This window comes from Fundulus heteroclitus, chromosome 2 (assembly GCF_011125445.2).
Source record: "Fundulus heteroclitus isolate FHET01 chromosome 2, MU-UCD_Fhet_4.1, whole genome shotgun sequence".
In the NCBI taxonomy this organism is placed as follows: Eukaryota; Metazoa; Chordata; class Actinopteri; order Cyprinodontiformes; family Fundulidae; genus Fundulus; species Fundulus heteroclitus.
In genome coordinates, this window is record NC_046362.1 from 11,716,671 (window position 1) to 11,838,566 (window position 121,896).

General features: G+C 42.4%; 6 protein-coding genes across 9 annotated transcripts in view; 5 read left to right on the top strand and 1 right to left on the bottom strand.

The window, feature by feature from the left end:
* LOC105938617 (netrin-4) overlaps positions 1 to 6,387 on the top strand; it is a gene marked incomplete in the record, with an annotated part of 34,794 nt that extends 28,407 nt beyond the window's left edge. The window contains 5 exon segments of the mRNA XM_036147746.1: positions 1,839 to 2,046; positions 2,186 to 2,298; positions 2,402 to 2,470; positions 4,126 to 4,299; positions 5,829 to 6,387. Of these exon segments, the coding sequence (XP_036003639.1) occupies positions 1,839 to 2,046; positions 2,186 to 2,298; positions 2,402 to 2,470; positions 4,126 to 4,299; positions 5,829 to 5,971 (707 nt within the window).
* A 15,522-nt stretch (positions 6,388 to 21,909) lies between these two features.
* Positions 21,910 to 31,520, bottom strand: LOC105938618 (methionine aminopeptidase 2). The gene is given in 12 exon segments (XM_012880432.3): positions 21,910 to 22,485; positions 22,561 to 22,676; positions 25,667 to 25,770; positions 25,869 to 25,965; positions 27,679 to 27,773; positions 28,909 to 29,090; positions 29,194 to 29,355; positions 29,527 to 29,629; positions 30,224 to 30,286; positions 30,490 to 30,621; positions 31,341 to 31,497; positions 31,500 to 31,520. Coding segments are annotated over 12 exon segments (1,485 nt in total). The 3' UTR covers positions 21,910 to 22,232.
* Positions 31,521 to 32,405: 885 nt separating this feature from the next.
* Positions 32,406 to 47,102, top strand: LOC105938531 (uncharacterized protein C3orf20 homolog). The gene is made up of 17 exons (XM_036147759.1): positions 32,406 to 32,638; positions 33,920 to 33,985; positions 34,064 to 34,675; positions 36,513 to 36,569; positions 36,655 to 36,754; positions 37,403 to 37,609; positions 37,711 to 37,860; positions 38,227 to 38,347; positions 39,743 to 39,868; positions 39,948 to 40,061; positions 40,224 to 40,365; positions 40,656 to 40,869; positions 42,346 to 42,426; positions 44,465 to 44,828; positions 45,140 to 45,256; positions 46,473 to 46,615; positions 46,817 to 47,102. The coding sequence occupies exons 3-17, from the start codon at positions 34,345 to 34,347 to the stop codon at positions 46,851 to 46,853; spliced, it is 2,304 nt and encodes a 767-aa protein (XP_036003652.1). The 5' UTR covers positions 32,406 to 32,638; positions 33,920 to 33,985; positions 34,064 to 34,344; the 3' UTR covers positions 46,854 to 47,102.
* A 2,329-nt stretch (positions 47,103 to 49,431) lies between these two features.
* LOC105938568 (FYVE, RhoGEF and PH domain-containing protein 6) lies at positions 49,432 to 73,934 on the top strand. Of its 2 annotated transcripts, none has more exons than XM_036147773.1 (21): positions 49,432 to 49,637; positions 53,598 to 55,590; positions 57,535 to 57,679; positions 57,856 to 57,923; positions 59,113 to 59,143; positions 63,704 to 63,855; positions 65,455 to 65,611; positions 66,361 to 66,448; positions 66,944 to 66,994; positions 67,645 to 67,703; positions 67,799 to 67,870; positions 68,022 to 68,090; positions 69,020 to 69,103; positions 69,207 to 69,286; positions 69,391 to 69,493; positions 69,622 to 69,768; positions 71,111 to 71,219; positions 71,359 to 71,453; positions 72,812 to 72,940; positions 73,041 to 73,180; positions 73,276 to 73,934. In XM_036147773.1, the coding sequence occupies exons 1-21, from the start codon at positions 49,628 to 49,630 to the stop codon at positions 73,310 to 73,312; spliced, it is 3,819 nt and encodes a 1,272-aa protein (XP_036003666.1). In that variant the 5' UTR covers positions 49,432 to 49,627; the 3' UTR covers positions 73,313 to 73,934. The 2 variants fall into 2 exon arrangements, with proteins under 2 accessions (XP_036003666.1, XP_036003658.1); XM_036147765.1 differs by having other exon boundaries at positions 49,433 to 49,637; positions 57,532 to 57,679.
* Positions 73,935 to 75,310: 1,376 nt separating this feature from the next.
* nr2c1 (nuclear receptor subfamily 2, group C, member 1) lies at positions 75,311 to 88,620 on the top strand. 3 transcript variants are annotated; one of them, XM_012880358.3, is made up of 14 exons: positions 75,311 to 75,425; positions 78,217 to 78,351; positions 78,506 to 78,739; positions 78,884 to 78,962; positions 79,072 to 79,251; positions 79,340 to 79,490; positions 82,903 to 82,999; positions 83,695 to 83,879; positions 85,447 to 85,600; positions 85,700 to 85,821; positions 86,948 to 87,090; positions 87,234 to 87,371; positions 87,469 to 87,574; positions 87,729 to 88,620. In XM_012880358.3, the coding sequence occupies exons 2-14, from the start codon at positions 78,280 to 78,282 to the stop codon at positions 87,898 to 87,900; spliced, it is 1,833 nt and encodes a 610-aa protein (XP_012735812.2). In that variant the 5' UTR covers positions 75,311 to 75,425; positions 78,217 to 78,279; the 3' UTR covers positions 87,901 to 88,620. The 3 variants fall into 3 exon arrangements, with proteins under 3 accessions (XP_012735812.2, XP_012735811.2, XP_036003682.1); XM_012880357.3 differs by having other exon boundaries at positions 75,358 to 75,573; XM_036147789.1 differs by lacking the exon at positions 75,311 to 75,425 and adding an exon at positions 75,823 to 75,905.
* Positions 88,621 to 95,990: 7,370 nt separating this feature from the next.
* Positions 95,991 to 117,212, top strand: LOC105938585 (transmembrane and coiled-coil domain protein 3). Its single transcript, XM_036147796.1, has 4 exons — positions 95,991 to 96,244; positions 111,268 to 112,214; positions 112,645 to 112,780; positions 114,115 to 117,212. Exons 1-4 carry the CDS (start codon positions 96,179 to 96,181, stop codon positions 114,418 to 114,420), a joined length of 1,455 nt encoding a protein of 484 aa, XP_036003689.1. The 5' UTR covers positions 95,991 to 96,178; the 3' UTR covers positions 114,421 to 117,212.
* Positions 117,213 to 121,896: the final 4,684 nt, after the last annotated feature.

Below are 121,896 nucleotides of genomic sequence, written 5' to 3' on the forward strand. Positions count from 1 at the left end.
TATTGTTTGTTGAGGGAGCAGTTCAGAGCAAAACCAAATCTCGCTGTACTTAAACCCACTTTGCCAACAGAGGTGGCCTTTTGTTCAGAAAACAGTACCAAATTAAACCCAAGTTTTGTGAAGTGTGAAAATATGTTGTCTAGTATTTGATTTTATCGAATGTGTAGTTTGGAGCTTGAGATGTTTAAGATAGTAGACATTTATTCTTCACCCTGCTCTGAGTAGTTGCTGGCTTGGCTCCATCCATCATGAGTTCAGGTTTACCGGTGACACCCAGGCATGGTTACTGGCAGACATGTTCCATTAAGGACACGCTGAAATGAAACCTGTTGGACAATATGAAGCACACTAAAAGATCTCAAAAGCAACACAACATGTCACAATCTCAAGACATTTAAGAACATATACAAAGGGACATCCATCAGTCTGGAAAGGGTTACAACGCCATTTCTAAGGCAATTATGGACAAAGGAAGAAAACACGGACCAGTGGCGAACCCGCCCAGGACTGTCTCCCCTCCAAGAGTAATTGGAGAGCAGTGATCAGAAATACATCAACAAGTGCATCACTAAAGAGCTTAAAAATAACAGAGGTTGGACTGGCTTTGTCAAAGTCTGACGTTACATTTAGTTGAGATGCTTTGGGATGACCTTACACAGGTCATTAAAAAAATAAAATAAAATAAATCCAAAGTGGTTGAAATAAAACGATTCTGTAAAGAAGAATAACCACAAGCAGTGATTAGGTTTAGAGGACATTTTAAATTTCATGATTTTACAAGGGGAGCATTTATATTTTTATTTATAATATTGACTAGCTTGTTTTCCCTAAATGGAAATATCCCTGCATTTCGCGTTTATTCAGGTTATCTGTGTTTGCCGTGGGGGTTCTAGACCAAATTTAGCAGGGGTGCCAGGGTGGGACCAGTGTTTTTTCACAGGGGCACAGAAAAAAAGATTGGGGGGGAAAAAAACTTAACAGGTCAACATTACATTGTTTAATATATTAAGCCAAAGAGCCAATTGTGGCTCTGGAACTGAAGGTTGCAGATCCCTGATCTTCTCTCAATTCAGCGGGAGCTTAACATGAAACAGCTTAATTTTGAATTATTGTTATTTTTTTAATATTTATTTTTTTATTATTTTGTTATTTTATTATTGGGTAAAAACAAACGAAAAAAAATATACAACTGATACAAATGACCAGTCAGTCACTGTATCTTTGTCAGCATTTATCATCCTAAGAAATTTACCATCATGTTTTTAGTACAGGGGCCATAACAGGGGCCAGGAACAGTTCTACAGGGGCACAGGCCCCTGTTGGCCCCTGTCCAGAACCGCCCCTGGCGTTAACATTTGTTTGATTACCTGAAAAAGGTCCGGCTGACATAAAAGGAAAAACAAACGAAGCCCAAAAGGGGGAGAGACACTTTTACTCTGCGCTGTAGGTGAGGGTTGGACTGGTATATTAAGAGCTCCGCCTTTCTGCTGATCCTCTCTCTTAACCACAACAGACTGGGGCTGCGCCTGTACCGCTGCAGACAAAGCCCCAAATCCACCCAGCCGTCTCCCACTCTGTCCGACCATCGCTCTGAACCAGACACTTAACTCCTCCATCCGAGACTCCCTAATGAGAATCAGTCCTGTTTCTCCTGTCTGCCGCAGCTAAAGACAGTGAACGGCCGTAGCACCTCGCTCTGTGTTTTGTTTGCTCGCACCTCTTTAAGTTTAGCGGTAACTTTCTCGGACGTAACGCTGGTAGTATACCAAACCCCCGCAGACATTGCAGAGATGTTAACATGCACTTCTCTTGTTCTGTCACCTGTCTCTGCTTCACAGGCTGCTTCTGCCACCCCGTTGGCTCTGTCCCCTCAGGCGGCGGCGCCCCCTGTGACCCCAGCAGCGGGAAATGCACTTGTAAGCCCGGCGTGGAAGGCCCCCACTGTGACAAGTGCATAAGGGGATACTGGGGGTTTCATGAATACGGCTGCCGTCCGTGCGACTGCGCGGGGGGCTGTGACCCCTACACCGGTGACTGCGTATCTGGGTAAGAGCCAACGCCTGTCCGTACTTATTAGCATGAATGAATCGAGATGAAGCAATGCGTACAGTGGAGGTAGACGTTGTGTTTCGTGTTAACCCTGAGTGGGGTCCTGGCTCTGACTCATTCTACCTCTGCTGTACAGCTCAGATGTGGAGGTCCTCTATGCTGCTGCCGGAAACCCAGGGAACGGCAGCGATAATAGTGAGACAGCACTCTTCAGAGTGGAGGAGCTTTTCTCTGCACTGCACCACTCTGGTGAGGAACAAGTCAGATAAAGCTGCAGCTGTTCCTATCCCGAAATCGGCTCAAGAAAGTATCGTTTAATAGTGTTCGTTGGATTTGTGATTTTGTGTTGCAGAGGAATGTGAGTGCATTGAAGGTAACCTGGGCAGCCCTAAATGGTTCTGTGTGGCTAAGTTTGACTATGGTAAGCAGAAATCTTTGTCAATTTGGAACTATATAAAACAGTCATTATACAGAAGGCAGGCACCATATAATCCAGTCTTAGATATAAGCTTGCTGAAAAACATGAAGTCTTACACCTCAGCGGTGTTAATGTTAATACATTAAATACATGTAGCTAAAAAACAGCATAGTCTTTGGATGCCTAACACATCATCTCAATTAAAAGTTATGCAAATAAAGAGAAAAAGGTGCTTCTAGTGAGCCTTTGTAGCTCATTAAAAACGAAAAAAGAAAAGTTCTTTCTCAGTCGAAAAAATAACATAAGGACTATGCTGAATGGATTAGTTGCTGCTTATTGGCAATTCAGAAAGGTTCAGCGTAAACATTTCAAGCTTCATGCTCACCAAAAACACCCGCAATCCCCTGACTGACACTGTGGTTCTTGATGGTGAGCATAAAGTCTCTCAGATAGGAAAATGAGTTGTTTCACTGCGTTTTATACCATATCTATGCATAACGTCTGACTTCTGCTGAACTGATATAAAGCAATGACAGCTCTTCACCTTGCACTTCATCAACAATAATTAGCTGCAGCAGCTACTTGTATATTCACAGTTTCTGTATATCATCATTTTGACTTCTCTTCCAACCCGCCGCATGTGCAGTGATAGTTAAAGTTGACATTTGACATTGTTTACGTGAGAAAATGGAATGTAGACAGACCTTGTGCGGTATGATGGCCTGTGTCTCAGACGGCTATGTTAGGGTAAAACCTAAATACGCTGGAATTTTTATTTTAATTTTTTTAGTCATTCGGTCATGTGGTGGATTAGAGGCAGACTAGGTTTGCCACAGAGTGCTCCTAAATTCCTGAATAGGAAGTTTATCTGTTCGCTGTCTTGGCAGCTACTCTCTGTTAAAACTTCTCCCAATGGCCACGTTAATATTTCTTCCCCCTTAGGCTTTTTTTCTTTGTTTCTAGACTGAGATTGAAAAGGAAACGTTTTAAAAGCGATGAAACGATCCCTTTTAAATATGTGAACAAACTGTTCCCCCAAGCCAAATTTGGCTGATGAGAAATTCAAGACATGCAATTCTGATAAGACTGGATTGTGACCTGTCAAAGCAGCTTGAAAATGTGTTTACGGGTGGTTCTGGGTTGATCTTAACGGCTAACTAACCAAGCTTGACTTTTACTTTGCTGAACTGAGACAGGTCGTATGGACTAGAAAAGTCAAATGTTCTTATTTTTCCTGTCTAAAGAGCTACAAAAACTGTCTGACATGAAATAGCCATAAAATATGTCCATGGCTATTCAGTATTTGGATACCCTAAAGATTATGAATCATGTATATTTAATTTCAGTTAATAAAACTAGTTAAAAAACACACATATTTTATTTTTATTATGACACAATTAGGATTATTTTCAAAGATTTCAGTAATCGTTGTCTAGTTATCACTGTCTAAACTCAAATGATGTGAAAAGAGACAATCCAGATGTTGTGTTCTGTAGCAATCTGTAGGAATGAAATTAGAGTTCCCTTTTTAAACTAGTAATAATTTACTGTATAAAAACTCCTAGCCAACAAAATATTTATATGTTTCAGGGTAGATATTCAGCAGGACTATAACATAGTTAGTGACTGGGTTTTAACATTTACTGTTTGTGTTGCAGTTCTGGTGGTGAAGGTGATGTCCGCTCATGATAAAGGTTCTCATGCCGAGGTGGAGGTGAAGATTAAAAAGGTTCTTCATCAGAACCCTCGCTTGAAGATCCAGCAGGGAAGTGTCACTCTTCATCCTGAGTCCTGGACCGTCCGAGGCTGTACCTGTCCCATCCTCAATCCAGGTCAGCCTAACTCACTTCCAAAGAAAACCTGGAACAGACTCATTCAAAAGTGAAATCATACGGTGATGGTTTCAGACAACATTCACCCAGACTGCAGTATTATCGACTGTAACAATAATTTATGTCCACTCAGCATCCTCATGAATGCCATGATAATTTAGGCCTTTAAATGATTTGTTTGGATTTTTAACTAGTCAGAATCATGATACAACAAACAACGTTATTGAAGGTCTGAATTTATTGTGAATTATCTCCAATTCAGAGAGGTTAGAAGTGATTCATGCAGGCCAAAATCTATACATACAACCCCAATAACACGGGGATAAATGTCCTTTTTCCAGGTTGCAGAAAAATCCTCCACATTTTGTCGCAATCAGCAGGTTTCTGGAATATTGGATCACTTGTCCTTTCAGTATTGGCAAAACTAATTTAAATTGGATAGTTTCTTGGCACAGACCCAGCTGTTAGGCATAGTCTGCATTTTTAAAAAAGGGACGAGGTCAACGTATTAGGAAAACTATTCTGGAGGCATAATGTAGGCCTTCTAAAACCGGCTTTTGTGTGTGTTTGGAATTTGTAATGGGCAATTTTGTCAAAAGTGTCAACCATCCGACCCAAATCTAAACCAAATGATCATTATTTAAGAAAATGGGTTATAATGTTCAAGAAAAAGCGAAGCACCACATTCTGGTGCTTCGCTTTTTCCATTTCTTCAGAATCCAGAGATGCTATTTAAATACAAGCTGCTTTTCTTTTTGAGGTCCAAAAGGAAGCAGGAGTAGGGTTAGTTGATTTATTAATTGCTAGTTAATTTGCTTTCCTGTCTCTAAGTATATAACAATCGTCCTACACCCACTCATGGCCATTTTAGAGGAAGCAAACAACCATGTTTTGGACTGTAGGAGGAAGCCTGAGTACCAGAAGGAGAAGCCATGCGTGCAGAAGGAGAACATGCAAGCAACATGCAGAAAATATAGCAAATAAATCAAAGTTCAGTTTTTCAGCACTGGTTTCTAAAGGTGAACACCCGCTTACCAAAATCTGCATGGTTTGATAAAGTTGACTGCCATTAACCTTCAAAAATCGCTTCAACCTCAACCATATTGAAAATTTGCAGGCTATGCTCAAATGTCAGTTCCAAGCAACAAAACATCCAATTCCCTGCTGCTAGCTAAAAGACATTTATACAAATAACATTAGGGGTGTATGGATATATTTGAGCCCGTGTGTATAATTTTTACTCTGTGAGGATTAAAGAAAAAACGTGTGCATGTAAATCTTGTTATATTTCTAAATAATGATTAAAGTTGTATCATCATTCCACCCTGGAGAAAGAGCTGCTCCTATTTGTGTCCGAAAGCCTGAAAATAACAACATTCTTGTTTCTAATGCGTATGTAAACTTGTGACCGGCACTTTAACTTGTTTCTTTTCATAAAGAGTTTACTCTGCTGGCCTGCTGCACTCCCATCTGTTTCTTACCAAAATAATTAATAGTTTCTGCCCTTTTCATCCTCTGCTCCTCTCCAGGTTATGAGTATGTAGTTGCTGGTCATAAAAACTGGAAAACTGGCCGACTCGCGATGAACACCAGGAGCTTCGTTAAGCCGTGGAAGACGAGCCTGGGACCCAAACTCCTCCACATTATCAGAAAGGACTGCGGGCGGCGGTAAAGAGGCTTCCAAGAACAACAAGGGATGGGGAAGGTGGATTATTGTCTGTGACGTGAGAGAAAGCGTGGTCCGACATTCAACTGTGTGACTCCCCTGATTGACTGATACCTTTTCTCCTGCTGGCCAAAAGGTGTCAACCGGACAGAAAAACTACAAAAGACTGTTGTTAAGCTGTCAAAAGAATAAAAGAAACAACATCAACTTCTTTACAGGCAGAATGAAACATTTTAAATTTGATCTTATGTTTTCTGATGTTTTTTTACGGCTTGTTTTTAAACTACACGCAGAGATATATTTTGTTTAAGTGTTTATGGTTCCCGCTTTGGTTATTTTATTGAAAAGTACTTGAACAGCGTCAATGCCACAGTTTGAAGTATTCCTATGATTTCAGATGATAATAAATTATGATGAGTTGACATTAATGTGTGTGCGTGGGACTTTCTGCTCCACTCTACCGTCTCGTGCAATGAGCTAATGTAGCCCTTTCAGCCAATTTAGTTAAACACAAAGTCAACAGTAAGTCACCCTCACTTATTATCAGCTTGTTCTGTCATATGAACAATTCACTTCAATCTGAGGACCGGTCTCATGGGGCGATCTGAACCCGGTTTTGACGTAGGCTTGTGTTTTTTTTTTTTCTGGCTGTGCTTCAGAACCAGAGAGAAAACAACATTTTGGATATTTTCGCAGGATGCTCAGTTAAAAATAGACCTAATGTTCTGTCTCCTAGGATAGCAACAAACAAATAGATGCAAAGGATTCCTCAGAAATGGCATCATCCCAAACGGGTTCACAAAATAAATAGGGAAAAAAAGCCCTTTTAAAGAAAGAAATTATCATTAAAATGCTTTTTCCGCCCCAGATATATTTCTGTTCTTTTGTTTTCTATTCCCCCTCTCTTTTCCTAATACTTTTTGGACTTGATTCTGAAGAATGGATATTCTGGATATGCACTTACTTCATATGAAGTGGAATACGCCATGCAGACTGGGAGCCCTCCTTTGGCTATAGGAGAGTAAAGGACTTTCAGATGGTCTAGACCAGTGGTCCACAACCTTTACAGTCAAATAACCATTTTGCCTTTATTGTAGATAAATAAAACTCGTTTAGAGCTGCAAGTCTTGCATGACCTTTTATTTCTGATAAACATCAGTTATAGCAAACTGTCTTACAAGTTTATGAGAAGAAGAGGAAGGCCTCAAAGGAAAGAAATAAGACCAGGTGCATGGTTTTGGTTTCATTTGGTGTTGTCATTACTTCCTTGTTTGTTTATGTTCATTTATTGGTTCCATATTGGTTCATGATTTTGTGCTTAGTTTCTTAGGTTATTCTTGCGTTCTGTCATTTCCTATCATTGGATTAATTTATCTTAAGTCTCTGTTTATTCTTTCCCCTTTGTTTGCAGATCCTTATCAGTTTTATTCTTATTAAAAGCCATTTTGTGGAAGGTCTAAATAACCAATTGTGGTTCTGGAGGCGCAGGTTGCAGAGCCCTGATTTTGGCTTTTTTATGTAGTATTTTATATTTTAGGTACGCTAAAAATGTACAGAAGCAGAAGAAATAACAATGTTTTAACAGTAAATGTTAGTGTAGCTGAAAGTATAAAATATGTTAGTATTTTTTCAAGATGAAACTAATTTTGTGTAAAAAAAACCAAAAACGTTTAAATCAGTGACAATGTTAATAAAATGGAGAATGCATGCATTAAATACATTTATCTTCAATTAGAGGTTTCACTATTAATAAAATGTATAATTTGATATGGTATGTAAAGTGCATTAATCAAAATGTGAATTCTTTGTATTTTAAACATAAATGGATTTTCTTTGTATTGAATATTTTCACCATCATGTGCTGTAGCACTCCCTAAATTTATTTATCTGTCATTCTTACCCATCAAAGTCAGTCAGTGGTGCTGTCACTGCAATTAACAAGGCGGTCCTCTGTCAGGCTCCATTTGATGAGCCCTGTCCACAGTTCAAACTATATAATGATGGAGGATCTCACAGGAAATACTAAAATTTAAATTCTTTTTAACTTTTATTTTTTGTATTTTAACCTATTTTCTTTTGTTCGAATATTTTAAACAGTGTTCCTCTTTCGACCAAACTTCAAAGCCTGGCAGACAGAAGATAACTTTTCTTGTGGTCAACTAGGACATTTTTAGAATTCAATTTCTGTCTTTCTGTTGTTGCTAGAAGTTTCATGGTGATAATTGTTTATGAAGCTTTCATGCTCTTTAATCAGTGTATCTTAGGTAAACATGCCTGGAGAAACATAAATCACGTATGAAAACCTTCACAACATTCGTGTAGAGAAAAGTGGCCTGGATCACCGTTGAGCACATGAGTACCGGTAAATTTAATTAATTGAGAGGAGACCTCATTAAGAGTTCATCGTCTGCAGCTGTGGCAACTGCAGCTAGCTCTATTTAAGCCTCAGATGTTGGTTACAACTTCAGCTGAAGCAGGAACCATGGGTGGTGTTTGGATTCTGGTATTCTGTGCAGTGACTTTTTGGCTGAAAGGTTTGTGGTTTCCCCTCTTTGGAACTTTGTTGTAAAATTGTTAATTTTATGTTTCACAAATATCTTGGGCAAACTTGAAGAGTAACTCACCCCAATATAAAAGCATAAACTTGCTCTCAGGCCAATTTGAAAAATTCCACTGAAGTGGGTGGGGATGAGGAGGAAGGGAGGGGGGGAGCGGGAAGCTAAAATTCTCATATTGAATAATGAGAGCAGACTGATGCTGGTATTTGCCCCATGATTTGGGCTTTTGGGGTAATCTAGTGTCACTGGAGATTAGTGTGGTTGATTGCCTTTGTTCTGGCTGTAGGTGGGGTGTGTATGGTTTATTTTTATCGATTAGGATATAAAACAATAAGTTTCTTTGGGGAAGAGTTACTCTTTAAGGTGGTGGTGGAGCTGTACTTGTCAGTCTTGAGAAAACAAAATGTGCTGTTTTGTACCCAGGCTCTTGCTTGCCAGTTTCTCAAAATGGAGTGCATTATGAGGAGCAGAAGGCTGGCAACTGTAAGTTCATATCAAAAGATGTGTGTGGATTTCCAATCACGTTCTAAGACTAACGCTATGGTTTGATTTTGAAGTGCTGTCCCAAAATGAGAATTCTCTAGCGAAGAAAATTGCAGTGCGCCAGTCAATGACTTCAAGGTTGACCCAAACATCAAAAGAAGGTAATGCTTGCTGTTTAACTACGTTAAGTCTGAGCAGTTAACTTTTTTTTTAAGTCTAAATGGTTAAGTGAAGTAACATAAACTTGACACGTTGTGTCAACTTGTTCTTTACTATTAAGTCAATGACAACGTGTCAAGTGACGCCGCCCACAACGTGTCAAGTGACGCCGCCCACAACGTGTCAAGTGACGCCGCCCACAACGTGTCAAGTGACGCCGCCCACAACGTGTCAAGTGACGCCGCCCACGAACGTGTCAAGTGACGCCGCCCACAACGTGTCAAGTGACGCCGCCCACAACGTGTCAAGTGACGCCGCCCACGAACGTGTCAAGTGACGCCGCCCACACGTGTCAAGTGACGCCGCCCACAACGTGGTCAAGTGACGCCGCCCACAGAACGTGTCAAGTGACTCGCCGCCCACAACGTTCAAGTGACGCCCCCACAACGTGTCAAGTGACGCCGCCCACAACGTGTCAAGTGACGCCGCCCACACGGTCAAGTGAACGTGTCAAGTGACGCCGACCACAACGTGTCAAGTGACGCCGCCCACAACGTGTCAAGTGACGCCGCCCACAACGTGTCAAGTGACGCCGCCCACAACGTGTCAAGTGACGCCGCCCACAACGTGTCAAGTGACGCCGCCCACAACGTGTCAAGTGACGCCGCCCACAACGTGTCAAGTGACGCCGCCCACAACGTGTCAAGTGACGCCGCCCACAACGTGTCAAGTGACCCGCCCACAACGTGTCAAGTGACGCCGCCCACAACGTGTCAAGTGACGCCGCCCACAACGTGTCAAGTGACGCCGCCCACAACGTGTCAAGTGACGCCGCCCACAACGTGTCAAGTGACGCCGCCCACAACGTGTCAAGTGACGCCGCCCACAACGTGTCAAGTGACGCCGCCCACAACGTGTCAAGTGACGCCGCCCACACGTGTCAAGTGACGCCGCCCACAACGTGTCAAGTGACGCCGCCCACAACGTGTCAAGTGACGCCGCCCACAACGTGTCAAGTGACGCCGCACCACAACGTGTCAAGTGACGCCGCCCACAACGTGTCAAGTTGACGCCGCCCACAACGTGTCAAGTGACGCCGCCCACAACGTGTCAAGTGACGCCGCCCACACGTGTCAAGTGACGCCGCCCCACACGTGTCAAGTGACGCCGCCCACAACGTGTCAAGTGACGCCGCCCACAACGTGTCAAGTGACGCCGCCCACAACGTGTCAAGTGACGCCGCCCACAACGTGTCAAGTGACGCCGCCCACAACGTGTCAGTGACGCCGCCCACAACGTGTCAAGTGACGCCGCCCACAACGTGTCAAGTGACGCCGCCCACAACGTGTCAAGTGACGCCGCCCACAACGTGTCAGTGACGCCGCCCACAACGTGTCAAGTGACGCCGCCCACAACGTGTCAAGTGACGCCGCCCACAACGTGTCAGTGACGCCGCCCACAACGTGTCAAGTGACGCCGCCCACAACGTGTCAATTGACGCCGCCCACAACGTGTCAAGTGACGCCGCCCACAACGTGTCAAGTGACGCCGCCCACAACGTGTCAAGTGACGCCGCCCACAACGTGTCAAGTGACGCCGCCACAACGTGTCAAGTGACGCCGCCCACAACGTGTCAAGTGACGCCGCCCACAACGTGTCAAGTGACGCCGCCCACAACGTGTCAAGTGACGCCGCCCACAACGTGTCAAGTGACGCCGCCCACAACGTGTCAAGTGACGCCGCCCACAACGTGTCAAGTGACGCCGCCCACAACGTGTCAAGTGACGCCGCCCACAACGTGTCAAGTGACGCCGCCCACAACGTGTCAAGTGACGCCGCCCACAACGTGTCAAGTGACGCCGCCCACAACGTGTCAAGTGACGCCGCCCACAACGTGTCAAGTGACGCCGCCCCACACGTGTCAAGTGACGCCGCCCACAACGTGTCAAGTGACGCCGCCCACAACGTGTCAAGTGACGCCGCCCACAACGTGTCAAGTGACGCCGCCCAAACGTGTCAAGTGACGCGCCCCACAACGTGTCAAGTGACGCCGCCCACAACGTGTCAAGTGACGCCGCCCACAACGTAGTGACGCGCCCACAACGTGTCAAGTGACGCCGCCCACAACGTGTCAAGTGACGCCGCCCACAACGTGTCAAGTGACGCCGCCCACAACGTGTCAAGTGACGCCGCCCACAACGTGTCAAGTGACGCCGCCCCAACGTGTCAAGTGACGCCGCCCCACAACGTGTCAAGTGACGCCGCCCACAACGTGTCAAGTGACGCCGCCCACAACGTGTCAAGTGACGCCGCCCACAACGTGTCAAGTGACGCCGCCCACAACGTGTCAAGTGACCGCCGCCCACAACGTGTCAAGTGACGCCGCCCACAACGTGTCAAGTGACGCCGCCCACAACGTGTCAAGTGACGCCGCCCCAACGTGTCAAGTGACGCCGCCCCACAACGTGTCAAGTGACGCCGCCCACAACGTGTCAAGTGACGCCGCCCACAACGTGTCAAGTGACGCCGCCCACAACGTGTCAAGTGACGCCGCCCACAGACGTGTCAAGTGACGCCGTGCCCCACAACGTGTCAAGTGACGCCGCCCACAACGTGTCAAGTGACGCCGCCCACAACGTGTCAAGTGACGCCGCCCACAACTGTCAAGTACGCCGCCCACAACGTGTCAATTGAACGCCGCCCACAACGTGTCAAGTGACGCCGCCCACAACGTGTCAAGTGACGCCGCCCACAACGTGTCAAGTGACGCCGCCCACAACGTGTCAAGTGACCGCCGCCCACAACGTGTCAAGTGACGCCGCCCACAACGTGTCCAAGTGACGGCCGCCCACAACGTGTCAAGTGACGCCGCCCACAACGTGTCAGTGACGCCGCCCACAACGGTCAAGTGACGACGCCGCCCACAACGTGTCAAGTGACGCGTACCACAAACGTTGTCAAGTGACGCCGCCCACAACGTGTCAAGTGACGCCGCCCACAACGTGTCAAGTGACGCCGCCCACAACGTGTCAAGTGACGCCGCCCACAACGTGTCAAGTGACGCCGCCCACAACGTGTCAAGTGACGCCTTCCCACAAGTGTCAAGTTACGCCGCCCAACAAGTGTCCAGTGAGCGCCCACAACGTGTCAAGTGACGCCGCCCACAACGTGTCAAGTGACGCCGCCCACAAAGTGTCAAGTGACGCCGCCCACAACGTGTCAAGTGACGCCGCCCACAACGTGTCAAGTGACGGCCGCCACAAAGTGTCAAGTGACGCCGCCCACAACGTGTCAAGTGACGCCGCCCAAACGTGTCAAGTGACGCCGCCCCACAACGTGTCAAGTGACGCCGCCCCACAACGTGTCAAGTGACGCCGCCCACAACGTGTTCAAGTGACGCCGCCCACAACGTGTCAAGTGACGCCGCCCACAACGGTCAGTGACGCCGCCCACAACGTTCAAGTGACGCCGCCCACAACGTGTCAAGTGACGCCGCCCACAACGTGTCAAGTGACGCCGCCCACAACGTGGCAAGTGACGCCGCCCACAACGTGTCAAGTGACGCCGCCCACAACGTGTCAAGTGACGCCGCCCCACAACGTGTCAAGTGACGCCGCCCACAACGTGTCAAGTGACGCCGCCCACAACGTGTCAAGTGACGCCGCCCAACAACGTGTCAAGTGACGCCGCCCACAACGTGTCAAGTGACGCCGCCCACACGTGTCAAGTGACGCCGCCCACAACGTGTCAAGTGACGCCGCCCACAACGTGTCAAGTGACGCCGCCCCACAAACGTGTCAGTGACGCCGCCCACAACGTGTCAAGTGACGCCGCCCACAACGTGTCAAGTGACGCCGCCCACAACGTGTCAAGTGACGCCGCCCACAACGTGTCAAGTGACGCCGCCCACAACGTGTCAAGTGACGCCGCCCACAACGTGTCAAGTGACGCCGCCCACAACGTGTCAAGTGACGCCGCCCACAACGTGTCAAGTGACGCCGCCCACACGTGTCAAGTGACGCCGCCCACAACGTGTCAAGTGACGCCGCCCACAACGTGTCAAGTGACGCCGCCCACAACGTGTCAAGTGACGCCGCCCACAACGTGTCAAGTGACGCCGCCCACAACGTGTCAAGTGACGCCGCCCACAACGTGTCAAGTGACGCCGCCCACAACGTGTCAAGTGACGCCGCCCACAACGTGTCAAGTGACGCCGCCCACAACGTGTCAAGTGACGCCGCCCACAACGTGTCAAGTGACGCCGCCCACAACGTGTCAAGTGACGCCGCCCACAACGTGTCAAGTGACGCCGCCCACAACGTGTCAAGTGACGCCGCCCACAACGTGTCAAGTGACGCCGCCCACAACGTGTCAAGTGACGCCGCCCACAACGTGTCAAGTGACGCCGCCCACAACGTGTCAAGTGACGCCGCCACAACGTGTCAAGTGACGCCGCCCACAACGTGTCAAGTGACGCCGCCCACAACGTGTCAAGTGACGCCGCCCACAACGGGTCAAGTGACGCCGCCCACAACGTGTCAAGTGACGCCCCCGCCCACAACGTGTCCAAGTGACGCCGCCCACAACGTGTCAAGTGAACGCCGCCCACAACGTGTCAAGTGACGCCGCCCACATACGTGTCCAAGGTTGACGCCGCCCACAACGTGTCAATGACGCCGCCCACAACGTGTCAAGTGACGCCGCCCACAACGTGTCAAGTGACGCCGCCCACAACGTGTCAAGTGACGCCGCCCACAACGTGTCAAGTGACGCCGCCCACAACGTGTCAAGTGACGCCGCCCACACGTGTCAAGTGACGCCGCCCACAAACGTGTCAAGTGACGCCGCCCCACCACACGGGTCAAGTGACGCCGCCCACAACGTGTCAAGTGACGCCGGCCCACACACGTGTCAAGTGACGCCGCCCACAACGTGTCAAGTGACGCCGCCACAACGTGTCAAGTGACGCCGCCCACAACGTGTCAAGTGACGCCGCCCACAACGTGTCAAGTGACGCCGCCCACACGTGTCCAGTGACGCCGCCACACAACGTGTCAAGTGACGCCGCCCACAACGTGTCAAGTGACGCCGCCCACAACGTGTCAAGTGACGCCGCCCCACACGTGTCAAGTGACGCCGCCCACAACCTGTCAAGTGACGCCGCCCACAACGTGTCAAGTGACGCCGCCCACAACGTGTCAAGTGACGCCGCCCACAACGTGTCAAGTGACGCCGCCCACAACGTGTCAAGTGACGCCGCCCACAACGTGTCAAGTGACGCCGCCCACAACGTGTCAAGTGACGCCGCCCACAACGTGTCAAGTGACGCCGCCCACAACGTGTCAAGTGACGCCGCCCACAACGTGTCAAGTGACGCCGCCCACAACGTGTCAAGTGACGCCGCCCCACAACGTGTCAAGTGACGCCGCCCACAACGTGTCAAGTGACGCCGCCCACAACGTGTCAAGTGACGCCGCCCACAACGTGTCAAGTGACGCCGCCCACAACGTGTCAAGTGACGCCGCCCACACCGTGTCAAGTGACGCCGCCCCAAACGTGTCAAGTGACGCCGCCCACAACGTGTCAAGTGACGGCCGCCCACAACGTGTCAAGTGACGCCGCCCCACAACGGGTCAAGTGACGGGCCGCCACACAACGTGTCAAGTGACGTCCGCCCACAACGTGTCAAGTGACGCCGCCCACAACGTGTCAAGTTGGACGCCGCCCACCGAACGTGTCAAGTGACGCCGCCCACAACGTGTCAAGTGACGCCGCCCACAAACGGTGTCAAGTGACGCCGCGCACAACGTGTCAAGTGACGCCGCCCACAACGTGTCCAAGTGGAGCGCCGCCAAGCAACGTGTCAAGTGACGCCGCCCACAACCTGTGTCAAGTGACGCCGCCCACAACGTGTCAAGTGACGCCGCCCACAACGTGTCAAGTGACGCCGCCCACAACGTGTCAAGTGACGCCGCCCACAACGTGTCAAGTGACGCCGCCCACAACGTGTCAAGTGACGCCGCCCACAACGTGTCAAGTGACGCGCCCCCACAAACGTGTCAAGTGACGCCGCCACAACGTGTCAAGTGACGCCGCCCACAACGTGTCAAGTGACCGCCGCCCACAACGTGTCAAGTGACGCCGCCCACAACGTGTCAAGTGACGCAGCCCACAACGTGTCAAGTGACGCCGCCCACAACGTGTCAAGTGACGCCGCCCACAACGTGTCAAGTGACGCCGCCCACAACGTGTCAAGTGACGCCGCCCACAACGTGTCAAGTGACGCCGCCCACAACGGTCAAGTGACGCCGCCCACAACGTGTCAAGTGACGCCGCCCACAACGTGTCAAGTGACGCCGCCCACAACGTGTCAAGTGACGCCGCCCACAACGTGTCAAGTGACGCCGCCCACAACGTGTCAAGTGACGCCGCCCACAACGTGTCAAGTGACGCCGCCCACAACGTGTCAAGTGACGCCGCCCACAACGTGTCAAGTGACGCCGCCCACAACGTGTCAAGTGACGCCGCCCACAACGTTGTCAAGTGACGCCGCCCACAACGTGTCAAGTGACGCCGCCCACAACGTGTCAAGTGACGCCGCCCACAACGTGTCAAGTGACGCCGCCCACAACGTGTCAAGTGACGCCGCCCACAACGTGTCAAGTGACGCCGCCCACAACGTGTCAAGTGACGCCGCCCACAACGTGTCAAGTGACGCCGCCCACAACGTGTCAAGTGACGCCGCCCACAACGTGTCAAGTGACGCCGCCCACAACGTGTCAAGTGACGCCGCCCACAACGTGTCAAGTGACGCCGCCCACAACGTGTTCAAGTGACGCCGCCCACAACGTGTCAAGTGACGCCGCCCACAACGTGTCAAGTGACGCCGCCCACAACGTGTCAAGTGACGCCGCCCACAACGTGTCAAGTGACGCCGCCCACAACGTGTCAAGTGACGCCGCCCACAACGTGTCAAGTGACGCCGCCCCACAACGTGTCAAGTGACGCCGCCCACAACGTGTCAAGTGACGCCGGGTCAGACCACAACGTGTCAAGTGACGCCGCCCACAACGTGTCAAGTGACGCCGCCCACAACGTGTCAAGTGACGCCGCCCACAACGTGTCAAGTGACGCCGCCCCACAACGTGTCAAGTGACGCCGCCCACAACGTGTCAAGTGACGCCGCCCACAACGTGTCAAGTGACGCCGCCCACAACGTGTCAAGTGACGCCGCCCACAACGTGTCAAGTGACGCCGCCCACAACGTGTCAAGTGACGCCGCCCACAACGTGTCAAGTGACGCCGCCCACAACGTGTCAAGTGACGCCGCCACAACGTGTCAAGTGACGCCGCCCACAACGTGTCAAGTGACGCCGCCCACAACGTGTCAAGTGACGCCGCCCCACAACGTGTCAAGTGACGCCGCCCACAACGTGTCAAGTGACGCCGCCCACAACGTGTCAAGTGACGCCGCCCACAACGTGTCAAGTGACGCCGCCCACAACGTGTCAAGTGACGCCGCCCACAACGTGTCAAGTGACGCCGCCCACAACGTGTCAAGTGACGCCGCCCACAACGTGTCAAGTGACGCCGCCCACAACGTGTCAAGTGACGCCGCCCACAACGTGTCAAGTGACGCCGCCCACAACGTGTCAAGTGACGCCGCCCACAACGTGTCAAGTGACGCCGCCCACAACGTGTCAAGTGACGCCGCCCACAACGTGTCAAGTGACGCCGCCCACAACGTGTCAAGTGACGCCGCCCACAACGTGTCAAGTGACGCCGCCCACAACGTGTCAAGTGACGCCGCCCACAACGTGTCAAGTGACGCCGCCCACAACGTGTCAAGTGACGCCGCCCACAACGTGTCAAGTGACGCCGCCCACAACGTGTCAAGTGACGCCGCCCACAACGTGTCAAGTGACGCCGCCCACAACGTGTCAAGTGACGCCGCCCACAACGTGTCAAGTGACGCCGCCCACAACGTGTCAAGTGACGCCGCCCACAACGTGTCAAGTGACGCCGCCCACAACGTGTCAAGTGACGCCGCCCACAACGTGTCAAGTGACGCCGCCCACAACGTGTCAAGTGACGCCGCCCACAACGTGTCAAGTGACGCCGCCCACAACGTGTCAAGTGACGCCGCCCACAACGTGTCAAGTGACGCCGCCCACAACGTGTCAAGTGACGCCGCCCACAACGTGTCAAGTGACGCCGCCCACAACGTGTCAAGTGACGCCGCCCACAACGTGTCAAGTGACGCCGCCCACAACGTGTCAAGTGACGCCGCCCACAACGTGTCAAGTGACGCCGCCCACAACGTGTCAAGTGACGCCGCCCACAACGTGTCAAGTGACGCCGCCCACAACGTGTCAAGTGACGCCGCCCACAACGTGTCAAGTGACGCCGCCCACAATCGGTCAAGTGACGCCGCCCACAACGTGTCAAGTGACGCCGCCCACAACGTGTCAAGTGACGCCGCCCACAACGTGTCAAGTGACGCCCGCCCACAACGTGTCAAGTGACGCCGCCCACAACGTGTCAAGTGACGCCGCCCACAACGTGTCAAGTGACGCCGCCCACAACGTGTCAAGTGACGCCGCCCACAACGTGTCAAGTGACGCCGCCCACAACGTGTCAAGTGACGCCGCCCACAACGTGTCAAGTGACGCCGCCCACAACGTGTCAAGTGACGCCGCCCACAACGTGTCAAGTGACGCCGCCCACAACGTGTCAAGTGACGCCGCCCACAACGTGTCAAGTGACGCCGCCCACAACGTGTCAAGTGACGCCGCCCACAACGTGTCAAGTGACGCCGCCCACAACGTGTCAAGTGACGCCGCCCACAACGTGTCAAGTGACGCCGCCCACAACGTGTCAAGTGACGCCGCCCACAACGTGTCAAGTGACGCCGCCCACAACGTGTCAAGTGACGCCGCCCACAACGTGTCAAGTGACGCCGCCCACAACGTGTCAAGTGACGCCGCCCACAACGTGTCAAGTGACGCCGCCCACAACGTGTCAAGTGACGCCGCCCACAACGTGTCAAGTGACGCCGCCCACAACGTGTCAAGTGACGCCGCCCACAACGTGTCAAGTGACGCCGCCCACAACGTGTCAAGTGACGCCGCCCACAACGTGTCAAGTGACGCCGCCCACAACGTGTCAAGTGACGCCGCCCACAACGTGTCAAGTGACGCCGCCCACAACGTGTCAAGTGACGCCGCCCACAACGTGTCAAGTGACGCCGCCCACCACGTGTCAAGTGACGCCGCCCACAACGTGTCAAGTGACGCCGCCCACAACGTGTCAAGTGACGCCTTTTAAATAAACTAAATTTACTTAATATTTCTACTGTTTCTGTAGCTCATTGATCTGGAGGGTGAAGGTCAGTTTGTGACATAGTGTTTTTTTTTTTTTTTTTTTTTTTTTTTTTTTTTCCTCCTCCCCTCTCCATATGTAGGATGGCCACAGACCTTCTATGGGTTTAAGTCCGATTGCTTTCTAATCAGGAACACCATGATCATTGAACCACATTTTGTTACTTTTAGGCAGTGTGGGCAGGTGCCTAGTCCTTCTGGAAAATGGCAACTTCACACTGCAGGATGGCCGAACCATGAAATGTGTTATATCCTGGCAGATGACTGCCTCAGCTGTGGTCTTTAGAACACCCAGTGGACCAACACCAGCAGACGACATGGCACCCCCCAATACTAACAGTGCAGACTTCACAGTGGATTCTGTGCCACTCCACTCTTGCGTAACAGTCCAGTTTATTCTCTTATCCCAGATAAGATGCTTGTAGACAATATGGCTGACACACCAACTCCAGCCTCGGTCCGCTCCTTTTTATGAAGCTCTCCTAAAATCTTGAATTTTTTTTCCCCGACAATCCCCTTATGACCATGGTTATTACCCAAGTTTCAGTGAATGTGCTTGGATGCATAACTCTAAACAACCAGCTTCTGCTGATTTCAACTAATTATAGTTCCAAATCAATTCTTTAGAAATGTCAACTGTCATTGTTAGTGTGCATACGATGAAAATTACAGACATCTTTCTATGTGGAGAACTTGCACAAACAGCGGCTGACAAATTTTTGTTGCCCCTCTGTAGGTAGACATTTTTCATAGCTGGGTCACCAAGGTTGTACTCATCACAGGTGATCTTTTGTCCCACTTCACAGAAACTCTACAACTTCTAGGTTTCTTGGAAATTTAAAGCTTCAGCTTCCAAGCATATTTTGCAGATGGAATAAACCACTCCATGATCCTATTTATATCCTTAGTACTGAGACTTCGCCTAACCAGCCAGCCAGACTTACACTATAGGTATCCAGCTTGTCGGTCTGGACAGGCTAACACTCTACAGTCTAAAACGTACCGGATCAGTCACGGTGCTGGAGGCAGGAGTTTATGATGTGTCACTCTTAACCCATAAGAAGCAACGCTGTTCTGTAGCAATCAGTCAGGACGGCAACCACAACGAAGCAATGTTTTAATGATGCTCTGTATTATATCCTGAACGAGCTGGCTATATCTTAAAAAACTCAACTGGCTGCTCTAAGAGCTAAAACAGTGTGCTGCTTGGAGTTTGCGTTACATCTGTAGTTATCTGATTGGTTGTACCCTGTTTCCGCTGACGCTGGTAGTCCCACCTTTGAAATTGGGCTCTATTGGCAGCTTTCCCGACTGTATTGCCGTGTTTATGGCATAAGTCAGTCTGGCTGGCCAGGCTAGGGATTCCTACCTATGACCCATCTTCAGTGTCCTGGCCGAGGGAAGACTGTTCTCCAAGATTTCACAGTTCACGACCCCCATCCATAGACTCCTAAATACTTTGAAGTTTTCACCCTCAGCAGAAAAACATCCCAAAATAATAATGGTTCTACATATGTAAAAAAAAAAAAAAAAAATCCAGAATTTTGATGTTTTTTAGAAGAACTGAATCTGATTTCAACAGCAAATCAGTTTTTAACCCAGTGTCCACATCCGCTCCCAGCAGATCTGAAATACTGTTTTTTTCTTCCTCAATAATCCAATTATTTACTGAATGTTATACTATTTGCCTAATTTCTTTAATTGGGCTTTATTTATCCTAACATCTAGAGATGCTGCATATGTTCCCAAACCATTATATGGACACAACCGCCAGTTGCTGATTTATAACAATTTATTTTATAGAAAATTGCATCAAATGAAAAAAACAAAAACAAAAAGCAGAATATTAGAATACAAATTTTATCGCAGCTATTTGCCTAAAGAGATCTTACCAAGGCAATAACGCTGGATGCGTTTTTCTGGACAGCTGTTAAGCTAATCTATTTTTTTCTTTATGGGGCAAATTAGCATATTTTCTAAAAGCTGCAAGTTTAAGTAAGCCTTCATGCTACATTCATAAAAGACACATCCTTTGACTCCTGGCTTTATCCCCTAAAGAAAGAACAAAATACTAGTAAGCTCTCATCATGATACAAAGCTTTTGTTTTGTTACAAGAGTTGCAATGTGTTCCAAAAATATTCATACCACTTGAACTTTTTCACGTTACCACCACAGACTTCAGTGTATTGACTGGGATTTTAGATGACAGACGAATGCATAGTATTGCATAATTGTGAAGCTGAAGAAAAACGATGCATAGTTTTCAATTTTTTTCACAAATAAAATGTTGGGCCTATTTACCCTAAAATAAGATCTTATGCAGGCATTTACCTTGTGAAGTCCCTTAATTACAGAGTAGAGTCCACCAATGTGGAATCTTGGCAAATCTCAGCATAAATCCAGCTGCTCTGTGAAGGCCTCAGAGGTTTGTTGAGAACATTAGTGAACAAACGGCAACATGAAGACCAAGGAACACAGCAAACATCTCCCTTGCACCGTTCAACCCATCATTTGAGAAGGGAAAGAGTATAACCTCAAATATCCGTGGCATGGCTGTCCACCTAACTAACAGACCAGGGCAGAGATAGCATTAGAACACGCACATCCTGCGTATGAACCAACTAATTAATTACTGGTTAGAACAAGAATGCTTGTTCTGTTCGGGGGTATTTAATACTTTACAAGAAACTCAAATGCAGAATTCCTTGGCAGTCCTTACAGCAGCATGTTTTTTTTCTGCACCATTAAAATTTTAATTTAAATTTCTAACCAATCACAGTCGAACTGTCGTCTTAAAGACAAGCTGTGAGGTTTTGCAAAGAACTTTAAGTCTTTTAATCAGAGAAGCAGCCAAGAGGCCTACAGCAACACAAATCTATGAGAGGGCGTATAACAGAAGGCCATTGCAGGCAGAAAGCCATAAGAAGTCATGTTTAAGACATGGAGGGATGCAGCTAATATGTTGAAGGTGCTCTGGTCCAATGTAACCAAATTGAAAACAGAGCACATTAACTTGATCGCACCATCCCTACAGTAAAATATGTGGGAGCATCGTGCCGTAGGTATGCTTTTCTTCAGCAGACACAGAAAGGCTGGTCAAAGCTAAGTACAACAAGCTTAAAAGTACAGCCAGTTACAATGCAGCGATTTTGATCGAAGCGTATCCCCTGTGTTAGAATCCACTCAAAGTCCAGATCTAAGTTCAACTGAGACATTATCCATCGAACAGGAGCTGTTTTGCAAAGAAAAACGGGCAAAATTTGTATTCTGATGTGCAAAGCTGGTAGAGACAAACAGACTTGCAGTTGTACTTGCAGTAAAAGGGCGTTCTTCAGCGTAGAGATTAAAACGCATGCCACACTGTTCAGATTTTTATTTATTAAAACTTTGTTTCCCTGTCATTTAAAAAAAAAAAAAGTCTTTCCACTTAACAATTATGCACTTCCTTTTGTACATATCCCGTGATATCCAACTAACATACACTGTGGTTTGTGGTTATAAAGCGACAAAAAGGTGAACGAGCTCAAGAGCTATGAATGCCTTTACAAGGCACTGTACCTAAAGGGATTCAAGCTGTGGACAGTCAGGTCAGAGAGATATTGCATAAGTGGTGTCAGTCCGAAGACGTCCGCCGTCGCTCAGCTGCCACGCTTGTCCGGGTTCACCTGAGCTTCTTAGCCGCGCGCCTAATAGTCGTCTCCTCGGCTCACGACCTCCTTGCAGGTGGGCCTGAGGAGGATGGTGTGCTCGTACTGGGCGGTGTAGCTGCCCTTGATGTCGCACAGAGGCGGGTACGGGTCTATGATGCCGAGGTCGCACAGGTTCTTCAGCGCCATCAGGTACTTGCTCTCCCCCAGGCGGTCCAGCCAGCGGCGGCAGAAGGCCAGCGTGCCGAAGTTCTCATTAATCACGTTCAGCAGGTGTTTAGCCCTTGGTAGTCTGCAACGCAAGAGTTTTAACCTTAAAGACACGGATGAAATATACTCGAAAACCATGTCGGCGAGGAGGTCACACCTTATCGGCACGTGTCCGACGTTGAAGTTTTTCATGTAGTGAGAGCACTCCATGTCGTCGTGGACGGCACCTCTCCCTGTGCTGCCAAACGTCTCGATGGCGTAAGCTTCACCTTCCTGAAAGGCAGCGAAAGAGGCACTCATTATCCCGCTGACATAACATGAAGAATTGCCGTGAAAACCTAAAAAAAAAGGGCAGGAACCAGAGGACGCAGACGGCGCAGAAAAACGGGCTGAATGACAGAGTAAATTTGACAAAAACCTCAAGTTGTCAGCTGCTGATTTATTCACGTAAGGTGTAATGAGGGCAGTAGCGATCCTCGGCTGTGATTGGCTACGTCCCGCTGACATTCTGCGCCTCTATCATCCCGAGGCTGTTGTCGGAGTCCCTGTGGTATTAGCTGATAACTCTGCGCCACCCTCTGTCGCTGCACCGATAATCAGTCAAAGTGCTCGCAGTCCCACGGCACACCCAGCTGCTACTCCACTCTCTGATCACAAAAGCGGGGGTAATGGCCCTGTTACATCGACACACTTCAGCTAAAAATACAATGTGCAAAAGGTGCCACATCAGCATCCCTCCCCTGCCCCCCCCTGCAGCCTTCAGGTAAAAAGCTCAACGCAGCAACTTGCTGCTTCGGTCAAATGCAGCTGTTTTGCTGCAGCTGTGAGCGGAACGGCAGCTCTTTGTGTGGTAGCACTCGGCCTGTTTGTGAACTTTGTATGCCCACAGCTATATCCACGTTCTGTCACATGACATCCACCAACTGCGATATAATTTGGATTTGATGAGCAAATCAACACAAAGTAGTGCACATTGGGGAAGCAGAAGGAGCAAAGGGACTGTTGAAATAAGATTGTAACTGTGCAGAGGCTTTATTCGATGCTTTATACACTGCAAAAACGACACTAAAAATAAGTAGACTTTTCTTAAACTGAGTGCATTTGTCCTTGATTTGAGCAGGCAAAAAAGATGATTTGCCAATGGAATAAGATTTTTTGCACTTAATATAGGAACAACTTATCTCCGTCATCTTATTTCAAGTGCAGTTTATCTAATTATCTTATTTTAGGGATCAAAATACTCGTTCCATTGGCGGATGATCTTATTTGCGTGCTCAAATCAAGGACAAATGCACCAAGTTCAAGAGAATGTGACTTATTTTTAGTTCCGTTTTTGCAGTGTAGAATCACCTTTTTACAGTAATTACAGCTTTTCACATCTGGAGACTGAATTTTTCAATATTAGACTAATAGTCCCCATAAAATGCAAGTCCTGTCTGGCTATGTGGAGAAAGACCAGGGACATTCATTTTCAAGGCTTGCCACAAATTCTCTATTAGATTCAGATTTGGACTTTGACTAGGCCATTCTAACATGTAAAGGCGCTTTGATCTAAACCCCTGTATAGCTGCTCTGACTGCTCTTTAAGGACTTTTGTCCTGCCTGATGGTGAACTTTGGCCCCAGTCTTTTGTCGCCTCTGACATGTGTTCCTACAGGATTGTTGTGTATTTAGCACCATTAACTTACCAGACATGTTCTGCTGAAGAAAAGCAGGAAGCTGTCACCGCCGTGTTAATGGACAGTGTTCATTTTCCACCACAGGTTTTGGCACGTGGGCCAGAAAGTTCAGCTTTAGCCTCACCTGGGCGGTTTCACGTTTCACCCGAGACCTTGAACTGTATTTCATCCTTGAGAAGTTGGGTGCATTTGATTTTACTTATGGATTCAGAGTAAACGGGATGGGAAGTGGATTTTTTTTTTAGAGAAATAATATGAAGCCCATGTATCATTTTTCTTTCCCTTTTCACAATAAATCAACTGTCAACAAGGACAGCTTAAATATCATACGTGCACAAACTCATTTGTCCAACGCTTTTAAAAATGTATTAATTAAAATGTTCGAGGTTAAATAGTTTCCTTTGTGTAATCGTTATCTTGTTCATATAAAAGTGCACGAGACAATTTTCAATGAGTGTGAATACTTTGGGAGGCCATTCAATTAAAGATGTCAGGTTAAAGAGTGTGACTATGGAGCAATGAGGTGGACTGCCTCCGCACAAATTTTATGTACCAAAACTTCATCCCATTAAACTTAAGAATTGAAAAATGGCTTGTTTATGAGGTAAAACAGCCAACATTTCATGTCAGATGGCTTACAGGACTGTCTCAGAAAATTAGAATATTGTGATAAAGTTCTTTATTTTCTGTAATGCAATTAAAAAACATGAAATGTCATACATTCTGGATTCATTACAAATCAACTGAAATATCGCAAGCCTTTTATTGTTTTAATATCGCTGATTACGCCGTACAGCTGAAGAAAACTCAAAAATCCTATCTCAAAATATTAGAATATTTCCTCAGACCAAGTAAAAATAAATAAATTATTACAGCAAAACAAAATCAAACATTTGAAAATGTCCATTAATGCACTCAGTACTTGGTTGGGAATCCTTTTGCAGAGATTACTGCATCAATGCGGCGTGGCATGGAGGCAATCAGCCTGTGGCATTGCTGAGGTGTTATGGATGCCCAGGATGCTTCAATAGCGGCCTTTAGCTCATTTGCATTGTTGGCTCTGGTGTCTTTCAGCTTCTTCTTCACAATACCCCACAAATTCTCTATGGGGTTCAGGTCAGGGGAATTGGCAGGCCAATCAAGGACAGTAATGCCATGGTCAGTACACCAGTTACTGTGAGAATCTGATGTCGTCTCTTAACCACTACCATACCTGTGATTTAGTTTACTGAACCAAGCTGAGTGTTTTTCAAGGCTCAGGAAACCCTGCAGTGTTTCGAGTTAATTAGACGATTCAAGTGATTAGTTGAATAGCCTACTTGTATGCTTTTTCACGATATTCTTATATTTTGAGATAGGATATTTGGGTTTCTTAAGCTGTAAGCCATAATCGGCGATATTAAAACAATAAAAGGCTTGCGATATTTCAGTTGATTTGTAATGAATCCAGAATGTATGACATTTCATGTTTTTTAATTGCATTACAGAAAATAAAGAACTTTATCACAATATTCTAATTTTCTGAGACAGTCCTGTATGTGTGAAAATTCAGTCACAAACACATTTGCCAAATTGAGTCCAAACCTCCATTCTGGTTGCCTCTCCGCCTTTGACAATAGGAACAGTCTTCCCTGAGTGTATCCTGTACTGCCCGATCGAGTGGCCGTTGAGGTTCCTGACCGGCTTCACTGCAAAGGAAACACCAAAAAAAAAGGCGGCTTCAGTCATACATTCTCCGCAGAGGCCGACCTGGAAGAGAATGCGAAAACGTAAACCGTCTTTTTGCCTTGATATGTTTTCCCATCTATCTCCACTTCGTAAGACTCCATGACCTCCTGGATGGTTTCGCCAACATCGCACAGGCGCACATCAATTCCAGCACACTAGGAGAGATCCAACGCTCCGGGTGAATGACACAACCAGCACCGCACACAGCAGGAAACATCAGCAAGGTGAAAAACTTTACAAGGAAGTCATTTTTCTGCTAGTGTATGTGTGGAACCAAATTGCTGCCTTTGTTATTCTCACTATAGAAATATGGTGAGATAATATAAGTGTATCTCTTGTCAGAATGTATTTCGTCTTAAAACTGAACTAAACTTAATTTTATTATATTCAGTTGAGTTTTTCTCAATGGTAATATTGTGTTTCCATAGCCATGCTAAACTAATTTACGTAGCTTCTACTGTTAGATGTAAAACCTGCTTTTGATACAGTTAAGCATGATATCCTGATTTAAAAGCTTGAGCAGTGGGTGGGCTTTACAGGTTCAGCTCTTAAATGTTTCAGTTCTTACTCCTCAAATATAATTTTTATGAATGTCGATAATTGCATGTCCTCCCCTGCTGATAATCCATTTGGGGAACCACAAGGCTCCATTCTTGGACTGCTCCTTTTCCCGTTTTATCTGATCCCACTTTGGAGCTATTTTCGGAGGCATGATATTTCTTTCCATTTGTACGTGGAGGAACGGCAGTTGTATTGTCTGCTAAACCCGCAAGTTACCATGTGGGTGCTCTGTCCAACCTTTCCTTGATTATCTTGTTGATATTAAGAGTTAGTTGACAATAGATGTTAAACATTTTAATAAGAATGAAGTCACGTTCAGACCTAATGGCCCTACCAGGACCCTTTGAATTGAGCTTTCTGCCCTGGTGTCCTATGAGAAATCCCATGTTATAAACCTTGGATTAAAATTGGATCATACTGTAAAACTCGACAGTCCAGTAAACTTAGTGGTAAAACCCTGTTTTCCTGTTACAGTTTGTCAAAAATGAACCCTATTCTTTCCAAAACTGACCTGGAGACAACAATATGCACGCTTTATTTATCTCTCGCCTCGATCACTGCAATGACCTCCGCTTTGGTATTTGTGAGGCTTTCCCTGATTTTTAAACGGTAAAAATGACCGTGTTTCATTAACTTTGGCTTCCTTTCACTCGCTTCCTATTAATTTCAAGATTAATTTTAAAATCCTCTTATTTGTTTTTAAGCGCCTCAATAATCTTGCTCAATTTTATCCGTCTGAACCCACGTGCGCTATGTCGTTCCAACTGGACGAGTGGATCAAAAGCTTTTAGTGGCTCTAAAGCCCCGGCGTAAACCGAGCCGTTATTTTAATTAACCCTCTAATGCTGTACAACACTTTGGACAGCTTTACTGTTGTTTATAATGTTTTATAAACAAAAGTGGCAAAGTATGTTAGCGGATTATGGTAATAAATCTGCTCCGGTTTATTTAAAACAATAACTTTTAAAGATTAATTTGTGGAAGGACCCAACACTACCTTCTGTAGATGTATAGAAGGACGTGTGCCGTTTCCCCCTGTGAATTACGCTCTTTGCTTACAGGGCAATTTTCCGTTACATTTGCTCTTATTTACCCACTGAGGTTTTTCTCTGAATCAGCCCTTTGCGGCACGTTCTCAAGAGCACTGTGGCATTACTTTAGAGGTTGAACCACAAAGTAGCTCTATCTAGATAAGAAGATTTCTGTAAATATGCTCAGAAGACAGATAAGTAGACTCTCATCGATAAAATGTATTTGTGTATCTTATTATAAAAGGCCGTCAAACAGGGGGTAAAAAGCGGTGTTACCCTGATGCCGGTGTCGGTCGCGTCTCTCACAGCTTCCAGCAGTCGGTCGAACTTTGGGTTGAAAGTGACGGTGAACGCGCAGTCGATTATTCGACCTGAAAGACAAAACCATTTACATATTGGGTTCCATGACATTCGCTAAAATGTAAGCATATGCTGTTTTGTTCAGATTTTGTCACTTTATAGACATTATTAGCATTTATAGAGTGGGAAGAAAAATAAGTATACTCACACATAAAAAAATACAAGATAAAAATCTAAAAAAGTGTGGCATGGCTTCAGTAAACATTTTGTAGGACCTTCCTAACACGTCTACCTCCACATTCCCCTGTAAGGGTTTCCAGTTACATCTCTACAAGCTGTGCACATCTATAAACTAACATTTTGCGCGCTTTACTTTGCTACATAGCTCAAACTTAATTGGACTGAATGAAGAAACTTAAATTTTAAAGCCTTGTCACACAGTCTCTATTTTTTTTAGGTATTGGCTTTGACTAGACCATTTCAACACATGAATATGCTTTTATCTAAAGCTCTGGGTGTATTTTAAAGATTGTTTTCCTGCTGGAAGGTGACCCTCTGGTCCCAGTCTCGAGTTTTTTTAGCCCCTGAGATTTGGATTTTCATGCATGCTCAGTATGAGGGATTGCTGAAAAGCCATCGACAATGCAGGCGACTGTCCAGTGTGGCTCTACGCTCTTTCAGGAGTGAGAGCTGCATGACAAGACTCAATGCAATCTGCTGGGTTTCCTTAGATAGGAAACGTTTAACCAATCTTTCTGCATGATTTCATTGAATTTGACTTTGTAAAGTGCCTTGAGATGTAATGGGTGGTGAATCGGCGCTATATCAATAGAATTCAACAATGAAAATCTAAGTCTCTCCTCTGGATTGGTTTAAATATGAAAACATCACAGTAAAAGGAGTTTTATACAAATGCATATAAAACACGTTTTTATTATTCTGGGCAAACACTTCAAAATCTATATCATTTTTCTTTCACTACACAGTTATGCACAACTTTGTGTTGATCTATAACATTAAATACCACCAAAATATACTGAAGCTTGTAGTTTTAACTGCACAAAGTGTGAAAAAGTCATTACAGTTCTCGGGAAATGTTTATTACAAGAACAAAACACTGAAATCCGAATTTATCTAGTCTCACCAGCTGTGAAATACGATGGTATAACACCAACAGCGCTCAAAGAGTTATTAAAGAGCTCTTACCGTTGATGTGTGTACCAAAATCTATTTTGCAGACGTCGTCGTAGCGCAGCACGGTCGGGTCTCCTGCGTTTGGGGTGTAGTGGGCAGCGCAGTGGTTGATGGAGCAGCCAGTTGGAAACGCCAGGCCGGCATTCAGCCCATCTTCTTTGATGAGCCTCCTGGAGCAATCCTCTAGCTTCTCACTGCCACAAACAGAAAGCAGCAAAGAAGGACGGTGCAAGATGACGACGTAAGAGGGAGGTAGGACTCAAGCCTTGAGGAAAGCTCCCTCGGCGTGTTCCTCACCAGATCTCTATCATGGTCATCCCCGGTTTGATCCAGCTCCTGACATAAGAGCGCACCTGTCGGTGGGCCTCAGCTGCCTGCCTGAAGTCGCTCCACATTTCCTCGTTGGCTCGGTCCATTGCCCGCTTCTCCTCGCTGGTGGTCCGCCATGCTGCGCTGCGGCTAACGGGAGATGTGGCCACATGAAAACAAGGCACTCGTTATTTGCCCATTACACAAATCCCGTCACATTGGAAAAGGCATGGATGTGTTTCTATGTCCAAGGTATAGGTGCAAAGTGAGTAAAAAGTAGGCCCTGCAGGAGACTTCTGGTCAAGTGTGGAGGTCACACACCCGTCTTTCGATGGGGGGTATTCACACTCCTCTCCCTTTGGAAAGTCCCCGTTGGGATAGAGCTCACAAATAGGTACTGTGGGAGGGTCAGTCTGTCCCTTCACTGTGGCCCAGATAGAGAAAAGTAGAAACACGGGAAAGAAGAGGGATATAGGGCAGAAAAACATGTTAAAGAACACTGATATTTCCACTTGGGAACACAGCACAACTCCTGCTTTCAGATCATAACCTGTAAAAAAAAGAAAAAAAAGTATCTATTTCAAGGCTTATTGCTATACATTCATACCCATTTTGTCACCTTATCATAACTTTAAAGTGTTTTATTGATATTTTTGTGTGATAGACCAACATAACATAGTGCATAATTATGAAGTGTGAGAAAAGTAATTAGTAGTTTCAACAGTTTTTAACAAATAATGTTTTTGTGTTGTGTTTATTGTTATTCATATACTCACTGTTATCAGAGTGAAGGGGGATTTCTATAGAATACGTTGAAAACCCCACATCCCTTTCCTTCCACTTCACAGTTTATGTTCGTCTATAACAACGGCTATAACTAAACTAAAATACATGGAAAATCAGCAGTTGCTACGTGAAAAAATGTGGAAAGGCTCAGGGGCTTTACAGGGTTTTATACAGCTCTGTAAATGTGACTGCAGACTGGTGCGTTTTTCTGCGTTAAACTCCAACTCCTCACCTCCTTTCTTCTTCTTCTTCTTCCTCTTCTTTTTGACAGCTGAGTTTTCCCCCTCGTCGCCGTCTGTTTGAAGGCATCAATAGTTTTGATGCAGCCATTAAAGTGAGGAAATATTGACGGAGGGCGGGGGGGGCATGCGCTCAAAAATCAGACAACAGGCCTGCAGATGGGGGGCGGCTGAATCGCACAGTGGCCTTCTTAAGCACACTTTGAGCTCCAGCCGCACCTCTGCTGCAGGTGAGCGTCACTGGAGATGAAGGAGATACCTTCTTCTGCATCCTCGGGCCTCTCTTTGTCCTCCAGGGTTTGCTGCTCCAGCTGTGCTGCCACTTCGCCGACACCTCTGGCATCTCCAGAGTCCCCCTCTGCTTCGTTTGTCCCTGCTGCAAAGTCACATACTGTTGTGCATCCATGTGCACACACACATAGACACACACACACACACACACACGCACAGTTGATAATTTGTGGTTCACCTCAAGAAAGTGCATCCACTATGTTGTGAACTTGGCAGGGCTTGTGAATAATTCCTTGACGACACCTTAGTCTTTATCCTCAAGGGCATATGTACCTTGTAGCATTACGCCGCTAAGTGCTGTGTGGAATAAACATGTCTTGTAATGCAACAAAAGCAACTCAGCCCTTTTGGTGCCTCCTTCTTAAAATAAAATAGCTATACAATGATACATTGCAGGTATCAATGGCTTCTTTTCCTTTCTTTCTTTCTTTATATATATATATATATATATATATATATATATATATATATATATATATATATATATATATATATATATATATATATGCACTGAACTGTTGCTGCTTCTGTTAAATGAAACTCATCCATTTTAAACGAGATCTTATTGTATCCCTCTCTTTTTGTACTTGCATGGCAACTTTAAAGTCATTTTGACGCCTATTAAGACATTTTCAAGTAATCACTCTGTTCCCAAATCGAGTTGCAGCCTCAGAGAAACCCTCTATGACAGGTTGGTAACTCTCCTGTCCCGTCCCGCATGTTTGAGGCTCTTTTACTACATTAAACTGGAGTGAAATGAGGAGGGGGGGCACATTTTTGCGCTGCATCGCCCCCCCTCCCAGGATTGATGCGCCTCACCTGGCACGCTGGTCCTGCTCCTCTTCTTCTTTCTTCTCTTCTTCTTCACTGCCTCGCAGGTGTCCGCGTCCTCTCTTTCCTCGCCGTTCAAGTCGTCCCCATTGAGAAGTTGAGGCTCCACTTCGCGCTGTGGCTCCGGCTCCGCCATGATCAGCGACTGAGAGGAGCGAAGTGACGCATAGTAAGGCTGCTGGGAGCCTCCAAGTGGCCACAAAAGGTAAAAGATAAAAAAAAAAAAAAAAAAAAAAAACCGCGGCCAGTAATGACTCTCATCTCAGTTTCACTTGGTGAGATAAGACAAGGGGTTGCACACTTGTACCAATAAGAATAGCCTTTTTGGGGGGCCTTTTTTCCATCTTTTTTATTTTAATATATAACAGTTTGAGTCAAAACTGTAAAAGGTCTTCAACCTGAGCCGGCCAGAGGCAGAAGTGAACACAGGCACCACTTAGGGCATCCAGGCCTGTCCATTAGGTGCCTGAATATGTGTCAGTGGTGCTCTGGGCCATCCATCCAACCATCCAATGGTAGCGAAATTAATGGAATTAGTAAACTTTAACATTTACAGCATCATTTAAGAATAATAAAAAAAAATATTTAAGTTATTTTAATTAGTAAATGTATGTTTTGTAATACATTTAAGACTTAATCTGTATCAACAGCAAACATGCTTGAATCGGAGGCATCAAACATTTGCTCAGTTCATTCTGAGTTTACTCCTGGAAAGGTGTTGAATGTTTTCAGAAAGAACTGAACGAAAGTCTGCTTACCTCCGATTCAAGCCTGTTTGCTGTTACGATGACCCGGAAAACTGTTATCATATCTAGGTTGAGTGTTTTTTTTTTTCTTCAAATGCTACAGTTTAATCACCGTTGTTGCTTTTTTGTTGACTTTGTAAGTAACTCTAACCCGACTCATTAGTAAAATGCATAAAAGTACGGATGGGATCCCAAGTCACGTCCTGCTTGTTCAACCTGCCGTGTCCCATGGCTGGCTGAAATGCTTAGACGTGTCCGGGTGACCTCTCAAAGTTACACTGCGCGCTAAACTCATCACTTTCTCTGAGGTTCCAGGCGCGTCAGGGTCTCAGGTTACCTGGCCGCTCACACCTGACTGCAGCAGCCGCGGCAGCAGCCCCATGCCACTTGTTCCGCGGGTCTACGAAGCTCCAGGGGCCCAGACTGTTTTCGGGGGTTGGGGTTTTCCTGTTTGCACTGTGACAGATAGCCTTTGCATTTGATGAATCGACGATATGTAAACCAGGAGACGTGTGCAGAGGCGGGTATCCTAGCAACAAGGTGAGCACAATGGCTTTGTCACAAAGGTAGATAGTTTACCTTGGCCCGTTGTTAAGGTATTTTTGCTTCTTTATAGTAGAGTAAAACAACTCCATAGGACTTTTTCTGCAGTATTGAAGGAATTTTGTTTTGCAATAAATATCAGGCATTTTAACCATTTAGATTATATTCAAAGTTATTAGTTTTAGAATGTTTGGTTCAATTATGGTTCAGTTCTAGCAACTCTAGTACATATTAATGCTCTATTAAATTATACTAGTATATAATTAATAAATAAAGAAGTCACATATAATGAACAATCTATTAAATGAATCCTTGAAACATATATTATTAATCACACTAATACATAATTAAATGCATTCAGTGATCAGAAACAGAATAATAACCCATATTACACCACATTGTCCCAATTTGTTCCCCGTTAAGAGAGAACGCAGGCTGCAAAAATGACGTGTACACATTGAGTTCGTCGTCTTGGCTTTGATGTATGATGCCTCAGGGACAGCCCTGAACTAATCCTGATTTTTCAGCCCAGGAGCACCCATCAGACATGCCTACTGTGAGAAGATCCTATGCATCCATTAAACTTATTTGTATGCCCAAATGACTATTTGGGCATACAATAATATGATTATTTTACACTGAGCACGCAGAGAGCTTTTGAAACAAAGTTTATTTTTAAGAAACTTCAGTTTGTGGGGAAAAAACACACATTTTCTGTCCTCTTGGCATTTTAACTTCATACATTAGAATTAGACAACTTTAAAAGAAATACACACAGTGTAGATTGTTGAAATCTAGCCTGAAATGTTTTACACTGATCACAGATTCCTGAAAACACAGTTTGTATTTATGAAGCCTGTTATCTAAAAGTGTGAATTAAAATTATGCTAGAATCTCATCTCGCTCGGTTCTCATGAACCCAACATAGTCTCATCTCATGGGCAGGACGTATTGTTACTTGTAGGTTTTAGATATTTATCAGAGAAAGGGATTTTGGGTTGAAACATTTTAAAAAGATTTTTCAGATGTGGAAATATTAAATTGGCACATATTGTCTGTTGGGGCTATGGTCAACTAGCAGAAACTAACTAATTTAGTAATTAAATAGTTAATCTGAGTAAAATTATTTCATTTAGTAGAGTAAGTACCTTTAGAAAATGTAGTCTATTAATTTTATTGTCTTTTCAGTGTCATACTTGTGTAACAGATTTAATAATCCACATAAAATGTGCGTGCCAGTTTTGTTTTGTTTAAATTAAGTTTGTTTGACCCGTGCAGGACATGATGGATTCTGCCGGTGCGGCGCAGACACACAGGGGTGGTCCCGTGTTTTTCTTTGACCAGGTGGGCTTCAGTTCATTCGTTTCTGCTGACTCTATTTTAAAAGGCATAAATCCACATTCGTCGTTTGCCTCTCTGCAGCCAACAAGAAGAAATCAGATTAAAGGCAACATTTTACATTTTAGTTCGACAAGAGGAGGGCCACGGCTGGAAGGCACACCACTAAGGTGGTAAGATCCTCCCTATAATTTTGTTGCTGAGCTCTGTCTAATATAACAACCCGTTTTTCCTACAGTCAGCAAGAGGAGGACCAAAAGGGTGAAAGCAATGATTCAAGCAACCAGCAACCCTCATGTGAAGCTTGTGAGGATGAAGAACCCGATCCTTCATCGTCATCTGTCAGTGCGGTAACAAAGGATCCAATGGACGCCTACCGGCGAGCAGCCCCTCACTTATTAAAGGAATTGGCTCATCTACTTTCACAGCATAAGTGGTCAGAGAAAGACTGCATCCCCCGCGGCATTGTCAATATCCTGAATTACTCCTGGCACGATCTGACTGCGGGGGCGTCGCTCCGCTTGAGGAGCCCAGCGGCGATGACAGAGGAACAGAGGAGGTCCCTGAAGACGGGGAAAACACCTCGCCAGGTGTCTGCCGGTGCCAAGGAGGAGACAGGAGAGGGGGACCCTTATATTGAGAGACAGGTTAAACCAAATCAGTGTGAAAACAAGAAAAAACAAAGCTGCAGTGGAGGTAAATTTGATGTGAGGTGAATGTATGTCTTAAGGAATAATAAAGAACTAAATTATAGTTTATAAATCATGATGTGTCAAACTTAGCTATGCCAGACACATTATTAAGGAATAATAGTCTTGGATTCTTGGATCAAAAAGGTCTATCATTTAACTGGAGTGTCTAAAACTAATTTCTTATTCTTCTGAAATGGATTTTCTGTGCTAATATTTTACCGGTAACAGCGAGTAACTATGGTTCAGACTGGTGAGGCTCATAAAGGCCCTCGTAGTCGGGGGTGGGGGGGGTAACAGCTGGTCTAATCTCAGAAAGCATATTTTGCACAAGACAAATGTGTCTTTAAAATTTTGAAAGGGAGACAAATAAATCCAACATAGTTGGATGGCGTTTAGGTGACAGAGTGTCGAAACTGAGAAAAAGCAGCATGACCAAAATAAATCTAAAATGTCCAGACGGAGATGGAAGAGCTGGCATAGATGGAAAACAACCAATGTTGTGCAAAAAAGCTGCAAAAAGGCATTGTTTATGCAGAAAACAATGAAAACATTCCTAAATCATTTACTTTTTTCTGTTATTCATAATTTAGTTTTTTTTCCATTATAAGGATAATTAGTCCTTCACTTATGTGATTCAATAAAATAAACTTTATTCATATGGGATCAATTCCCAACAAGGTACCAATGCACTTTTCCAGGCGAAAAGATTCAGTTCATATGTATCTAATTAGAGTCATATTTGGTCAGAATTTAGTTCCAGCAAAATCATGTTATTCCAACATGATTATCTACAAATATTGTCAGATTAAAAGCAAATTACATACAGTGTAGTTGAGTTATATATTACAAAATACTAAAGCCAAATTCAGTTGATCAGTTAGTGAAAGTTATCTCCCTAAAAATTATTATCTTATTACATCAATCCACTGATTTAGCAGCGATTCCTCCTGCTGAGTATGCATGTGGCGACAGTCGGGTGAAAAGATCCTATTTTAACAAGAAGAGACCTCGAGCAGAACTAGGCTCAGTATGAAGATCCCTCCGCCTCCCCATCTCACAGAAACATTTTAAATGTTCCTTTTCCCACATATTTCAGGTTGTATTAATTGTCTAACATGCTTTGATATTATTAATATGGAGACTAACTTTCCATCCTCATGTTAGAGTACATGAGGGTTATTTACATAGTGAGTAGCAGGAGAAAATAGAGGACAGAAAAGTGGCACGGACATCCCCCAGCAGCCTAAGCTTGGTCCGGTTTAATCTCCATGGACATTTAGCTCGTAGTTTCAGTCACTTAGTGGTTCTTTTTGGGAGAAAATAAATCTTATCCAATGGAACAACAAACACTTAGTTGTTTAACAAGAGGCAGGATTGTCCAGCTGGAAAAAAAGTAAAACTCTGCCTCACAAATGTTCAGGGTCTCTTCGTTGTCCATATCTTAGTTAGATCCCATTTAAAAGACAAATGAAGCCATGCTAAAAAAAAAAACACCATCCTAAATATAACTTACTGTACGATCATCCTAGTGTATATAGCACGGGATTATAACTCCACAGCCAATTTACAAACGGTGCCTTTCCGGCAAAAGCTTGTGGATGTGAATGCTCCTGCGGGGTAGTTTTGGTTGCAAGCTTGTGGAAGTGTGGGTATTGGTTTACCAGATCAGATGTATTAGCGTAGCGCAGAGGCTCTTCTCTCTCTGTTAATGAACGATGGCGAGGCTATCGAGTTACACTCGGTTCATTGACTTACACGCTCATACAAATCCAGCGCACGTGAATGAATTACACCGGGTAATAGAATGAATGACAACGTTTCTCATTCCCACTCCCCGACAGCCGCGCGCTCCAGAGCGGTCAGGATCTCCATCTCAGCCTGTGGCGGCAGAGACCCAGGTACGGCGTGGCGCTGCAGCATTGTGTTATTGACCGTCTCCCTGCGGCGCCGCTGCTGCCTCAGCTGGATGTGTTTTGTGTCCAGGTGGGATCGCTCAGCCAGAGCAGCGCCCCCGTGAAGAGCCTGAACGCATCAGAGTGAGTCGGTGGGTGGTGGAGCGACTGCGGGAAGCACGAAATCCTGAGTGGGTATTTTTTTTTTTACTCTCTGCTTCTGCATCTTTGGCAACTGTGTGGACAGTGAGGGGTTACTTTATAAAGCATTTTGTACCCGATGATCAAAGCAGCCTGTCAGAGGGACTATTACTGTGCTAAGACTTCCTAATAGAAGCTATTCCCAGAGGAAACATAAGGGTGTTAGCAGTTCTTTGGAAAACTGTTCATGAAAACCAACGTAAAGTAGTGTATAAATATTGTCAACAGATTCTCCTAACCGAGCTCTGGATCTCTGCATCTCCCCCAGAGTTACCTTGGGCCTTATAGCTGCTTCTCTGAACACAGCTCTCCTTGTTAGACCTTTAGATTTAGGTGGATGTGTCCCATAGTTTCAACATTTTCAGAAAACAAATTAACCAGTTCCCCTGGAGACTCTATTCATGGAGATAACTTCTGAAGGTAATTGCACTGCATTTTATTTACGGAGTTAAGAGTAACACAAATGAATTGTATTAGTAGAAATATTGGAAAACAATCTAGTTTGTGGCGTGCAATTCCCAAACGTTTGTGGCGGCAAAATGTCTGAAAGGTTTAAAAGCGTGTGGATATTTTAGTAAGGCTCCGCCGCTACCGATAATAGGACTTAAAATATAATTATCGACCCTGCCTTCTTGTAGAAATCTGCCACCATCTGAGCAGGATCTGAGTAAAGCTGTAATTCTGCGTCATTACGGTGACGGAAAGGGGGATCTTGCTCAGAGAAGAAGAGGGACGTCGCCTCTTCGTCTGGTTAACGGTATGCCTGTGATACCAGAAGTGAAGCTGCGCGGTCCAGTCCAGCAGAAGCTGCACTACAGGATCAACGACGGCTCCTCGTTTATATAGTATCCTCACTGATTGGTTCACGTCGGATGGCGGCGACAGACACAGGTGTGAAATGTGTCCCCAGGAGTTGACCTTTTGACCCTTGACCGTGCTCTGTGAGCTACCTGTCAGGCTGCGTGGCGGTGTGCCAGAGCCGCTCAGGTCTGCCTAACGGAGGCTTCTACACCAACGTGTTCAGCGACGGCCAGCGGCCCGTCACTCTAGCCACCATCACGCCTTTTGGTCACGGGGCTGTTACACACCCTCTCAGGTGAGTTCAGACCTGCAATTCAAAGTTTTATTTTTTTATTTTTACTCTTTCATAGTTTCAGACTCCTAATCTCATAACATTTCTGTTGCTTCACTTATTTGGGCTGAAAATTATAACACCTCTGGCCTTGATTATTCAGTGATCCATTCAGTTTTTTAAAGGCAAACAGCCACTAATGAGGCCCTGAGCTAAACACACCTGATGATAAATAATGCCTTCATACAACAATGATAGGTACCAGTATTAGGAAAAACAAGCATTTTGTTCTCTCTGTGTGTATAAATGCAGAAATAACGCTGAATATTTTAATGCTGTGATAGCTTTGATGGTATATTTCGTTCAGTTGTGCGATATTTGTTCCCACAGCTCCACTATTACAGCCGTGTGGGACAAGGAGGGTGGATTCATGTTGGATATTTACGGAAACACAACAAAGGAGTGGAGATGGCAGACATTTCACACACTGAGGGGGAATATTGTCATTCAGGTGAGAATTACTGGCTTAATCAGCAAAAGATGAACTGAGTCTTTTATTTTTTTATTCTTCATCCATGTAAAACCAATAACACCACAACTAAACTGTGCCTTGATTTCAAAGTTTCCATACAGAAAAGGACAACAGTCACTTTTACAGATGGGGATGTTGCCCTTTGTCTCTGCATTTTTGGATACTTCACATCGGGTGGAATCAGTTTTCTTTGTTACTGTAAAACTCTGCCAACTATAAGATTGTGGTCATCAAAATCATGAATATTGAAATTAATATTGAAACCATGACAAACGAAATATTCTAAAGATTAACAGAAAGCGTTTTTAATTAATCGAGATAAGAAACGTTTAGCAGCAAATATTTACTTTTTAATTCTCTGAGGTTTAAGCAATGGCTGGTATAAATACACACAGCACCTTCCAACCCTGATAAAGATGTCTTAGGATGAACATTTTTGCTTTTGGTGCATAAGTTAAAATGTAAATCTTTTGGAAAACCTAACGATTATTTTGAGTTCATTTTTTTCCCACATTGAGTTTTAGTTTTCACAGAATCACCACTGCCACACTTATTGCAATCTCTTACAATCCCTTTGAAATAATTTTAACTGAAGCGTTTCACTTAATCAGATTGTCTAAGAACTTTTAATCCGTGACGTCCTGTTTCCTTGAGCGTGTAATATTATGTGAAACAGGGCTTAGTCGTTCTTCAAAATAGGACAAACAAGAGAACACGACATGTCAACCTTGGACCTTATCTGGAAGGTCAGATTTTCATTAGTCACATTGTTCAATTCAATTTGTACATCTATAAACCAAGCAATAATCAAACATGTTACAACTAATTTTACTTAACTACTGAATTGTGACAAACAAGGCTGGGCAGGTGTGGCTGGACCACGTCTGTCTTCGCCACATGCAGTGAGCAGGAAGATAAGGGAGATTAAAAAATGTCCAAAATGTCACTGTTACAGAGCTACAGCAAATAATGGAATCTGGGCTTCATAAACTCTCCCTAATGAAGCTCAGATCCAACCTACTACCATCTCTCTCTCTCACACACATACAAAATGTGTGGAGTGAGCTAAGCTTCGGGACTTCAAGTGCGTGTTAAAAAAGTTTACGTTTACTCTCCTGTCATCTGACCAGAGCACACAGCTTAAAATAAAATCCTAAAATATGTGAAAAGCAGTTTCTCTTTCAAAGACTCCAGGAATGCTGTTAGAGCGCTTGGCTTGACTTTTAAAATAAGAGTCTGGTGAACGTTGGGTCTTTGATCAGGAAAATGATGCAGAACATAGAGCGACCAGGGGAGCCAGGACCAGAGATAACTAACTTAACCATAGTTTGTTGCATGTTGTTGTTTAATTGCTTCTTCCTTTCATTCCTGCAGGTCTCAGACGAGATCTCGGTGAGGCTCTTCAGTGGGATGTCGGGAATGCTCAGGTTCAGATCTCAAAACGAGAGTGTCCACCTTCCACTGTCTTTTGTCACTAATAAAAGCCGGTTAAAGAAAATGGTGAGTTAATTTCCTCTCCAGTAGTTCAAATAAAAGATTTGGTAACAGTTCTCTTCCACACAGTCTGTTTTTCTTGCAGCCTTATCTGCACACAGGGGAAAATTTCAGCTCCATTGCTGCTCAGGAGCGTCATCTGCTAACGGAGCAAACATGTCGGGTCCCAAAGAGCGAAAGGAGCCTGAGAAAAACACCTGTAAGACTCTTTTATTCGTTGTACCAGAGCACCTGGTTAGAAGCATTTTAATTGACAAGGATTAGACCAAAGCCATTGCCTCTATATGTTCTCATCAGTCCCTCTTGACACGAACATTTTCCTTAAATGGCCAAAGTAAGACGTTGAAGCTTTACTCAGCAGATGGTCAAAGAGGAGCAGCAGCAGGCGGAGCCGTCAGCTCTGTGGAGACGGCGAGGGATTGCTGCGAGGGCGCTGCAGAGGCTTCAGCAGAGAGCGCGGACCGTGGCGCAGGGCTGGTTGGGATGTTATCGCATCGCCGTCGGTATCTACAAGTGGAGTTCATTCGCATGTCCTCATAATGTTTGCTCATTGTTACAAGGTGGGACAAAGAGGCTGGTCGCCAGAGGCATTTCATGCTGCAAAGCGTCGAAAAAATGTCCGCTGAGCCTTGCTGACCTGGTGGGCTTGCAGTAGTTTGCTGAAGCTAAAACACTCCAGTCTCACCTCATCCTGCAAACTCAACATTATTGAATGGTTCCATCAGGATCCTGTTCACGGTCACTCGTGTCGCTCGCTTTCTGTGCACGTCAGTGACCTCTCCCTCTCCTTCAGGGATCGAGTGTCCTGAAGCGGGGCGACTGCCAGGGGCCCGAGCGTGGAACCGGCCGGGACGAGCGGCGCAGTCGGCTGCTCTGCCCTCCCTGAACTCACCTGAACGGAAAGAGGCTGCACCGCTGCATGCTGGGAGAAGCAGGGGGGATGAGCTCAGGAAGGGCCTCTCGGCATCAGCAGAGAAACCTCAGGAGCGCCTCGTCCAGATACAGAGGTGCTGTACAGAGTTTTCCTGATATCCTGCACAGATTAGCTCATTAATAAATCATCAGGGTGACCTTTGGTAAGATTAGGCCAGCGAAAATCTAAGATGCTTGTTTTTATTATTATTGTGTCACAAACACAAACCAAAATGTTTCTGTTTTTTAAAACTTAGAGTTAATTTGATATTCAGGCTCAAAATAGTGCATATTTATGAAGTGGATAGAAAATGATACATTGTATGGATGCCAGACCCCTAAAATAGATCCAGTGCTGCCAGTTGCCAATTACTGAGTAAGTCGACAGTGCATTACAGAAAGAAAAGAAACAAAAAAACCCACCTGCTACAACACAGAGAAAAACCAAAGCCTCACATAAAAGCATAAAAAGATAAGACCCAATCACACGAAAGAATGAAACATTAATCGGACACAAACAAGCTACCCACACGGGTAAGCAGAGCCCACCTGTACGGTTTAATTTCAGCGAACGCAGCTGGTTTGTGCGCTGAGCAAATCTGACCTAAATGGAAGAAAGAGCTGAAGAAGACATCGCTGAGAGAAAACATCAAGAGGCCCCGATTTGCAGTTCACCACAAGCCGTGCAGGATACTCAGCAGACACGTGGAAGATGGTGGAATAAGTTCAAGGGGTATAAACTCTGCATTTTATGGATTGGTCTCATGCATTTTGCTGCAAGTAGAAATTATAGAGTCAACTTTTCTATTGCTATGATTAAATTAATTTTTTCAAGTGTAACTATTAACCCCGCCTCTCACCCATTGACAGCTGGAGATAGGCACCAGCACCCCTCGCATCCTTATAAGGGATAGACATGTTAGAAAATGGATGGATGGAAGTGTAACTATTATGTTCTTATAAAGTAAAACTAAATATCTGGGGTCCATACATTAAAACATATATATATATATATATTTAAATGATGCTTCAACAGGTCTTTGCTGCTGCTCCTGTTGTTCCTTATTTCCTTTCTTTTATGTCTTTAGAAGCCACTTGGCTGTTGATCTGGTCCCTCCTGATGTTACTGCTGTCTGCCTTATCAGCGTTTTACAGATCTGTTTGTGTTTGGAGCTTATGTGTGGCCTGCTTTACTTGCATTTTGACTTTGCTGCTGTTGATAAGAGGCTGGGAGAGTGTAACGACAACGGCAGACTCAAAATCAGCATTAGACCTTTTGTCTTTACCGATGAAAACAAACAAAAACTAACAAACCTGCCCATATAAGCAGATGACCCTGACTGAAACTGTTCAGTCCTATATGAAATGTTCCTGTGTAGAGGGAAGAAACTCAGCGTTGCTGGCAAACATACTGCCGCAGGCCCATTCTCCACATATTCATTTTAGGTCCCATTTTTTTCTATCATCCTAGAATCCATCTCTAACGCTTTAACTAAACTAGATCAAATACACTCTAATGCTAAAAAGCTCGATAAATTAGTGTTTTATGTTTCAAACCTGTTTGTTTCCAGGAAACTTAACAAACCAGGCAGAACCGAGTCTCCTGTCATGCAGATCGGACCTCTTCGAATCCACGGCCACATCCAACCTGAGTAAGAGCCGCTTGTGTTACGGAGAGGTGGAAACATTTTAAGGCTTATAATTGACAAAAACAACATTTGATGCATTCCTCAGAGCCTTCTAGCTGAAACCAGATATTTACATACACCATATAAAAAGACACAAAAACACTTGTTTCTGTCTGACATTAAATTCAACAAAACTTTTACTGTTTCCGGTCAGTTGGGATCAAGAAAAATTTTTTTTCTACTTCTACTAAAAGCCAGAAAAGTTGCTTTAACACGATAAGAACATAGGACACTCCTGTATCATCCCACAATGGGAAAATTGGAGCGTGACAGTGGCAAAAACACAGAGTTACACACTATCATTAATTAAAAAACAGCTAATCTGATCTAAAGTTAGTTCCAGAGCAACAGAGAATGAACTTATCAGAAAGGTTAAAATAAAAGTAAAAAAAAATACATCACAGTTATAGAGTTACAGAGTACTGCACACTAGAGATTATTTTTAAAACACTTTGAATTAAAAGGTTTCATACATTCAGTACAGTTACTTTTAAACTTTATGATTTGGGTAAAACCTTTTATGTTTCCTTCAACAAACTTCTCACAATAGTTTGCAGGGATTTTGACCCACTCCTCCTGACAGCTCGTTTAACTGGGACAGATTTGTAGGACCACTTACTCACACCCTGCTTTTCAGCTCTGCTCACTGATATCAAGACTTTGCGGTGGTCACTCTGAAACAATGACCGTGTTTGAAACTAATTTGGACGTATGCTTAGATTGGTCAAAAAGTTTCCTACATAAGGAAACCCAACAGATTGCATCGAGTCTTGACAAGCAGCATTCACTCCTCCTGTAAGAGCGTAGAGCCACAGTTGACAGTCGTCTGCATTGTTGATGGCTTTGCAGCAATCCCCCATACTGAGCATGCATGAAGTGACAGTGGAGAGGAAAACTCCCCTTTAACAGGGAGGAAAACTCCCTGTGTGCTCTGTGTGAACGGTCATCTGCCTCGACCCACTGGGGGTTAGAGAAGACAAAGAACAGAAGCACACATTGATCCAGGAATCCTTTCTATGTTATATGGTAATGTCAGATTATCTGCCCTCCATGATGGTGTCATAGCAAACAGAACACCAGACCAGGTGTACCTACTATAAAGAGAAAAAATGACAGAGAACAAAAAGTTAAAAGTGGAAATAACAACAAACAATGCAAACTGGAGAACAGTAGGAGAAATCAGCAGAGTGAGAAAATTAGATCCTGATGTCCTCCAGCAGCCTAAGCCTATAGCAGTAAAACTATAAAGGTAGCTCAGCGTAACATGAGCCACTCTAACTATAAGCTTTGTCAAAAAGGAAAGTTTTAAGATCAGTCTTAAAAGTAGACGGGGTGTCTGCCTCACGGACCAAAACTGGGAGTTGGTTCCACAGGAGAGGAGCCTGATAGCTAAAGGATCTGCCTCCCATTCTACTTTTAGACACTCTAGGAACCACCAGCAGACCTGCAGTCTGAGAGCGAAGTGCTCTGTTAGGAACATACGGGGTAATCAGAGCTCTGATATATGATGGAGCTTGATTATTAAGGGCTTTATACGTTAGAAGGAGAATTTAAAATGATTTTCTTGATTTAACAGGAAGCCAATGAAGGGAAGCTAAAATTGGAGAAATATGATCCCTCTTGTTGATTTTCATCAGAACTCTTGCTGCAGCATTTTGGATCAGCTGAAGGCTTTGAACTGCATTTTGTGGACAAAATGGCACCTTTGGGCATCTGTAAATTTTAGCCAAGGATGAACCAGACTTGTGGAAGTCCGCAATTATCTTCCTGGTATCTTGCCTGCTTTCTTTTCATCTTTCTTTGATGTCGCAGAAAGAGGCAGTGTTTTTGAGACGTTGCCTTACAATACATCCACAGGCGATTCTATTTCACAAACGGTGCAGGAAACATTTTTAGTCTGATTCCACATCAGAAACTGAGATCTGGAGAGCGTCCTTTCAGACAGTGTATGTAAATGTCCTGCTTTAACCATATTTCCAACACGAGTGTGCCTGTCTCCCAGGTCAGTGACTCTCTCGCACAATCCCCAGTCTGAAGCTGTCCCCTCCAGCTGCGGTGCAGCAGGTATGGTACCTCTTGCTCCCTCCGTCCCTCTCACCACGTGCCCTGCTCTGCTGAGAGCTGCCCTGCGGGGAGAGGAGCTGCGGAGAAGAAGGTGCTGCTGCAGTGCAACACGGATGCCGGTGGTCACCGATCTGGAGTACGACGCCTTCATTAAGGGCCAACCTCTTGACAGCAAGCAGATACTGGTGGTGTGTGTTACCCCGCCTCAGCAGCCTGTCGACACGCACACAGCGACCAGGTGGGACGCTTTGGAGGATCTCTACAGGAGGAGGAACAAGCACAGGACCATGCCATGCACCCAGGTGTGAACAAAACCTTCTGCAGTACATTAAGTAAAAAGAAAAGTAACTAGATAAAACATGTCATGCCTGTATAATCACACACGAATACCAAACTACGTCTCTAATCGAGCCAGAAGGGCAAGCACCATCATCATCAGAGAGCATCACTGTTGTCAACATTCAGTTCAATCAGCAGGAATGTTATTGATGCTGATTTGCACTTTTTCAAGGATAGAAGCGGTGTGGCATAAACAAACGGACAGAAACTGACACATAGACCAGTCAGCAGTTTGCAGAAGCACCCAGTAACAGGTTGCTTGTTGTTCCCACAGTGCCAGATGGACTCTTTTCGCCTGGTTGGGTACCAGCTGTCGGCCGGGATGGCAGGCTCTGGGCCGGGGAGCGTTCTGCTGCAGCGGCGACACAGTGCTGCTCCTGGGATGTGCTTAGTAGGTGAACTCACTGCATGCAGAGTTTGCAATTGGCTGCACGCTCGAACACTGCAGGTCCTCACGGCTGCCACTTGGCGGCAGCAGCAGCAGCAGCAAAAAGATGGCCAGCGATGGAGCAGTGTCCTTTCCATCATGCCACATTTATCCTAAAGATAGTTTGAGCTGACAAGCATTAGGAAGAGCTGCCTCTTAATCACTAAAGACAGCGCTAATCTTTGGGCCAAAGTCACGATATCTGCTAGACTGATTTCTGCTGTACAGTGAAAAAATTGTTCCTCTCTCCATAAATCAAACAGAAATGACTGGGATCATCGTGGCATGAAATTATATTAGTGCTTAAATTCTGCAGCCCAAGGGATCTTATCCGCAGACAGCGCTGCTATTGTCAGTGCACACCCGTGGAGACTGGGCAATCTAAACATATTTATCCTGTGCAAAGGTCAAATTTTGCTCTTTGGATCCTTCAACTCTGAAAACAGGATAAAAATGACAGGTTTTTGTTAAGACCAGTTCTAATGGTTTCTTAGGTTTGCGCCAATTAAAAACACAACGTAGCTTTCAAATATCTCAGAAATCTTTGAGTTCTTCTGACATCGCAACAGCAAAAAAAATAAATAAAATGAAATAAAATTGTTTGGAATTTCATGTGAAATCCAGGGCATTACAGTGAAGCGGAAAGGAAATTTTGCAAAAGTATCTAAAGTCTCAAAGGTTTGCCAATTAGGTCTGTCTGTATGGCCTTCGACCAAGCCTTTCTAAAACACATCAAAACCTTTCCACTGTGATTCTTGCTAGTTTCAAGGTCAGATTTGTGGAGTGTACAAAAAACTGTAACCCTTTAGTCATACTGGCCCACCTAAGCGGCACAGATCTACAGCTCCCCCCAAGTCACTATAGGTTTCATGGCTGCTTCTGTGTGAGAAGTTTAAAGCTTGGGATATTGACAATATCCCAATTGGGGATTAAATTGGGGTTTTCATATAAAACAAAATTGTTTTATGTGAAAACCCCAATTTAATCCTCAAGTGTTTCCGTTGGTCCTCATCATGGTGTTTGTTCACAAATGTTCTCCAACAAACCTCCAAATCCTTCCTCACCTTATTTCCCTTTCACTTGACAATCATGAGTGTGTGTGTGTGTGTGTGTGTGTGTGTGTGCGTGTGTGTGTTTAAATATAAAACATTTTATTTGTGTGTGTGTGTGTGTGTGACAGATGTACCTCAAAGGGAAGCTGCTGTTTTCAGGCTTCATATTCAGCGGGGACAGCTGCTCTGTCCAGGATCTTCAGAGGCAAATCATCAAGAGCAGGAGAGATCACCGACTGGGTCTGCGTCTCCCTTCTGACCACAAGTTCAGGTATTGCTGCAACCCTGCTCCCTCTGGGCGGCTGCGAGAAAGCAGAAGTCGCTCCGGTTAGTCACCGGTTTCAGGGAACTCCAGACGAAATAAAGAGGAAATAAATTTGTAATTTTAAGTTATGAATAAAAACAAGTACGTTCAAAGCGCATGACAGTTTGACCAAGATGAGATTATTATTAGTTTTTTCGTTTATCACAGCGATGCGGTAAAAACTCCTGCAGCCACAGAAGCCTAAATGACATCAGAAGCAGCAGGATGTGAGACCAAACTGGCTTTTTCTGAGGAAGGAGAAAACAAGAAACGATGCAACCGTCATGACTTCAGCCACTCTTCATTTAATTTATTTCGCTGCATAAATTAATGCAACTGATTAGATATTTATATACCTTATCTAATCTTACCAAAGCATTTAAAAGGGCTACCAGATAAATTTTTTATGCTTTAAACTGTGATTACAATGGCTTTGATTTCTCAATCTGTGTAACCCCCCGCCCCCACCACCACCAAAAAATAAATAAATAGATAAATACAATATTACTTACTTGTTTTGAATGTTTTCTTGGATAAAGAAAAATAAATAAAGGATTTGAGCTTTCCTTGATCTATTTAAATGTGAATTGAATTACTGTAATGTAATTTAAATCCTCAATGGTAGTTCATAATTCCTCCTAGGTGTTGTTTATTTTTTAGTTGAGTCATTCATTGTTTTCTATCCTACCGAATTTGAGGATAAATAAATAAATTGATGGTATTAGTAACCCTATTCTCTCTTCTTTTCTTCTTTTTTTTTTTTTTTTTTTTTTTTTTTTTAGAAATAAAAATTGTAAGAAATCCCACCAGGGACATGGAGAAAAAAAGCATCTTTCCTGTTCCCACCTTCAATTGACGATACGCTCCACATAAATGATTAAATATCTGTACAAATTCTCCCTTTTGCATCAGGCGATTAATTTTCCTATGCAATCAGAAATGTCTTTAAGTTGCTACGCAGGCAGGTACTAATGACTGAGTCTAATCTGACAAGGACATTCATACTGGCAGAAAACAAAACATCTTTCATCAGAAATGATCAATGACCATTTAAGTTATTGAAGTTAATGACCAGTCAAAATGTCATGATTAATCCTTTGCCTTGCAAAGGTATTCATACCCCTTTAACGTTTTTCCATGTTTTGTCTGGTTAGCACCAACAATCTTGAAGGTCATTTAATTCTAATTTCTAGAGGTCACCTGTGACCTAATGTGATATTAACATAAATACAGCTGCTGTGCAGCTTAAAAAGAACATTGATCAAAGAATCAGATAGAGACTCTGGAGGAGTTGCAGAGATCCACACGACTATTGGGAGAACCTGTTGCTGGGAAAACAATTAGTTGTGTACTTCAAAAATTTAGTCTTTAGAGAAGAGTGGAAAACAGAAAGCTATTGTTGAAAGAAAATCATCGGATGCACCATTTGTAGTTATTTTGTCATTTAGGAACGCAGAAAACATGTGGGAGATGGTGCTCTGATCAGAAGAGAGGCAGGTGAAGTGATGCTCTCATCATGCCTAGTGCCTACTGTACCAGCCTGTGGGGCAGTGCTGTGATCTGGGGTCACTGTAGCTGGTCAGCTCTAGGTTCAGCAACAGTATGAGCTCAAAGAAAGAGGTCAGCTGACCACCTGAATATACTGAATGACCAGGTTATTTCATCAATGCAGTTTTTCTTCTCTAATTGCACGGGCATATTGGTTCAGGGAACATGAAACATCATTTTCACACACGGATCGGCCGCCACAAGTCCAGACCTTAACCTCACTGAGATTCTTTGGGATGAGCTGGAGAAGGCTTTGCGTAGCGGGAAAACTCTACCACCATCAATGCTTGGTGAAAAATGAAAAATGAATCACTGGGTGGAAATAAATCATGTGACATTACAGAAGCTTATCGAAACAATACCACATTGAGTGCGGTCCAATGAAATATTAGCGTGTGTGACCTTTTTTTTTGGCCAGGCAGTGTATAAAAAGTTGGAAAAAAATGCCTTTTTGATTAGGTAATTTTCTTTGGTAAATCACATAAAATCACAACAAATAAACAACGAGTTTTGTGTTTGTATTGTGATAACTAGTATACAGGTTTAAGGGGATATGCCAATTTTGCAGAGCAAAGTGTATGCAGATCAGAATCAGAATCAAGTTTATTGCCAAGTAGGTTCGAACTTACAAGGAATTTGACTTGGTGTTGATGGTGCAGACAAGTCAAATTCCTTGTAAGTGCGAAAAGATATATTAATAGACATTTTCTTTCTTTCTACAATCGTGCCACCATTCCTTTTATTTTGCTGTAGGTGACTCAAATAGCTGCTCATTCTGCTGACAGATACAGCATGATGAAAGCCCTGCTGGGAAGAGAAGTTAACACACTTTTAACTTCCTCCTTCACTTAACGTGTTAAACGAAGATGCCTACCAGTCTGATTCCAAACATAGTTTTGGCTTATTAGTCACACAGTTGTTAATATTACTGATGAGTTATGTGGAAAATTATGTGACTGGAAAGTTACGCTAAAACAGTAAGCCACTGGAATGTCCTTTTAATCATTATAGCCTAAGTAGTTTGTAGGTTAAATAAATGATAAAGTATGAATTATTAAATCTATATTATTATTACTTATTATTATTATTTTATCGTTTTTGTTGATTTCTTTCACGCCTCAGCTTTATTATTTTTTAGTTTTACTCCAAAGTCCTATTTTGTGTTGGTGAATATTTACGCACTCTGGGGCCCCCTAGCGGATGGTTGAGGGAACCAAAAAGGGAAGTTCCCTGACGCGTCTCTCAGGTGACACCGGCGGGTCCGATCCACTGAGTCGAAGCATTATGCGTGCTGCTCGATCCAGAGGCAAGGAAAATGTCAGCATTTGACTCGGACAAGGCGGACTGAGTGGACTGCGGAGTGTTTCCGGACATGAGGGATGTGTTTTGCGCTCCAGCTTTCGTTTTGAACGCGAAGTGAATGAGGACAGGATGAACCCAGGTGAGCGACTTAACTTTGGTTAACGATTTGCTTGTGACAGCTGGTCCCACCGAGGCAATATAACCTGAAAAGATGAGGTGCTTTGTTTAGTTTTAACAATATTAAAGAAGTGGAAAAGGATTAGATCAGGAGCTTCGGTGTTTTTCCTCCTTCTTTGTATATGAAGACCGCAAAAATGCATTAAGGTCTACGTATTTTTTACTCTTGGCCTACTTAGAAAATAAAATAAAAATAAAAACCCTTGTTAGAAAATTAAATAAGGACCCTAACGTAACTCATGGTAAAGTTAAAGTTATCTCTAATTTCACAGACTGTTAGAATAAAACTGTAAAAAACAACTGACCGTACAACGTTTATGAGCTTACTATGTATTTATTTCTTTATTTACATAACTGGTCACATGATAAGACCTGCACATCAAACAACTCCGTGCTGTTCATTTTCCAATTCTTGAAAGATTTATACCCTTTCAGCTGCTCACGCTGTCTCTTTGTAAACAGGGAACTCTCCTGACAGCTACATCCCTTTCTGTCAGCATGGCAGAAAAACATGGGACACTGGTTCAGCCAGATGTACAAGTTTGCTTTGACACTCCCTGCACCCCTTCCTCTCCAGCTTGCCTCCCACTTCTTCTCCCATCTGTCCTCCTCCTCCTTCGCTTGTTGACATGAGCCATAAGCTGGATTGCTATGCTGTGAAGAGGGGCGGCAAAAGAACCCACCCACAGGAGCCCCTCAGGGATGCAGTACATTAGATTCTTTTGAGGTTAGGTTAGGATTAGTAGATGCAGAAAGTGAGCAGTGAGGCCAGCATTTATTTATTTATTTTTTGGTGTTAATTTTTGCAGTAGACTCCAAACATCTGGGTTTGACGTGAGAAGATGACTAGTAGACAAGAGGTAGACATCATTCTCCGGTATTTACATCAAGATTTCATACATAGCTCAAAAAATAACATTATAACAGAACAGTGAATCCTCACTCTTTTTTTTTTTTTTACCCTAGCAAACAAATGGCAACAAATGAACTTAATATAGATCAAAGTTAGTTATACCCGATACCTATTTGTAAATCCTTTATGCTTGCAATAACTGCAGAAAGCCTGTGGCCTGCTGATAGGAGACCTTTCAGCCTCTTTCAGCTGTTGCTTGTTATGGGGGTTAGTCCCTTCAGGCCCCTCCTGGCCAGATAAAATGCACGCACTGTAGGGTCTAAGTCTATACATTTTATTGGCCTGTGTAAAATCTTCTACTTCTTGCCCTTGATTAACTTTGTAGTTTTGCCAATGTGTTTTGGGCAGAGGTAGGTAGCGTAGCCACAAATTGTACTCAAGTAAGACTAGCACTACTTCAACATATGTTTACGCGAGTAAAAGTAAAAAGTAGTCAGCCAAGAAGTTACTCAAGTTAAGTAAAAACGTATTTAGTTAGAAGGTCACTCAAGTACTGAGTAACTAACCATAACAATTGATGAGTTAATATTTAAAAATTATGTAATCGGACAGACAAAAGCATTCTGGCACTTTCAAGTAAAAAATTCAAAATTATACAAAGAATAATATAATTGCAGAATAACAAATTCAGGCCAAAGAAACTTTTCTAAACCATATTTTCAACATTAAACATGTAAGCAATACTTGCAGTCAATGTAGATACAGCATGTTAGAACAGTGCAACGTATTTCCAATGACAATATCTACTGTTTACTGTACGCTCATTTGACCTTCAAATGGCTCATTGAGCTCAGCAGATAGAAAATAGCATGAAAACAACAAAACTTGTGTACAAATAGGAAGTCTCACTTTTACATAGACTCTAGGTTTTTGTCTCTCTGGTGCATTTTTGGTTAAAATCAGTATATTCTTTATTCACGAAGTTACTCACAGTTGGTAGAGTAGCCAGAAATTTTACTCAAATAAGAGTAGTGATACTTGAGTAATGATATTATTCAAGGAAAAGTCAAAAGTACAGTGCAGTAAAACTACTCTTAAAAGTTAATTTTGCTCAAAAAGCTACTCAAGTAAATGTAACTGAGTAAATGTAAATAGTTACTACCCACCCCTGGTTTTGGACCCTTACTGTGTTGCATGGTGAAGATTCTCTTAATTAGGTTGGTTGGATCTTTCTCTAAATTGTAATTCTTTTCAGTAGTTTCTCCTTGTCCTGCTTGAGGTGTTCATGAACAGGATCTCAAGGTGCAGCAGAGAAGTGGGTGTCTGGTTGGAACCTTTAGGGTCCCATATTTAATCTTTACAGCTGATATGATTCCTTGTTTTTGTTCACGAATAAGGGGAAGATGGAGCGGGAGATCGACAGGCGGATTGGTGCAGCGTCTGCTGTGAAGCGGGCGCTGCACCAATCCGTTGTGGTGAAGAGAGAGCTGAGCCAAAAGGCGAAGCTCTCGATTTACCGGTCGATCTACGTTCCTACCCTCATCTATGGTCACGAGCTTTGGGTCGTGACCGAAAGAACGAGATCCCGGATACAAGCGGCTGAAATGATTTTTTTCCGTAGTGTGTCTGGGCTCTCCCTTAGAGATAGGGTGAGGAGCTCAGTCATCCGGGGAGGACTCAGAGTAGAGCCGCTGCTCCTCCACGTCGAGAGGAGCCAGTTGAGGTGGCTCGGGCATCTGGTCAGGATGCCTCCTGGACGCCTCCCTGGAGAGGTGTTCTGGGCACGTCCCACCGGGAAGAGGCCCAGGGGAAGACCCAGGACACGCTGGAGGGACTATGTCTCCCGGCTGGCCTGGGAACGCCTTGGGATTCCTCCTGAGGAGCTGACCCAAGTGGCTGGGGAGAGGGACGTCTGGGCCTCCCTACTGAAGCTGCTACCCCCGCAACTCGACCCCGGATAAGCGGAAGACAACGGACGGACGGACGGACGGAACCTCCTGAGTGGATTGGAATGGTTCCCAGCCGAGTGCAAAGCAGCCAGGACTAGATCTGGATCTTGGTTCTAAAAGGGAGGACTGTTGCCTCCAGGCTGGAGGTTGGTCTGCATCAAGCAGTGCAGTTCAAGTACTGTATCTAGGTGTTTTTTTTAAAAGGTGATAGTAGGAGGGAAAAGGTGATGGATAGGTGGCTTGTGCTTCGTGTGAAATAATTTGGACAGTGCTTTAGTTTGCTGTGGTGAAGAAAGAGCTGAAGGAGCTCTGTTATCCGGGGGGAGCTCAGATAGACCTACTGCTTCTCCATCTCAAAAGGAGCCAATTGATGTGGATCTGATCAGGATACCCCCTAGGCGCCTCCCTTTGGGGGTTTTCCAAGGATGTCCCACAGGAAGGAGAACCCGGGGAAGATCCAGAACTCGCTGGAGAGACTATATATCCTGTCTGGCCTGGAAATGCCTCGGGATGCCCAGAATGAACTGGATGTCTTGGTTTCTCTCCTCCACCTGTTGGCTGTGATCTGATCTCGGATAAGCGGAGGACAATTGATGGATGGATGGTTAAGAAGCTTGATTTAACCTTAAAATAATTTACTAAATAAATCCCCAGATCCCACCCCCAGATCACCTTAACCTATAAATGCAGGCTCCACGTGCCAACCGCAACAGCAAATAGACATTTAGCGCTTCTTATTGTTGGATAATCAGTATAATAGGAGACATCTGGGGAAGAGCAAAGACCGGTCAGTGCCATGTTCCCATACTTTTGTGTATCTAAAAATCCGGTGTTCAGTTACAAATAATGCCATATTCTGGGTTGTGTATCAGATACAGATTGAAATACCTGAAAGGAAAAGGCGAACTGTTGGTGTCTTGTTTCATATTAACCTTTTGATATCAGAGCCAAATGTTTGCAGTTCTAATGCTTTTGATGGTGAGTTTACATTGATTTTGCCACATGCTTATTTATTTGCAACATCTACATCTACGTCTATTTCCTTCCAGTTATCAGATCGTCTGCCGTCATTTCGTTGCACGTCGTTTAAGTTCCCTGTCTACTTCTTTTCTGTCCCCAGGCATGGAGAAGCCACCAGTACCGCCTAAGCCAAAGTTCATTCATGATCGCAGGCCAGTCCTGCATCCTTTAGTCCCCAGAAGAGATGGCCTCGCACCTCTGTCTCCTGGCACACCGCGCAGAGTCAAACCAGCAGTTGCTCCAAAGCCCTGCCTATCCAAACTCCCCGCTGCTGTAGAATCCAAGGCCCCCATTTTTAAACCCGCTCTAGAAACCCATCGGACAGCTGTTGCTCCTAATTCTCACAACAGGATTCAACATGGAAAGAAGCCTAACCAGGATTATATCATTCCTATTTGCCTGTGCAGCCAAGAAAACTGCACATGCATCAACAAAAAAATGAAGCTCCAGCAGGGCGAAAAGAAAGACTTTGAAGCATCACACAATGACAGGACTGAAGAAAACAAAAAGACTGTTCCTGTACCTTGGGAGTCTCAGGATAACAAACGAGTGAAAACAAGCCATACTGAGTGCCAAGAGATCAACAACTCCGCAATCAATATCATCAATCGAGATAACATTAATAAGACTCAAACCCAAAACACTGACTCTAAGACCGTCAGTCCTGAAAAGACTGTTGGACCATCTCTCAGAACAAGAAGTGACGGCACAGATCCCAGTGCAATACATCAAGATGTACCTGGAACAGGACAACAGGATGGTAGTCTCGGCTCAAAGCCAACCGGTGTACTGCAACCCAAACGTCCCCCGCCAGTCCTTAGGAAGCCTGTCCCTGTTCCACGGAAACCCAGGAAACATCCTCCACCCTATCAGGAAAAGGTGGGGAAGGACAGGGATGAAACTGTTATCCAGGAAAGGAGGGAAGTAAGTGTCAAAGAGGCTGAGGTGGCAACAAACGGAAAGGGATGCTCATCCCTGTCTGCCGGCGTACCCGGCAATGAAAATAGTCAACCGGTGTTTCTGTCTACAAGGCAGGCCTGTCCACCACCTGTCCCTCCTGCCAAGAAAAAACCTTTGTTATCTAACCCCTTAAAAGCACCTCTCTCTGCTACTCAGACTCCATCTGGGGATGTGCATGCTGAAGATACAAGTAACGGCATCTATGAGCTAGAGATATGCGTTGACGGCGAGGATGACAAGCTGACCGAGAAAGTTGTGGATTATCAACAAGAAAGGCATCATCTGCCCTTCCACTCCGTGCTTAGTCCACCTGAGCACAACAATCTTCCAGCGGTCATTTTTTCAGCAGAGGACAAAGGGACGAAAGGCAAAATGCCAAGGAAGCATCGTAGAAACAACAGCACGTTGGGATTGATTGAGGAGAAGGAATCCTTCGAGGATAAACGTATGAGTGTGTCAGAAGACTTTGAAGCAAAGCAAGCCGCCAACACTTTACTAGATGGAGTATCGCTGGGACTAATGAGAAGGGAGCTGCCTTTACTTCCACATGAGAAAGCGAACGGTGACCCTGGAACAACTGGAAACGTCAAGCCTTCTCGTAGTAGCCTTGCCAAAAAGAAGTCCAAGTCCTTTTCTACGGCAGACCTCATTCAATCTGAAGGACAGAAGAAAAACTCCTTTAGGAAAATCCTAGAACTCAAGCTAGGCAAGAAGCCAGTACCAAATAAGGTAGAAATATCAAACCAGACTCCTGAATCCACTGTGAATGATTCCAGAGTAAATCTTCACAGGGATCCGTTTGCAAATCAGAACACTCCAGCCTTTGTTGGCACTGATAATAATTTCCATTTTTCACAAACCGGCATTGAACAAAGCGTTGACGGAGATGAGATTTGCTCTGAACCACAGCAGTCTCCCATCTATGAGACCATTTCACTACACTCTGATACCCCAGATTATGAGAACATCGACGTTGGAAAGGCTGCCTCTCCTTCTCCTGCTCCTCCAGTTTTTCACACCGAGGGCTGGCAGAGCTCTCTGTATGATGACGAGGGGATTTATGAGGAACAGGACCCATATTTCTCCCTGGTGCAAAACTCCCGACAGCATCAGATGCCAACGGGATATGACAGGTAGACCTAATTTTATACGCTATAATGTGTCTTACACGTGATGTCCCTGATAATTCATGCTTCTACTTTACTAGCAAAAATATTTGGTTAATGGCAGAACCTGACTATGTTTTAAACAGCTTCCAGATGGTCTTGCAATCAAGACCAAATGTACAAACATTTACAGCAACTAGATATAAGTAAATTACTAAGTAACTTTACAATGTGCCTTGACTGTAAAGTCACAATCCATGATTGTATACCTCAAACAGTTTTTTTTTTTATTTTTTTTTTTTTTTTATACAAAGCAAGGCTCCCATTGATGAGGATAAAAAAACATAAAGAAAAGCCTATATGACAAGAAGAGGAGGGGGCCTAAAATGGGGCCTTGGGGTATTTCACAGCACTGGTGAAGAATCAGAATCAGATAGAAATGCATTATAAAGTTAACAAATAAACAAATTATTCCTTTTTAGCAGGATGGTTCTTTCCCACTGATGTTTAGTTCAACCTTTAATTTAATTACATTTATTCAGTGAGGAAAGTACCTCGCAAAGATTTGTGTATTTTTAGCAAAATGGCCAGTGCAACCATTACTGGCACTCCTAAACGATATCTATAAGATATGGCTAACCAAGGCCTTACTTTGTAATATGTTTTCATTTTGATGTTGAGCTGACTGCTGAGGAACCTGTAGTTAGTGATCCACAATTTTCTGGTTTCCTGTGGTACGGATATGATGTACCACAGAGGCCCATTTCTTGAAGACACCATTCAAAATGGTGAAAAACAACAGAGCAAGCCATTTAAGTAGGAGGTATGGCTCCAAAATAATAGCTTCTCATACCAGGGTTTGTTTGAGAAACCTAAACACGGACTGAAGTTTGGAAGCTAAAGTAATTTCCAAAGGTCAAACTTTGATAATCGCAGCAAAATGCTGGCTTTATTTTAGGGCGTTTTGCACATCTCTACCAGAGGTTTCAGTAATGGAGCAGGGAGCTGTAGGAGCAAATGTTTGTTGAACTATATAACTGTGTTTTTCAGGAGGGAATATTTTCTATAAAACTGTCTGCCGGTCAGATATGTTTTAAGGTTCGTTCTTATGAGGTTCTGGTATTTCTAGGAATTCATGTGTGCCCACTAATTCTTCTAAGAAAGAACACCGAGTACAAGCCTGTTGGCTCTCTGCTTTGTATGGCAGAACATGGCTCTTTTCTTGTGGTTCAAACTGCGTAACAGACGCATGCTGAAAAAGTACCCTGAGCAGAACTCACACAAAGAACGGCCACAGTTCAGTACAAAAGCTGACAAACTATGACCTAAAGACTCTCAGCTCTCGGCTGTAATGGTTATCTGCAGTTGTGTCTAAGGGCGGTGCCGCCGTTTCAGATGCAGCGCTCCCTCGGGGAATTTTGGAATCTCAGACCCAAAATGCATTGTTAAAGCCATTTTTTCGACTTTCATCTTTTTAAAAGCAGCAAGCTTACTGATCTGTGTCGTGTTTAGTAATTTGTGTATTGTTTTCAAGACACCCGTTGGGTTTGGCAGTATGTAGCCAAATTAGCGCTCTCTGACTACTCGAGCAGATGTACTTGGGCTAGTGGAGCGTGACAGTAATGATCATTATCGTTTCAGAGTTGTTGTTTTTTTCTTGCATGCCAAGTTTTTTTTTCTTGGTATATTTTTGTAAAACTCTCTTTCAATTGGAGCAGGAAATGTACAGAGGTGAATCTTCCTTGGTACGTGGCCAGTTTATCAGATAATGTGCTGAAGCAAGGTGTTTAATTTTAACCCCTCCTTTTTTTCAGGTGCTATAAAAAGCCTGGTATATTTCCTGTTTTCTGTATGCATGTTTTAATGTTTTTGTGTTACATATGTGAATTTGTTTAAATAAATGTCGTCATCGGAACTCAGGCTTGTGCTTACCTGCGTACTCACATGTTCATTTATGCATGCTTTTAGCAGAAACTCAGCTGACGAAGAGGTGGCTTTTATTAACGACACTTTCTCCGACGATGACATCGCGGTCAACTCCTCGGATGAAGAGGATGAAGATGATAGCAGTTTTAACTCGGGTAAAGATGACCCTGAGCAGCCAGAGGAGAGCATGGTGAGGCCCAGACAATGCTGAGATCGTGCATCAAGCATCACCTCCCAGCACTTGTTCTTCTTTTCCTCTCACTGGAACGGAGGCTCTGCACGAGCGTCTTAATGCTACGCTGCATGTGCTGACACAGAAACGTACAACGCGTGCTAAAGTACAGTCTGGTTCTGCATCTTTGACAGGTGCAGAGGGAAAAGAAGAAAAGTAAGATACAACACATCGCCACGGAAATCATGACCTCCGAGAGCGTGTAAGAGTCGACTGTTTTCATTCTCCCTCAGATATGCTTACTAATTCGCATTGCCTTGGAAAAATGCTCATAGCCATGTAACTTTTTAACCTTTTGTCACATTACAGCCACTAGGTTATTTTATGTCACAGACCAACACGAAATAGCTCCTAATTAAAGTCACAGGATAATGATATGTGGCTTCCAAAATTTCTTTCAGCGTGCCGTGCAGTTCTAGACGGCACCCTTCACTCTGATACTCCTTCAGGAGTCCTGTAATTAGTTAATTCATCATCTGAAAATAAAGTTAGCAGAGTTCTCCAAGGCCACCGAGGCATGGATGTCCACCCATCCAGCCTGGTCTGAGCAAGGAGACCAGAAATCATAGAAACACACAAAAACCCATAAGAAGTGGTAACTGTGGAGTAGGAGGAATGGCAGTGACCCACAGCTCAGGTGGGACAATCAGCCAACAGGACAACCATTAGTTGTGCTATATAAATCTTTCAGGGAAACTGGCAAGAAGAAAGCCATTATTGAAGAAAATACTATTAGAAGACATTTTTAGGGTTTGCTATAAGCTGGGTATGACCTGGAATGTGCAGCCTGAGCTAAAGAAAGGGTTTGGAGTTTGTTAGAATGGCCCAGTCAAAGTCGAGACCCTCCCATCTCTATGCAGAAAGATCCAGGATAAGGGTGGGACTCAAACCCAGGACCTTCTTGCTGCATGGCAACAGCACTACCCACTGCGTCACTGTGCAGCCCTTAGTTAATATATATGTATTATTATTCTATTTTAAATTTTGCTAAAGCAACAAGCGTCAGCTTATTTAGCTGATGGTTTAGACGTAGAGCTATTTAAGTAGATGTCTGAGATTATTTCTGCAAGAGGGTTTTGCAAAATACTTTAGTTTATTTTGTGCATGTACAAAGAACATAAATTACAGGGGGGAAAAAAAACTAAATTTTTGCTGGCAAAGACAAATAAAGACGTGGGTGTGCCTTCTGATGTAAAGGGAAAAGAGACATCGCTTCCAACTTTTTAAATAAACATCCTGTTGCATTCTAGTATAGTATGTAGTTCTCTCCATCTCAAATATGTCATAGGCGATTTCCAACCACTGCAATACTTGTTTAGTTGTACTCGAATTTGCTCCTCACTTGCTGTTTGTGACTTCCATTTGTATTTCTCCATTCCTGTTTCTTGTAGGTTTGTTGACGTCCTGAAGCTGCTACATGTTGTAAGTAACCACACATGTGACCTAAATAGCTTTGCTGTCCACATAAAACAACCTTTGTTTTTGCTCTGGCAATAGCAGGGTCTGATATGTTTCTGTTCATGTTATGTTGTTGCCTGAGCTCATATTCTCCACATGTGTTTTATTAGTCAAGAAATTAAGGCACACCCTGAGCAGCTCAGCTGTTTTTTTTTTTGCCACATTCCTCTGGTTTTCCCCTGACAAGTGATCAGTAAATGCTGATGGAAGAAATTTACTGAACCTCTTCATCTTTGGAGGAATTTAATGTGTAATCGAAGACATAAAACTATTATTGAGTTTCCTTTTTAATTTTTTTTTATGTGTCCTACCTGGCAGTATAGCATTAAAAATTGCTGTCCTGATCCCAAACATATTTTTATGTTTGGGAAACGTATTTTACTTTCATAAGTTGAGCCTTACTGCTTTTGCAGTTGTGCTTGTTATATGTGCAAAAAAAACTTTATTAGATATTATTATTGGGATTATTTCACGTTCAGTGGACGCAGAAATGGAAAGGTAAAAGAGAAAGAAAGTAAGAGAAAAAGATAAAATGCTAAATGGCGAAAAAAGGTGCAAAAATAGAGGAGAGGAAACAGAGAGAACAAGATAACATCCTCAGAGTCTGCTTCTACACTTGCAGAAAGAGATATAAAAAGAACAACAAAACCAACCAAAAAGTATCACAGGTACAGACAACCAATACCTTGATAACATAGCAGAAAAATACATAGATTTATTTAATACAAGATCTACTATATAAAGTAACAACCAAAGCTAATGATAGGGTTTATCTGTATTAAAGTGAACCTGTAAGCACCTGGATCCAAACACCTGTAGGTGTTTGTGAGAGTGCACTTGTATATGTGAGGTATTTCCATGAGAAAAATGCTCAGTAGTGGTTGTGAGGAGCCAAAGACCTACCCCCTAGAGCACTGAGGCAGACACTGGGGAAACCAGAACCCCAGACGCCCAAAAGGACCCCAGCACAAAGGGGCCCAAGAGGAACCCACACAGGGATAGCTGCCTCCCCCATCCCAGAGAGGAGCAGAGGAGAGCCCCAGTAAACCCCCCAACAGCCACAGTGCTGAAGCCCCCGGGAGCCGCAGCAACAAGCCCGCGGGCTCCACCAGCACCCAGATAAGCCAGGGTGGATCCAGCCATGAACCCAGAGACCAGAGGCCTGTGGACACCCAACCCCGCAGCAGGGCCCGACAGAGCCATGTAGCCCATGCCCCACGAAGCAGCCGCCAGGAGTGAGTCAGCACACACCAGAGCCCCCGGACACCGAAGACCACCAATGCACGAGGGGAGGCTGCAGCCAATGGAGGGGAACCGGATGGGGGGATGGGCTCCACATTTAGTGAGGAGGGGGCAGTCCCAAACCCAACCTGACTAACAGAGAACCAGGTACGCAGTCACATTCACACGTTCCCACCCTAGTGCCCCCACAGGCATACTCTCTTGCCCACACAAGAAAAAAAATAAAATAAAAAAGAGATGCTGTACATACTGGCAATCCCCACACACATCCTATACTCCCAGGTCAAGGTACCAGCTAATAAGAGGGGTATCCAACCCCCATCAGGATGGGAAGGGGAGGGGAACCACCCCTAACCAAACATATCCCAAACCTGACATACCTGGTCAATTCTCCGGCACCAACCCCCCACCCGGATACCAGCGCCGAAGACGCACAAGCCCATCCACCCAGAGAGGGGATCAACACGATCCGAATGGCCAGCCAAGAGCCCACTAAAAAACCCCAGGACCCAACGCCCATCCCCAGCCCATACCCTGGTTAGGTGACCCGCTCCTCTTCCAGGCCTTAAACTCCCAATGGTAATCAGGAACAACGGCATGAAAAAGACTCCAAGCCTGCTCAAATGTCTTGTTGTTGCATGTTGTTCTCAAGCACATTTAAAACTGGGAGGGCTAAAACAGGTCGCCCGACACAGCTGACCAGCTGTACCACAACAGATCTGGGGCTCCCTTTTTAATTGTCTCTTTGCTTTAGAGACACATGTAGCCACAGAAAAGTCAGGAGTTCAGTCTAAGGACGGTTGCGGTGGTCTCTCTTGCCGTTCCAGGCTTTGCTTTGTGCAAGTTTTTCACATTGAATTCGGAACTGGTTGACGCCCTTGGGAAAAATAACCAAAGTGTAAAACAGATGTTTTCACAGATGTGAAAAACAAAAACAGAGTCTTCCAGAGCTTCTCCAGATAAAGGTACATGGCGTGCAATGTGAGAAAAGCCTGTATCGTAATCAAATCTCCAGAGAGTTATCAGTTCTCTGTTTTGACTCTACTGGGTCAATAAATAACACCACAAAGTACTAAAACTCACTCAAATCCACTGATATATTTCTTCAGTTTTATCTAGCCCAAGGACATCGAACGCGAGGTTGTTTCATGTGTTTGAGCTTTTATGATTTAAAATTGTACAAGGAAAAAGAAACCCATTTAGCCTCATACAATAAGTAACACACCTCAAAATGCTGAAAATGACTTCAGTCGGATGTAAACTGTGAATATTCTTCTTTTTTTGTCAAATGTAGATGTAAATGCACAATTGTCTGTGCGCTGATGTGCATGAAATGCATGTAGATCATCTAAGGGACACTCTTATTCTCACTGAAAAAGAAAACGGGGTCTGATCAGCAGATTAATTCCTAACAAAACAGGCATTTCCATTCCTAAAGTGGACACAATCACATGAACACGTCTGTTAATAGCTGCATAAAGCTGGGCGTAATTGTGGAACGATGGCAGTGTTGCCACTGCTGAAGAACATCGTATTTTTATATAACATCCTGACTCGTCTTAAAGAGTTAAAGTCCTCCACATAGTATGTGTGGAGACAGACTTCCTCATTGACGTACAAGAGGCATATTCACTACATTACAACGATCAGCATTAATATATAGAGCTCAAGACAGCAATAAACATTAATAAAAATGTCAGGACCAAACGACTTCGGGCAGACAAACTTTTCAATATTCAGTCAGTTTCTTGATGAGCCGCTGGTGTCATCCAAGAAGCTGTTGGTTTGCTGTAATTCTCTACAAAATATCCCTCGAAGCGTCTCTGTGACTGTCTGACAGCGCCGTTGCCATGCTTATTTGGCCTTCTTCATGCTCATTTAGTGCCTTCTTTTTTGACCGCAAAATGCAGGTTCTTGCCACAGGATGTTTCACATTGATCATGCAACACTCTGCTCTCATCAGGGCTAATGCCTCCCCACCACATTGACAAAGATCTAAAGTTATTTTTACATGTTCTGCTCCACAAAAACAAGAGTTGCTCAGAGTTCTGTTGTTTAAACAAAGAGACTCTTTGTGTCACCCACAGTTTATTAAAAAGAAAAGCGGTCAGACATAGTAAACGTCCCAGACAAGAAATCAAACCCAGTAATTGGCCCATCCCTAATGAGGGGTCATACTATGTCAAAGAGCACAAAGTGAAATCAAACACAAAATCATTTGAAATGGGATCTTCATTGAAAGTCTTTTGAACATAATACACAAATAAACTAAATCACAGGTGACATTTGACCATTTTTGACTGTTTGGCTCCACAATTCCATAAATAGATAAAAAAAACATTGATTTTCAAAAATATATAAACTGATGCACAATGGTTCAGGGAGATGGGTGAGAAAAGTATAACATAGATGTAGTAGGGACAAAATGGTGACTAATGTGACATTTCACAGTGTTTGTCTTTCACAGATGAACTATTTTCCTTTTTTCTATTTAATAAATGCATACTAATGCATTTTTCTGTACACTGTGTCTAAACCTTTTGGTAAGAGATAAAAACAACTCAAATGTACATGTTTTCATTTAAAGCCATTTAGAAGAAGTCCCCCCCCCCCCCATTGTTTTATTGTTTTCTTTACATCCTTATTTTCACGAAGTTACGTGTAGCCACAGAAGTAGATATCTGCCAAAAAAAGGGGTTATGAAATGAGGGCATGGTTGGACTGAATCATGAGCACATGAGCAGGAAGTGGTTTTAGGTCTCTGTTTTTCTGTGGAGGAAGAGTGTCCAGTCATGCAGAACAAACCACATATTCAGATTTAAACAATGTTTGGAGAAACAAAAATCACCAAACTGAACACCACAGCATTGTAGCAATTTGCTGCCACATCACTCCCATGTGAGCCAACGATTTCTGCACCATTTCAGAAAAAGTTCACCACAGGAGTTGTTTTTATTTGGCCTTGATTTGCCACCTGCTCTATAAACCACATAAAAGTCTCCACATCATCAGAAAGATTTGCTCAGTGGTGCCTCTGGCTTCCTTGCTCTCTGGTTTCATTCCTGATTCAGTTTTGGGAAATATAAAACTTCCTAATTCACATCAGTTTGAGTCGTAGACCGTGGGACAGAAGAGTTCCTCTTTAGTCATCTTTAAAACCGTAACCTTTAGTATTACAGAGTAACATGAACCAGACGTGTAACCACCTTATTCAGCACAACCTTGGTGTCGATCGGCTGCGAATTCCTGGATTCAATGCGATCGTTGCTTCTGACCTTACAGGACTTCCGTGATGCCGTGCTTGAGGCATCTCGTCAGAACGGGAAGCCTGTGATTGAGGAACGTCATCTCAACCAGATCCTGTACTACCTCCCTCAGCTCTACGAACTCAACCGAGACCTGCTTAGAGAGCTGAAGCAGAGAGTTACCAACTGGTATATTGTTTTTTTTTTTTTAAAGCGTTTTTATTTCTTTGCACAAATGTTTGCAGGTCACTTTAATATAAAATCCATCTAAGGCGGTGAACGCTACCAAATACCGGGCTTTACAGAAGTAGCTGTGTTCAGTCCAGACTGATAGAAAACCAGCAGTTGCAACATGTATGACTTGCTTGCTGCTGATTCAGTGTATTTAAATCAGTGTGTTTTCACAATACAGGAGGGATTCAACCAATGAGGTCATTCATTCTGTAAAAAAACAGGCAGCCCTTGTTTAAAGATGAAGGCATTAAATAACATGCTGCTTAAAGAGCATTTCTCAAAAAATCTGAGTTAAATCAGTAGTTACGCACTGGGGGGTTGACGAAGGTTTACAGTTGACAACGATTATGGTTTTGCACTAACTTGGCTAGAGAGAAATTGTGCAGCATTTAATGGACAGATGAAAGCAAACTTGCTCTTTTAGGGCCTAGGAGGCCACAGATAGCGTGTCGGGCTACCCCTAAACTAAACAGTGAACCGAAGCCATAGTGTGAAGCATGGTGGGCCATGCATCATAATATAGGGATGTGTCTCAGAAAATGAAGCCTTTTTAGTGCATGCTAGGGAACCTGGATTGGTTCAAACTTATCGAAATACTTGAAAAGACCATGTAGACATTTTGCTAAAGAGCTAATGTCTTTAAAATGGTTGTGTCAGCAAGTCCACAAACCCTAAAAATGTCAGCAAGCGACCAGCATCTAGGTTCGATTAATGTTGTAGAATGGCCGAAGCTCGAAGTAAAAGAAGGCTTGTGGGGCGACATCAGACATAATGCAGAGGAGCTGTAGAATGTAGTCACCTCGTCCCTGGCTGGGATACCTGATATAAGGCCAGACGGTCGAGTGCGTGCAACACAGACGTAGAGCAGACGTATAACAGCAAACAGGCTTAAATCGGAGGCAACCAGACTTTTGCCTAATTTTTTTTTTATGAAAATATTTCGACACCAATTTAAGCCAGTTTGCTGTTGAGATGACCGGCATAACTGAGCATTTGCACCGGCATTCTACTTTTATGTATTCCAGTAGATTATTATTTTTTTTTAGCTGTTTCTCTTATTTATCTATACCTGTTTGTTAATAATTGCGCCAGTGAGACCTTTGGGATAAAGCTTTGATTCAGAGATGCCTTTTTATAATTGCTTTATGAAAACAAAAGTATATCGAGATAAATATCATATATCGGCATTCAGCCAAAAAATATCGAGATATTATTTTTGGCACATATGGCTCAGCCCTACAGAGACGTGAAGCCGTTCTCAGAAGCAGTGGTTATAAGACTAAATACTAGATCAGCGATAATCCAGAAAAATAAATCTTCAGGCATTTTTCAGTTGAAACGTTGGCGTTGTGAAGACATCTGCAGACACTTGTGTGTTTGAAGCGTCTAATGCTCTGTTTTCCTCACATTCTGTAGATTGAAAACAAATGTGATAAAATATTCTTCCTGTTTTGTTTGAGTATAAGACATGCCATGCCCCCACTGTAATTGCACGTAGAGACATAAAAGCTGTTCATGACTTTTTCATCAATTTTGGTTTCGCCTCGTGTACAGGGATGACAGTTCCCAGGTGGCTGACATCTTCCTGAAGAAAGGACCCTATCTAAAGATGTACTCCACATACATCCGTGAGTATGACAAGAATGTCACCTTACTGGAAGAGCAGAGTAAGAAGAACTCCGCTTTCGGCGCTGTGGTCAAAGAATTTGAGGTATTCCTGCTGGCCAAACCTGTTTTTTTTTTTATTTTCCTTGTTCGGTGTAGTGTGTTTGTCTTTTTCATCTGGCTTTTCCCTTTCAAGTTTCGTCACAGTGACTCATTTTGTCTCCATCTAACCTTGGCAATAAATCAATTTAATCAATTAATTAAAATGTACAATTTATTAAGATTAAGTCTTTGAAAAATTGGGATTTTATTTTACCAATGCACTCATTGGGCTTCCGTGAAGAGAATAGGATACAATGCTGAGTATATTTTTAGGAAGATATACTGTCAAAATGTTGTAAAGAAAAAGCGTTTTTTTTTAACCATAAGACGAGATGCTTTAATTTATTCATTTACTTTTTTGAGTTAGTTTGATGTTACACAAGTGAAGTGAAGCCTGTTCTTATCTAATTCTGTAATATCACTAGCAGCAAACACTTTGGTATATTTTCATTGTTTACATCGGCAGGGCCGCCATCTTGTTTTACAAGCATGTTTCGCTGCAACTCCAAGACAAAATGCTTGAAATGAAAGCAAGTTTTTAAAATAATTAATCGGATTTGGTATAATAATATCTGAGATTTTATTTTGAAGCTGTATCGCTCAGCCCTAATCTAACCCTATCTTTTGCATCTTCTTCTCTCACACCAACTACCTTCATGTCCTCTTCCCCTCTGTTCATGAATCGCGGATGTTGGTAACATTTCGTTGTTTGTGTCTAAATAGGAAGCTGAAAGCTGTCTTTTTGTTTTTAAGGCGACTCCTCGTTGTGCCAGCTTGGCTCTGAAGCATTACCTGCTGAAGCCAGTTCAGAGAATTCCTCAGTACCAGCTACTGCTCACAGGTACCCCTAAAACAAATGTCTTTTTAAACCCCTTAAGTCAGAATGTCTTCATACATTAATTTTTATTTCTAATCTTATCATGGTTTTGTACTGTTATGGAATTCTAACCTGTGCTCATGTATCCAGCCTGTAAGGCCTCAGCTTCTTCACCACACTGACCTCTAGTGTCCAGAACTTACAAGTTTGGTTACTTCAATAGTCCAGACTTTTAAAGTGTTGCACAAAGCAGACATAGTGACATAACAGAAGCTTTTGAAGTGGTTATTTGCCTCAAATGGATCAGGTCCAAAGAATGTGACAAATGCTGCCCATGTCATTGTCGGGTAATTACATTATATAAGCACCTGCAGACCCTCTTATCCGGGATTGTATTTCCAAAACATTCTCAGTATTTACATCACAGAAAGGCGATTACTTGAAACCCAGTGTTGAAATTCAAGTTTTCCATTCATTTGCCTGCACTGTTGATTTCAGATGTGTTCTCTACTTTTGCAGACTACCTAAAAAATCTGTCAGAAGACTCAAAGGACTACAAAGATACTGAAGGTAAACTAGCTGTTGTGTTTAATTGTGTAACATGAACTGTACAGTGATTTGCAAAAGGTATTCATATCCCTTGAACTTTTCCCCCGCATCACGTCACATTACAACTACACATGGCAATGTTTGGTATTTGTTCTCAATTGCATTTAGGTTTGGACTTTGACTGGACCATTCTAGCACATGGAAATAAATAATCACCTCATAGCGCTCTCTGTATGTTAAGGGTTTCTGTCTTTTGCTGCTTCCAACAGATTTTATTTTGAGGATTGCCCTGGATTTAGTTTCACCCACAAACTGGATTTAGTTTCTGTAACCCTGCTCATCCTGTGTTGTTTTTTTATTAATTGCTAATTGCATTACTTTTACTTTTACTGGAATTTATTACTGGGGTCAGAAAAAAGGGGGGTGATCAAAAATGCAAACAACACCTTTCAGATTTTCATTTGGAAATAAAAATAAAAACCACAAATCATTTCCTTTGATCAGTCCTGTGCTACTTAGTGTTATTCTGCGACATAAAATGTGTTGTTGCAATGTGACAAAATATGAATTAGTTCAAGGACTCTGTGTGCTTTAGCAAGGTACTGTACTTTATATTGAGCAATGCTGTGGGTTAATATATAACACCAGAAAACTTTTTTTTATCCAATCAGCTGCCCTTGCTCTTGTGAAAGAGGTGGCCAATCACGCTAATGACATCATGAAACATGGGGTAAGAGCAGTATCAAAACATTTAAGGCATTTTTTTTTATCACATGACCAGGGAATGCCTGTAAATGTCACTGACTCATGTTTACTTTATCCCAGGATAACTTCCAGAATCTGGTTCGGGTGCAGTGTCATTTGAACGGCAACCATGAGATTGTCCAGCCTGGACGGGTAAGGCTCTAAAAAAATCAGTTTTAGTCTTCATTTACAACTCTTCCTGAAGTGACAAATCCATTGCGACTGTTGGACCATCGCAGCTACATTGCTATGAAGCCGACTTTAACCTTCTGATTAAAAATGAATGACTGTCTTTATGCTCCAGATCTACATCAAAGAGGGTGTCCTGATGAAGCTGTCCAGGAAGATCATGCAGCCCAGAATGTTCTTCCTGGTAGAGTACACAGCTACCTCTTTTGTATTTATTGTTTTCGTAACAAGAAGTGAGAACACACACACGACTGAGCCATTTGTCTTAACCAGCTGTACAATCAGTCCAACAGGAAGAGCTTTGTTTCCCAGCGCAGCAGAACATTCTGTCATTTTTCAGTAACACTCCAGTCTGATATAAGGATCTAATGTATCAGAATCTTTGAGCTGTCTTTAGATCAAAGCTCACAACTTTGAAAATGACATCAAGGAGGCTTCTGTGGTGACAGTCAACCTAGATTAACCCGTCTTCCCTTTAATTCATCTGCTCTGTCTTGTATAATAGCACCATTTTGCATCATATTAGCTTATGATTAATATGTAATACAATCCTATGTATTTAACTATTAATGATCTCATCATCAATCTGATGTGAATCATTGTCAACAATTATCAGCCCTTAGTGCAATGATTTGTATTCCACCACTGGAGAAAAAACCCTCATCAAAGCCTATTAGAAAAATCACTTGGAACTGTTGCTTGAATGAAAGTGTAAATGGATTATCAGTAAAATTAATCTATATTTACAGATTAACTGACAAAAGGCAGAATTGACTTAACAGATCCGACACAGAAATGAAAACTATAAAAAAAACAATGAATTTTAACCAATCAGAAGATACGTAGAGGGCTTTAGCTAGAATAAGAAATTACCAATTGGCAATTGATTTAAACGATTCAATATGTCAGCTAGGAGGGAGAAAAAGGCTCTCTCCATGTTCTTACTGAGTCTGAAAAGAAAATTTATTCTGCTGCAAACCCAGTATACTGGTGGTGACAGTTTGCATGACCTGAGAGAGCGGAAGCATGTCACATCGTGGGCATCCCTCACCCTACATCTGCATTTCACACCATCAAACTTCTGCTTCTTTTTTTTTTTGTTTTGCCTTTTAGCTTAGCGACGTGTTGCTGTACACCACCCCTGTTCAGTCGGGCCAGTACAAGCTTAAAAACATGCTGTCTCTGGCTGGGATGAAGGTGAGACCTACTTCTTATGTCCTTGCACTTTTCATGCAATCACATTCGAATCACGAGATGAGCTTCCTGCTGCTATCGCCATTCACAATGAGAATAATTACAGGTTAGCAAACCCAGTCATGAGGCTTATCAGAATGAGCTGAACATAGAAAGTGTGGAGCGCTCCTTTATTCTCTCTGCAAGGTAAGTCAGGAAAAGGCTTTTGTTCTTTTTGCAGTAATATCTTTCATATAAATGAGATTACTGTCGGTGTTATGCAGAGGGTTCTACTTTTTCTCTTTCCAAAGTTCGGCCGCAGAGCGGGATGAATGGCTTAAGGCTATTTCCTCGGCTATCAGCGAATATACAAAGAAGAAAATTAGCTTTATATCGACCAACACCCCAGCTGAGGTAAGAATATTTTCTCAGGGCGCACGTTGCTGTTTTCTGATCCACGCGTTACTTTGATTTAGGCACTTTTGAGTGTAGGTTTCAACAGCGAGTGGTAATTTCACTGCATTATTCTTCCTTTCATCCAGAAAAACTTGGAGGATACTGTTGATGATGCTCTTTTGGGATCCAAAGCGCCCATTTGGATCCCGGACCCACGGACCACCATGTGCATGATCTGCACCTGCGACTTTACCCTGACGTGGAGGAGACACCACTGCCGTGCATGCGGAAAGGTTCGGAGTCAAACACATGCTCGTTTTCTGTATTTAACTCTCCAGAGGCAAATACATAAGTGTAGATTAAATAATTAAAATAATAATAAAACTGTTAGTAGGGTAAATTTGTTCAGTGCCTTGCTAAAGTCTTCACATCCCTCTTTAACCTAACACAAAGGGGTGTATAGGTATGAATTGGAAGGAAGTGATAGATAGATTTTTACATCTTTTTACAACTAAAGCTTGTAGCATGCATACTGTAGTATAATACGCCTAAATAAAATTTAGTGGCGAAATTAACATTGTAGAAAAGTTTAATGCAGGGTCTGGTTATAAATCAATTTCCAAAGCATATCTTTCAGAGCACTGCTTCATCAATCACCACCTCTACACTGACAGCTGGTGGTGGCAGCATCATGCTGTGGGCATGTATTTCTCTAGCAGTTACGGGGAAGCTGAGCAGAGTTGAGGAGGAGATTGATGGAGCTAAAATCAGAGCAATCCAAAACATTTAGTCTGCAAAAGACTTGAGAATCCAACAAAGGTTCACCTTCCAGCAGGAAAAGGTCCTCAAAATTAACATCCAGATTGCTAATGGAATCATTAATATCAAAGTGTAATCACGTGTTAAAACGGCCTAGTTGCATTTTATTGCGCGTATTTGGGGACATATCTTCCAAAAATGTATGTTCCCAAAAGCTCTCCTTCAGTCCAGAACTATTTTTCAAACAAAATAAAAAGGTCTGTAGACACGCAAAGCTTGTGGATACATAACCTGAATGCCAGGCGCTCACCGAAAACGGTGCAGATACGGTTCCGGCGCCGCAGGGCACCCAAAACGGAAAGCTTTTTGAGGCGCAGTTCTGTGAGATAGTTGGTAATAGTTAACCGTTGTAAAAAGAAAATATGTGTGAGCTTTTTTGAAAAGTAGATATGTCCTCTGAGTGGTGGAAGCTAACCAGCTAACTTTACTTGAATGGATCAAATAACTCATCAACTTAACAACTGTGCTGTGAAATCATAGACTCTTAATATCCACTAATACAGCGTTGTACCACACAGATATGGACATTTTCAGTTTGAGTTCTTTAAAACTGCTGAAGTCAGCAAAACATGTGCTGCACGGCTGACTAGCTTGTTAGCTTCCACTTTTCTGAGGATTTATTTCCCTTTTAGCAAGCTCCAGTGATATGATATCTTTCTACTACAGGCAAGGGAACTATTACTAGTAATAACATCTCAGAAACTCGCTTCAGAACATCCAAGCTGACTATTTAAAGTCCATTAACAAACAAATCGACAGATTTAAACATTTGCACTTGTGTCTCATAATGTGAAATTTTCCATTCTCTCCCCTCAGGTGGTTTGCCAGTCGTGTTCCTCCAATAAACATCGTCTTGCATATCTAAAGAACCAGTCAGCACGAGTGTGTGATCAGTGTTTCCTCATTCTTCAGCAGCAGCAGCAAAGTAAGACCAGACATGTTTAACAGTCACGGCCGACGTATCCCCATTCTTGCACTTCTACAGTGTCTAATCCATCTCGGTGGATTAGACACTGGAGGGTCATAAACGTGTCCTCAGACTCAAAGCACTTTCTGTTCATCAGGTGAAATTGTCTCAGCTGCAGCAATAACGCCTGGGAGCAAGGCGACGTTGGCATTTAACAGGAAGCAGAAGAGAATACCCGCAACCCTCACAGAGGTAACCGATGCTTTGTCCCGATCTGAATGACGTTTGATTCACACGCAGTCATAATCACTGAATTAGAATATTTTTGAAACATTAATTTATTTTACTCAGGTCGTTAACTCAGCTACAGATTAATTGCACACAAGCCTATGTTTTCAAGCTTTTATTTTATTTTTATTGTGATGCTTTTCCACGTATAGCTAATAAAAACATGACATTTAGGATAAGAATAGCACAACTGACAAGTAAGAAAAAGAGAGAAAGTTTTTAATACAGAAATGTTGGCTTAATGAGAAGTATGTAGAATACCCGTTCAACGGTAGTTATTTTTAATTAGTACTTTTTCTACTTGACAAACAATCCTCATCGGAACGCATATTTGAATTTATTGCATATTTGACTAGTGTTTTGTAAATTACTTCATACCCCATTGTGTCACATGACTACCACAAATATCATTGTCTCTTGTCGCTATTTTATGTGATTGAACAGGACTCGTTAACCTTTGCAGTTTAAGGAGCCATAAATACAATCGATCCAAAAAATCCAACATTCACCTAGAGCCGCTGCAAAACCTGACCGTTGGGGAAAAAAATAGCACTTGTTAATCGTTATAAATAAATATCGTATAAAAATGCTGTTTGGTTTTTGGTAAAATTAAAAAAGAACAACTTTATTTAAGTCTCTTTTTTTTACGTCTTAGTACAAAGAAAAAGCTACACTTTTACAACAATTTCTTCAGCGGAACCTAAACAAATGCAGTTTATTCCATTTTGGCCAAAAATAAGGAGGGAAATGAAACAAATATGTATTTGATGCATTTATTGACTTAAAAACGGTTAACTTTAGCCTTTTTTATCCTCTTCATATCTTAAAGTATTGTGCGGTGCCATATAAATACAAGCCAATTTTATTAAGAGCTATTGTCTAAGACCTAAAGCCACTGGTTGCACACGCTTGTGATAGAACAACACAAAGTACTGCTTAGCAGGACAGTAGAAGGAAAAGGATGAAATTTGAAAATAAGTAAATAAATAAAATCCAATTATTTATTTTTTTACAAATATAATATGTAAAGTACAGTGTCCATTTTTTTCATCCCTTTTAACTCTGATACACTAAAAATAAACCCATTTTAACCTTCGTATTGTCTTGTTGTATAAAACTCCAAGATTACATTGAAAATGTATGAATACTATTGCAGGGCACTGTTCAGAAAATAGGTATCAAAAATCTTCCCTCTTTCACATGGTGTGCCCAGAGCACGTGTTCCTCACGTGACAATAAAATAGCTTTTTATAATGTTACAACATAAGCGCATTTTTAATTAAGACCTGAAAACTCATGCAACTGCCTGTTCTTGGTTTCAGGTGTCTGCAAGCACTGATGATTCCTCCATGAGCGGTTATCTGCAGAGGTCCAACGGCAAGAAAAAGCAGGGGAAGAGGCTGTGGTTCGTCATTAAAGACAAAGTCCTGTACACGTACGCCGCCAGTGAGGTACGCACATCCAACTGTGCCGGCAGAGGCAGAAACGTCCCTTTAGCCGGAGTTTTAACGGGTCTGACGTTTTGCCTTTTGTTTTCGGCTCTACCTCCAGGATGTTGCAGCCTTGGAGAGTCAGCCCCTGTTGGGCTTCGTGTTGAAAGTGGATTCCTCCCAGAAGCAGCAGTTTGAGCTCTACCACAAAAATACACTTTACTACATTTTCAGGGCGGACGATGTCCAAACAGCCCAAAGGTACGTACGGCAGAAAAGATGGATGCAGTTTATCGTTGCGCGATGATACGCCAATGTTAAGAATGTTTTTCGTTCTCGTTGCTGTTTTTGAACAGATGGATCGACTCATTCAGAGAGGCAGCTGTGTTGTAGCATCTGTTGAGGATCTCTGTGTGGATTTGCCTGCGTCTTTGGAAGTATTTTACCTCAGTGCCTCACAGGGTTAAAAAAATAATAATCTGGAGACACCGTTTTTTTTTTTTTTTTCCTATTGTATTTTTATTATGTTGGATTTTTTTTTTTTACATTTTTGTAAATGTTATTTTTATATATGAACAAGAAAGTTTTTTTCTCCATTTTATTTATAACATTTTAGCTCCAGGAGTTAGTATTTCAGGCTTTCACCTAGGATCTTGATGCCCATTCACTTCATGAAATCTGTTGATGATTGCTATGGATTTATGACAAATATTGCAATTATAATTTAATTTGCTTCTGCTTTTCAGTTCTTAATATGTCAGAACAAATCACCTTAATGTTGTAGTTCTTTGTTGTTCCCTGACACCATGCTGCCACAGTATAAGAAAAACTCACAGACTGCACATTTGGTGTGTTGGGCAAAGACGCACTGTAGGAAAATAACTTCACTGTAATATATCTTGCACTTAAGTCACTTAAACGGATGTACATATGGAATATTACATGTAAACTGTGAAGTACAAGTTGACTGTGAAGCAAATAAAGTCAAACTTCTGTGGCTGTTTACATCCTTAAATCTTTTTTTTTCATCGCTTTTCATTTCTAATAAACTGTGGTCAAGTCCAGCTGCTCATTAAAAGAAATACTGAAAAGGTGCAGCATTGTTTAATCCATTATTAATGAAAGTATTCATAGGTTTCCCCAATTTTGTGTAATCTGCATTTTAGTTTTGGGTGTTATGTTAAAAAAAAAGTTATTTTTTGCAAGAAAAAAAGTAGCTCAGCCTAAATGCAGTTATTGAACAGGAAACCACCAGAAACAATGTTTGCTGCTAATGTCAACTCCGTTTTCTACCATGAATTATGTTTTAACATCTTGGGTTGGTAATAATACCTAAATTCAGCTCTGGTTCAGCATTATTTGTTTTGCGTTCCTGGATGTAATTGCAGGGAAAAGCATTTGACCCTTTACAGATTTAGAATGATTTTTGTTTGTTTTGTTTCCCTTTTTTAACACACATGCCCCCTGAAACTAACAACCTCTTGTGGCACCCTTGGCAGCAACAACCACCTTCGTTGGCAGGAACTGGTAATGAGACTTCTACATCTTTGTGACCCGTTCATCTTTGCAGACTTGTTCTAGTCCAGCCATGAATGCTCTGTTTTAGTTTATGCCACAGCATCTCAATCGGATTTAAGGCTGGACTTTGACAAAGCTACTCCAACACCAGTATTTTTAGATATTTTTTTTTTAAGGGTGGTCTTGTTGAGGTGCTTTGGATAATTGTCCTGCTGCATAACCCAATGGCAGGCTATACATTAACATTATCTAAAACTGAACAAATTTCAGGGACGTGGCGTGATTTAGAGGGCCTGAAAAGAGCCACACAACTGCAGCAGAGGGAAGGTTTAAAAGGTAACAAATTCAGTGCTTATTACATCAACCCATACAACACAACAGTAGAATACATAATCAGTCTTGGAAAAAAATAAAACATTTGTGCTTGTCAATGCTAAATCTGGGGAAGTATACAGAATTGTATATGTAGACTATTTTGCATAATTAAAACAGGTGACATTGGTTTAATTGAATCTAAAAATCCTGACGACACTTTTTAAAACTAGGATCACTGATGATAAAGAAAAACAGATTCATATATTTGAATTAAAGCCTGTATTAATTTAGGTGTAAGTATGTATACATGTTAATTTAAAACAAAACAAAGAAATGGGTTCAGTAAAAAAAAAAAAAAAAAGTATCTTTAGTTTCATTCACACTCAATATGTCGCAAAAAAAATAAAAAATAAAAATAACACTTTAAATGCGAGCCCCCAAACATTGTCTCCAGAACCGCATTAAAAGGCCGCACAGTCGGACGGTGGCTGCAGAGATGACGGACTGTCAACACGGCGCGGCCGGTCTGACCGCAGCTACCTTTATGCGCATGCGCGTCAAACCATTTATTGATGAAACGAGGTCACGAACTCTGACCCCCCAACAGCTGCAGAAAACACAATATTATTGCATTTAAAACCAGCCTTTTTCTTACATAGCGGCCTTTCCACAGGTAAGAGGCATTTATTACCGCGTACGTATGCGAGAGTCATGACAGAGCGTCACGCTGCCGGAGAAGCAGGAAGGAAGTTGCCATAAGCCACTAGCTAGCGAGCGGCTAATATAGCTCGCTGTAGTCCGGAGCTCCATTCAGGGTTCAGGTATGTGTATAAACACCTACAAAGTCATACGCTTTCACACTAGCCTCGTGTGACAGTAGCTGGACGCCAGGAGACGCTGACCGAAAGTAATGTTTGATAAGAGCTGGCGGCAGCTAGTTAGCTTAGCGGCGTCGGCTAACAGTGCTAGGGCTACCTCTGGTGCTAGCGCTGCTCCGTAGACTCCTAAAGAGACGGCATCCGTGTCACCTGTACGCGTCATATCGGCGGGCTGGGGTGTTAAACCATCTGCTGTCAGTTTAATCGGACGAAAGGGAGCGAAGAGCCAGAACCAGAGTAACACTGATTCTGCCCGGGTTGTCGCATAAGGAGCGGTATGTGCTGGCATCGCGGGCCTTGAACCCTAGTGTGCTTTAACCCTTCAATGTTGACCTTTCACCGACAGGAAAAGAAATACCTTTATCTTCCGTATAGATTTTAAGTAGCCGGCTGTCAGTGGCATGTGTAAATGTTGTGTGTTACCACTCATCCGGTCATGCTGGACGTTGCTGTGGTGCAGTTTTAGGGAGGTTTTGGCTAACGGTAGCTCGGTTGCTTAGCGCAGGCTTCACATTAGCACGTCTTGACATCCAACATAATAAACGAAGTGGTTGTTTATATTTTCTGACCCAGACCATTGATACAAGCTTGATCACAGATAGATAGATAGATAGATAGATAGATCACGTCGGTGCTTTGCCTTTTTGATTTTGCCTTGAAGAGGTGTGGATGAGATGCTAAAATACGAGTTAAAGGTGGAGGTAAAGTCCGATTGTAAGGTATTTCTACCCCGGAGTCTATTTTTGCTGAGATGATGTTGTCATTGTTTTGGTTTAGCATTTTAATTTATCACGGGGCCTGTTTTTTCTTCTTACTGGACATCAATAAATTACAATACATGTAAAGCATATTTACTTCATTAATTCAAAACTCCATATTTCAAGCGTTTTCTTTTCTTTATTTCTTTTTTGTTTATTTCGTTGATTATGGCTTGCAGCTCATAATAACCCCAAAAATCACTTATTCTTCAATCAATTAGAGTATTACAAAATAAAAATTACAACAAAAATAAAGAAATGCAGGGCTTCTGCAATGTAAGTTCATGTACAGCATAGTAGTAGCATAACTCAGTGTATACATTCAATATTTCAGGACTCTTTTTTTTATAGTCTGTGGCTCTGTTGACCTGTTAAGGAAGCCTAGGTTTGTTTAAATTAGATAAATAAATATTTCCCTATATAGTCCCACAGAGGGGACATTTGTCTCTGCGTTTAACCCGTCCCTTTTGGATCAGTGTGCTGCAACACTGAGTGGCGCACAGGGAGCGGCATGTGGTCGAGGGTCTTGCTCAGGGACGGAGAGTAACGTTTGCAGCCTCTCCAAGACGCAAACGTCCGGCTCCCTAAGCGGGACACCCAAGCATAGTGACACAATGATCATTAAACGGGTATTTGTACCATCTTCTGAAAAGAGATACAGTGCTGTCCTTTTTCACCGTACAGCATGACACTTCCGGCACCGTAATCAACTCAGAAGTGGCTCAAAACAATGAATGGGACACATATTTTGTTCATGGTCTGTTTGTGGTGACTCTTAAAGCTCTTGCTTCAGCCACAATGGACACATTTTGAATCTTCGCCCAAACTCTCGAATGGGATCTGCATTACAGCAGTATGAAGGCTGCGGTTACCCCTGTTCCTCGTGTGCCTTTTCCTTCCACTCAGCTTTCCTTTAAAATACTTGTAAGGCAAGGCAAATTTACTTATATAGCACATTTCAGTACAGAGACAATGCAAAGTGCTTTACATGATTGTAAACTGGACTTTGTGAATAGCCATATTCGTTAGCAGTTACCTTTAGTGGTTTACTCTGCTTTTGTAGGGTGTCAAGGACTGTCTGCTAGACAACTGTTAGAAATGAATTTTCTCTGATATAATAGAAAGTCGCAGGCCATAATATTTCTTTAGTAAAAAGATGTTGGAGTTGATCTTATGTAGTATTCATATATTTTGGGTTTTCGTTTGCTGTAAGCCAGGATGTCAAACTCATTTCTATATTGGGCCACTTTGGCATCATAATGTCATTAAAAGGGCCGGTTGCATGTAGAAGTAGCAACCTTAGGCCCAGTTTATACAATTTATTTGCAAAAAAAGTTGATATTGGTGTGTGTTACACTTTCAACTCTAATCATTCTGCATCACCTTTTCTCTTTTTGGACATTTCTTGGTTGTTTTAATGTGTTGTGGGAAAACTGACATCTAGTGGCAGTATGCTGTTACTACGCGGTAAAAAAAAATTAACATTCGCTACACAAAGCAGTTTCAGACACTTTATGCAATTTTAAAGGATATATGCCTCTACTTTATTACATGCCTTTTTTTGGCTCTTGAGTGCTGGATAAATTGCCTTGACATAGCATAAATTGATATTTACAGCTTACTGACCTTATAAGGTCAGTAAGCTGTAAATATCTTAATCAAATTATTGTCAAAATGTTTGTATCTTTTTAAAAGCTTATTTTTCTGGAGCAGTCTGAGGAACACAAATCTACAGATGTATGAATATCACTGTATAACCGATGAAATAATGGGACTTCAAAGTGAAGCCATGGCTCTAAACGACACTGTGGCGATTTCTGCTGTGCAGGTGTGTATGCCTCATGGGGCACTGATGTGAGGAGCAGCGGATGAAGGCGTACACAGTAGTAGAATGGATGGACAGACTCACAAGATTCAGTTTGTGTCAGCAGACAACAGCATGGCTTTAGGACATCGAATCCAGGTGAATGAGAGGCATACGCACCCTAGAGACGACCATATTGTGATTGAACTGGCTGTAAAGAAACGTGCACAATTCTCTTGCTAATATGTCATCTTTTATGTCTGCATAAAACCATGATATCCCCTCATGTTTTGAATCCCGTTTCCTCTCATAGATCGTAACGGATCAGCAGACGGGGCAGAAGATCCAAATTGTCACAGCACTTGAGCCGTCCTCCCCCGGGAAGCAACAGTTTATCTTGGCGAATGCCGACTACTCCACAGGCGGGAAGGTGATTCTGGCCAAGCAGCAGGGTTCTCCCAACAAGGTGATCCTCGCCTCTTCTGACGGCTCCGGGGTCAACCAGCTGCTTTTTGCGTCCCCTGAACTGGCAGGACAGCAGATCCAGGTAATGCCCGAAGCCCGGTGACTTCTCCCTGATGCGGTTTCTGCAAACCAGCCTCTTAAAGATCGTTCACCTGAAGCACGAGTGCAGTCAGTTTAAACCCACTGCACTGTTTTATTGTATTAAATCACTCATTGTGTTTGTCAGTTTGTGACTGAAGGCTCGGACCAGTCTATCGTCAAGCCCGTGGTAGAGTACTGTGTTGTCTGCGGGGACAAGGCGTCAGGTAGAAAACAACAGTTTACTCAAGCAGTGACATTGTTTTTCTGTAATTCGAACCAAAACGTTTTGTTCTTGTTGTTTTGAGCAAACCCCAACGTTTCCTCGTCTTTCAGGGCGTCATTATGGAGCCGTCAGCTGCGAAGGCTGCAAGGGCTTCTTCAAGCGTAGCATAAGAAAGAACCTGGTGTATACGTGCAGGGGCTCCGGGGAATGTGCCATTAACAAACTACACCGGAACCGCTGCCAGTACTGCCGACTACAGCGCTGTATAGCTCTTGGCATGAAGCAGGACTGTAAGAGACCCCTATGCTACACACACACACCCCTGATAATATGTTAAGACTTCACGTGCCCACTGTCTGAAACTCCTTCATATTCTAGCTGTGCAGTGCGAACGGAAACCCGTTGAAGTCGCCACCAGAGAGAAATCGGTGAATTGCGCGGCCTCCACAGAAAAGATCTACATCCGAAAGAACCTTTGTAGTCCCCTGGCTGCCACGCCCACTTTTGTGTCTGAGAAGGAAACTGCTCGGTACGTGACGTTCATCCATAGATAACACCATGATAATATGTAATTATCTAATATGTAATATGCATGCAATGTTGGTACAGTACTATAGAAGTACAATACAACTTTGTTTAGAAAGCACTTTAAAAACCTCACCGTTGACCAAAGTTGCTGTACACCAATGAAACAAATAAAATACAGAAATGTAAAACTAATTTTAAAAAAATGTATAATAAAAAAAAAACAAGTTCTCAAACTGAGTTAAAAGTCAAGGAGAAATAATGTGTTTTAAGAGAAGATTTAAGAACAGCAACATCTTCCTCTTTGGCTTCGGGACAATGAACAGTGGCGTACCCGCCGACCTGAGTGAGCGTGATGGAGCATACATTTTAATCAGGTCGGACAGATACTGAGGGGCAAGACACTTAGATGAAATAACTTTAAAATCTTGTCTGAAACAAACTGGAAGCCAATGTAGCAATGCCCATACAGGAGTGATATGTTCTTGTTTCTTTATATCAGTTAAATGGCGTGCAGCAGCGTTTTGAACCAGCTGAGCTCAGTTATTTAAAGAGTGGCTCAGCCCAACATAAAGACCATTACAGTAATCTAAACGAGTTGTAATAAAAGTATGAATTCAAATCTCAAGACGATGCCGTGAAAGAAAAGGTTTAACTTTAGCCAATTGTCTCAAATGATAAAATTTGGACTGGATTACAGATTTAATCTGTGGATCAAGTTTAAAATCATTGTCCAGTCTCACACCTTGGTTTGTTGCTGTCTGAGTCAAATAATCTAATAAAGGACCCAAATCAGCATGGACTTTAAAAACATCACTGGGCTGAAATAATACCTCTGTTTTTGTTTTCTTCTTCCTTAAAATGCAAAAAAATTCACAACATCCATGCTTTGATTTTAGCAATACAATCCAGAAAGTGAATTATGGAGTACTGCTTTCCCTGTTTTAGTTGCGAATAAATTTGACATTGATTTGTCATCAGCATAACAATGAGAAGCAGTACTGAGAATTAAGCCAAGAGGAAGTAAATAGAGCGAAAGCAATAAAGGGACGAGTATGAAGCCTTGAGGCACTCCACATGTAAGAGGCGTTACTGATGACTCAACATAACTTAACAGAACACAAAAACTTCTCCCTGTTTAAACCACTCTAGAGAAACACCATAATTAAAGACCCTGAACAGCGCTGACTCTGTGCTAGGATGGGGTTTGAAGCCAGATAGGAATGTTTGAAGAAGACTGAGTTCATTCAAGTATAAAACCAATTGATTAGAATCAATTTTATTCTAGGATTTTTGACACAAGAGGGAGTTTTGAGATGGGTCTAAAATTAGTAATTTCTGTGGAGTCCAGCTTAGGCTTTTTAATCAATGGTGTCACCACTGCATGTTTAAAACTGGCTGGTACTTTTGTCAAACTGCCATTTATGGTATTGGCAGCATAAGGAGCCACAGTAAGAAAAACCTCTCTAAAAAGACATGGTGGATTCGGAACAGTTGGAGATCCGGCAGACTTTAAATGATCCGTAATCTTTTAAAACTTGATTTAAAAAGCAGCAGAATTTGAGCAAGAGACGGAGCGGTCAAAGGGAAGGAGGGCTAATGAGGGCTCTAATGCTCGCAACCTTATTAATAGAAAAGCTCAGGAATTTCTCACACAGTTCAACTGAGGTCTCCAAACCAGCTGATTGTTTAAGACATTAAGAACAGAGTTAACGGTTTTAAAAAGAACACTGGGATTGTTACAATTAGCTGCAATAACGTCTGAGAAACGTCTGTTTGTCGCAGTTTTAACAATTTTTGATAAGAACACCAGCAATCTCTCAATATATGGAGGGACACCTGTAACTCGTCCTTCTTCCATTTCCGCTCAGCTCTCCTGCACTGGCAGCATGGGTGGCATCATTTATCCAAGGCTCAGGCCTGTGTTTAGAGGGTCTTACTTTTAACGGAGCCACTGAGTCAAAATAAGATATAAAAAAAAAGCCTCAATATCTGAGTGAATGCCCAAGGAATCACTGGGGCAGGTCACCGTGCAGAAGGCTGCAGAGGACTGAGCAACAGAGGAGTTTATAACCCACCGGGGCTGCGCTGGAGCGGGAGCTTTGTCTGAATGTCAGACTAACACGTCAAACACAACAGGCAAAGGGTCTGAAAGCGCAGCGTCACAAGTTTCCAAATTAAAAACGTTTAAACCATGAGTTAAAACAAGATCTAAAGTGTGGCCACATTCCTGAGTTGGCCCAGACACAAACTGAACAAAATTAAATGAATCAATAAGATGTAAAAATCCTTTGGCCAACGGTTTATCAGGACAGCACACAGAAATAATAAAGTCTCCACCTATTAAAACGCGATCATATTTAGGCAGAACCCCTGCCAAAAAATCTGCAAAGTCATCACGTCTCGGAGAGCTGAAGTAAGTGCAGCTCAGTGGCGACAGTTCACGGAAAACACTAGTCTCACCGAAGGTCATTCATGTTTCGGTTATTAATAGAAAATCCAGCCTGCTGGAGGCGAAAAAGTCCTTTTAGAATAAAGATTTTGTCGGCTGGGGATCTGCCGGTCACCAGAGCTGCTTTAACAATAACTGGAGCTGGGGTGTTCTCCATGCGAGTGGCCTGGTTAAGTAGCTGCAAGTTAGAATGATTCACTCCACACTCGCCAAGACGGCGAGAGGAGAGACAGCGGGCCAGTTGCCCCTCTTCTCATCCAACCACAGGAATCAAGGCAGAAAAGATGGGATCCAAAGAATGAAATAAAGCAATGGTAAGTCTTAAAGTCTCCAGATGGAGCTACTGGAGAATACAGCAAACAGGCTTTAAGTCTCACCGCTGCGTTTCCCTCGCCGTCTGCGCACAGGTAGGCCGGCATGTTGGGTAGAAACGGACTTTCCTGCCCAAGCAGACAGAAGTTAAATAAACCGCGTTGAAGATTAAGGAGGGTTTGACGATTATACACCAGTCGAGAGTTGGTACTTGGAGCAACAAATGTACATGGCAACAAAAAAAACAGGCAAAGTCTGCAGAGACCGACAAGCCAGAACCACCGGGACGGCCATCTTGTCAAATATTGTCTCAAAACAATGAATTCATTTGCTGATGAGTTCCAGTTTGCAGATCTATAACTGTGGTATTTCCTTAGACATAATTAAAGGTTTAATTTAAACAAAAATAATAGCAGAACATAATCGAAACACCCTAATATTATGCTGGTCAGTAGCTGTTAATTACCCAGTCTGACTTTAATAACCAGGGATCAGATATGTTAGCAGCTTTCTAACTAATATATATATATAGGCAAATGTTATTTTTAAATGTAACAGTTATGTTTGTTAGAGTTTGTTGGCCCTTTAAATAAAGCAAATATGTTTTATTTGTTATTTCTTTAACAGTTGTCTAATAATAAATATCTTTCAGATCCACAAGTATGCTTGAGTCTAGCATGTTGCTCAACATCCAGCAGCCCTTCCCTAAGCTGGAAAACACCATCCTGATTCCAGCCTCTCCTGATAAGGTAACATTCAGTTTGTAACGCACCCTGCAGTCTGGGAAAGTTTAGCAATTGAAAACAGTATTTATTAAAAAAAAAAGTGTTTTCTTACTGTCTAAACCAGGAGCTGGGAGAACATGAGGCTCTTCTAGTCGTGTGTGTGACCCATAGCAACTTGACTGATCTGTCAAGGTTCTCATTATAACTGTAGTTTGCTGTTTATTTATTTATTTTTATATCCAGTAAGGACAATTTACACACATTTGCAGTTCAAGCCATCTTTATTGCAGTTACTATAACCAATCCACTAGGGGGAGCGCAGTAAAATCACTACATGACACGAGAAGTCTTTATTGCTTGTTGACAATTCACACATGTATGCCGTAACACTGCCGCCCTTCCCCGCCACAATGAGAAATAAACAGCAAAAAAACATTCGCAGCCTTGAGTTTTCTTCCACTGAGACATACCCATCCATTTTGAAGCTAAAATTGCCAGATTGAGTCACAATTAAAGTCTCGATTAGTTGTTTTTTTGTAATTTTTCTTGCTTTTTTTCCCCTCCATAGTAATATCTGTAGTAATTATATGGGTAACTTTTCTATTTATTAAAAATAGATGGATTCAGAAAAGTTGAATCTGGACACTTGTGGAATTGTGATAAGCGTAAACCTTGTAGGAAAAATATTTTTTGGGTTACAGGTTTGCTTTTCCCCACAGGATGATCTATCCCAAGGAGATCTTGGGACACTGGCAAACGTGGTGACGTCACTTGCCCACCTTAACAAGACCAGGGAGCTGAGTGAGAGCGGGAACGACGCGATGGAAGCTGAAACGGTCAGCAACGGCGACGACTCAATGACAGACGTCCGAGGAGACGATCAAACTGCAAGCGATATCACTAGGTGGGATTTGTCATCAGGAATTGGAAGGCTTTGATATCGACTATTTGTTGTGTTTGTATGCAGTGTCCGAAATTAACTTCCTGATTCACCGGCCAAGTTGGCCGGTAGATGTAAAAATCAACCGGCCAGGTATATTTTTTACCGGCCAAAATATGAATCCTCACCAGACCTCAATTTTTATAAAAATCAAGAGTGATATTATGTTACTTTTCGGGGGCGTGGCTGACTGGACCCTGGAAGAGAAATCTTTGTTTCCTGACTTTGATAAAAAAAAATATTGTAGTTGATTATATGAATTATCAGATTCACATCCAAGCAATAAAAAACACTACAGATTATCATTATTCTATCCATGTAGGTGAATGAGGCGTTTCATTAAGCCTATACATCCCAACATTTTCCCTCAGCTGCAACACTTTAAGGACGCAGGGTTCACGCTGCGTCTTTACGCTGATCCAGCTGCTGGATTTTACCCTGGTGCGCTGCACGCGAGGAATAAACAGTGGGGAAATGCATAAATAAAGACTCTAAAGGGCTCCTTTAGGGAGGAGATAAGAAATAATTGGTCTGAGCTGCAGCCCCCGATGTTACAAGTTCCTTAAAATGACCCTGTGCGCACCTAAATTACATGTAACGTAATTTTGCGCACCTGAGTTCAAGTGCAAGGCACCACGCTCACCAAAGCACCACTGGTTCTGTGTCGTTAAAAACCAGAGCATGAAATACAGTTACTGACTCTCCTATTGACTTTAATTGGGACGAGTGGAAGGATATTAAACGCAGTGATTCACGTTTTGAAGGCTGGCCGCTGATAAAAGCACCTGGAGGGAGTGGAGTGGAGTGGAGTGGGGGGGGGGGGGGTGCTGCAATAAGAGCGGCGAAGTGCAAAACCGTAGCGCACGTAGTTAAAAAAATGCAGAATAAATAAGAACGAAACTTATAAACAGGCTAATTGGCGTTTTAGACTGCATCTGGTTAGCAGATCTGTTTTCTGATCCAGCGTGCAGCCATGACTGGTTCTGAATGTGAAAGAAGCTGAACCAGCTCCGTAGAAGGCGGGTCAAGACTGAGCTCTGGATAGACAGCTGTGAACGGATCATCCGTAACCCAGATGGGTTTTGTTATTTTTATGTTGTTTTTATTTTATTTGGTACAAACATTTACTCGCCATGTGGCAGCTAGGCCTCTGAAATTCACTCGCCAAACGGGAAATTTACTCTCATTTGGCGACTGGCGAGTGTTAATTTCGGACCCTGTTTGTATGACTGCGTGTATAGAGCCGAGTTCTCTAGAAGCACAAGAAGGAAACCCAAGGGCTGTTTTTTAATTTTTCTCTTGGAGCTTTAATTGAATTTTTTTTCCAGGGCCATGTGGTTTCTGACTCCAGTCATATGGACGTAATTAGATTTACCCATAGTCAATCAGAAAAAGGTTCCATCTTGTGTTGAAGGGGCGACTCCAGTGCTCTTGTTTGTATGATAAATTCCCATCAGCTAAATATAGGAATAAAAACATTTATGTTTTAACATAAGGCCTTTTTATCTATCTATTTGTTTTTTATGTCCAGAGCTTTTGACACGCTGGCCAAAGTCCTACACCCCGATGATGGCTCGGTAGCGGAGTCTTTAGAAACCACGATGCAGCTGATGTCAGGGGACCAGTCGGGCCCTGTGCTGGAGCTGGATGGGCCTCTGCTTTCTGAGAGCCATATCCCTTTCAAGGTTAAAGCAGACACAAATGTATTCCAGGCTTTAGTTCTAAGATCAACCCAGTCTTTTAAAGTTTTACTTTATGCTGCAAAAAAAATAATTTCTCCCCAGCTTATGATGCCATTGCCTGTACCGGAGTACCTCAATGTCAACTACATCTGTGAGTCGGCGTCCCGGCTACTTTTTCTCTCTATGCACTGGGCACGCTCCATACCTGCCTTTCAAGCCTTGGGGTAAGAGGCTTTCTTTGCCTCCACTTTATTTTAATAGCATCCTTAATATACAGGACTGTCTCAGAAAATTAGACTATTGTGATAAAGTTCTTTATTTTATGTAATGCAATTAAAAAACATGAACTGTCATACATGTTGGATTCATTACAAATCAACTGAAATATCGCAAGCCTTTTATTGTTTTAATATCGCCGATTATGGCTTACAGCTTAAGAAACCCAAATATCCTATCTCAAAATATAAGAATATCGTGAAAAAGTATACTAGTAGGCTATTCAACTAAACACTTGAATCGTCTAATTAACTTGAAACACACTCAGCTTGGTTCAGTAAACTAAATCACAAGTATGGTAGTGGTTAAGAGACGACATCAGATTCTCACAGTAACTGGTGTACTGACCATGGCATTACTGTCCTTGATTGGCCTGCCAATTCCCCTGACCTGAACCCCATAGAGAATTTGTGGGGTATTGTGATGAAGAAGCTGAAAGACACCAGACCCAACAATGCAAATGAGCTAAAGGCCGCTAGTGAAGCATCCTGGGCATCCATAACACCTCAGCAATGCCACAGGCTGATTGCCTCCATGCCACGCCGCATTGATGCAGTAATCTGTGCAAAAGGATTCCCAACCAAGTATTGAGTGCATTAACGGACATTTTCAAATGTTTGATTTTGTTTTGCTGTCATAATTTTTTTTTTTTTTACTTGGTCTGAGGAAATATTCTAATATTTTGAGATAGGATTTTTGAGTTTTCTTCAGCTGTACGCCATAATCAGCGATATTAAAACAATAAAAGGCTTGCGATATTTCAGTTGATTTGTAATGAATCCAGAATGTATGACATTTCATGTTTTTTAATTGCATTACAGAAAATAAAGAACTTTATCACAATATTCTAATTTTCTGAGACAGTCCTGTAGAGTGGTAGTTTATTGAACTTGAATTGTTTTATTTTGTCAAATTTAAACCTCAAGCATACCTGAATGTATTTTAATGGGATTTTGCAATGTGACGTGGGAGAGCTGAGGGGTGGTGATACTTAAGCACTGCAGCTCAACAACGCATGTGTCTGCTGTGCCCACGGTTTACTAAACGAACAGCGTTGACTTGTTTGTTTCACAGGGGTGAAGACAATGACATTAACTTGATGAAAGCCTGCTGGAATGAACTGTTTGCCCTGGGCCTGGCACAGTGCTCCAACGTTATGAATGTTGGTACCATCCTAAGTGCTATTATCAACCATCTGCAGACCAGCTTACAGGAAGGTAGGAGGGCTCTGCCACTGGCTGCAAGCACCCGTTAATGGACTGTGATGGGAAACAGTTTGACTGTGCTGATTTTATTTCTTTCTTTTTGCATTTTTCCCACTGGTGAGCGTCTGCTAAAGTTTTCCGTTTCTCCTATTTAGAGAAGCTGTCCCCAGACAGAGGAAAAGTAGTAATGGAGCACATCTGGAGGATGCAGGAGTTCTGTAACAGCATGTCCAAGTTGGCTCCAGACTCTTATGAATACGCCTACCTCAAAGCTATTGCCCTCTTTAGCCCTGGTGTGTGGAAACAAGTTTATTGAAAGCGTTTTTTTTTTTAAAGCATGTTTAGTATGCGTGGTGTTCTTACTTTGTGTGTGCTTGGTTTTTGGCCTAGATCACCCTGGCATTGATAACATCCAGCAGATTGAGATGTTCCAGGAAAAGGCCTACACGGAGCTGCAGGACTACGTTACAAGGACATACCCAGAAGATTCTTATCGGTTCGTACCACCTGAAGCTAACAGTGCTGCTAAAGCGGCGGCGCGCCACGGCAGACTTGCTCTTTAAAGTAGGACAGATTGATGATGTTGCCACAGATGCGCTCGCTTCATGTTTTTTTAGATCTGTGTCTCCTTTATGCCCCATTACTCCCAGGTTATCCAAGCTGTTGGTGCGTCTTCCGGCCCTCAGGCTAATAAGCGCAGCTGTCACGGAGGAGCTGTTTTTCGCCGGGCTCATCGGCAACGTGCAGATTGACAGCATCATCCCTTACATCCTCAAAATGGAGTCCACTGATTATAACAGCCAAACAGTCTCTGGTGTCTGACAAACTGTGCCATTTCTTTTTCTTTTTTACACCCCCCCTTAAAAGCAATATTTGGATTACGAAAGGTCGACAAAGCATTCAGAGAACTGATCAATCCGGTTTTTGAATGAGCATAACAAACTAGATCCATGACTCATGATCCGTTTTAAACTGTTTTCTCTCTTAGCTTCTCTCCTCCTCCTGCCTTCTCTGTCAGCCGAGCTCAGCTCGCTAATAGGACAACCTCCAGAAGCATTGAGAATTCAATTCTTAAGGCCTGCATAGCAGATTTAGCTTTTTATTGTATAGTATTTTATGCTTCATACCCTTTAAGCCTGTGTTTTTCTGAAAAACTCATTTGTATTTTTGAATAACTCAGTATGTTTTCTTTTTGTTTTTTTTGTATTCATTACTTCTCTGACATGGCCATACTTTTTTTCTTATGTTCGCGTTATTATGAGAAAAGAAAATGTGAAATGAATTAGTGAGACGCTATCATTAAAGGTTACCACCTTTATGGCTTATTAGTTTGCTAATCCAACAGATTGGCAGCATCACATGTGTAATACTTGTCATCAAGTGGATCTGAAGTAACTGTATATATATTTATATATAAAAAGGCACCAAAAAAAAAAAAGCTATACACGCAGCATTTGGTAATTTGTGTATTCTGTCATTTTGGACAAAGAAATGTTGGACAGAGATGGTCATGTCATTTGAAATAAAAACCTCTTTCAGTCATGTTTTTGAGCAGTTTCCACAATCAAGCTTCAATTCTAGTTTCCAGGAGCTGAATAATTGTTAACTTAACACTTTGAATGCTCTTAAATTGAACTGACTACTGCAAAGATGGCAATATTTGGCTTCTTAATAAGCAGCATACGGGCTAGAAGGGCTGCATTGTTATGTGAATGTTATAGTTGCATATATACACTGTTTTTGATATTTGATTAGAGAAACTGTTTTGGCAAGAAAACCGAGAGAAAGAAGAGTGATCACAGAGACTAGGTTGGTTAGAGGAAGGCTCAAGGTGAGGCTTTAAGATCAAAATAATACTCCATTCCAGCTGTCAAGCATGGTGGAGATGGCACCATGCTGAGGGTCTGTTTATGGAAAGATGAAGAGGACTTTCTCTAAAAGTTTTCCACTGCACCTAATAATATGTGTGACACAGCAGGGTGTTCTAGCAGGACCCTCATGGATAAAGCGGGCTAACCTAAACCCTATTGAAAGTTCATGGGTTATGCTTAATGCCAAGAAACCACTCTATTTAAATGAGCTCCGTTATTTCTGTGTGATCGGCATCGTGCTGGAGGCTTGTTAGCTACACAAATATATTTGCTTGCACAACTTGCTCTCTCTCTGGAGAGAAGCCCCCTGATCAGAGAAGACAAACACAGAGCTGTTTAGAGACTGCTTAGATAAAACATGTGTGGAGTCGTCCAGATGAAGCTTTTAAAACCCTGTGGCAGCTGTAAAGCACGGCGGAGGCGGCTCCGTGCTGAGGGCCTGCCAGTGTGTGCAGTACGTGTGGATTTAGGACTGCAGAAAGCCTTTTAAATTGTGTTATATCAGTTAAGCCGGTTGACAAAAAAAATAATGTAGTGGGTGAACTTTGAAAGAGGAGTTGAACATTCATAGCGGATTAGAGAAAACATGTTTGCTGTCCATAACCATCTCACTTGACTTTTTAACATCTGCTGCAGCTGCCCTCGGGTTGCTGGAAGCACGCCGTCTCCCAATAAACATGCACTCCTGTTCCAAGAAAGCGGTGAACAGATTTCCAGACGAGGTAAGTAAAAAAGCTTAATCATGCTTCTCAGAACTGGCCCCGCCGTCTCTAAGCAGTAGATTGTTTACATGCTCCTCCTCCTGAATTAATAATGCCAAATCTCCATCCTGCCCCTGTGACTTATTGTTGGCTTCCGTGTCAGGTATTGAGAACGTGCAAAGTTGTTGCTGGGCGCTGTTGGAGTGGGCTAGACTTTCAGGGAGTGTTATTAGCTGATGAATTTTTCAGTGGGGCTCAGCAGAGAACGGAGAAGCGGCGTCTGCCAGCTTCTCTTTGCTTTAGTCACCCTGTAAATGCAATCCAGCTAATTAGGACAGTGGTGGCGGTGGTAACAGATGATGGACAGGATTTCCTGCTCTTGTCTTCACGAGACCATTAGGTTGAGCTAGCAGGTTCTTTTGGGTTATTCTGCAGTGCCCCACAGTAAGACTATTCCCTTTATAGTGTGCCGTGTGAGCCCAAAGGCTGGCCTCTCCCAAACAGGGGAGCAGCCGTTTGAAGGGCGGCCATGGCCTCCATCGTTCTCATTTCCCTAAAGCCTGTTAGCCTGTATGCTAAATGTGTGAATTATTCAAGAGTTTTAGTTCCCCCCAGTCTTCCCTCCTATTTATTAAAAAAAAACAAGGAAACAAAAACTACAGTGTAGCAGAGCTGCGTCTTTGTTTCCCTGAGGTAAGGTAAGTTTATTTCTATAGCACTTTTCAGTAACAAGATATTTAAAGTGCTGTAATGTGATGTGGGATGGGTAAAAAAAAAATTATTTTTATCCCTTTATATTTTTCCACACCATATTAGGTTACAACCACAGATTTCAATTTACATTACAGCCAACATTTGTGACAGACAAGGTAAGTTATCCTTGTAACGTGGGAGGGAAATGATTCATGGCTTACACAAAATTAAGTTGAAACAAATATCTTGCACATTTGTATCATGGGTCAGTACTTTAAGCTATTGCTTTTCTGAAGTTACAGCTGCAGAATACAGCTTTTTTTTTTCTACCTACACTGTACATCTAGAGACTTATATGTCTTCCCCCACTTGTCTTTGCAAAATATCTCAGGCCCCATTAGGCTGGATGTTGGAGCATCTTCCAACATCAGTTTTCCGGTTTTACTACACATTCTGAATTTGATTTAGGTCTGGACTTTGGGTTACTCTAACACCTAAAAACAGCTTCTGAGCTTTACAGCCTCTAACAGGTCTTCTTCCAGGACTGCCCCGTTAGCTCCATCCAACTGCTCTTTTCCCAATGAAGAAAAGCATCCCCCCACAGCATGATACTGCCACCACCTCATTTCACTGTTGGGATGCTAATTTCAGTGTGAGAGTGTGTTGTTGTTTTTTTTCTCCCCACCGTGTTTTGCATGTAGGCCAGAAAGTCACATTATGGTCTCATCTGACCACAACTCCTCCTACATGTTTGCTGTCTCCTCTACAAGCCCAGTGGCAATCTGCAAATGAGACTGCTTGCTTGTGACTTTCTCTTAACAATGGCTGTCTTCTTCACAGTATACAAACACATTCAATGGTTTGTATACTCTGACCTTCTCCTGCATTGTTTACATTTCAGTTGTTTTTATAGTGTATTTTAAATCTATGTTTACTTTTAAGTCTCTGCTGCACCTAAGACTGTAATCTAACTTTCACTGCAATTAACAAAGCTGTATGCAACGAAATTTCGTTCTGTACGCACTCTGTGCATACAAAATGACAAATAAAGTTGTCTAGGTCTAAGTTCTTGCTGCTCTTCCTGAAACACCAGATTTGTGCACGGCTAATCGTCCTGTAAACCGTTTCTCCCACCATTCTTTCAGGGCCTCTGGTTGTTGGTCTGTGGAATCTGGCCTGTTTCATTTACAGTGGCACGCCTGCTTGCTTGCCTGCATATCAGCACGAGTCGGCGCACCACTCAGCCGGCGCCGATTGTCTTCACGTGGCTACTGTAAGCAAAATGTGTCTGACTGGATCCAAAGCAATTATGCCGGGTTAAATGTATGGAGCCAGTCTAACCACCGAATGTGCTGCATGTCAGACTGTATTAACCAACAATAGGTTGATGTCTTTTTTTTTTTTTTTGAAGACATTATCGAATTTTTACTGTGTAATTTCCTGCATTTCCTAATGTTTTCCCGTGGTTTCAAATCTATTCTTCTCCAACGCTGCTCACCATCACTTTTATCTGTCTGACATGCCGGCTGCAGAAAAAGGAGCAGACCCCGCCATGACAGATCTGTTACTCTACACCCACTCACAGTGTTTTTTAGAGCAAGCAAATGAATAATCCTGTGTATGGACACTATTGACTACGCTTTCTTTCATCATGTGTGTGAAATCTTTAATGCTGACAACCTTTTCAAGAGTTCAGAGAACGCGCTGTTGTTATCTGCTTCCGGTCTTGTCGGCATGAACGTGTTTCGCTTGTACACAGCAGCAGTCATGTGCGCCTATGCAAATCGGGATGAACATGACATTAACACGTTTCCCCAAACAGCAGCTGGGGACGGACGTGAACCTGAAAGTGACGGGCTCAGCGTGGACACACCTATGAAAATGTTCTGGTTGCTTCATAGTCTTTCCCGACACTTTAGAACGACAAAACCCCCTCGCTTAAAACTCTAAGGGGGTCAGGGATTAGTGACGTAACTCAGGCCTGTGTGTTTGTTAAGGCTAGGTGGATAAGCTCATTCCCAAGATGAATGAATGCGAGTCGAAAGACCAGTTGGATTATGCTCCTGGCCTCCCGGGTGGCTGGACGCGGCATGGGAGGTGTGTTGCAACGCGACTTAACAGCTCTGGTTACAGAAAAAAAAACAACAACAATGCTGTGCAGTGAACAAGTATTTTTTTCCTTCTTACAACTTTAATCTCTTTCTGATATTTTGTGACACATACATTTTCTTATGTCGTCGAACGCAAGAAATGTCAGATATGGACAGCCAGAGGGAATACAAGAATGGTTATGATTACATTTATTAAGCTATCTAAACCAAGCGGGCCCTATGTGAGAAGTGGTTGTCCCCCAAACCTAATAGCTGGCTGTGTCTCTCCTTGGCATCCAGCATTTGTAATAACTCCAATGAGCCATGTTGGAGCGTTAAGCATATAAACGGCATGTAAAGTTTTTTTGTAATGTCTTTATTTACATATTTATATATGAGCCTTTCCTAGGTAGGCTTACTGGTGTGATTCAGGTCGTCGTCCTGCTTCCTAACCATGTAACATCAGCAATTCTCCTTAAGATCTTATGGTTTCTTCAACCACAGCAAGTCACCCCAGACCACATTTTAGCAAAACTGGCATTTGCTTTTTTCATAACGGGGAATCCATCCATCCATTCTGTACTAAAGCCTGTCCTTGTATCCTTGCAGTGGTGGAGGTGGAGCCCATCTCCAGCGGTCATTGTGTGAGAGGCAGGGCACGCCTTGGACATGTCGCTGGTTCATCATAGGCAATCTTCATTTAAAATGAGATTCAACTCAGTCGTTGCAAAAAAACGCTTTTTGTATTTTCTCAGGTTGTCTTTATCTGATGTTAAAATTTTTTTTCGACGATTTGAATCATTTAGGTGTGGTCAAAAAATAAATTTAAAAAAGCAAAAACAGAAGTAATGCGTAAGCGGGCAAATACTTTTTCACAGTACTGTGTATCTCTTAAATCAAGTTTAAATTTCTGCTGAAGTGAGTGGGAGTGGAGCAATGACTGAGGGATTTCTTATTAAAGTTGTCTTATTTTAAGGATACATACTAAATATCGGAAGTGCACTTTCTGTCTTCCAAGCCCGCTGACAAGTTAAAGTATTTGCTGATTTTCAGAATGTGAGTTGTTCTTTGTTCCTTATTTCAAGCATTCACTGCTTCAACTAAAGTACCATGATTATTTCCTAACAATCCTCCAGTTGTGTTTTATATCTTCTCTTCAAGTCACGGCATTGAGAACCAATATATATGTATTTTATTTTTAAAGAAAATGTATTAAACTATCATTAAAACCTGGGAAACACGGAAGGGACAACTTCATACTGTTGTGATTTTGATAAATAGGTAGACGTATCTACCAATAAAACATGAATGGATGCTAACGCTGTGATGCTGGTGCTTTAAAAACTCATAGTTTGCCTGATAAAGAGCACTCTGAAACCAGCTTCTGCGTGACAACCAGAATCATTGATAAGGTCATATCTTCAGAAACATGTCAGTAGAAGGACTCTGTGACTGAATACCGTGTACCAGAACAATTTTTTTTTCTTGTCACTCTTGTTCCAAAAGTTCCAAAACAACTGTAGGAAATAATAGTGATACATGGGAGATTACTAAACGTTTTCTAACAAGCTTTTTTTTAAACTACTTTTTTTTCCAATTCAAAAATACACAAACTGAAATCATTAAGAAAAAGTAATGAATAGTTATAAACCAAGTATTTTAAGTAAACCTTTTACTTATATTTCCGATTCTGATAGTATCTTCACAACTTTTTTTTCAAACTATTTTTAATGATATAACCTCAAAACTGTAATGTATTCAATTGGGGTTTTATGTGACAGAATTAATGAAGTAGTGCATAATTGGAAGGTGCCGAATATTAGTCAATACTTTGTAAAAAAAAAAAAACTTTTATGATTCCAGATGCAAGTCTTTACCTACCAGCTTTGCACTTCAGTTTACGCAAAATGGCTCAAGCTGAGTCAGGCTAGATGGAAATCGCACTTGAACGGCTCAGTTCCTTAGCTTAATTTAGTTCTAGACTTTGATTGGGCCATTATAAAACAGGGATACTGTATGTTGCTGTTTGGGGACATTGTCCTGCTGAAAGTTCAATCCCCCGTCTCAGTCTGTTATTTTATGGCGCATCTTCCTGTCCATTCTAGCCAGCCTCTCTGTCTCTGAATAAGAACAACAGTGACGGTATGATGCTGCCACCACCATAATTCATCAAGTTGTCATGTATGCCTAAAAGCTCAACATTTGGTCTCATCTTCTCCTGCGTATTTTGCTGTTTCCCCTTCATGGTTTGTGACACACTGCTAAAGCGCCCATGTTATGACATCCTCTCATGGATCTTGGCAGCTTTCTCCAGAGTTACCATGGGACCTTTTGGCGACTTTTCTGAGTAATGCAGTCCCTACCCTATGTGTCAGTTTTACTTCACAACAGTTTTTTTTGTAGCTGTGCCATGCTCTAACCAATTTCAGAGGATTGGATCGGATCTGATGTGCTCTGGGAGAAGACTGCCCAGAAGTTGTTTTTTTTAAACTAGCCTGGCTTCAAACCTCTCCACTACTGACCTGGTCTGACGTGCTCCTTGGTCTTCAAGATGCATTCTGTTCACTAATATCCTCCAAACACGTATCCAAGGCCCACATTTGGGATTTTGATTTGTGAGAATGAATAATTTTGCTTTTACTTTACAATTATGCTCTACACCAGAGGTGTCGATATAGGGGACCCATGGGGGGTGGGGTCACGAGACACTGTATGGGTTGCAGTATGAGCCAAATGATGATGCAAAATTGCTGACTTCCCAATGTCAGAGATATACTTGTTTTAATATAATAAATTTATGTCTTTAATCATGGGAAAAAAATCTTGAAAATGTACAGACTTTTGTACATCAGAAATTCTATTTGTGTGGAAAATTTACTTCTCTGTGACCAATAATTTTTTTTCTTTAATCAACAATCACTGGAATACTTTTTTTTTTTTTTTTTTGTGGAAAATTACAAGAATAAAGTCATAATATTAGGTGTACAAGAATAAAGATAACATTGTGAGAATAAAGTCATATATACGGGAATAAAGCCGTGATATTACGAGAATAAATCCACATCCACATAGTGGTTTGCACAATCTTTTCAAAGTGCTGACGCTAATAATAATTTGATGCTGATTTGCTAAAAAAGATGTAGTATTTCCTCAATTGTGAAACCGATCCCAAAGTACAACTTTACGAGATGCTCAGCTCAACATTCCTCATTTTAACACGGGGGGGGGGGGGGGGGGGGGGAGCGTTTTCATAAAAGCACTACTTTACTATATCCTCGTAATTTCCCAAAAAAAAAAAGAAAAAAAAGAAGTGTTGTTCTGTCACGAAATTCACAGAATTTTGGTACCAAATGTAAAAAAAAAAAGTTAAATGGTATAAATACTCTTGCAGGGGCCTGCAGTCTAATTTCGCTGGTCTGTTTTTTTTTTTTTTTATCTACCACTGATAGGCAGGCATGCTGTGAAAGGGTTAAGCCCTCCTCCTCCTCCTCCTCCCCTCCTCTCCTCTGCAGAGCGGAGCAGGCGGAGTTTTCTATCTCACACACAGTGGTTGTATAGAGTGCAGTCAGCTCAGCGGGTGCGAACCCAGAGAGAGAGAGAGAGAGAGAGAGAAAGAAAGAGAGAGAGAAAAGCGGCGCTAAACGGGCCAAGCATGGGTAGGACTTCAAGCTTGAGTTGGAAAGTGTCCCCCGGTACCGTGGAGAAGCCCCGCTAGCGCCCGTCCGGCTCCAGATGGGAGGCTATTATGCCCGCGGTAAGCGCGCCCGTGCGAAGTTTGTCTGAAGTGGAGAAATACCTCAGCAGCCCGATGGTGAGTGATGTCGGAGCCAGCCGCTGCCCTTTTCTTTCTCTCTCTCTCTTTCTCTCTCTTTCTTCCTTCCTCCCTTTGCTCTAACCGAGCTGGGCGCTGGTGTCAGAACCGAGCTTCCCACGCTGTACCAGCGCCGCATTGTTGTCCCGTTTGGCTCTCCGTCATGTGAGGCCAGCAGCTGCGCCGCTTTAAAGCTCCACAGTTTGCGCAGACAAAGAGCTTTAAGTAACCCGGTTATGCGTTTGGGCGGACGTAATGGATGTGAGAAGATGTGGTAGAACATGAAGTCTGTGGCTGGGGAGGGGGGGAATAATGGTCATGGCAAGAAGAGCCTGTCCAGATGATTAATGAGGTTGATTATTTTCCTTATGTTTTTTTTTTTTTATGATTTCTGTTGTGTCAAAAGGTGAGAAACAGGTGATTTATATCCTCGTCCCTTTTTATATCCGCAGCAGTACTCTTCTCGCAATAATACTTAAGGTTTGTTTACAGAAATGTTTCACTTTTTTAATAAATGATGAGCATGATATGGGGCCCCTTGGCGAGGCTGCCGGCCCTCAGTAGGTCCTAATATCCCCAATTACACCCAACCCAACAGCACATCAAGCTGTGATCACACCTAAACCTGAGTCAACGCCACAAAATGAACGGTCTGAACAGAAACTGAAAGAGTTGTGTAATGTGTGTGTGTGTGTGTGTGTGTTTTTATTGGACATTTTATTATTTTCCTTTAGAACACACAGTGCAAGACATAAACAAAAAGCACAGCCCATCCCGACCTGCCAGACAGCACATGCCATACAGAGATAGAGAAACAGCGGTTGTGTAACGTTTGAACAAATTGTTGCTCTGGGATTTGAAAAGTGTTTCTGTAGTCCCTGTCAGTTTCTGACCTGGTTTGGATTATTATTTTTTTTTTTCATTGGCCTCTTGCCCCCATTTCCCCCAAATCTCTCCGTATTTGACACTAGCTGCACAAGTAGAAAACAATTTAAAAAGTCCCCTAACTCTGTATACCATGTAGCGGCCACTAACGTAATATTAGGCCAGTTTGAGTGTAATAACCCTAGTGACACAGTAACTTGCCGTTAAAGTAATACGGTTTTTGAGCCAACATTTTGTCAGTAACGTCAATAATTATTACGTTGCTTGTGTACATTTAAAAAAGTCCTTTTAACACATTTGGTAACAACAACTGCAAAAGTGTTCTTCCTGTGAAGAAACTATTTTTTGCTGACTTTGGGGAGTTTTCTCATGAAAATATGCATATTGGATGTTATTATTAGTGCGTACACTCCCTTCATTATGGTTAAAACCCAATTTGAGAAGTACTTAAAGTTTATTTAAAGTACTGTTCATTACCAAATACATTTAATTTAATAATTTCATGTGGGAATAAACATTATTGACAGCTTACTGTGAATTGCATTTGGCAGAAATAAGATCTCATAGGTTTAGATTTCCAGATTTCAAGAGGAGAACAGTGGTCAAAATGTGACGGTTAGAAAGTTATTTTTTTTTTTATTTACACCAAAATGACAATCATATTAGCAGCAGGTATTATGTTATAGTCAGTTATCTTATCGTTGGTAGCTGCACACCTGCATTTGGTACGCAGGTGTTCATAGATGTTTCTCATCAGAAACCAGATGCGAAAAACTAAAAGATAACTAGTAATGTAATGACCGATTTGTTTATCTAAAATATTAAATTGATATACACTTCTGTTTTTTTGCGGTCAGAAACAGGTGAGTAGAAATTTAAATGATTGAGTTTTCATTTATGCTTAAAATAAATGAAATGAAAATAACCATATGGTTGTTTTTTATACTGGATTACTGGATCTGATAAGAAATAGTATATTTTTGGTGGCAATTTTAATTTTTTTTAATGATAAAAAAAATAATGCAAAGACAAGCCAACATATTGGTCTGTTTTCTCGTATTCTGTCACTATGCTTCACCCATGATTTTATGTTAGAAGTGAGTGTTTTTGATACAGGTTCACAGCACGATATAAAAAATAAATAAATCATATAATGGATTATATCAGCCATTCAAGTAATTTAGATTTATAGTATGTACAACACACACAAAATAGATGTTCATCCATAGCCGTGTTTCCATAAAAGTTTTTTCTTAGCACATTTTGAGGTATTGCTTAAGAAAAAGTTGATGCAAGTAACAAAATTCAAAATAACTTAATCGATTTTGCAAAAAAAAATTCCACGCTCGCTTGAGGTGATTTTTGAATTTTGTGAAAAAGAGTTAAGGCATAGAACGGGAGATGAAAACACGTTTGCCGAATAAGTTCTGACCTAGCGAACATTTACCTCATATGACTGATCAGCTGTTTCCACTGTCGCCATCTTCCCCAATATTCCCATAAGGCGCATAAAATTGCATTTCTTTTTCAACGTCTATGAACAGCATGTAACCTCACTAATTCTAGCTGAAATGACAGAACGAAACTAGCCTGAAAACCTCACTATTTTTAATTATATTTTTTTTGTTTAGATGTATGGCCTATTCTAGTTGGCAACCTCTACTTCCTGTCTATTACACCCATGCGTAACGTCAACTTATGACAAAATTACGCTTTATGTAGCTTATTTAATTCCATCTAAACATGTCTAATTTGCCTTTTTCTTTGCAACATTTTAAAAGTGCGCTCAAAGTTTGCATGACAATTGGATTGACACATGGCTAGTATTTGTTTTGTTGTGAACAAATATATAGAAACAGTGCCCCTACAGTCAAAGAGTGCAATGGTAAAATTAGTTTCCTGTTATGAAGTAATTGGGTATGTTTTTCATTTCTCCTTGCCAGGGTTGTTTACTTTTTTTATTTAAACCTGAAAACAAAAAAATTAACAAAATAATAATAAAAAAAAAATCGATTTATAAAATAGATTAAAACAATAAAACAAGAAGTAAGGTACTTGCGTTTTAATGTAATATTTTTTTTGGTTTAAAATGATAATTAAGTACTTCTTTTTTGTTTTCCATTTCTGGTCTCAGTTGAGGACATCGAATTGTCAAAATTACCATTGCATATTAGTTTATCTCTATTGATGGGATATTCTGGATGACGTACGGAGCTATATTACTGTAAAATACTCAGATTTAATATATAATGTACTTTAATTATCTGTTTTAGTCTGAAAAGTTTGTTACACAGTGTTTTCATTGATTGTGGTTCTGATCCTCCTATAAACCAGTTCACTCTTATAAGATATGACTGATTTTGTAGACACTATTTATTGGCATTTTATCGGACCAGATCTTTTTACAGTGGACATACATAAAATATAGAAATTTACTTGTAATCACAGGTTGGTACTGGTACTGGGTATGGCTATACAGTACATATGGTATGAAATGTCAAACTCAGTACTTTTTCTCAGGCAAAAAAAGGTGGTCATGAAACAACATAAAGTGTTGTATGAAACAGCAAAGGTGTGAAATTGTAGTTCCCTAAAAAAAAAAAAAAAAAAAAAAAAAAACTTTCATGTATTATTTCATTGATTTTATAGGTCAGGTACTACTACAAAATGAATTACCTATACAGCATTAGAAAAACTGGAAATATTTGCGTTATTAGTTGGTGTTTTGATTTGAAGTTTGCTACCAAACTGGAACTACTTCTTCTGAAAGAATCTGCCTTTTCTCCAACATGCTACTTTTCTCAGAAATCTCAACAATCAGCAATATTTATCTGCAGATTTTTTTTAGATGCCTAACATTTGAATACAGGGAATCTGCTAGAAAACCTATAGGCCTCGCTGGGTTTGGGTTTCAGAAACATCTTCTAATAGTAAGGCTGGATACATTAAAAATTTCCCTCACTGGTTGGTCTGATCAGTTACCGCATGACGGCAGGTCATGCGGTAACTGATCAGACCAAAAGCAGGTTTTCCAGGTGGCAGTGACACAGAGAAGAGAGAATGTGGGATTGTTGATCAACCAGAAAGTCTCCACCTCTACCTAACTTTCCAACTCTTAACGAAGCGTCAGCCTTGCCAGGCAGCTCTTTTTTGGTCTTGGTTGAAACTAGTAATAAGGAACCTTGTCTCTCATTACAAAACCACGGAAGGCTTTGTTTAAACCGTGAAATATTGATATATTCTTTAAAGTAGAGCTTGACACCATAACACTTAAAGGGATAGGTCAGGATTTTTGAAGTGAGGTTCTGTCAAAGAAAGTTATAAACAGTGACTATCTTGCAGTAGAAAACTCTAGGCAGCTTCATTTATTATGAATCCAGCTCTGGTTGTTCTGGAGGCTCAAACCAGCCACTGGCCCGGGCACAGAAAAACAAAAATCATAATGTTTTAATGAACAACTATTTTTTTTAATGCACAAATAAAATGTTTTGTATTATATTGTTGTTATTTCATAATAATAACTGTCCCTATTTGTAATTGCAGCTTTGTACATTGCAGTTAAATTGCTCCCCTGCATTTAACCCATCCCTCAGTGCCTGTGCTGCACTCTGGGGCTAAGGCTCTTGCTCACGGACCCAGTGTGGCAGTCTGTGGGATTTGAACTGGGGAACTTGCAGCCTTCCCAGGACCCTGCCCTAACCTCTAGACCACAACTCCCCTTTTGAATGTGACTCATTTTGTTCCATAGATTTCAACAAAAATAAAGATCAAACACCAGCTGATTGTAGTGGTAGTTCATCTGCTTAAGGCACAGAATATTACACCTTTTGCCCACTCCGTTATAGGAGTTTTGCTAATGGAGATGCTGCTCGTAGCCTGCTAAGTATAGTTTTAAAAGTAGGTGGCACTCCATGTTTTTCGTGTCTGAAATCTTTTCCAAGCAGGCAAATTTGTCAGAAACAGGTGGGGGAGGGCTAGCACTGCATTGCTTTGCTCCGTATTGCTGGGAAAAAAACAACCTCCAGTCAATTTGGCTTGTTACTTTGCCTCTCTTTAGATGGACTTTAAACCATAGGAAAAGGAATAACATGAAATCTTAATAGTTTGAAAACCAAACCAAAACCTTGATATACTTGGATACCAAGAACCGGCTCGTCTTCAGCCAAGGCCAAAGCAGACTTCTACCTTCCTTAAACAATGTCAAAAATATCATAACTTTTGCTTATGCAAATGATGTGTTATGAACTTTTAAACCACAATCTCACTAGCATTGGGCGGTTTTTTTTTTGCACCAAAGCCATCGATTGTTTACATAGTAAATGAAGGGAGGAGGCGGTGCGCCACCAAAGACCTTCCTGTGTGAAGCGCATACTGAGACTGGAACGTGTGGAGTGTTTACGGTTTAAATAACTGAGTAACCGAGCCTAAACCTCTGGGCCATTTCAGCTCTTTTGTTTGCTAATGAGCTAATGCTAGCTTTAGCTCATGTCCTCTCTATTCTGGTGTGACTGGTTGATAGATCGCCTCCTAACATGTTCCAGTGAATCGTGTGCAGAAAATAGTTTTTATGCCTATTAAAGACACCCAGAGCTTTCCTCTGCAGGCGGGATATTAACTACTTATGACCTTTTTATCAAAGCCTCAGTTCAAAACCCCCAAACCATCCCTTTAAATGATCAGATAGCGGTGTGGAAAGATCATCATTTAAAAATGTATTGAACAAAACTTTTGACTGGTTCATACCTACTTAACGACATATTTGTCTTTTTCCTCATTCTGTTGGCCGTGAATGACATTCTAGGCTTGTTCCTCAAAAAGCTGTTTTTGTTAGCAGAGTTAGTGTGTCGGGGGTCACGTCATGACATGGTTCCTAAAGCTGTATTACCCTCCTCCCTCCCCCTTCTCCTCCAAAAAAAAAAAAAAAAAAAAAAAAGGTTCTGTGCACATAAAGTCTTCACACAAGACGAAGCAAATACTTGATAAACATCAATTACTGCTACCATTTTTCTGAAAGGATGGCCGGGCCCCTTTTTAAGGTTAAGCAGGCTCTTGTATTGTTCATGGATAATTAGGCCCTCACCAGCCTTGATATGTCACTGGCTCCATTATTCATCTCACTTTGAATCATTACTCTGAATATACCAGCATATTTACTGTAATTAGATCCCACTCAATACGCAGCAAGCAGACTCTGGTAGTGTTAATGGGTTATTGATTTAGTCCCGGACCAGCTTGTCTGTGTGAGATAATACTGAATGTGCCCTAAAGCAATTCATTCCCCTGACCTCATAGGGATTATTCATTCAGGAAACCTTGTTACTTCTTTCTTTTTTTCCGCTTTCCTTTCTGCTTTGCTTTGAATGAGGGCTATTGTTTGGTTTCTCGCCGGAGTAGGAATTCAAAGTTCGACTACACAGGCAGCTGTGGGAGGCCGTTGGGAGGAGAAGGAGGAGATGTTGGGTCAGTTAGTGGACTAAAGGGAAAGATGTGCCCCTTTCTGCTCTCTCTCTTTCTCTCTCTCTTTGTCTTTGGTTGTCTCTCCGTCTCTCTGCGTGAGTCCTGCCTGGGAGAGCGTCTGTATCCACGAGGATCAGCTGGAGGGAATACCAATAAGCTTTGGAGGCTTCTTCCCCTCTGCGGTTCTGTTCTCTGCTGAAGGGACGGTTTTGTTCCATCTCCACGAGCGTGCCAGCTCTGGTCCCCTTTCATGCTCACGTGGACTGCCCTCTGCCATCAGAAGCCGTGCTTAATAGGCGCCGCTTCATGTGCGACGCAACAAGGGTGTTGTTACGCCGATCAGACAGCTTCAGACCACCACAAACACCTGGGCTTGTGTTTGCAGGCCTCCCTGCACGCCTTCATGACCCGGCCTTGTGGTTTCGAGAGAGTACAGCTGCGATTGTGCATGTTTAAAAGCATAACTTCCTCATCTTGGGGGATTATATGTGCAGCCCGTATGCATAGGAAGATGTCTCTGCTTCTAGAAATGTTCTGCCATGAAGGGAAGGCAAAGCAGAGTTGGCAAGAAGGTTTCTGTCACCCGAACCTAATGTTGTTTCCACCGGTACAGCTCAGTTTTTCAGTAAGCACCCTTTGCATTCTGGTCAGTTGTGAAATAATTTGTGAGCTCTAACTCTGCTCTACAGTAGAGCAGAGCTAAGCTGGTCGGCTTGTATCTTATGACGCTGCTGTTATTGCAAGAAAAAATTTAATCACCAACTCTGATCATTGATCCAGGAGGAGGAGGAAACACTGCAGTGCAAGATAAGTAGCATCTGCAGGTTTTTTTTTTATCGACTCCTGTGACTTTGGTCAGATTGAAGTGTACGTGTTGGGTTAAGATCGAGGCTCTGACATATGAGTCTTTGTTATCTTGCACAGAGCTTTTAAATGAGTCATGATTTTTAGGTTTGATATATGGAGGGGATCGAGGGTGAAGGAGGGAGGGATGTACAGAGCTGAAATATGGCAGAGGCGCTCAGAGGTCATGTGGAGAGCCAAGTGAATTGTGTTGGTAATAATGATGGTGATTTTGGGGATATGAGCTGCCTAGTGTCTTCTTTGCCTGTGCACTCATCTCTTTTATGGCTATACTTGGCTTCTTTCGGTTTTCTTCACCCCAGCTAGCTGTTTCTTGTCTGCTTTGACTGATTAATCAGGCAGCAGTGGGTGGACATCTGGAGTGTGGATGTCAAAGAACACACAATAAGTATAACAGGAACGCCCCCCCCCCCCCTCACCCCAAAAAAGAAAACAAGCAAAACTGAAACTTGTTGAAATAAATCAAGAGTAGTAGATGTGACTGTGAGTTAGCATGGGGTTCTAATGATAAAATAACCTTAAGGCTACAGCAGGGAGTTCTGAGAAAACCATGGACATAGCCTGAAAATTTGAACAAGCACACCTTACAAGTTCCTCCCTGTTGCTCTCCACTCATTTCCCCCCTGCAGTGGAGCCTGGTGTGCTGCTCTGAAGGTTACCTATCTTTGTTCTCTGAGCAGGTGCCACTCCAGAAACTGGCAGTTTTCCTGTAAAGCAGGTTGTTTCTCCACACAGCTGCAGCCCACCGGCAAATCTTGAGTTTGAATGACAGCAGCGCTGTGCGGGGGAGGGGCTGTGAGCAGTGCATACACAAAAATGATTGGTGCTGCTAACAACCAATTGGAGCCGGACATTCTTCCTGGCTCTGATTGGTTGTTTCTGACCGGGAGCGGTATATTTCTGCAAATAGCAGTAGGACCACAGGGAGAAGCTAGAGGAGATTTTTTTCTCTCCACATATTATCTTTCTCATATTTTACTGTCAGCAGTGACAGTTTTTACAAATATGTAAACAATTAATTTATACATCAGTTAGCTACTGCAGCTTTAACCCGTTTTAAAACAAGCAACAATGTATAATATTTAGGGCTGGATGATATAGAAAAAAAGCATATTAATAAGATAGAAATCATATTGATTAATTTTTTACCAAAGCTGCAATTCTTAAAAAAAGGAAAAAGAACGCATGTTCTCTGAACTCTTTGAAGGGGCGGAACTTGGTGACGGCGCGTTCCTGGGTCTATGTTTGTGATTGGTTAGGAAGATGTGATGACTGTAGTATTAACCTACATGGCTAAAATGCAAAAGGAAGGAAAACTGTTATTTTATTGAACTTTTATTGATCCTTTTTTTCTATCATCGATATATATCTCTATCAGTCGATATACATTGTTATTGAATTATCGTCCAGCCCTAATATCTTCTATTTGCTTGGCAAAGTGCAGCTGTTGTGTCTGCTGCAAAAAAAGATTTTACAGACAACGGCATTACATTGATTATGATTTTTGTTTGTTAAAGTCCTAATTTAAATTGTAGAGATATAATTATAATATATATATAAAAGTATAACACTGCAGAGCTACCTTCAAGTTTTAAGAAGATATGCTTTATTTACGAAACAAAAGTAAAGAGTTGTGCTTTGATAAATAGCCCATCTTATAGCTTGTTTAAACACTTTATTCATATGCAAATCTCCAATAGTATTATATCCTTCAAAGCCAGGGGTAGCCAAGCAGGGGCGGTCCTAGACAGGGGCCAACAGGGGCCAGTGCCCCTGTAGAACTGGTCCTAGCCCCTGTTATGACCCCTGTACTAAAGACATAACATTAAATAAAAAATCATAACTGAGTGGTCACGTCGACCAATGTTATTTTTTACCTACACAGTTTTACTCTAACAAGGTTTTAAAAATTAAGGTGTTTCACGTTTAGCTTCAGCCGTATTGAGCTGGGATCACAGTTTTCATCTGCTAGGTCACGGGTCTGAAATCCACAGTTTCTGAGCCACAAGCGGCTCTCTTAATGTCATTAAACAATTAAAAATTTAATTCTTACGTTCTGTGCCCCTATGAAAAAATACTGGCCCCACCTTGGCTGCCCTGGTAAATTTGGTCTAGAATCGGCACTGTTGCCAAGGGATGAAAATTTGTCAAATAGGTGGCTTGTTGTTTAAAAAAAGAAGCTTTTTTAAAAAACGTTTGCCGACCTTAATGGCACACTGTTGAGTTAACCGCCCATAGTGGCAAGTGGGGGAGGCACTGTGTTACCTCATGCTCCAACCGTTCAGAGAAAACCCTGCCCCGTCTTTTGCTTTATGTGACGAGAAGTTAAACCACCTGAAGGGAATGATGAAAAGTTCAATAGTTTATTTTTTTTTTTAACCTCTTACCGTGAAACTGGAAACAAACCTGCGCCACAAGTTCCTAGAACTGTTAAAACATACCATCTCCCCTTATCTCTATCTCAATACGCTATAATCTGGTTTTAGTCAGTGACATGTCAGCTAAAGCATGTTCACGTAACAGCCAGATGTTTCCCTCCCAGCTCCTTCCTCGCTGGTCACAGACCCTCTGAACTGATCATTTTTTAACCCTGTGGAGAAAGGCTGCAAAGTGTGAAAGTAGGACAGCACACCATCAGATTTATGTGGACATTTCCATCAGCGGGAGGCTACTTCATTTAAGCCGAGCCACTCATCCAGGGAGCAGATTCTCTTAGGAGTGACTTTCAGCCGTCGGTATCCAGCAGCGGCAGTGGAGCGGGTTCGTTCAGTTGAAATACAGTTTCATCAAATCTCGCACCGGGACACTGGCTGATGGCTGATGTCATGCTTGCTGGTGAGCTGTGGGTCGTGAATAAAGAAGTGGGTTGTGGGATAAACTTGCGTCGATTAGGTCTCATCTCGCTAAAGTCTTGTCTTGTTTTTGCCTCTCAAAGTATGTGCCCCTTGCCCTCAGCTGTGCAACACGAACTCAGCGAGAGCTCTCAGTGTAAATATGCAGGTTGTATCAACACAACCACAATTCCCTGCAATCCATGTATGCTTTTCATTCATGCCTAATCGGGATGTTTTATTCTTAATATGTCAGTATATGACGGAGCCTTCGTGAAGAAGATTTAGACCTCTGCTGTTTTTTGTTTTTTTAAAGCACCGGAGACGGAGGCTGCCTGAGGTTCAGGTTTAGATCCAGCGGTTCAGGAGCAGCTGGTTTCCTCTCCTGCCGGGTTAAACAGGCTGTTTATTGTGTTCGCCTTTTGTGAACCAAAAAGACTTGGCAGTGTTAGTAACCAACATACCGGTCTGGTTTACGCTTCCTCTTAAAGGATAGAGTTAGGCTTCTCTTTGTTTTGTGTGGCAAACAGGTTTGACGAAAGGCCAGCTGATGTGTGACTGGTTCAGATAAGCTTTGCAGCCTGCGCATTGGACAGAGCTGGATTGTGATTGGACACAAGGCCCCTCAGACTGTACTACGCACGTCAGCCCGGCATATCCATATGTAACAAACTCGGTCAGAGGTGGGACATGACAAAGTGGGCTTTTTTTTTTTTCTCCCCACATAAAGAGTTCTGTGTTCGGTTAGGACAGAAGCGAGGGTGGGATGAGGACAGAGTTTGAAATGCCCCTCTGGCACGCTCGAAGAAATGAGCATAGGCCGCTCTTTTCAGCCACTAAACATAGAGACGTAGTAGCTGAGATTGTATGGTGTAATATTAGGAGTTTGACATCAGTCCTGGCCTGGGATGGCATTCTCACAATGTGAAAACCTCAAGAAAAACATCATCTAATCTCTTCTATTAAAAACCAAAAGAAAAACAGCAATTATTTCTATAGCTGTTAAGATAATGTAACATATTGATTATTATAGTTCTGACATGCTAATACAGAACATGATTAATTGATATTTTGATACTTAAATAGAAAATGACTAACTATATTTAAAATAGATAACCAGCTGATATTAGCTAATTAGTTAGTCAGGCTATCTGCTGCGATAACCACCATGAGGTCGGCTGCTGGACAACAATACCTTTTGTTCCTTACCACCTTTAGTTTTCAACCTCAACAAGAAGGAAGTATGGGTGTACTCCTTTAGTATTCACACCATAGCTGTTTGTGTTTTTTATGACTGGAAAGATTTCCAAACAGCTTATTTTTATTGTAAGCAAAGAAAAAGTGCAGGTTAGGCATGGGCTGATGTGAGAAATCCCATGAAATGAAAACCTTTCAATTGGGCCAAGAATTATTCATATCCCTGGCAAATTCAGGTTTAAAGTAGTTATTTAATTTTACCCTTATGATTCCGCTGTCAGGACTTAACGTTTTTGAACGCCCCAGCCAGAGTCCCAACTTGAATCTGATAAACAGTCTGTGCAGGGAGTCAAACATTATAACATTGGTCAACATTGGTCTTATTTCCTGGCAACACAATATACTTGGTTGGATAAAAATAATTAAAAAATCTATGATATGTGCAAAGTGTCAAAAAACATCTTTTGAATAAAGCCAAGTCAGTCATAGAACAAAAGGCATCTACTCTACAGTTCAGTAACGCCGGGCTTACTCTCAACACGGTCCGGTGCAGATGTGCCATGGGTGCTGCAAGGAACTCAAATCATTAAAATCAGTTTGTACACTCACATCAGCCACTATGCGGGTCCGACTACCGAGCCCAAGCGGCGGCGCATAAAATTACGCAAGGTTTTGAGTTTTGCAGCGGTCCCGTGTCAATTTAATGGGCCAAACAGGAAAAGTAAGGCGCCAGGCAGGAAAGAGTTCCGGTGAATTTCAGAATAAAATACACCCACCAACTTCCGCTAACTTGACTTGTGTAAACAAAATGGCAAGACAGAAACACGAGGAAGCAGAAGGGCTTTTGGAGGATGAAAAAGGATATTTATGCGCACGGATAACGAGTTTTGCTGTAGAAAACAAAAATCATAGCTGTTTTTAAAATAATTTAAGAGTGACGGCAACAGAAATGACCTTGTGAACTTCATTCCAGCGAGCAGCGTTTATGCAGCCGGTTTCCCTGGAGGCAGTATGAGTGGGGGTTTGCGGAGAAGCCGCACTGAATCAGTATCGTTACGCTCACCGTAGTGAGTGTGAGCCCAGGGTAATCTTACCTTATTTAAGTTACTGTGGAGAGATCTGGGCCAACAGTTGTAAAACCACACTCCAGTCATTAACTCTACTGTAAAAAGGGCAATAAGAATAATTCATATGGTCGGATATCTGGATCACACTAACACACTATAAAACATAAATTACCAAAATTCATCATGAAACTACAGACAGCTCTAATTCTATACAAAGCCAAAAATAAACAATTACAAAGGAAACATTCAAAAACTGTACAAGGCTAGAATAGATTGTATAAGTTAGGGAGGGAATGTCAGTTTAATATATGCAAATTCAGAACTAATAGAAAACTATTTTGTGTATCAGTATATGGAGTTAAAGTGGGAAAAAAAATCATTGACATAAAGCAACGTCCAAACAAAAAACAGTTCAAATAATCATATAAACGTGTTAATTACTACTTGAAATAATGTGTAAAGCGGTGATGATAATAATAATGATGACTGTTGTTGTTGTCATTATTATTGTTACCTCTACCTTGGTGATTTTATAAAATTTAAACGAAAACAATTGTTTTTGCAACTGTAATATAGAAAGAATATTGTGTATACTCTGTACTGTATGTACTCACATGTGTGACTTTATAGAGAAGAATATGCAAGATAAAAGATAAGAATAGATGGATAAAGAGTGAGAATATGTAAGTTTACACTTATACCCAGTCCCTTGAATATGTAAATACTAAGTTTCTGCATTAGGTTACATGTTATAAGCATTATTGTACATATTCAACAAATAATAAATGAAAATGAAATAAATTAATCTAGAGGGATATCATTAATTTGAAATAACAATACCATGATTGGGTAAAGAAGGCCACTTGCACTACCAGTTCCGTAGTACATCCGCAGCAAAATAAATTTACGTTCGTTTCTCTTAGATATTTCGCAAAAAAACTTTGCATTTGACATGTTGCCAAGGTTATTGAAAGCATCTGCTGAGATCTCAGGGGCATAGCACTGGTCTGACATTTGCACTCTTATGTCAAAAAAGCTTTTGTCTGAGCAGAATGGAAATATTCAGGGTATAATTTGGTATTAGGGGGTCACCACCAGCAAGGAACTGGAATTTGCATGGATAACCGAATTAAACTAAAGTCTAGCTGTGTGACGAGAGAAACAGCCTCCTGTCTAGATCTTGAGTATTTATCCAGTCTGTGTCAGCACACATCTGGTTATAATTCATCCGTTTGGAGGGTAAGCCTCTCCTTAATTCCTCATGACAGTCATGTGTTCGTTAACGTCAGTATGTGGCGATCCATTGCTCAAATGTGAAACTTGCGGGACGGGACCAGTCCATGGCGATGTTGCAATAATGCTAAGCAGGATTGGGGCTTAACCCCCCCCCCCCTTAATTCAGCCCGTGATCTGTTTCTTTGCTTGAATAGCTGCGTTCTGTTTGTTGGGGATTAGCGCAGCTTCGTACCACCCACGGTGCACGTTGTACAACACTTTGGTTTAGTTTTTATCAGCTTACACTTCCTGTCATAACACCAGCGTTCAGCTGTAGTCGGCTCTTGAGACGCCACACCAAGCTAAGCCGTTGTTGCAGTTTCATTGCACTTGAAGCTACTTTCCCTCCCCAAAAAACCCCCCCCAACATATTTCAGAAACCCTTATTAACGTCAAACTTTGCTTCTTTGCTGCAGTTTCCTCTTTATCGAGCGTCTTCTTGTTTCCTGTCGCTGCTTACATGGCCCTTACACGTCTATCTTTACTTCCTCAAAAATGGGTGTCCGAGAAGCCCTAGTTCTGTTCTGGTCACTGAACTCTGAAAACGTGAACAAGTGAGGGCACCGTTTAGTCCTGCTGGGGAGAAACGGCAATCAACTGTAAAAGGAGGGAAGGCAGAATCTGGAACAGAGTATTTCTGAGCATTTTGATGTCTTATTGCCAACCTGCGTTACGTGACCATGCCCCACTCCTTTCACACATATTCCATCGCTGAAATGATTAATGTCATCTGTGTTGTCTGTATTTTACGCTGTAAACAAATAGAAATACAGCCTGGCTCTTAAAAAGGAGCAGATGCGACAAAAAAAAAGAGCAATACAGACACACCCAGATGGTCTCACAGCGTCAATAGCAGAATAGCCTTCAGATGTTATTTTTAAGTTCACACTTAAGCACTGAAGGCCATTGGATGACTAATTCTGTTCTCTAACTTTTTAAAACAAATATCAACCAGGGAATTAAAAATGACAAAATTATCAATCCCATGTGAGATTTTTTTGTGTGGCTGTTGGGAACTAATCACACGTTAAACTTTAATATGCCCAGTAGGTCACATGAGGATTCGTGGTATTAACGGATGTATTAATTGAGTTAAAATTAACAGTGGTGGGATTGGTTTTACCTTTCAGGTGTTCTAATGAAATGCGTTTCACCCTTTTAACTGTTTAATGTAACTGATTCTAAGAAAGTAAGGAGTAGAGCTTTGCTATCCAAGTTAGAAATGTAAAATAAGCTGAGAGATTTTACAGGAATGCGCAAAGACTGCAAAGGAGTGCATCAGTTATAAAGTTAACCACATACCACCATGTGGAGTGTTGACGCATAGCATTGTTCTTTCATTTCCTCCTGGACGGAGGGACGCTTTTGCTGACGAGACACATTTCTGTTGCAGAAAAACCTTCTCTGTAAGTCTTAATAGAGCTTCTCCTTTTTGTTCACGCCGCAGGACCGGAGCCAAGATGCTGGATTTTTCGGCCTGTCTCTGTCAATGCGTCGGGGTTCTTCTGACAACAACCTGGACCTGGACCTCAGCGAAGGGAGTCCTCGCTCTGCGTCCGTCTCGGAGGTCCAGCGGAGCCGTTCCTGCCTGGACAACCTCCAGCAGAAGATCCTGAAAGTCACCGAGCAGCTGAAGATTGAGCAGAATGCGCGGGACGAGAACGTGGCCCAGTATCTGAAGCTGGTGACCAGCGTGGACAAGCAGCAGTTGGGGCGCATCAAGCAGGCGTTTGAGAAGAAGAACCACAAGTCGTCCCAGAACATCGCGCAGATGCAGAAGAAGCTGGAGCAGTACCATCGAAAGATGAGGGACAATGAAGTCCTTCTCAGCCCGCCTCCTCGGCCTCCCTCAGCCAAACGCAGCACCATACCGAGGGAGTCGCCGAGGCAGCTGAGGGACATGACCGGCAGCGGGCGGCACCCGACCATGGACAAGATTAAAACCATCGGACCCGGCGTTTCTCTCTCCCCTCCTTTCTTCTTCAGCAAGCCCAGAGAGTTCGCCAACCTTATCAGGAACAGGTTTGGCAGCGCAGATAACATCGCTCACCTCAAAACCAATCTGGACACGTCACCTGCGCTGCCCGCCGACGGTGCAGGAAAAGTGCTGAGCAGCAGCACCTCTTTGGTTAGCAAGCCCAAGTACACCAGCGACGACGAGTGCTCCTCTATCTCGGCCGACAGCAACGGGAATCCCGCCGTTGTAGGACAGGCGCAGAGTCCGGCGCAGCAAGCGGGGGGAGACGGCCAGGACAGGCTGGAGCTGTGCTGCGAGGAGGTGAGAGACATCAAGGAGTCCCAGAGGCAGCTGGAGGAGGACTTGGAGGAGATCAAAGAGCAGTTCAAGAGAGAGTACAGTATTCTGAGCCAAACACTACAAGAGGAGAAGTACAGGTGAGTTCTTTGGTGAAGTTTCTTGGCTGAATGGTAGAAGCGCACAGGCATAGAGTTTCTTCATGGTGTGACTTATTTTGGTCAAATATGGAATTAGATTTTGATTTTACATATTTTCCAGGTTTGACATTGAAGAAATTAGAGTATGGCAAAAAATATTCATCGTATGAGTTCCATCCACCGTCCCTGCTGTATTTCTTTCTGGCCTTTACTTGTATGTTTTGACCCCTTTAGAAGTAAATGCTAGAGTCTAAGTGTCTAGAAGCTAATGACAGTTTTGGGGTTTATCCTTTGGAAATCGGCTAAAAAGGACTTAAGACTTGAGAACTCAAAAAAGAAAAATTTAAGAGCTGTCAAGTCCGTATAAACCCTTAGCCAAATATGATATTTCTCCTTTCTTTAATCTGTATTCTTGTATCCTAATTGACAGGTATGAGAATCTGGAGGACCAGCTGAATGACCTAACAGAGCTTCATCAAAATGAGATGACCAATCTGAAGCAGGAGCTGGCCAGCATAGAGGAGAGAGTGGCCTACCAGGCTCTTGAAAGGGCCCGGGACATACAGGTTCATACAAGTCAATTATTTTTTCTGTAGTTCTTAACAGTTATGAAGGGATCCCAAGAGCATAATCTCATCCAATGCAGCCTTTTTCATTTTTCAGAAGTCCTATTATTGTACTGTTATATCATATAGATGGCTCTCAAACGGATGTAGGTGGCACTGGTGGTCGCTGGGGTGCCTTCAGTAGTACTCAGAGAAGCAACCAATTGAAGATTGGGTCAAAGACATTGATCTTGGATTCAAAAAGACAATACTCAAAGGAGAAGCAGATGACAGTGAACAGGAAAAATAAGGGCCACGGGCTACTTATGATACGTTAATCTTACTTCTAAAGTCATAATTCGGATGAAGAAATAAAATCACATCCAAGTTAACCTTTGCAACGTGGAAAACCAGTATGACTTAATTGTTTCACCGAATGCCTAGGCAAATGACTATTAGCATGTTGTTACAGGCTATTACTATTTCTCTGAATTTTACACATGCAAACTCCGACAAAACATATTCAGAAACAGGTTTTTATATATGTAAAACATTTCATAAGATAGAAATGATCAGGAGCACACATAAACTGTTTGTTACTGCAACTATCACTATATTTAAAAGAAAACATGGCAGCCATATTGGTTTTAGAGACTGAGGTTGGTGAGATGTCAGATTCCCTCTGGGATCTGACATCGGAAAGACTTCCCGTTTAATCTTTCAAGTTAGAAATTAGAGTTTAAAACTTTGATGTCAAACTTTCAGGAAAATAAAAAAGAAGATTTTCTTGGTTTCCTTTTTCTGTGACCAAACACTATACATGGAAAAGTTTTGTCTTGACAGTATGGTGGGACTTGGAAAACGTAGAATTACTGTAAGTGAGGTGTTACGTGATATAAAAGTTGTGAACCAATCCCATAAATCACAAAATTCCCAAATTTTCCCTTTCTTTTTTTTTTTTATTTTATTTACATATTTATTTGTTGACTGTTCAGTTTTAACGCGCTGCACAGTTCAAATGCCTGCCTGGGGTCTTTCTGCATGAAGTTGGCATGTTCTCCCTCTGCATACGTGGGTTCTCTTCGGCTACCCTGGCTTCCTCCCACAGTCCAAAAATATTAGGTTAAATGGTCTCCCTTAGGTGTGAGTGTGTGTGTGTGCGTGGTAGTTTGTCACTGTGTGTATCTGTGTTTAGCTGTGATGGATTGGCCATCTGTCCAAGGTTTACCCCACCTCTTTTTTTATTGTTTCTTGTATGTTTTGCTGCTGTTGAAGAAATACACAAAATCATTGTACAACAGGCTTGCGAAGTGAGAATCAGTTTGATTGATGGCGTCTCTCCCCATGTGTCTCAGGAAGCCCTGGAGTCTTGTCAGACACGCGTGTCCAAGCTGGAGCTCCAACAGCAACATCAGCAGCAAACGGTGCAGCTTGAGAGCCGGGACGCCCGTGTCTTACTGGGGAAGAGCATTAACATCATGCTGGCCATCATTACCGTCATCCTGGTGTGCGTCTCCACCGCGGCCAAGTTCGCTGCTCCACTTTTGAAGAGCCGGTATCATATGGTAGCAACGCTGCTGGGCGTGTGCTTTTTGACCGTTTTCTGGAAGAACTGGGACCGTTTACAGTATGCCATAGACAAGCTGTTGATGCCTGATTAACACTGAGGAAATCACTCTGAAAATAACAATTAGTTTATGGCTGTTAGTTCTAATAGAAATGTCCAAGAAGATTGGTTGTACAATCTTCAGAGGACGGGATCACCATCATTTTTAGGGGTTCATGTTTTTAAAGACCGACTTAAATTACATTTCGGTTTTTTTAATTTTGCTTGGATGGAATTTAAATGTGTCTAACTCTTTTTATTAAAGCAAAAAACAAAAACAATATTTATGTTACAGGAAATGTTGCTACTTAATATTTTAGGTCAAAGTCTGAATTAAGAAAGATGAGAAATATGAAAGTAATATGCAGCCCATTCTGTCCTATTTTGTTGCAGTCAGATTATGACCTAACTCAACTGGGAACAAAGTCAGGAACAGCATGTTGCTAATAGTGTCTTTTCTGTCTAGAAGAGCGGGCACCTTAAAAACACGCTGTCTTTCTTTTTTTTTTTTTTTTTACAGCTGGTAAGATAGTGCTAACAATCATTTAGCATCAAGAACAAGAATTTTTATATATGAAGGGATCTTATTTCAAACTCACAAACAGGATGCCACCCAAAATAGCAAACTAGCTCCAAAAGCTCTCAACTTAGAGAGTTTTGGTTTTTGGATACTTTTAAAATACACATTCTTGCTTCTTTCAACTGGAAAACTGTACTAGCAGCCGATAGGCCGAAATTAGCTTAAAATTTGTCGTGGTTTGCTATGTTATTCACCACAATTAAGACGCACATAAAATGCTCCTCAAAATAGGCAAACTAGCAATAACTTCTTAAATTGGAGAGGCTTGGTTTCCAGACATTTTTAACTTGGAGAAGTTTGGTTTCCAGACATTTTTAACTTGGAGAAGTTTGGTTTCCAGACATTTTTAAAAACTGCTTACTTCTCGCTGTTAGTGCTAGCAGCTAATCAGACTAGCATCAAATTTACAGTAAAAGTCAAACATCTTATTTTAAAAACTCAAAAAATATGTCCAAGATCAGCAGACTGACACCGAAAGCTTTTCATATTTTGTCGTATGCGCAGACAATTTTAAAACATACTTGCATGCTCTAATGCTGCAGGTATAGGTAGCCAGTTGGCTCAGTTTAGCAATGGATTAGCAAGCAGTTGCTAAACCAGGACTCTCATTTGAACTTTCCAAATGAGATACTGTCTAAAATTTGTAGGACCTCAGAATTTTAGAAGTTTTGGTGCAGTTTTTTTGGTTTTGGACTGAGCTAGGCTAGAAGCTTTCACCTATTTTCACTGTATGTGAGCTTAACAATAAGACTGTTTAAATATTATATGTAGAGGGGGGATTAATAGCACCACTTTTGGCTAAAAGAATAGTTATAGACTTGCACGTAATACACACTTAGGCTACGTCCTTTTCTTGTTCTCGGTAAGCTAGTTCTAACAGGTAGTTGGCTTAGCATCAAATTTGAAACACATTGCTACACTAAACGCCTCCTTTGAGATTCTCAAAAGAGTTGCTGATCAAATTTTGCATTTCCAGCATCAAACGGTATGGTTCCCAGGCATGATTAAATACATTTGCTGTCTTGCAGCTGGTAAGCTAGTGCTAACAGCTGGTTAGCTAAGTTATGTAATCAAAATACCACGCACCTCATTTGTCACAATCAGATGACATACTCTCTAAAATATGCACACTGGAAACACAGCCTCTCAATTTTAAAGAGTTGGGTTTGCAGACTTTGTTGCATTTGGACGGCGCTGTTCGAGCAGCTTGCTTTTATTTTCAATTTGTGTCAGCTTAACTAACACGACTGTGTTCTAAAAAGTTTCTAGAAGGGAGAAACTACAGACTAAAGCAGAAGCGTCTGGGCATCTTTTTTAGTTTCTGTTGCCCTTTGCCGTCTTCTTTAGGCAACATTCCTCTATCTCATTTAACCGTTGCTGTTTAATGTGCAATATATTTTGATTTCTAGGAGAACTATTTATAAAATAATTCTTAAAGGAGTGAGCGTTTTACAATACTGATTTACAGGAGTGACGGGGGTTATTGCTGAAGAAATGTGTAAAGAAGTGTCATTAATGCTTACACGAGAGAACCTTTAACATCTAAGCCACTGCTGGAGTTTAATAAAACCAGCTGTTTTCTCTCTTAAAGGCCAAAAACCAATACCTCTGCATTATCTTGCCAGTAGCATGGTAACAGCAACACAATTGTACTCTAGTGCAGAAACAGACATACTTATGCACAGAAAGGCAAAAAACAAAGCAACCATCACATCCTGTCACTTGGTTTTATATTTTATAAAAGTCTTAAGGGCTTATACTCTGTTTTCTAATAATGTGATGTAGAGGTGGTGGATTATACTGTGAGTTAAGGCTTTTTTCTTAGAAAAAGGGGTTATTTTTAACAAACTGCCTGGAGTTTCAGAGAACATCACTGTTTTTTATGATTAACTACAAGCCAATGTTTTTTTTCAATCACTAATGTAATACGTTTATCTAATGAACATTGTCTATGAGGACAGCACATAATGTATAAGGACCACTGATGATGTTTGCTAGCTGTGATAGGCACAGGCTTGTCACCGTCTGTTGCACCTTTTTGTTTTTACTAATTATTTCATGTTTTTTTTCCTTCTTTTTTTTGTTGTTGACATATTTGAGGAAGTTTTCCACGCAGAACTATGATCTCGTTTACATTCTGTATTTATCTCTGGTGCCCTATGTGATCAATCAGTTGTATGTTTATGCATTCTGTGCCTTTGTCTGATCATTTCTGTTAAATTAAACAAACCCTTTTAATCAACATGTTACAAAAGTGCTGTGCAAAACTTGGTATTTGCAGTGTTGTTATTTATCTTTTTTTTTTTTTGTATTTCTGCACCAAAAATGAGGCTTTGCATACCTTTATTTCATTGTTTTAAAGAAGGAAGTAGAGTAAATCTTGAAATGTGCATGGTCACTGTCAGGAAAGAATCTATATATTTAAGAGGACATTGAGTTTTTTCCCCCCATTGATTAACCTTCAGACCTTGGCTTTTCAGCCTTTATTTCCCTGGGGGATCATTGCAGCAGGAGAATGATATTAATGCAATTACACTGATGTTGTTTCAGGATGTTGTACAAACACCCTGTATTAACCCCCTCTAGCAAACAGTGATTGGTGTCATGGGGCATTTCAGGAAGACCTAAACAAATGAGATGGGACATGTTTAGTTGGGGTTGGTTTGGTGGATATCAGATGGATATGGTGCATAACAAGGAATAATTAGATTTCTAATATCTATGGTTGCATGGATAAAACTTTTTTTACATCAAGTTATATGAAATGTTATATATTCTTTATCTAAATCATCTGCTTGCAATAAAACTTGTATATTTTACGCAAGTTTTATTGCAAGCAGACGATTTAGGGCCTATGCAAGACTTATAGGAATGGAATGTGTGTGTGCACTATCACAGGGAATGAGTCTCAGTGGTACAAAGTAGTATGTAAAAGACTTAGGTTAAGCTACAACCCTCAGTGGATAAATCCCAAGGCAAGAGATGGGAGAAACAACATTCTGGGTATGCATGACATGGGAGTGTTTGCCAAAGGTTCCAAAAAATCATAAAACTCAGGCAAATGTTTTCTGATGCTTTCATAAAATAGTCTTTACATAACAACAATGTCCTCCAAAAATGCAAGTAAAAGCTCTAAGGAAGATTTTCCAAATCAAAACCACCTTTGTTCAACCCCCCCCCCCCAATATTCCCCAAACTTCTAAAAGATTTCCAAAATATTCCGGACTGCTGAAATAATTTAAAGAGATTTCCTTGACTACTGCTGGAGAATCTAATTAGGAGCACGAGAAGTTGATAGACATTAGATTTAGATAATCTAGGTTTCTAACATGTGAACAATAAACCCTAATGATGTCATTTGCTCAGGAGGGCTAATTAAATGTTAAGTTCCTTTTTGTGGGTGTCATATCTTGGTGTCTTTGTATAATTATAGCATGTGAGAAAGAAAGAAAGAGAACAGTTTTAAAAAAAAAAGAATATGAGCACAGAGTTTTTCTCAGACGGAAAAAGCAACTGAATATGCAAACAACAAAACACTAAGCTCCTTGTCCATCCCCAGGACTTTTATAGTTTCCTGATCTGACCAGTGGGGGGCGTAAGTGCTTCACTGTTGATCTGACTGGGCACAGGGACAAACAAAACATCTGCAGAATACTGACTTCATTGTACCAAAGTGATTCAAGCGTGCTGTCTTGTCTTTTTTTTTATATGTGCTCTCTTTTTATATATATACATATATGAGAAATTGATTTCTGTTTGTTAGCGTAGGGCCTCTATACAACCAAAACATTACAACCTCAAGGAGAAATCCTGCAGCTAGAACCCCCATCTTGCTGTTGCTGAGCAGGAAATCTGCATCTTCCTTACATGTTTGTTACATTTTCTTCCCATGCAGTCCATTAATATTACATCTAAGAATTAGTGTTAAGGGGCGTGTTGACGGCTGTGATCAAGGAAGCTTTCTGTGGCATGATAAATGTGGGATGCGGCGTGTTGATTTAGCTTCTCAGAAGGCAGATGATTAGGGATGCATTGAGTTCTTAATAAATCAATTTTAAAGCCTGAGTTCAGCAATATCAAGCGGCTAGCGCAGTCGGAGATATATCAGTTATAGCTCAGTTAAAGGGGAAATGCAAACTTCGGCTGCATGTTTGACCACTGAGGTGGCAGACAAACACTAAAAAGACTAAAAATAAACCTTTCTTGTTCTGATAAAGTAGGGAAACATACTTAAGACCATATTACAATGGTTCTGCTTTTTAAAATCTTGATTGGCTCAAGAAATTGATAAAGAGATAAAACAAAGGACTCACCCATCCACCCCTACCCTAAATAACTGCAAAGGGTCTGTTTAGTTGTTAAAGCTGCTGCAGGTGCTCGGTTCCCTGCACAGCGCTGGTGCACAAAGAGGATTTTCACGGATGAGTCATCAAATGGAAACCTGTAACCTCAATGCAAAGTTCAACTACTGAAGCCTGCCAAGCAATAGCATTATGAAAAGAAATAAAAAAAAAATGGTGGAATGTAAACCGAGCATTTAGGGCTTGACTATCAATTGTATTTTTGTATTATGAAAAGAGAATTTTCACTGGAGAAGAACTGCCTGCCAAATGTTAATCGGAGGCTGAAAATATTTAGCTTTCATTGTGCCAGCTAGGCAACACAGAAAGCCTCGCACAGATCAGGCTGTGCAAGTGTAAGTGAGAATAAATGCAAAAAGGACAACAAATGGACATTTCTTAATCACACACTGCTTAGGTGTAAACAGAGGGGTTGATTGACGAGTAGCTGAGATAATCCAATTTTTTGTAGAGTACTTTTCATGCAAGTGTAACACAAACTGCTTTACAGAGGGTAAAAACAGACACATACAAGCTATATAAAGATCAAAGAGATTAATACTTAAATGAATAGTCAATAGTTTATTGGTTAAATTAGAATTTATCTTATGACTCTCCCATAGCTGGCCCTTGTCAATGATAAGGTTGACTCGGAGTACAGAGAAAGGACACAGGAATTTGTGGACTGGTACCAGCAGAACCACCTCTAGATCAGTGTGGGGACTATTAAGGAGCTGGTGGTGGATTTCTCCCGGCACAAACCCATCACACTGACACTGTCGTACATCCATGTAATGAACCCGATACAGTGGAGTCTTATACATACCTGTTGTGTTCAACTGAACAGTAAACTGGACTGAAGCCCTTAGAATGCACTTTACAAGAGAGGTCAGAGCAGACTCTACCCGCTCAGAAGACAGGACTTTTTGGGTTGCTCATGAAAACTTATTCTACCGCAGAACCTTTTATGGTCTGTCGGAGCAGCAGCTTGTCTACGGCAGAGAGGAAGCGATACATAAGCTCTCTCTTTGGATGCCCCTTTGACCCAGAGCAGGTAGTGGGAGACAGGAAAACTCTAGCAGAAGTAACATTACTCTTAGAAACTATCTTCGTGTTACAGCACTGGAGAGCTCCTTTAGTGAAAGGCTGCTGCATCCTAAAGGCACAAAGCGACAGTTTCATATGTCCTTCCTCCTAGCAGCCGCTATGCTCTACAACCATTACTGCCCAATAAGCATTTATGTAAGTAGTCTGTTTTTCCACAAATATAGAAAATGCACAGTTTGAACAGGGTTTATACAATTTCATTACTCTTGTAAATTTCTTAAAAAAAATATAATAATATTTTTCTGTACAGTAAACTGTATACTTATGCTTTATATCTGACCTTACTGTACATTCTAAATTTTTTTTTTCTTGTGTGTGTGTGTCGGTACTTCCATTGACCTGTCCTTTTGCTGCTGATACAGTTGAATTTGTCCACTGAAGGACAATAAAGGATAATCTTATTCCATGGCCTTCTATTCTCTAATACTTATTTCTTGAGAATGAGAAACTTAGGAAAAACGTTGTGTAGTGCAGTGGGGAAAAAACATAGAAATAAATACTAAATATATAAAGACACAACATTTTTAAAAACCTAAAAACAGAAATTCCGAATCAAAATATTTGTCATGAAATATATGCTAGTGACAAAAGAACTATCAGCCACTAAAATAATTTTAAAATTATATTATTCATTTTAAATCAAATCTAAACTGAGTAGATACTGTATGTTCTAATTTGATTTAAAAAATATCTGAAACTTTTGCTGCTCTCTGGTCTTCAGGAAGGTTGCTCACTGTTTTAGGGGTCATCACCAGAGAAATGCATCCCTTTGTGAGTAATTGCTGTTCCTTCTTGATACCAACAGGAGACCCTTTGTAGAAGACCTTGAGTGGTCTAGAGAGCCTGTAGGATGAAAGCAAATATTACAAATAGACAGGTTTTTGTGTCCAATGGGGCCCAAAACACAGGGAGGAGGCAAACAAATGTGTATTTCAGAGGAACCTGTGCCCACGAGGAGGAAGCAGGAGCAACAAGAATCCAGCAAGGAGTGGCTGAAAGAGAACATGTAAGGAGAAGTGATAAGAGGCCCAATGAACTGGTGAGTCAAAACTGACTTTGAGACATAAGCAGAACTTATCTAAGCGGTACAAAGAAACATTGAGGAAATACCTGATTAAGATATACAGAAGGAAACAATAGTTCCTATAAGGAAACACAGAAAGTCACCTGGGGGTGACTATGGCTCAGTGGGTAGTGTAGTTGTCTTGCAATCAGAAGGCTTAAAGTTTAATTCCAGCTTTCCCTCTGTCACATGTTGATGTACTCCATGATGTAGTCCAACAGATCCTGAAAGTAATTAATTTTGAATGTCAATAAAAGTGCCTTTAAAACAATTATAGAAATCAAAGGTAGCCTGTGCAAAGATTTTAAAAGGAGTTTTTGCTTTCTGGTCCTTGTCGCCGCACTTTCAGCTCAATTTTGAAGTCACTCTTTTGGAGCTGTAGCTACTTTGAAAAGACCAGAAAGCAGAGACAACAATAAGCACTTATGCACGTTGTAAAAC

Coding starts and splice junctions, on each gene's coding strand:
- LOC105938531 (XM_036147759.1), top strand. CDS start 34,345: ATGGACGCCTACCGGCGAGCAGCCCCTCACTTATTAAAGGAATTGGCT. Junction 36,755..37,402: donor CGGGAAGCACGAAATCCTGA/GTGGGTATTTTT, acceptor GCCTTCTTGTAG/AAATCTGCCACCATCTGAGC. Junction 40,870..42,345: donor CGCCTCGTCCAGATACAGAG/GTGCTGTACAGA, acceptor GTTTGTTTCCAG/GAAACTTAACAAACCAGGCA.
- LOC105938568 (XM_036147765.1), top strand. Junction 55,591..57,531: donor ATGCCAACGGGATATGACAG/GTAGACCTAATT, acceptor GCATGCTTTTAG/CAGAAACTCAGCTGACGAAG. Junction 57,680..57,855: donor AGCAGCCAGAGGAGAGCATG/GTGAGGCCCAGA, acceptor CATCTTTGACAG/GTGCAGAGGGAAAAGAAGAA.
- nr2c1 (XM_012880358.3), top strand. CDS start 78,280: ATGGATGGACAGACTCACAAGATTCAGTTTGTGTCAGCAGACAACAGC. Junction 78,352..78,505: donor CTTTAGGACATCGAATCCAG/GTGAATGAGAGG, acceptor TTCCTCTCATAG/ATCGTAACGGATCAGCAGAC. Junction 83,000..83,694: donor TTCCAGCCTCTCCTGATAAG/GTAACATTCAGT, acceptor TTTTCCCCACAG/GATGATCTATCCCAAGGAGA.
- LOC105938585 (XM_036147796.1), top strand. CDS start 96,179: ATGCCCGCGGTAAGCGCGCCCGTGCGAAGTTTGTCTGAAGTGGAGAAA. Junction 96,245..111,267: donor AATACCTCAGCAGCCCGATG/GTGAGTGATGTC, acceptor TTCACGCCGCAG/GACCGGAGCCAAGATGCTGG. Junction 112,781..114,114: donor AAAGGGCCCGGGACATACAG/GTTCATACAAGT, acceptor CATGTGTCTCAG/GAAGCCCTGGAGTCTTGTCA.